The following is a 144,179-nucleotide window of genomic DNA, read 5'->3' on the forward strand; positions in this document are numbered from 1 at the left end:
TAGTGATAAAAATTTGTGCATTTTATGTTCATCTCCCGATCATGCAATATTTAAATGTAAGCAGTTTTTACAGTTTAATGTTCAAGAAAGATGGGACACAGTAAAGAGACATAATTTATGTACTAACTGTTTAAGCTATCAGCATCAACTTAATTCATGTAAATCCAAACATTTCTGTTTTACTTGTGGGAAAAGGCATAACAGCTTATTGCACAAAGTCAGAGAGACTACGAAACCCACACCCCCTCTCCAGTCTTTGGATACAATTGAAAAATTGCAGTTCCCAGACAATACCCCTGACAATGGTTCTCCCGCTGTCCAAGACGTTAGGACTTTCGCTGGCTATACTCCCTCAGCAGAGCGAAATGTGATTTTGTCAACTGCACTTGTTTCAGTTTTAGATGCTTCTGGAAATCCAGTTATTGGACGTGCTCTCCTAGATTGTGGTTCCCAAAGCAGCTTCACTACAGCTGCATTCGCTGATTTATTGAATTTAAGGAAAGAAAGGTTTCACGCGTCCGTTTCGGGCATCAATGGTAGTTCAGTGAAACTATTTTCAAAAATAAAAGCAGTAATTTCGAATGAAAATCGCACTTTTAATAGAAAATTAGATTTATTAATTCTTTCAAGAATTACTGATGTCATCCCATCCTATGTCCTAAGTACAAAAAATATGACATTGCCTCCAGGCGTAATCCTAGCAGATCCGGGTTTTGGCACTCCAAATAAAATTGATTTATTAATTGGCGCAGAGTTGTTTTGGGAAATCATAAAAACTGGACAATTTCGAACCCCTTCACCGGATTTAAGATTTCAAGAGACAGTTTTTGGCTATATAGCTACTGGAACAAGCACAAGCGCATCCGAATTTAAATTTTGTGGTTTTGTTAAAGGTTTGGACTCTTGAGCAAAGTATTCAGAAATTTTGGAACATTGAAAACGTGGAAGACGATAAACACATCATTAGCGATGAAGCGAAATTTTGCGAAGAATATTTTACGTCAACGTATAATCGAGATAATGACGGTAGATTCATTGTTTCTATGCCTCTTAAAGAAGAACCTTCCTGCTTAGGAGATTCCAGAGCAAATGCAGAACGAAGACTTGAAAGCCTTTGGAAGCAATTGAAAAACAAACCAACAATGATGCAATTATATCAAAACTTCATGCAAGAATACGAAGATCTAAATCACATGGAAGTTATCTCAGATGAAGATATCAAAGAAAAATCTTATTATCTGCCGCATCACGGAGTATATAAACCAGAAAATCAGACAACTCCATTACGTGTCGTCTTCAACGCATCGGCCGCAACAACTTCTGGAAAATCCCTTAACGATATTTTATTGAAAGGTGACGTCCGAGAAGATATTTTTGACATAATGGTTAGATTTCGCAAACATAAATACGCATTCATAGCCGATATTAAGAAGATGTACAGGCAAATTGGAATTCATCCATCTCAGCAAAATCTCCAAAGAATTTTGTGGAAAAAGACGGCAGAAGACCCTGTTCTTACATTTAAGTTAAAGACTGTAACATACGGGACATCAAGTGCCCCTTATTTAGCTATTAGAACACTTCAACAACTTGCATATGATGAAGCATCAAAATTTCCTCTTGCGTCTGCTGTAACTCTAAGTGATTTCTATATGGATGATGTGGTATCAGGAGCCTCAACCATTAAGGAATTTGAAGAGGTCCAAAAACAACTTTTGGAAATGTTTAAAACCAGTGGCATGTTTTTTCATAAATGGAGCTCAAATGTCAGCAATTCCATTTTTAATTCGGCTGGAGAAAATCATAGTTTTGACGAGAAATCGGAAAATGAGAAAAAAGCTTTAGGGATAAATTGGAACCCAACAGAAGACAAATTTTCCTTCAAGGTTTCCTTGAAACCCAGGATAAGTTACACCAAACGAGACGTTCTATCTGACATTGCAAAATTGTATGATCCTCTTGGCTTAATTGGCCCTATAATATGTAAGGCAAAAATCTTTATGCAAAGACTGTGGCTACTTAGACTAAAATGGGAAGACAAGTTACCAGATTCAATCGCAACTGAATGGCGTAATTTTGTGATATCCTTAAAGGAGATAGAAAATATTAAAGTGCAGCGTTACCTAGAAAATGAAGACGGTGACACATTAAAATTACACGGTTTCGCAGATGCATCAGAAGCTGCCTACGGAGCAACTATTTATCTTCAGAGCATTTCTGAATCTCATGAAGTGTCCTCGCATCTAATATGTAGCAAATCTCGGGTAGCTCCACTGAAGAAAATGTCAATTGCCCGTTTAGAACTCTCCGCTTGTCATCTACTCGCAGAATTAACACAAAAAACCTTAAAATCTTTGAAAATGAATGTCAAGGAAGTCATCTTGTGGTCAGATTCCACCATTGCACTTGCGTGGATCAAAACTCCTTCGCATCAATTAAAGACCTACGTTGGCAACAGAGTTTCTACCATTTAACAACTTACTGAAGCCTACCAATGGAAACATGTAGCATCCGAACAGAACCCTTCAGACTTGATCTCACGCGGAGCAAGCAGCTCTCAACTCTCATCTTTGTGGTTTAAGGGTCCGGAATTTCTACTACAAGACATGTTGGAAGAGAAAATGACAGAAACCTCTACAAATTATCTAGACTCTAACACCTATGAAATTGAACTCAAAAAGAACATTTGTTTGACATTAACGAAAGACACTTCGTTTATTGAGACAGTCCTAAATATTTCTAACAGTTGTTCTAAAATTATTCGCACATTATGTTTTATTTTCAGATTTGCTAAGGGCCGAAGCAGCTCTAAGGGTCAGATAAGTATCCAAGAGTTGGAGCAGTCCACTAAATTCTTGATTAAATCTGTTCAAGAAGTGGAATTCACAGAAGAAATAGAACTGCTGAAGAAAAACGAATCAGTAGCTCGGAAAAGTAAACTTAAATTTTTAAATCCATTTCTAGATAAGGACTCAATTCTTAGAGTGGGAGGTAGGTTAAATAATTCCAACTTAAATTTTGATCATAAACATCCAATTATTTTACCTAAGAGCCATAAACTCACTTCAATAATTTTTGAATATTTCCATAAAAAGTACTTACATTTGGGTCCACAATCATTGCTGCATCATGTTCGCATGCAATATTGGCCAATTAATGGTAAAAGTACTGCACGAAAGATAGTTCATGAATGCATTACGTGTTTCAAAAATAAACCTGTTACTGCACAACAAATTATGGGTAATCTTCCATCTGAAAGGACCAACCCTAATTTTACATTTAATGTTGCGGGAGTTGACTTTTGTGGTCCGTTTGAAATTAAATACAAGAACCAAAGAAAGGGAATCTATTCCAAAATTTACTTAGCTTTATTTATTTGTTTGGCTACAAAAGCTATTCACATTGAATTAGTCACAGAGCTGACTTCAGAAGCTTTCATAGCTGCTCTAAAGCGTTTTTTTGCTCGCAGAGGGAAAAGTTCAACTATTATGTCAGATAATGCCACTAATTTTAAAGGTGCAGATTCGGAGTTAAAACGATGGTTATCACTTGTTACTAAGCAAAATAGCAGTTTTTCTAATTATTTAACTTCTGAATCAGTAATTTGGAAATTTATTCCTCCCAATTCCCCAAATTTTGGAGGTTTGTGGGAAGCTGGTGTTAAGTCGGTTAAATACCATTTGAAAAGAAATTTAAACAATGTTAGACTTACAATAGAAGAATTTTTGACTATCGTTATTCAAATAGAAGGCATATTAAATTCGCGTCCTTTAACTCCCTTGCCATCAGATTCTAATGAATACGAAGTTCTCACTCCAGGCCATTTCTTAATCGGTCGTCCAATTGACGCAATTCCAGAGCCACGATTAATTGAAACTAATGAAAATCACTTGTCAAGATGGCAAAAACTTACAAGGTACTCGCAATTGATATGGAAAAGTTGGCAAAGAGATTATCTAAATCATCTCCAAAACCGTACTAAGTGGTGTTTCAAACAAGGTAATATTCCTATTGGTACTATGGTTCTTCTTAAAGATGATAACTTACCCCCAGGTAAATGGACCTTTGGCAGAATTATACAGACTACACCTGGTTCAGATGGAAATATTAGGGTGGTCAAAGTAAAAACATCATCAAATATTTACACAAGAGGGATATCAAAGATATGTGTCCTGCCAGGACAAAAGGAGTGTTAACAATTTCTTTTGTGAAAAAACGCATCTCATATAATGTGACAATTATTGAAAATTCTTTCAATGCCGGGCGGAATGTTGTGTGTTTAGCGTTAAGGGAAGTTCCGCTGCTTAAGTTTAGCCTTGCTCTGAATTGAATAATAACGCAGACGATTTTTATCTGCAGACGAGTTTTTATTTTGGCATGCATTTTTCATTCTGTTTTGTTTTAAGTCGCAATAAATGGTGGAACAAGGATGATGTGTGGTCAGTTGTCTTATTTTATTCATTATATCGCATAAATTTCATCGCATCGCATATATATGAACAACCCCGCATCTACCAGCTCCTTTCCGCATAAAAATACAGTCCGCTATCGCAGCTATCGAACAACATCTTTGAAGAAATAAAGCACAAAAGGCAATATTTTGTTAAAAATTTGAAATGAAAAACTCAGAATTGTTCTTAGTATTAAGGTAGCAAATTTTTAAAAAAAAAGAAAAAAACCTATTTAAGTTTAAAATCGCCATACTTGCTTCCTCTATCGGATTGTGCACCTTTTTGCTCCTTCTTTATCTTATTATATTGAAGCAAAAAAGAGCCGTGTTTCATTTTTGCATTTTGAACAGTATTTTCGCATTTTAGGTAAAATGCGACCGTTGCGATAACCCTATTTAGTTCCTAAATTTATACCCGCCATATGTACCAAGCATAGATACTATAAAAAGCAAGTACACCTAAAATTATGACATGATCCGTGGGTAGCATGTGTGCGTATAATTTTATTTTTATGTATCTTAGTAACTATTTAAGTGTAAGGAGTATCTGGTTTTGATTTAAGTTGTAGACAAATTTTTTATCTGAGTCGCTGACTACTGAAACAAATTCTGTTACTGGATACATAAATATATCTTTAAACAGTGTAATATTTAAAAAAATAATTCTTTTTTTTCCATGATATAAATTGTCAGTTATAAAAAAAATATTAACATTATTATACTTGTGTTTTTCTGATAGGAACAATGGTTTTGCCCTGGCTCTAAGGGGGCTGCCTCCAGTGGTTTGATTGAACAAAGGTTACGTAACTACCGCCAGCGCAACCAGACTACAAATCAGCAATCTCTGGTTCAGCACCCCCCAGAGGTATCGTTTCACTTGGAGGACTTTGTGACCACGAGCATATTTAACGTCCCCCAGTCACCATTAATGAAGACAGTGGGTCTTCGACCAGCGAGGTTCGAACCCGGGACCCTCCGGTCCCAAGTCCGACGCCTTACCGATCAAGCCACCGCTGCCCCAACTAACACACACAGAGAGAACTTGTTCAAACATAGTAAAAAACTGATTTGACTGCATGTATTTACTTTTTCCTGTGACTTGTGCAGAGAAAACTTGTTCTCATGTAGTAACAAATATTGACTATGAATGTACTTAATAACTTGTACTGGGAGAATTCAATCTCACATTGTAAAAAACCTACTTTAAAGAAAAACACGTTCGTTTATGGTAAAAAAACTCATAACCATGGATTTGTTTCGAACTTATTAAAACTTTTTTTTCAATAGCATTCTGGTTATGGATTGACTTTGTACCATTTACTGGACATTAATTAACAAGTATACTCCGTAATGTTTAACGGGAAATAGTTATTGTATGGTCAAAAACCGTTGTAAGTACGGACCTAATCCGTAATTTTTACGGGGCAAAATTGTTCTTGTATGGTAAAAAAAAAGTCATGTTTACGGGTATACTCTGTAAATTCCGATTCCGAGTCATAACTGACTACAACTGTATTATGTCAAGGGATCTGCATGCTAAGTGCCTTGCCTCCATTATTTTTTATACCGATAGATGGCAGCACCACCACCGGATCCAACAGTAAATGAGAATTTTGAACTAATCCAGGAGCTAATAGCTACCTGAAATTAGCACCCCCAGAGGTATCGTTTCACTTGGAGGACATTGAGACCACGAGCATATTTAACGTCGCCCAGTCCCCTTTAATGACGACGGTGGGTCTTCGACCATCGAGGTTCGAACCCGAGGCCCCCCGGCTCCGAATCCGACACTCTACCGATCGGGCTACCACGGCCCCTCTGTAAATTTTATGGGAAAAATTTGACCTTGTATAGTAAAACACCATTCTATTGAGGGGTATTCTCCGCAAATTTTACAGTTTTGCACAACCAACCCAGCTGCCGGTAAAAAACCGTAATTTTTACGGAATTGTTTTTACATTATGCATTTAAAAAAATGGAGCACATAATTCACTTATTTTCACACTACTTTACTCAAAAATTTTTATGGACTTTTAAATGACTGAAATGATAATTGCACTAAAGTGCGTGGCAATACTTAGAATGTGAATTCAAAATGTTTTCAAAAGTGAGCAGACCCAATTCATATATTTGAAATAAGCCATTATACTTGATTTCTAAATGTATTCAAAAATGAGTACATATAACTGAGCTAAAAACTCATTATTGATTAATGAATGAGTTTATATTTGATTTCTAAATGTACTCAAAAATGAGTACATATAACTGAGCTAAAAACTCATTATTAATTAATGTATTTATATTTGATTTTAAAATGTACTCAAAAATGAATACATATAACTGAGCTAAAAACTCATTATTAATTAATGAATGTGTTTATAATTGAAACAAATGTGTACTCATACTTGATTACCAGAATGTTCTCAAAAAAATGAGTACATGTGTTTCTCAAAATTGAACCTTATTGATTCGGAGCTATATTGAGTAATGAAAGTATTCAAAAATGAGTAAATTTTCATTATTTTTGAATACCCATTTTTAACAGTGTTTAATAAGTCATCAATGAAGCCCTTTTATTTTCGTTCCTTTATTTATTTATTTATTTATTTTTTTTGACTTCAGTTGGATGATGAGTTTCTTTCGTAGTACGTTTACAGAATGAAAAAAATATAAAAGAAACATCAGAATTTCTGAGTAGCCAGATTTTTTGACAGTATTTTCCTGGAATTTAATATTGGAAACTATACTTTTGAAGGAGTCACCCAGTTTAAATACTTGGTTACGCTTATTACCAGTAATAATGAGTTTAAAGTTGAAATTGGAAATCGAATTTTGATGGCAAATAGATGCTACTATGGCTTAAAGAGCCAATTAAATTCTAAGCTCCTTTCCATTAATACAAAAATAAACCTATTGAAAACCCTCATAAGACCGATCATTTTATACGGTAGTGAGACATGGGCAATTAATAAAACAGAGGAAAACAGACTTCTCATTTTTGAAAGAAAGATCCTTCGGTCAATTTTTGGAGCCTGGAGGAAGCAGACGGAGAAAGCCTTGGCCTGCACCAGGCTGTTGTGCTGATGAAGAAGATTTTCTTGCAATTATATATTTTCTTCTGAAATTCAAAATTCGAAAATCCTTATTCTGCAGAAGTTTTCAAGTAAACCTTAAAGCCTATGTTTTTTTTTTTAAATTTTTTTTAAAATCATTACCATCATTTTTTTTCGAAGCATTAAAACACGCTCTTTACCTGTGTAGAATGTGGCATATGTACACTCCTGAAAATAAACTGAAACACTTCTATAGTTCGGGAAAACCTAACCTGGCAGCATTGTGAAAGTTACGCAGGTCTAATTCTGAATTATTGCATTACGACGCTGTTAGGCTAGGTTTGCCCCAACTACAGTTTATATATAAAACTTTTGTCTTTAATGAAAAAAACAATCTTTATGAAGTAGAAATTGTAAACTTTTAAAAATCTTCCCTCAGACATATAGTATATGTAATATATGTACAAAAACTAACAGGACTGTTGGGAGGTTAGAACTGAAATACGATCTTTGGTAATGTTAAAGGAAGCAAAGGTTCGGGGCTCTCCTCGGAATTTTTTTTTAAATTTATGTTTTAAAAACGTGATTATAGACCGCATTTGTGACGTCAAAGAAAGAATTGGGGTTCAGGAAGTGCTACCGATGCAAATAGGTTATTATCAAACGTGAAAAAGCCCTCTAGAATACCAAGAATTTTGGAACGAATACCGATTTTTTGAGTCGCTTTATTACCCCCACCCAATGTTTCAAAATTGAAGCTCCAAAAACGAAATTTTTGACAATCTCAAGATATTAAGGAGAGGGGAGTTCCCAGGACTCTCCTCTGGAAGTTTTTCGAAATTGGAAGTCCTTAAAACAAAGGTTTTAGACATTCTTCAATGATGTTTAGAGGGAGAAATTCAGAAGTTCATCCCCTTTAAAATAGCGAATTTGTAGTTTTAAAAGTACAATTTTCGTCATTCTTTGTTGATATTAGAGGGACGGATTTCGAGGGCCCCTCCCTTGGAATTTTTCGAAATTGAACTTTTAAAAATGCTGTTGTAGGCTACATTTGATAAGGTTAAGGGCCTGGTAATTTTTCGAAACTAAAGATTCAAAATTGCTACTTAGACGATCTTCGGTGTTGTTAGACGGCGGGATGTTCGGAGGTTAGAAGGCCCTCTCTTGGAAATTTTGTCGAAATCGAAATTCCAAAGACGTAGTTGTAGTATCTCTTTGATGACGTTAGGCGTAAGAAGAAGGGTTTGGATTCGAAGCTTTCTCCCGAAAATTTTTCGAAACTGAAGTTTCAAAAACGCAATTTTTGACGATCCTCGGTGGTGGCAGAAAGGGGAGAGATTCGACCCTTCCCCGGACATTTTTGAAAACTAAAATCATAAATAAAAACACAATCGCAAGATTGGTTATGGGCTAAGGGTAATTTTTTTCCTTTTCCACCCACTTTTTTCGTTCAGCACTTTATTTGACTACTATGTCTTGATTTTGTATGAAGTATTTTTTTTTTAGATAAGCCTCATTCACTATTTGCAAATTATCTGATATTATTTTTAATATCATGGCAATGAATTAAGGCTTAAGTGTATACATTTCCCTTTTATTAAAATTGATTCAATGTAAAAAGTCGCGGCATTTTATATCGCTTTTCACAAATTGCTTTTGGCTAGCAGTTTCAGGTTGTATATTATTTCTAAAATTCATGGATAAAAACAACATGCTTTTAGTTTTTAAATTAAGTTGTGTTCATAAAATGACTTAAGTATTCAACCATTTCAGATCGATTATAAGCTACCTACTTGCTGGAGATATCTTATGAGACACATGAAAATTGTATCAAAATTTATTTAGAACTATTAAAAACGCTTCATTTTAACAACGGGGGGAATTATCATTACATGGAACAAACATTTCCTAAAGATGTAATTCCCGTTTTTTTCCTCATACTTGAAATTTGTATGTTAATGGAACTTTTCATCTTAAACTTTTTCTTTTTTCTGTTTTTTAATTTGGCAAATTTTTTGTATTTTAGTTGCTTCATTTAGTTATTTGTCTTAGTTTTAAAACACTTAACTGTAATTTTTAGTCTTGTTCAAAGGCATGATTTGCTTAAAAATTGAATTGTATATTTTAAATTTTAGAAATATTGATTTTGGCAGCGTTTGTTAAGCAGGCGAGCAGATTGCTTCGAGAGGGGTGCCCACATAGGGAGGGGCCATGGCGCAGATTGCGATATTTTTAGCGAAGTTGTTTTGAGGGGTATTTTTCTCTTTTTCGGGGGGTCTTCGCGATTTTTAAGGGGGGTGCGCTTTTGCTGGAGGGGGGCTCCCCTGGTTTCAACCCTTTGGTGAACATGCTCGGAAACACGAAAGGAAAAAAATTTCAGACGGGAATATGGTTACATTTTGCTGGGAGGGGGGGGGGGAGTTTTTTTTCCATATTTTTCTACTTTCAAAAAAAGGAAAATTACCGAGTTTCTTCGGAGAGGTTATAGTTTTTCCAAATCCCTTCTAGATACTCCCATGCTCTGGCAGTTTGGTCTGACATACTGAAACTGTCCAATTTCGCGTTGAATTTTTAAACTAAACTCTCAAATTTAAAGAAAAAATGTTTTACCTGCAAAATTTTTTAATGATATTTCATATCTCTAATGGTTGTAATTACTACTATTTAAAAGGAAAATATCTGTAGCGGTCATGCGACACTTCAGAGCAGCCTGTATGACTTCAAATGAAATGCCCCTATTCATGTTTGTAAAGGAGTCGGAGTCAGATATGGAGGTATACGACTCCAGGGAGTCGGTCATTTTCTCATACTTGCTCCACTGCCCTGATTGAAACACTACTGCTTTTGAAAAATTACTTGACTGTCAAATAGACAAGGCAAATCGTTAAATGTTGGATTGTCATACGACATCCAAAAGATACACCTAAGAGAAATGCATCATGTTTGACTTTGAAAATTATTCTTGAATTTACTTCAGCGTCGTTTTGGAAAGCGCCTCTTCCAGGGACGGATACACGTTAGGGGCGATGGAACGATCGCCTCTCTCTTGAGACCCTCTCCACCTGCAATTTTTCGAAAATGAAGTTCAAAAACGCAAATTTAGACGAGTTCATTGATGTTGGGAGAAGGGAGGTTTTGGTTTGGGACCCTATCCCGGAACGTATGGGAATGTAAGTTCAAAACCTTTGTGATCAATATTTTAAAACGAATATACATTGTAAAAAGTAAGTAATAAAACTCAATCGTCCCTCCCTAGAAAAAATTCTGGATCCGTCAATGGCCTCTGCCATAAAATCTCCACATCTAGATATATCATGTTCAGTTTTTCTATTACGTTTTCATATGTATATGAGCAATGTCTTGGTAAAATACTCCGTTTTATTGGAGAAATACTGAATGGGGTTGGTTGTTTCCATCAGTCAAAAGTACTACTTTTAGTCACTGAAGTTGATAGAACGAGTATAAAGTATAACGTGGAGCGAGAAAAACTTTCATTTTCCCAACAAGTTTCATACTAAACTGTTCAATGAAACAATCATTTACAAGCAACAATAAAATTAAATTTTTTTAAAAAACTCGACTGAGTCGCAACTGTAGAATCAAGAGGAAAAATTGAAAATCCTTTTAAAAGCCTTATATTATTAAAAATCAATGTCAAGTATTTTAATCCCCGACACACAAAAGAAGGGGGTTATAAGTTTGACGTGTCTGTGTAGCTGTGTGTCTGCCTGTGGCACTTTAGCTCCTAAACGGATGTACCAATTTTGAAAAAAAAAAAAAAAAAAAATCGAAAGGAGAGTTGACCGAGAGTGTTCTTAGCTCCACGTTGCGTTCCACGTATGTCTGCTGACGTAAACACAGGCAGTTTGTTCTGAGTATTTATTAATGCATTCGATGTGTCTTAGTTTGCTTTCAGCTACGGAAATTAATTCGTCCCTTAGTAGTATTCTCGAGCTTCTCAAAATAATGTTAGTTTTCATTATTTCCTTCTAAAATATGAGTTGTTGAGAAATGGTGAAGGTGAAAATTCTGGATTAACAAACTTGGATAACGTTATAGAAGGTAAAAAATTTTATTGTTTTGTATGAATTTGTAAGAATATGGGTTTTTTTTTAAATCTTAAATTAATTAAACTAACCATATTTTACAGCAGCATTTAGTTGGAATGGACAGTATGCAAAATATTTTCTTGAATATATTATCGTAGAACAAAATGAAAAATGTTTAACCGAGAAAGAATTTACTTTATTCCTTTTATTCTCAGCTCATGAAACGCTTCGCCAAATTTGTTTAGGGTTACAGTTTTAGTATTGTGCGAGCAAAGTAGCCTTGGCGAGATTCCGCATGTTGCGGTTAAACCATTTTTAATTTTTATCATGAGTGGAATAAAATGGTAGAAACATTACAGAATTCGATAAGTAAAAAGAAATTATGGTAGATCAAACTGAAAAGAAAACTACCACCATATATCCGTGAGAATTTTGTTGATGATTTGCATAGCATGACATAATTAAATCATAACTCAGGAATTAGAAACATCGAAACAGAAAAATTTTAAATTAACCGATTCGGGAATTTGAGAGAAATAACTCAGCTACAAATGCAAAAAAGGAAGCGCTAGCCAAGCAAGACAAAGAAGTATCATCTACTTTCGATAATAATTTGTAATGTCATATTGAATTTTCTAGCATTAATTGTTATTCTTGTCAGGCCACAATTATTATTTAGTTTTATCAAGAATTGATAAATATCGAATTCAACATCGTGATGGAAATAGCTGCTTAGAACTACGAACTGCGTAGTTTGCATTAATGTTTGACGTTTAGTAATGCTTCTTGAATTCTCATTTCTTTCTACGTGGGTCAGAATATCAACAAGACTTTGAAAATTAATTTAAAAAGAATAAAGCGAAAAAATCATACGTATGAACAAAAATCTTAACACTTTTAGCATTTTCTTCGTTACCATGTTCGTTTGTTTTAGTTTTTAAGTCCGCCATTAGACTGTGACTTCAGTGCCTCCTATAGTTCGTTGGAGTTGCGAATAGTTTTAGTATTGTGCGAGCTAATTATCCTTGGCGAGAGTTCGCGTTTGTAGTTAAAGCATTTTTAATTTTTATCATGAGTGGAATAAAATGGTAGTAAGATTACAGAATTCGATAAGTAAAAAGAAATAATGGTCAATCAACTGAAAAGAAAACTACCACCATATATCCATGAGAATTTTGTTGATGATTAGCATAACGTGACACAATTAAATCGTAGCTCAGAAATTAGAAAAATCGAAACAGAAAAATTTTAAATTAACCGATTCGGGAATTTGAGAGAAATAACTCAGCTACAAATGCAAAACAATAAGCGCTAGCCAAGCAAGGCAAAAAAGTATCATCTTCTTTCGATAATAATTTGTAATGTCATTGAATTTTCTAGCATTAATTGTTATTCTTGTCAGGCCACAATTATTATTTAGTTTTATCAAGAATTGATAAATATCGAATTCAACATCGTGGAAATAGCTGCTTAGAACTACGAACTACGTAGTTTGCATTAATCTTTGACGTTTAGTAATGCTTCTTGAATTCTCATTTCTTTCTACGTGGGCCAGAATATCCACAAGACTTTGAAAATTAATTTAAAAAGAATAAAGCGAAAAAATCATGAATACGAACAAAATTTACTAGACTTGTTACCATTTTCTTCGTTACCACATGCGTTTGTTTTAGTTTTTTCGTTCGCCATTAGTCAGACTCCAGTACCCCCTATAGTTCGTTGGAGTTGCAAATATCCACCAGTCACATGGTTTGGTTTATGAGCAGCAAAAGGGTTGCCATAGCTCGGTCTATTCTTATTATTAGTCCATGGTTGCGACTCAGTCGGGGGTTTTTTAATTTTTTTATTTTATCGTTACTTGTATTAGCTATTAAATAGAAATTGGCAACAGATAAAACTCTTAAATCATTGCGTTTTATTTCCTTAACGGCCAACAATGAATTCGTTTATTATTCGCTTGACTAAAGGCTTAGCCGCTATTAATATCTGCTTTAAAAAAACGTTAGAACTCGAATTCTATGAAACATGGAAGTTCCAAACATATTCTATCAAACGCAGAAAAAAATACTCTTTACTTTGGTATTAAATTTTAAAAATTTTAACTATGTTTTCACTGCAAAAATCGCGAAAATCCTTTTAGAGGTTTTTAACAAATATCTTCGTTGATTAATGTCATCCAAAGATGCAATATAGCTAAGAACACTCTCGATCAACTCTCCTATCGAACATTTTTTTTTCTTTCAAAGTCGGTCCATCCGTTTAGGCGCTAGAGTGCCACAGACAGACACACTGATACACAAATACATATAGGGTGTCCTGAAAAAGACTGACTGTTTTCAAAAATTTATAACAGGAGAACGGTTTATGATAAAAAAAAAAAAAACAAATTCTTGCAGAAAATTCATGTGGTGGGCTCTAAATTTTTTCCCTCAGAGTTCAAATTTTAGTTCAGAATTTTTTCAATAGATGGCGCTGCACATAGTAAGCCGGTAAGTCAAAAGAGAAGAATTGAAATTCACCGATTTTTTCTCCGATTGCGACATGGAATTACAGCGACGATTGTTTGAAAATGTTGTTTTGTTCTTTTGTTCATTATTTTCGAAAAATTATGATGTAATTTTCTTTTCTTTTTTTTCTGATTTACGGGCTTACTACCTGCAGCGCCATCTATTGGAAAAATTTCAACTAAAATTTGGAACTCAGGGGGGGGGGAATTTACGACCAACCACATGAATTTTCTGCAAGAATTATTATTTTTTTTAATCATTTACAGTTTTCCTGTGATAAATTTTTAAAAACATTCAATCTTTTTCGGGACACTCTGTAGATACACAGATACACAGACATGTCAAATTTATAACCCCCTTCCTTTGTGTGTCGGGGGCAGGGAGGTAGAAGGTCCTTCCTACTCCGTGGTCGGGTTTCCAGATTTCTAATATGTTCAACCGGGACCACCTTAAAGTCCCCCCCCCCCCCGTGTCGCAGTATTCAAAGGGGTACATACCCCTGGCTAATTTTTGGATCGTTTTATAGGGCAGTTTTTTCTCAATGCTATGAATAAATCTTAATATATAAAAATCAATGTCCTGAGATAACATATATATATATATATATATATATATATATATATATATATATATATATATATATATATATATATATATATATATCAACGCACAGCCAATACCGCTGAAGCCTCAGACTTGAAATTTGGCAGGCATGTCCACATGATTACGAAAGTATCCACTAAGAAAGGATTTTTTTAAAATATCAATTAGTTCAGGAGAAATTAATTAAAACCCCTTAATTTCTGTGAAATTAAAACCTGTCATTGAAATTTAAATCCCTTATTTTCGGAGGCTTTCCTCCATTCAAATTATTATTCAGTACTTCATCTCAACTTTTGGTCGATAGCGAATTTTAAATTTGATACTGTTTTTGTTTCTCACGAGATTATTCGAGGCTTTTCTCAAGTCAAATAATAATGTTTCTGTCTTTTGCTTTCATTTTTTCAAAACTAGAAACGAAGTTTTTGAGAGCATCATCACAGGCTTACTATTCTTTTGAATTCAGAAGAGTGCAGTTTCCTGTAAAATTTGCTTTGAAATAACCGTTATTAAGTCACAAGGACAGACATTAAAAGTAGTAGGGATCGATTTAAGAGAAGACTTTTTTCACACGGCCAATTTTATGTAATTTGCTCCAAAACCAGTTCATCAAGCAGCTTAATTATTTTAGCACCAGAAAAAAAAAACAAAGAAGTTCTTGCTTAACCATAGGTATAACAATAAAATGTGGATGGCCTGTGCTTGCAAAGATTATAAATACTTTAAAAGGATCGTTAATAACAGTTAAAGATCGGATAAGGACAAGGGCATATATATAAGGAGTCCAGGGGCCCCGGGATCCTCCCAAAATTAGAAAAAATTATAGGTAATAAGTAATTATTATAGGGGATTTTCGAAACTAGGTGCACTAAGCACTGTTAACCTCTGCTAATTCCATTACCCGAGCAATGCCGGGTACGGGAATGCTAGTTTACTATATTAATTTTTATCAATGTTTCAAAAATTTTGCAAACCACCGAAGTTAGACTCGCAGGTCTATAATTTCCCGCACTCCATTTAGACCCTTTCTTGAAGAGCGGTGTAATGTTAGTCCTCTGGCACTGTCCCCGAGTTATAAGAAGCATTGAAAATATATACGATTACATCTGCTAATTCCTCCGCACATTCAACTAAAAATTTTGGATAAATATTATCAGGTCCCGGAGCCTTAGTCTCTTTAATTTTTTTCAAATGAAGTAAAACGTCATCCCTGGAAAATACAAAGTCCTCCAGCTGTACTATAGCTTGTGTCTTGTTGGTTTCGACTGTTGAGATACAGTTATCGTTAAAAACACTCGAAAAAAAGTTATTAAGAACATTAGCAATATCACTATCGTCCTGATTTAAAATTCCGTGCTCGTCGTTAATAATTATGAATGTAAATCACGGGCAATAAAAAATGACATAAGGAGATAAAATTTGAACATTTCACTTCCGAGAGGTAAATATTTACTATTTATTTCAGTTAGAAACACACTTTGAATGAGGAATAAAGAATAGAACAATATTAAATACTTTTCACTTAAAAGCACTTATTAATCTTTTTTGGTTTAATCTTATTGTAAAAATTCTCACAAGTTAATCCCATATTAATTTTACAAGTCAATGATATAAATGATTAAGTGATTATTCCAAATAATCATTCACAGTTAACTATTTTTATACCTTTTTATGGTCATTTGTAATCAAATTTATCTTTTTCCAGGACGCGAAGTAAACCGGCCGGGACACCGGGATTTTGTTTAAAAACCGAGACTGTCCCGGTCAAACCGGGACGTCTGGCAAGCCTAATTTAAAATGTACTATCTTTTACAGAAGTATGGCGCGGAAAAATGAAAGAAAAGATTTCAATGAAGAGTGCAGTGCCTGTGACTTTGAGAAACTTAGGGTGAGTTATGTATTGTCTTCTTTTAGGTTTTCTCTCAGAACTCTTTTATTGCATGTACTATTTGCCTTTTTGTGCTTTACACCTGTAATCATGATTTTTGAGCAATCAAGGACTGCTTATTGATTTTGATTGATTGTGCGAGTCATTGTTCATTAGGGTGTATCGAAAATATTTTTTTTGGAAATTTAAAATTTTAAGTTGATAAAAATTGTGCCTACACAATCCCATAAACCACAAAAAAGTTATTCGAATAAAAAAACAAAAACCTTCTACTTTTAATTGCCGCTCTCATATTTTAATAATTTGACTGCATTTATTGGCATAAAATTGAGGAGTAATTTATGAAGTATTGCATGACTGCCAGAAATTGAGAAAATTTTACATATTAAAAACTGAGTGTATCTTATCTATCTATGTCACTCTACACTGTAAAAAAATTCCGAAACGTTACTGAGTATTTCCATGTAACGTTTCGGGATTTCACTGGTTTTTATCCACTTCCTGGAAATATCAAGTATCATTGTCAAAAAGTTTCCTGAATTGCTACAAGTTTCCCAAATGCAGACTTTTCTCTGTTGTAAAAAATAGTTTTAGCTCTCAGTTTAAAAATTAACTGAGAGTATTTATGAGGTGTATCGGCTTTAATTCAATTACGTCTCGTGCTGATAGATTAAACTCCCAAAGGGAGAGAATAAGTCTTTGGGCTACGTAGCTTTGCAAGAATTGCAATCAAGTAAGATGCTTGATACTTGCAATTCTGGCTTAGCTTTGGTCATGATTGTAATACAGATTATGGAGCTGTTATATTATCCCTGCCTAAGATTACACTGAAGTTCTAGAGTCAGTCGTAGGCAGTCTTAGTAGCCTGTTTAAGCTACTGTCTTTATGGATTAAAATTTCTGGATTTTTCAAGATAATTTTAAGAAGGTTACTGAATTTTAGCGGAAAACATTCCTGGCTTTCGCGAGATATGTTACTGGCGGAAATTGTGCACATCAGCTGCCCATTATTTTCCAGGAACGTTTCTGAATCGTTTTTACAGTGTAACTGCTAAAACTGTTTGAAACAAATTATTAACCTAGTTCAAAGTTCTCCTGCAACTTTCGGTTAATTTGAACCAGATCAGGGATATGATGTAAAATAAATTGTTTTGATAAAGTAGTGCCAATTTGAACCAGAAAAATAAAAAAATTAAATGAAAGGAAAAGTATTGTAATAGCGAAAAAAGTTTTCACTCAAAAATCGGCCTAAATTTCCATTTTTCTCTCCCCCCCCCCCCCCACCCCGGAATGAATGTTGAGTGTTTTTTTTTTGTTTTGTTTTTTTTTTTTTTTTTGGTTTTACTGCACATGCATATGTACCTAAGAGCGTATGGACGCTTCAAATATCCATTTTGACGATCCTCTATTAATTATCCCGAGTTTTCTCGTGACGTCTGTATATGCGTATGTATGTGTGTACGTATATGGGCAGTTCTCAAAAGGTGGGAACAAATAAGTTAACTTTGAGCAATTTCAAAAATTTTCGAATTTGATATCAATTTTGCTTTTATTCTATAGTATGCATACCTAGAACAATATGAACATGAAAAGACAGCAGGTATTTGTAAAAATTGTTAATTAGCAAATTAAATTAGCAGTCTGTAGGTAACACATTTTGGACATTGTTGTCCTGTAGGTAACGGATTTTGGACATCATCATAATGTCAGTTTCACCATTTTTGACAACTGTTAATCTGATTTTTAACTTTTCCAATGAAAATTTTATTTACTACTTTTTGAATTTTGCAATTCAATGATAAAGAGGATATTAATGAAGTACTTGAATGGCTATACATACTGCTCTTTACATATAATAAAGTTTTGGAATGATTTTGAAGAAGTTGATGAAAGGTAGAAAAAAGCTTCATGGAAATAATTATACAAACTTGTAGTTTGATTTATTGGGACAAATAAGGAATAAAAATAGAGACAAATACGACATATATATTTTTAAAGGAAAAATAAACAAAATATGCTTTAAGAAAGAATGTAAAAAGTGACATCAGTTTTAATAATGAATATTTTTTCTAATGTCATAAGAAGTAAGACGATGTCTAAAAAAAATTATTGAAAAAAGAAATTCGTATTTCTATTTGGAGATCGTTAAATTATGTTTAAAAGAAAGAAGAGAAAAAAAATTCTAAAATAATAAAAGCGGCGGGAAAAAAAAAATTGCTAGCGCAGGTGATAAAGGCGCCAAAAATGGTGCAGCTGACGATTAACTACTAGTGATGGGCATAATCGAGTTCTCATAATCGAATCACTCGATTATCAAAGATTACTCGAGAACTCGATTATCACGAGTTCTCGATTAACGTATCTCGAGTTCTCGATTATCACATCTCGAGTTCTCGATTATCACATCTCGAGTTCTCGTTATCCCTTGCCGAGTTCTCGAGCGATAAACTGCTTGAGTTCTCGTAATCCCTACCCGAGTTCTCGAGCGATGACTGCTCGAGTACTCGATTATCATTTTCCGAGTTCTCGAGCGATGAACTGCTCGAGTTCTCGCTTTGTGAAATTCTCGGAATGCTGATTTCTCGAGTTCTCGAGATGTCCCCCACCTAGATAGGGGAAAGGGGTCATGGCGCAGGCTGCGCCATTAAAATTTTTAGGGGATTGTTTTGAGGGGTAATTCTTACTTTTTTGGGGGAGCTCTTATTTTGGGGGGAGGAAGGGGTCTTTGCGAAATTTAGGAGGGTGGGTGCGCTCTTGCTCTTAAGGGGGTGGGCATCCTTGTCAGAGGGCTGGCTTTGAAAAATTAAAGTTTTAACATATAAATGGGCATGGTTTTTATTGTTTTCCGAAAAAAATTGTTCAGGGAAAGGGGGTCATGACGCTCTTAAGGATGGGGGGGGGGGTTCGTTTTTAAGAAAAGCGCCAGCACACTTGAGGAATGGATACCCCTGTAGTCTAAATAATTCTATGATGAAAGATTTGCCTCTCGAAAATTTGTTGTAGAAGTTTATGTATTGTTCTTGCATTCGAATAGTGTTGTAATTAATTTCATGTATGCTGCCGAATGCCTGATTTTCAAATGATTCTTTGGGATGTTTTTGTAGCCTAATGATATGTTTTAGGGAGAATGGTGTTAGCGAATGAACACATGGACGGGTCAATGGGTGACATGGGTTGTGTGTCTCGGTGGTGAAAGCAAAGATTGGGGGACTCTAATAAGGTTCTAACTTGAGGGGCATTAAAACTAAAATTATATTCATGTAAAAAGGGGGAATACTTTAGTTAAAACCTGAGGGGACCGCTTCCCCCTTACGTCCCCCTTCGACTACACCATTGGGTACTGAAACCCGTGACACGTGTCTGCAGTAATCTGTATATTTGTGCTACAAAAGTTGGTTATTTCCTGTTACTTCTTGGCAGAAAGGTATTTAATTATTTCTTAATAAAGCAAGTGGTCTAGTTCTCGTGTAATTCATTCGCAGGGGATGACAACCAGGAGAGGTGCACGGAAGTTAAGACGCTAACTGCGGGATTGTAATTTTTATGAGATTTTGTCTCTTTTCGGGGTAGCGCTCTTGCGGGAGAACTTCATACGTGCAGGGGCGTGCACAAGGAGAGGGGGAGAAAAGGGACACCTGTTGTCCCGGCCCGAGCTTGAAGGGGCCCGAGATTTTTAAAATGAGAGGTGAAATATATTAGGGACGAAGGGATAAGCAATATGAAGGGGACGTTAAAAGTCATTTTTGACGAGCCCCGAAATTTCTTTGCACGTCCCTGCATATTTGGTAAGTCATCGCTCTTGGAATTGATGGATTTGGAATCGTTTTAAAATGGAATGATTGCTACTTGCGTGCTTTATTTTGATGGGGTTATAATTTAATGTTTGGTGTCGAATTTTCTATTATCGAGAGATCTCTTTATAATTGAACGATATATTTTCGAACGAAAATTATTAAGGATTATCATATGAGTGGGCTAATGGGGGGCATGGGTTTTGTATTCCGTTGGTGAAATCTTGAAATAACAGGTAGAGAAATGCTTTCCATATTGTTTTGCACTTGACAGTTATTTAGATCAAAAAAGTAATAATAATAATAATTAATTAAAAAACGTGGGGGACAATGATAATATGGACATGGGTTTGGGCAACACAAACAGGTTTGAACTTGAGAGTTGTTTAAATTAATAATACATTGAAACAAAAAAGTGGGAACAGTTTAGCTAAAAATCGGAGGGGACACCTTTCCTCCTACGTCCCCCCCTCCCCTTCGAATTTGACCCTCAGTAATTGAACAAACCTCTAGAGTGGTTAACTTTTCGAATGATTCATTCGCAGAGATTATCGCGAATAGGGAGACGTTATGGCCTAAACCGGGTAATTGAAATTTTTGAGGGGTCTTTGCTCTTTTTGGGACTATCGTACTTGGAGGGGGAAGGTGATTGTCACAAGAGGAGTCCCATTGCTCACAAGAACGAACGAACATTCAAATTTCGAATCGAATAAGAGCTTCTCGGGTGCTTTTTTCGAATGGGGTTAACCAGATAGCACACTTCGTTGAGTAAACGTTTTAAAACGGTTGTTACGCTGTACCAACCACGTTAAAACGTGTATGAAACGTTTAAACGATGTCTGTTTATAATGCAAGGGTGCCTATCTTCCTAAGGGTGAGGAAACCCACTCCTCAAATGCGACGGAGAACCCCCAGAACAAGAGCCTCCTAAAGTAAGACCAAAAGCCTTCTCAAGTAACCCCTCCCCATTGAAACTTCATTTTGGCTCGGTCTACACCATGGACCGCCCCCTACCCTCTCGTGGGCACCCCTAAATAATATATTGTTTCTTGTCGAGAGTTCGTTATCGAGCGACGCTTTCGGATGATTTGAAAATCGGATAATCTGCTTTTTTTAGAGAAATTTGGTAATAATTTAACCCCTTTTGAGGACCAACACAAGGAAAATGAAGCGTAGACACGGGACAATTCGAAATGGACCGTTGTCGGCCCAAGCAGTTTCAGCAATTTTTAAGAAATCATAAAGTAAGCATCTCAATAGGATGACTCTAAATTTTTAAGTTGAGTAATTTATAAAATTAAACAATAATAATCTGCATATAATGTAATCCTATTAAAAAATTGGGGCAAAGAATGTTAGCTAAAATTAATTCCAAACGACAAGCATCAAAACTTCTTTATGTACTCAGAAATATCTCAAATTCACTCCCTGCACCCACTGTTATTAGATTTTTCCCCAAGTGAATGAGTGAAAAATAAAAATAAAAAAGAACGAATCATAAAAGAAGCAAAATAATCGATTCCACTTAAAGTTGCACTATTAATGCGCCGGGAATCTGCTCTGTAATAGCGAGAAATATTTTACCCTCCCTCCCTTCTCCTATATTAGTCAGATACTAACCCTAATCTCAATAGCAACAGCAAAAAAAAAAAAAGAAAAGCTATTAACAAGAACAAATGACTCCTTTTGCGCAGAGTTGCGATTCCTCGACTTGTTTACACTATCAACTCTGCTTAATAAGGATCCGAAATCATCTGAATATATCATACATTCTCTGAAGGCCGCCGAAATCAAGTTCTCATTGAATCTGCATCGCCCAAGAATTGAGATCCACAATCAAGACTATTAAATTTATCTATTAAATTTACTTCCTAAAACAGATTCAATAAAAAACAATGCAAAATTTTTCGGAAAACAACGAGAACTAGTTCCATTTGAATGTAAAATATAAAATTTTTCAAGGATGGGAGCGAGGGAAATTGAACCCCGTAAATTGAAGTTTCAGTGGCAACATATGCGTCATGACTCTCAGGCCTATATTTTAAATTTTATACTTGGGGGGGGGGAAGGAGGTTAAAGGGCATATAATCAATGCATAGTATTCCTACTTACAGCAGAAACTTCATTTAAATGTAAACAATAATTTTTAAAAGCCAGGATGAGACGCAGGCTGCGCAAAAGTTCAGCCCTACATCCCTCCCTTCTAAGGATTGAAACCCTAAAAAGAGACTAAAACCTACCAAATTAACCCCCATAAACAGGTCCATCCAGGGTGAAGCTTGGGGGAGGGGGGCGAAGGGTATGTACCCAGTGCAAAATTAAACAAGAAACTACAAAAAGCGCGTTCCCGTACATTAAAAAGCTTCAATTTTCAAAGCCGGGGAGGCGATTGACCCAACTGGTCAATCGCCTCCTCATCGGGCCTGCCCTCAAAGTTGCAGGGACAGAAGTACGCGACACGACTCTCAGGCCCATTATTTAAAATTTTCCAGGGGGGGGGTGGATAAAAAAATATATGTACTCAGTGCCTACTATACGAATTAATAATAAAACCAACGCCCACATATATGTCAGTACAATAATTTCGAAAACCCGATGAGGGGGAATTGCCCCTTCTTGACCCCCTAAATTACGAGCTTGATGGTACCCCTTCCCCTCGTGCGCAGCCCTACAGAAACAATTTGAGAAGTCGACTGTTCTAGAAGTCAGAGTTGCTCACTTCCCCGACCCCTCAAGAGCGATGGTGCACCCTCTGAAATATTATGGAGCAATTCCTAGGACAAGAGCTCCCCCCAATGAGATTTAAAATACGCTCTCAGTTTCCCTCCCCCCTTGAAACTTTACTGGCGTTGTGTGCGCCATGGACACCTTTAGCGGGCATCCTTGTAAAAGTAAACTTGATTCTGGAACTCAGGAAGTCTAGATCTAGATACTGGTCGAGAACTCGATTCAAACATCTCGAGATCTCGAATTAAAAGATTTCGAGATCTCGATTTAAAACATCTCGAGTACTCGATTCAAAAGATCTCGAGAAGTCAATTGCTCGAGCACTCGATCCAAAAGATCTCGAGAAGTCAATCGCTCGAGTGCTCGATTCCAAAGATCTCGAGAAGTCAATCGCTCGAGTACTCGATTCGGAAGATCTCGAGAAGTCAATCGCTCGAGTACTCGATTCGGAAGATCTCGAGAAGTCAATCGCTCGAGTACTCGATTCGGAAGATCTCGAGAAGTCAATCGCTCGAGTACTCGATTCGGAAGATCTCGATTATCAATCGCTCGAGTTCTCGATTTAAAAAGATCTCGATTATCAATCACTCGATTATCAGAAGTACTCGATTCCCGAGATCTCGATTATCAAAAGATCTCGATTATGCCCATCACTATTAACTACATTTGTCAAACTGGAATCCCCCTCTGGTAACCTTTAGCTTATCGTATACTGTGTTGTCGCTAGCGGAGGTTTGCTTGGCGATTTTCGCGCAAAATGGCTTTCGTTCGATCATAACAACCCATGTTTCTACTGTAATTGATGTATTGTTCAATGTGTAACGTATTAATTACGCAAATTACCAATGGATTAAAAAAGATAACATCATAATAATCTTTTTTATTGATGTTAGAAGACAGTGGATTATAAAAAAATTATAAATAAACGGACAGAATTATCGGCGTCAAGATCGTAACGCCATTTGGTCATCTCACATGTATGTTTAAGAAAAATTATTTTTCTTCTAAGAAAAGATACTGCATAAAAGCTTATGAAAACACTTTTAAACAATTAAAAACTGATTCTGAGGATCGATAAATACCTTTAAAACGAAAACATCAATACTTAGTTCTCAAATAATAGCATTGTAAAGATCGTAACTTTTGGACATGCATCAAATTTCAACCTTACTTTTTTCTAAAATCGTTTACAAAGTAAATAATCGGTCTTTACTTTTGTTATTTGTGTAAAATATTAACAAAAAATTATTCAGTGTAAGATTCATGCCTTTTTTTTTTTTTTTGAAACGTATGGAAATAATTAAAAAAAATTTTTTTTAATGGTACATTTGCTCAGTTAACGTTTTGGCATGTCCAAAATTGTGCCATTTAGCAAAGAAAATATTTTTTAAGGGCATTTGAAGAGCTTTTTTTCCATACAGCATTATAATTTACCTCAAAAATTTTAGAGTTAATTAAAATGAAAGTTATTTGGTGTTGAAGCTTCAAAGTTGAAGTCTGTGTTTGCTCCCACCTTGAACTGCCCATATACGCATGTATGGATCTCACATAAATCAAAAACGCTATGCAGTAGAAGGTTGAAATTTCGTATGTACACTCTGTGTGGGATCTAGTTGTGCTTCTCCCCTCTCGTTACATTCGAGTGTTCCAAAAGGGATCTTTTGCATTTTTTGGGGGGCCAATCAGTGTGAATTTCATTTTAAACTTCAATGATGTTATAATTTGGCAACCATTATACCGCCAAGGCTGTGGTTGCCAACTTTTTTCCACCAACTTGTTATTTCGTAGTATCACAGAATTTCTCTCGTTTATTATATTGTTTAGAATATTACAATGTGGTAGACGAAAGATTTCAACAGCTTCAAGTCCGTATTCAAGAGAAGTCTGAAACAGTAACTTCAGAATTACTAGATTAGTGATACATTCAGCCATGTTAAATGTTCACAATATTTTGTAAAATGATAAGCAGATAGCTGCTATTATAACCTTTCCACCAGAATGTATCTTTGACCTCCTAGTTTCTTTTGAAGTCTAATAAATATTTGATACAAAAAATAAATAAATAAATAAATAAAATAATAATAATAATAATAATGACGTGGTGCAAAGTTAACCCACATGGTTTAAAACCAGCCATAATAACGGTGATACAAATGAACTGGAGAACTTTTTGCAAGTTTCAGTTCTACCAAAAATCTTCTATGCGTTTTATTGCGCCACGAGGTGAACAGAAGAATCTTAGAAAATGACGATTCTTGAAGCATGCTGAGGCACCCTAATGGGAGGTCACTGCAACCTTTCAAAAAGTTCCTTATTCGGCAAATTTTGTTGAAGACTCGGCAAATTTGCATACAAAGTGAAAAATTGAAATTTTTTTTCTTTTTTTTTAATTTTAAAAATTGCTTATAATGATGCTGTATTTTGTCAGTCAGTAAAATTGGAATTTCTTTCGGCAAATTGAGAATCCCCCCTCCCAAAATTTCAGTTCTAAACGCCCCTGCAAGCGTGGAACCGTTTTCCATCCGTTATTTCTCTGCAATTGTAAATGAAGGGAAAAACAAAACTCTTTGTAGCTAGTAATTCATAATTGCAAATAGTTTAATCCGTCAAAAAAAAAAAAAAAAAATTAATTTGAATTTTGACATCTTGAATTCAAATTATGTTTTTCGCAATCACGGTTTTTTTTTTTTTTGCGTGTGTATGTGTGTGTATTTGGGTATGTGTGTGTGTATATATATGTGTATGAGTGTGGATATGTGTGTGTGAGTGTGAGTGTGTAGGTGCGTGTGTTTGTGTCTGTGTGCAGGCGTGTGTGTGTGTGTGTGTGTGTGTGTGTGTAGGGATGTGTTTGTGTGTGTGTGTAGGGATGTGTTTGTGTCTGTGTGCAGGCATGTGTGTGTGTGTAGGTGTGTGTATGTATGCGTGTGTGTGTGTAGAATATGGACGCAACCTGACGACTGTTTTCGCTAGAGGAGCAGCATCGTGAGAAGCCGGTCGACGGCGGTGCTGACAGAGTGAGGCGGTGGGAAAATAAAATCAGCGTATCGCCAAAAACAGTCAAGTGAGAACAATAAGCAATCGTGATTGCTCAAAAAAAAAAAAAAAAAAGATCAACCTAGAACTTATTCTTATTTCCGCTTAATTAAGGTTGTTGCAAAGATCACTTTTCATTGTCTACTGTTTTCCAAGTTTTGTGTAATAGAGTTATAGCGATTTTTCTTTCTTTTTTTCTTTTTTTTTTAAATTTGTGTTTATGCGTAGAATTATGGATTTCAGCTTTGAAGAATTTGCCTTTGTATTCTAATATTGTGTACTCTTTTGACATAGACATAATGCTTAAATAGTTTTCCTTTACAACTAATGGATGAAGTTATGAAATATTTTTCTTACCATTTAAAATCATTAGATTTGAATGTTGATACTAATTATGCAATGAGATCGAACGATGAAACGAACTTAAGAATTTATAGCGTTGTTAAATAATTATGCAAAATATCTTTCTTTATGAAAATAACTAAATACGTAAGTAGTAAAATTATTAAAAAAAAATTCCTCAAGTAAATGAATAAATTTTGATATGAGAAACGGAAGATGTTTGCCAGACATCATGTTGTCTTCACAAATTTCTTGTGCGTAGTAGTTTCTTCACTGAGTTAACTGCATGTTGCCTATGTTTTAACACAGATACAAATCTAATCCAAGTGTTAAAGATAATGTTAAAATGAGCAGTTTTTGTTTCTCTTCGAGTTTGGATTTAAAGAGCACATTTTCTGTAAATGATGTTCTTTTCAGTATTTTGGGCTTTGCAAGAAAAACGACTATAAGATATAGTAGAAACGAACGTCATAATTTCAATACCGTTTGACAACAATTTATGTAAAAAAAAATAAATAAATAAAATCTTTGGCCATGACACTATAATTTAAAAATATATTTGCCCTAAAAACAATAAAATAAATAAATAAATAAATAAATAAATATATATATATATATATATATATATATATAAAACATTTCCGTTAAAAAAACGAAAATAAAATAGAAATAGAGTTGAAAATAAAAACAAAGCAGGACTACATATGCGTGTGTGTCTGAGTTGATAGACATGGCGTTTTCATTACATGAAGTATAATCGAAAAAACTATCTCCTTAGTACCAGATCTTTTCCAACAAAGAAGCTCATTTGTTTATAGCTATGTTAGTAATGTCTCATTATGCTAAATATATATTACAAGCTATTTGCAAGCAGTGCTTACACAATAAATCTCACAGGAGAGAGTTGGGAGGAGTAGGAAAGTGGAAAAAATGGCACAGCTGCATTTATACCGAAATAAAATGTAAAAAATTATTTCTGGCTGCTCCAAAAGTAAAGAAGTAGGAGATTAAAACCAAGCAAGTCTTCAGCTGCTGCATCTGCTGGACAAGCTATAAATATTTTTTCACATTTTATTTTGGCGTAAATGCAATTGTCTTATTCTTCCCAGCTCTCCCCTGTATAAAAGAAATTTTCTATGTATGAGATTCCTTGTACTAAACTTTGAATTTAGGTGATGGAGAATAATCCTACAATTCGGGAATTGCGTGAAAAAATAGAACAATTAAGCATTCGTCTAACTGAATGCAAAACAGAAAATCAAATGTTGAAAAAGGATTTGAACCTTGCTAAAAAGGTAAGTTTCTTTTTAATATAAGGGAAAAGGGGGCACATGTGAACATGGTATGTTTTACTAGGATAACGTCAAGCAAAAAATCTCAAAAAATTACCAAGTAATAGCAGTATCAGCCCTACTTTTTAAACAAACTTTCAGAGCAAGGAGCCAGTTTATGTTTCTGTGGTGACAGCTCCTTTGTTTTAGCAAATGCTGATATACTTTTATAACTGTCTTCTACGTGTAAAAACATATTTTAAACTAACTAATAAACTAAATTTAATTATTGCAAACCATTATAAGAACATTCATGTAAATTTATGCCAATGTTTCAATTTTGTAGTTAAATTAAAATTCTTTATTTTTGAAAATTAGTTCTAAGGTAGAACGTTGGGGAACTTGTGAACGCAACATGTAGGGGCACATGTGAACAGCTCTCATATGCTCTCTGCAAGTATAAATATTAGTGTAGGCTTATTATAACTCTAAAAAGTGATGTAGAGATTTTTAATTATTATTTTGCTGCACTCAGTATGTAAATTTATTGTTAATTATTATTACATAATTGTAATTATTTTTTTTTTAATTCTTTAATTACTAAATAGTTAGCTAAAAATTTAGTGGTACATAATATTTACGAAGAAAATAAAGACAAAATACTTTTCTTTAACTAAAAACGGAAGTTTTGAAACAATTTAAAATTCATCATCATATTCTATAAAGCTTAAACGCTTTATATAACGAGAATATATTGTTACGAGTTCAGTTGCAACTTCAAACTTTCTTCAAATGACAATACAGTTCTTGAGAAAACACAGGAGATTTATTTACAACTATGTACAAGAAATATCGTTAGCAACTGATAAATTAACCATAGCAATTAATCAAATATCAATTAACACCGTAAACTCAACGGTCACACACGAATTTACATCAAAATTAGCAAAAGCACAGCGCAAAGGCTAATACACACTTCCAGCGGAACGCTGAAAATGAGACTCTACAGTTAGAAAGCAAACTAACTGACTCTCCTCTTTTCACAAGACGACCGGCGTTTCATACCAGCAAAGAAAGATCCAGAAAATCCTACAACGTTCTACCAATTTCTCATATTTTCTTTTTATTCCATTCACAAATCTTATCATTCAGAAATGGAGGAACCATATACTTCATTCGAATGTAAGGGGGTTGTATATTCATAACAAGAAACTATTTACAGGTTACATTACTAAGATAATTTTAGGTGAAACATAATGGCATAAGTGTCAAATTTAGCCAGATTACAACAAATTAATCATGTAAATAATTACTATTTACAGAATTTGTAACAATACTTTACATAATAAAATATTATTTTTATTGTTTTATCTTAAAAGATTTTTTCTTGTCGATCCATTGATTAGAACATGCTATGAAACTTTAAAATTTGACATTGAGCAGAATCTATAATTCAGAAAAAATATTTGCTTAATGAAAGTTGCAGTAAAGTTCAAACTGACAGTATAGGTTACAAATCCTTGAATGCAATTAGTATAATACGTTAATGCTTCGCTTCATTATAACGAGTTTTACGTTGAAATATGATGCTCGTCCCATAGACTAATAATAAGAATAGACTGAGCTATGGCAATCCTTTTGCTGCTCATAAACCAAACCATGTGACTGGTGGATATCCTAGCAACAGCGGGCGTTGATCGTAGCAGACGATCAACGCCCGCGAGAAATAAAATAAATATAATTGATGAAACACGGAAGAATGATCTTTTATGGAGTCCGATTTGTAAATTTGTTATTCTGAGTTGTAAATATTTTGTTCACATAGTGAGTTTTTCGTTTAGATAGTATTGTGCATTTTCTTTAGTCAATTTCAATAACTCTCTAAGCAATTAAAGATGCAAGCGCCCAAAAAGAATCGGCAAACGGTAAGATTTTTACCTACAATTTCAATTTACGATACCGATTAGTACATTTTTGCGTTAACGCAAAACGTTTACGCCATTACGTTCACGCCAAGGCTGACGTAGCAGTTCCAAATGAAATAAAAGTTACTGAAAACTGATCGAAAACTAATTATTAATGTCAAAATAATGCATAATTAAAAGAAAAACAGTTCAGTCTCTGGACCTGGAAAAAATTATAATGAAAACACATTACGTCTTAAAATACATGTCGAGTGCCAAACTATAGATAATGTTGCCATCTAGCAACCATGCTGCCAAAGTTTTCGCCAAGCCTTCCACTAGTCACATGATATATCCATGAACCAATTTTTTCATCAGCATGTCCGGGAAAGCTCGGTCTACTCTAATTATTAGTCTATGGCTCGTCCTGCAGTTTTCAATCGTGCTCACATGTGCCCCAAGCTTGTTCACATCTGCCCCTATATAGGGGCACATGTGAACAATTTAAAACAGTTTGAAAACATTTTATAAAGTATAGAAATAATTTTTTAAAAAGTCTGAAAAAATTCCGTGGCACAAAAAAAAAGACTATTTAATAATGGGGACCTTTTTTCTGTGAGAAAATGAAAGTATTTTCTGAGAAATTAAGAAATGAAATAAAATGATCACATGTGCCCTCTTTTCCCCTACTGTTTTAATTTTGTATTTCGTTTCATTTCTTATGTATGATTAAAAATGAGATTTTACACGTAAAATCTTTATGTTCATTATCTGATGTTTCTGATGTCATTGAAGCCAGAAAAATTAAACTACACTTGTATTCTCCTCACTTTATTGGGCGAAAATGGACGCATCTATTAGTTTGCAGTTGCATATAAAGGGTCACTAGTTTACAGGGTTGGTAGTTTGTTACAGGTGTGCGCTTCTTAATTATTTCGAAGCAGTTTTGTAAAAAATGAATATATTTCACGATAATATTTTTTTTTAATCTAAACTGTATTCGATCTATATTCTCACTACAAAAATTATTTATTTATTTATTTTATTTAATTTTATTTATTTATTTAATTAATTTATTATTTTTTAAACATAATTTTGAGCTTATCATCTTGCCTAAACATTTACAGAAGAAATAAGAACATTTTTTTTGTTTTTGTTTTTTGGTGTTGTTGTTTCCATAAAAATTATTTTTGTTTCCCTTCGTTTTCAACAAAGAGAATGCAATAAATTAATAAGGCCCTGGTGACATTGTAAAACGCGTGCATCAAAATCCCATGGCTAATTTCTTTTCTTCCTAGCTAGATTCATTCAAATGGGATCGTCCTGATTTGCCCGCTTGCCAGATTCCATCTTTTCTGTGGTCAGACTCTATTACTGCTTAAGAACTCACAAACGTATGGGTGATTTCTTAAGCGTAATTTTTTTGTTTATTACCTTTTAAATTATTGTACGTTTTAATGAAATATTCGAGCTGTCACGGGCAGGACAAAATGACGGCTTTTTCATGGAATGTCCCTTTATGCATTGGTAAGCCACTATTGTTTTTAATTACAGATGGTTCTCCGAGAAGTCGGGACACATGATTTAGAACTCCCAATACTTCTCAAACGCGGAACAGAGGCGGGCTGGAAAGGACGTATGGAGAACGTGCTCTTACTGAAACAGAAATTGCAAGAATTGAGAAATTACCTCAGAGAAATCGAAGGAAATGCTCCCGAGCCAAAAGTAACTCCATCTGAAGAATTTGCAAAACGCCAAATCCCATACGACAGGAAACTTTTCTGGAGAATGGAACTTGAGCGCCGTTTGGCGAGAGAGGTAATTCCTTTTAATGTACAATAGAACCTCTGAATAAGGGACACTAAAGGGTCCGGCCAATTTGTCCCTTAAATAGAGGGTCCCTTGTTCCTTTTAATGTACAATAGAACTTTTGAATAAGGGACACTAAAGGGTCCGGCCAATTTGTCCCTTAAATAGAGGGTCCCTTGTTCCTTTTAATGTACAATAGAACTTCTGTGTCCCTTAAATAGAGGGTCCCTTGTTCGTTTTAATGTACAATAGAACTTCTGAATAAGGGACACTAAAGGGTCCGGCCAATTTGTCCCTTAAATAGAAGGTCCCTTGTTCCTTTTAATGTACAATAGAACTTCTAAATAAGGGACACTAAAGGGTCCGGCCAATTTGTCCCTAAAATAGAGGGTCCCTTGTTCCTTTTAATGTACAATAGAACTTCTGAATAAGGGACACTAAAGGGTCCGGCCAATTTGTCCCTTAAATAGAGTTGTCCCTTGTTCGGAGGTATATGAAATAATGCATGCAGTATAACTTCGAAGCTGTAAATGCTTGCAGTATAATACTCAGAATAACTTCGTAATAAACGTAAAGTAATAACATTTCAGATTAATTACTGAAAGTGTTTCTTATATATATATACTACGAGTGGTACCCGCACGGCTTTGCCCGTAGTTGAAAAATTAAAAGGTCATTCGGCTCGCCTGTATATTTACAAATAATGGATGATGAATTTCTCGCCAATTGGCTATGTTCATTCGCTCTCCCATTCCACGTCATGATAATTTCGTCATTTACTCGTACATCTTATGATAATTTTGTTCTTAAAATTGGAATAGAAAAAGAACCACATCGAATTTTCGAAAAATCGCTTCGAGGTGCTCACTCCATGCTACAAACTAACTTTGTGCCAAATCTCATGAAAATCGGCAGAACGGTCTAGGCGCTATGCGCGTCACAGAGATCCAGACATTCAGACATCCTACAGACATCCAGACATACAGACATCCTACAGACATCCAGACATTCAGACATCCTACAGACATCCTGACATCCTACTGACATCCAGACATCCTACAGACATCCTGACATCCTACAGACATCCAGACATTCAGACATCCTACAGACATCCTGACATCCAGACAGAGAGACTTTCAGCTTTATTATTAGTAAGGAAATAAAATTCAGAATTGTTCAAACTGGAAAAAAAAAATCATGGTGAAAAGGTAAAATTGCTGCGAAAATTTTATTGTATCGAAGTTTTGTAACTGACTTTCATTAATTACAATATTGAATTAATGTGTTACGTGGATTTGTTTGATGACATGTAATTTACAATGCAAAAAACAGTGTGATCATATTTCAAATTTTCTACACAAAACTTGTCATGGGCGGAACACTATCTGTCGGGGCTGAATTCATTTGAAAAAATTGATGAGAGGGAAAAACATGAATGCAAGCCGCAGCAAGAATTTAAGAATGTTTATTTGTTTATTTGCCTGTTAATGTTAAGACAAACTTTCACCAGTTAACCTTTGGACAAAAAGGGAACCTTTAATTCCTACAAATTCGTTACTTCTTAGACATTTATACGTTTTTTTTTTTTTTTTTTTTGTAATTTTTTTCTGTGACTGTTCCTTAAATAGAGGTCCCTTAAAGGAGTCCCTTAAAGTGTCCCTTAAAGGAGGTACTACTTTACATTTTTCTGTAAAGTGTTTCTTATCCTCAAGAACTCGCGTCATGGACAAAATACTCGCACTAAAAAGTTAAAAAGTATATCTTGTATTCTAACGTCATAGAGCAGGGATTCCTAAACTGGGTACCGCGACGCACAGGGGTGTCGTAGAAGGAGGCGAAGGATGCCACGAAGTGTGTGTGTGCGTGTGTGTGTGTCCATGGTCTATCAATACATATTCTTCTTTCCATGGAAGTACACATAGCAGGGGTGCCCAACTTCCAAGAGCAAGAGCGCACCCCACTAAATATCGCAAAGACCTCAGCAAAAGCTAGAGCCCACCTAAAAATAAGAAAAACACCCATTAAAGTCCCCCCCCCCTAAAGATTTAAATGGCACAGTCTGCGCCATTACCCTTTCCCCCTAGATGGGCACCCCTGCACAAAGAATAATTGGAAATGTTTTTGAGATGATCAAATATAGTTCACTTGTTTTTATTGACATTAAATAATTTTTCAATACTTTTAGTTTGATAGTACGTTTTCGTTTTTTTTTTTTTTTTTTTTTTTTTTTTTTTTTTTTTTTTTTTTTTTGTCTTCAACTCAGCGTGAAGTAATATTCGCCTGGAGATGACCTTGTTAGAGACCCATATTTCTTATAAGGCCATATTAAATTTCTTTCTTGAAACTGCTAAAAAATATAACTGACTTTATTTTTTCATTCGAGATTCTAGTAGGAGTAGTTGAAGTGTGAGTGTTTTTCTCATCGAACTAGTTCTGATGGTACTTTTTTTTCGAATGCGAGTTTTCTCAAGCGAGTGTTTGGGTGCTTTTCCGAAAACATGTTTTAACTTCGTTTCATTTATTTTACAAACGCCGAACATTGACACCTAAATCATTAGTTCACGAGCTCTCAAATATGTTTTGATAATGCCCTCACATTTAAGATATCATCAAAAAGAAGCCAGGAGGAACATCGGAGCGGTAGCAGACTTGACATAATCCAGGGTGCACCACGAGGAGGCCTCTCACATTACACCCCTTGTTTTGTTTCACTAAATACTAAAACAAGTATGTACCGAGATGAACTAAATTTCGTCAATAATCAACTACGTATTGATGTAGTTGAAGTCGAGGGAAATATTATGTGAGAAATTCTCTTGTGCCCAAGTTCTCAGATTAATCATTTTGACGCGAGTTCAGGAGGATTAAAAAATGAGGAAATGTTAAGAGGAGAGAGTGCTCGGAACATAGCATCATTGTTTCTGGGTTGGGAGTTAAACACCTTCAAGTTTGCGACAAAGAAGCCTGATCACTTGCTTTTTAAACAACGACAATCTCTTATAGATTGTTGTTGTTTTAAAACTTGAGTTTCATTAATGAGTACTTCAAACTAGATATAAGAACATGCTACTGATTAGAATTTAGAATTTATGTTTTTATCTTTTAGAAAAAAAAAAAAAAGCAAATCAAAACCAATTAAATTCGTTATCTTGTTAGAAATACAATCTTTATTATTATTACTATTATTTTTTTACTGAGTGAACGATACTAATTGAACACTCTACGTTCCTCAGAATGCTGAAAAAGACATGAATCCACTAATTCAAGAATGTCAAGAGTTGCGAAAGACGCTGGACAAGGAAAAAACTCGCTATCGAGAACTGAACGATGAAGTAAAATTGCTTAAAGCGGAATTGCAAAGCCTCGTAGAAAAAAATCAGGAAGATATCGGGATTGTGAAATCATTCCAAGTAAGAACTCTACAACAGTTAACGGCTCTTATCATAATGCTATGAAACTAGAGCCGATGGAAACCCGTTTTTAAAATTTAACTCAATTTTATTAAATAAATTCCCATTAATTCCAGTGTCCTTTTTAGCCTACTTTCCCAGTAAAAGTTTGAAAAAGAAGAAAAAAGCATGAAAGAAGGCTTAATGCATCTTAATTATATCGCAAAAAAAAAAAAAAAAAAAAAAAAAAGTCAAAAATAAATAAAATAATTTAATAAATATTGAAAAATTAAAAATTGGAAAGTAGGGTATTGAGATGGGGGAAAATGTCTGTCGGACCGTCGGTCTGTCGGTCTGTCTGGCTACATCCAAATTCTTCCCCTTGCTGATAAGGATGACAGGTGAGCTGTCAGAGTAACTATTGTATGGAACTTCCTTTATGCAAGGAAAGAAACTTAAAATGCAGGTTCAATACAAATCCGTATGTCCGCCATTACTGGTCACGAAAACAATTGTAAATCCCCGCGGAAAGCATTCGCCAAGGGAAAGATAACACGCCAAATTGTTGCACTCCTTTCGAAAGAGCGTCCGGTTCTCCGGAAAATTCTTAGAAGGTGTCTTGTAAGTGTGAAGCTAGCCGTAAATAATAGGGTGCTTTCATGTGATCGTTTTTCCCAACTTTCAATAGTCTTTCTCGCTAAAATTATTTTCCGATACAGAACTTTAAGACGATTTCTTAGCGTACTTTCTATGTCATAATGCTCGCATACTAATTTCGGTTGGCAAAAACAATGAAAAATAATTATTACTACAGTGAAACCTCCCTTAACGGACACTCCCGAATAACGGACACCTCTAATTAACGGACATTTTTGCAAGTCCCAGTCCCTCAATATAGGCCATTCCATGTAATTCACTCTGAATAACGGACACTCCGAATAACGGACAGTTATTTCACAAAAAATTTCACTTGCGATCGTAGCACTTCCGGTTTTTTTTCTTTTCACAGAATATTTTAGTAACTGCTTGCCTTACAAAGCTTTTCATCCGCCGCAACTGATATCCCCCCCCCCCCCCGTCATTCCCTTATCACTGTTTCTTGGAATTAAAAGGGTGCTAATGGGCAGAGGCAGCGTTTGGGGCTTAAAAGTTGAGGGCAGAAAAAAAAAGAACTAAAAGACATGGTACTTTTTGCGGGCAACAAAAAATGAAAAAGAAAAAAAAAGTCATAATTTGTTACGGCTAGTTTTGAGAGTATTGAATTAGATAAGTGAAAACTGATGTCAGTCTAACAATTAACGTACGTTTTTCTTAAGATTTTAATGAATTTTGTACACAATAACTATTTAAAAGTTAAGATAAAAAAGAGGAAACTGGACGCTTTTTCTAACTGGGGATTTTCTCTCGGGAGATGCAATTGAGCGGACCGGCGCCGGTAGTAGTCGGCTTTATGGCGCTGTGGTTTCCTTGTGTTGTTTGATTTTTAGACATGAAAAAGATTTGCCCATATTCAAGGTCACATTGCCAACTGTTAATCATGCAATAGGGATACTCGAGATAAAATAATTAAATTAACCATAAAAAGTGTGTGTGGGGGAGAGGGGTTGCACACCCGATTGATTTTTTTGTGTGACAATATTATTTGAGTTTTAAAATGGCAACTAAAAGAAAGAGACTGACATTGAAAGAAAAAATTATGTTTTGAATGTTGCCGAAAAAGAAAAAATAAGTGTGCGTTGTCTTGCCGATCGTTTTCAAGTTGGGAAAACTCAAATCAGCGAAATTTTAAAAGATAAAGACGAAATTAGAATATTGTGGATTGTGAGTTCGAATGAAAATTTAAAAAATGTAAAGTTTCGCAAAACAGAAACCAGTGAAATCGACGAGGTTGTCATGAAATGGTTCAGAGCTGCTCGTGCAAAGAACATCCCAATAAGCGGGGTATTACTCCAAACAGATTAACTACACTTGACGTAAAATGTAGTAAAACTTTCGCAATTGTTTCGATTATGTTCTACAAAGGGAACAACAGCACATTTTGAAAAAGGTAATTTAAGTAGTTCCTCCTAATACCGGACACTTCCCAATAACGGACAAAACTTCTAGTCCCTTAACTGTCCGCTATTTGGAGGTTTCACTGTATAAATAGACATAGTACGAAGTTTCGGCTATTTCACCACAGCATCGTCCTGGCCGAATCATGAGAAGTGATTCTGCAACTTCAGCAGATATTTTATGTTGAAATAAATAAAGATTTATGTTGTGAGTTTCATTTTACAATTGTAATTACATAAAATAGTGTCCATTAAGTTTACGCAATAATGCCATACAATGAAATAAAGTAGATAAGTACATTTAATTAAATTGATTGTAAGTATTGAACACTTGGAGCCAGAAATTGTCCAGAAATTAATTGCATATTCTTTTAACTGAACGTTTTTGGAGAAAAATAAGCTTAACCTCTACATTCGAAGCAAATAAGTACGTAACATTTCTTTATTTTAAAATAGATTATTTGGCTGTAAGGATAAGGGGAGGTAAGGATAATCTTTTAAAACATTTTAAAAAGAGTCTCAAGAGAACTTTTTTCTTTTAAGTAAAAAAAATGGGGGGGGGGGGGGGGTAAACTTTTTTCGGTTTCTTCCATAAAATATTTTCCCGTAGAGATTGTTCAAGATTATTAATAATAGTCCTGGATTATAAAACATCCTACGAATTAAGCAAAAAAAAGTTAATTGAAAATGAATTTTTATTATTTATATTTTATAAAGCAAAATATGAAGAAAGAGACTATTCTTTGCACGGTGTTTTCCCATTTGGTCCAAAAAAGAAGGGTGTTTTCCCATTTGGTCCAAAAATTTCTCGTGGTTTTGACTGACAAGATTTTCTTTTTGTGTTTGACAGTTTGGGCCAGTTGGAACCTCACCCTTTGCACATCCACGTTTTATCACTTTAAAGAAAATAGTTATTTGTGATTTCTTGTTTTTTTTTTTTTTTTTTTTTTTTTTCAAAATAAATACGTCAGCTCCACTTAATCGGGTAGCGGACATGCAAATACCCCGCGTTTACGAACAAAATCTCCTGGAACCGAATATTTCCACGTAGACGCAATGTTAAATATCCTCGCTTAATGCAACAATTTCCCCGGATAATCGAATAATATTAATCAGCTTTAGCAAATAATTTTGTGGGGAAACTCTTGAATAAATTAGAAAGAAATTAAGCAAGAACAATGATTGTCGTTGAATTCGTGAAAAACAACATCCATATTCCATGAAAACGTTTTCAATGTTTTTAAAAGAACAGTGAAAGAAATTTAAATATTTCTTTTGTCTTTGTCATTACAAAAAAAAGCAGTCGATAATGAAATTATATAACGCAAATAAATATACGCACTGTAGGCGATGATGAGGAATTGATAAATATTAAATGTAAGATACGGTAGACGAGAAGGGAAAAAAGGGAGTCGGAAAAGTGTTCTCAAAAAGATCTTGAGTACAAGCAATTTATGGAATTTTTTCAAAAAAATAACGTACTGAAAAAAAGGTGCCAAAACAAAGATTTCATAACTCAAGCTGTAGGTTACTTTTTATAATTTCCATACGTACTTGTAATGTATTGTACTAATTGTTGAACTATTTTGCTGTTAAATTTAGCTTATTTAAAAAACATATTAGCAATAACATTTCTTTATGCAGCGATCTATTTACTATTAGTATTATGTTTCAAGACAAATGTTGTCAAATTAAAAAAGATAAATAAAATTTTCTCGCATATTCAAATAACCCGCTTTATCGAATAATATTTCTTGGAATCGACGATATTCGATTAAGCGGCGCTAGTTCCAAAATAAATGCGTTAACTCTCTTACTAAAAGAATTTTTTTTTTGAAAGATAAGTAAAGTAAGAAAAAATACATGTACATAACTAGAACAATTTTAATTTGACTTCAAAAATTTCAAATTAAGTATAATGTTAAGATTATGTTATGTTACGTTAATGATCTAAGGTACTTCAATTAGTGAAATTAGTTTAAAAATAAGACAGTAAGCAGGAAATGTTTTGTGACACTATACATATTAAAATATCTGTAGTACAGTATCATATTGCATGCATTTATTATGAATTCAAGTATTCATGGCTAAAAATTCAAGAAAAGAAGAAGCCGAAGCTTCGGTCAGCACTTAGCCGATGCTTCGATGTTTGGCGCTTCGGTTAAACTGCACTTCCGCGTTTTAATTATTAGCAGTAACAATAAAATAAAACAGTAATTAACAAGAAGTTCTGTCTAGAACTAGACGAGCCTACTTTCCCGCATACCCATACTACTTTCTAGTACCTGATCAATATTCTCAAAAATAGCTAAAATCGCAAATGTTTTCAAACATATTTTTAAAATACTTTAAGCTGATTTCTAGGAATAAAATATTCCTCACTCATCTAAAAAATTGGATGCGTTAAAAAAAAAAAAAAAAAAAAAAAAAACTGAACAAATAAAATAGCAGCAACTTTTAAACAAAGCAGCTAATACACTTTTTTCCATTAAAAAAATGTTCAACAGCTTTCAAATTGAAAAAAATAATAATTAAAATTAATAAGCTCATTAAAATAAATACATCATATTAAAAAAAATCGCTTCTTTTTTCCTGTTGCCAAAAACAATTTTTTAAATGAATTAATGCACTTACCAAAATAAATAAAAACAATAAAATGTCAACTAAAAGAAGTAATTTTCATTGTCAAAAAAAAAAAAAAATCTTTTGCGCATAACTTTATGTAGAAACATAAATGACTTCGAGTTTATTCGCCGAAAACTGAATACCTAAATTAAAACTTTAGCGTAAAAATAAAAACAAGTCAAATCAACAATAATTATTTCACAGTCAAAACCATAGCTGCGGATTTGGAGTCGGAGTCAATCTCATTTTGGGGTAAAGAAGTCGGAGTCGAATATCTAAGAATCGGAGTCAGTCATTTGTCCTCCGTGAATAAATTTTTGCCAAAGCTACGAAGTCAGAGTCGAAGTCGGGGAGTCGGAGTTCGATTAATTGTCGGGCACCGGAGTAGGAGTCAAGTGCCCCTAAATTCCCGCAGTCGGAATCTGGAGTTTGGCGTCAAGACTAAATTTGTTTGAAGTAAATCCGCCTTCTAGTACGGAATCAACATTGACTTTCAGTTTCCCTGTAGGCGCTAATGTTAAGGGATTTGAACTGTTCAAAATTGAACGGAAAATTGTTCAAATCAAAAACATATTTTATGTACAAATTTTTCATCAAAAGCTTTTTCCTACAAAGTTTGTTTGAAGCAAATTCGCCTCACAGTTCAGAATTGCCTTGAATTTCCCCGTAGGCGCTAATGTTAAGTTTTTTTGAACTGTTCAAAATTGAACAAAAAATAGTTCAAATCGAAAAGTGAAATATGGGAATGAAGTGTCCTCGCCGAGATCTTTCGAACAAAAAAAGTTTTTTCGAATCGGACTATTCATTCGAAAGTTATTAGGGGGGACAGACAGACAGACAGACCGACAGACAGACAGACAGACAGACAGACAGACAGACAGACCGACAGACCGACAGACAGACAGACCGTCAGACAGACAGACCGACAGACATTTTTCCCCATCTCAATACCCTACTTTCCAATTTTTAATTTTTCGATATTTATTTAATTATTTTATTTATTTTTGACTTTTTTTTTTTTTTTCGCGATATTTTTAAGATGCATTAAGCCTTCTTTCATGCTTTTTTCTTCTTTTTCTGACTTTTACTGGGAAAGTAGGCTAAAAAGCAGGGGCGGATACAGACAGTTTTTGGGAGGGGCCCCGAAAAGTAAAAAGTGCCCCCTTCATGAGAACTTTTTTTATTAAAAAAAGTTATAGACCGGGATTCATCGCCCTCGAGACGCCCAACATTAGCCAGTACAAAAATTTTGTAAGTGGTAGCTAACAGGGGTATTAAGGACATAGTTTGTTGATTTGGCGGTTATCAAATATTTATAAGTAACTGGTTTTTTTTTATAATTCTCATAATAATTATCTAAATTAGCCGGAAAAAAATTGTCCTACAAAATGCACGATAATCAAAGATGTCCCACTTTTGCAACATGTACTATTTACGAAGACATGAAATATAATTACTTACCAGCTGAATTTTTTTGGTCAGTTAGTTAATATTTATATAATTTAAAACACACATTGTCCTACAAATTGCGTGGTATGCTTTTCTGGTCCGACACTCCAAAGTTGTCAATACCACAGGACCATTTTTTTTAGTAACCGTAGGACATTAATATCACGTGATAGATTAGTGTGTTTTGTGCCGAAATGAAACAATGTCCTACGAGAAAACAGGTATATATCTCTAGTCCTACAATAATTATTATTTTCGTTTTCCTATGTGAAACATAACGTAAAGTGAAAATATATTTATTGAAATAAATTAACTTTATTATCTTATATAAACAATTTTTTTTTTTTGCTTTTACACAAAAAAAAAATAAGAATAATAATTTTCATCTGACTCATCAGACAAATATTCGTCATCGTCGCTGCTAGTATCGCTCTCATCTTCATCAGTATCTTCTTCATTTAGATTGCATTAGAATGCAAATTCAGGGTCCTCCCCCCCCCCAGGCGATAGGGCACCCCTTAAGTGTGACGGAGTACCCATCCAAAATAAAAGCCCTCAAAAAAGAAAGAAATACCCCTTGAAAAAACTGCCTTAAAATGACGCAATTTGCGCCATGAACCCCCCCCCCCCCCCCCGTCTGTGTACTCCAGTTAATTAGAATGTTTTTCTGTGAGAGTTTATTATTTTACTATTATAGAGTGGTTTCTGCGAGTTTTAAGTTTATTTTGTTTTAAGTAATAGAAATTATTTTTATTTAAAAAGAGAGTTTTTCGCCCCCCTCTTTCCCCCAAAACCCGACGCGCAAAGTGCTGGTACTTTTTACCCTCTTTTTACTGGAAAGGTAAGAAGTAATTTGCAACAGGTTTCAACTTTTTTTTTTTTTTTTTTTTGGATGTTTGGGTTTGGCCATTTTTTGGCCTAATTTTACTGTACTATATGCATTATACTCCAAATTTTTTAGAAAAATATGTAAAGCATAATGTACTTACTAAAATGATTGTTTAAAAAAAATAGCAATAATTTTATCATGAAAATACTCCAGTTTTTTTTTTTTTACATAATTGCGTGAAAATTTCTACTTAATAAATTATTTTTCATCTATTTTAAAAATAAAATGAAAAAATAGTCAATCGATTTATCTTTCATAATATAAATATTTTGATTTCACTCTAAATTCTTTATAGCAAAAGGAATGATACCTGATTATGTCGTCATTCCAATTTTCCGGTAGTACGACATTACAATATTTGTGATTATGATGCTTTCGAGCTGATAGAAAATTTCGACAAGAAAGCAAAATTTCTTGAGAAAATTTCTTGATTTCTTCGCGTTTCTCTCGAAAGCGAGAGTAGTCGCACAATATATTGCATAAAAAAACACTCCATTATTTTGTAGCAATTCACAAAGTAATTGATATTATTTCAGAGCGATAAACACGTGGTCAACATAAAATAATTTAGCATGGTTAAGGGGGGACCTCGTTGATAAAATCTTGAATTTTGTAGGACAAATATTTTTTCGGCTAATATCAATAATTATTTTAAGAATTTAAAAAATAAAACCCAGTTAGTAATAAATTTTTTATTATCATCAAATCAACATATTATATACCTGCCACAATCGAGCATTTTTGCAAAGGAAACTGTTGTGCGTCTCATTGAAACGAAACTACTCACGAAGATTCAGCTTGATATTAATTATTTTTATATTTGGGGTTTGTACTTCAACTTTGGAGTGTCGAACCAGGAAAGCATACCACGCAATTTGTAGGACAATGTGTGTCTTAAATTATATAAATATTAACTAACTGACCAAAAAAAAAAAATTTAGCTGGTTAGTAATTATATTTCATGTCTTCGTAAATAGTACATGTTGCAAAAGTGGGACATCTTTGATCAAATCGTGCATTTTGTAGGACAATTTTTTTCCGGCTAATTTAGATAATTATTATGAGAATTATAAAAAAAAGTTAGTTATAAATATTTGATAACCGCCAAATCAACAAACTATGTCCTTACTACCCCTGTTAGCTACCACTTACAAAATTTTTGTACTGGCTAATGTTGGGCATGAAGCTACAAAATGAAGCTACAAACGGAAAATTAGCTTTGTTAGTAATGAATAACGAAAAAGGGCGCGGGATCCCGATCTATTCCCGCGAGGACCCTTTAAAATGTTTTTAAAGATCTCTTAGAGCCAATTAAACTTTTTTTAAGTACATAAAATTGCGTACTAACTCATTCCGGATGTAGTGGTAAAATATTTTTAAAAACAATTTAAGCTGATTAACTGACATAAAATGCTCAGTAATACATAGAATCATTGTCATAATGCTTAAAAAAGAGGTTATATATAAAAAAAAATTATCTTTTTTATTTTAATTTACTAAAGAATTAATGAAGAATTAATAAACAAATCGTGAAACTATCTACCCTTGACTTCGAAATTCGTAAGTCTCTGCCGACTGCAATATTACTCTGTTAGCAAACCAACGTAATTTTATTGAAATTTGTTTCTTGCGAAGGTATATGTGTTTTAAAAGAAAAAATTTAAAATTGTGAATACTGTTATGAAGAAATCTCTTTATAAAAAAATTAAAAAAAAAAGTAAGGTCAAAGAAAATTTTGAAAGGAAGTCTGTGGCGGCACAACGTCAAGGAGACCCTATAGCACCTACATACCTACAGCCTTGAAATTTTGTACGAAATTACTTTAGAGTCCCGCTCCGGTGGTTTGCTCCTGGGTCATTCCATGTCAAGTGATCCAAAATTTGGGAAATTTTTTCCCTCACCCATTTGTATTTCTTTGAAATTTGGCTCATCGATTGTACCCTTTGAGGTAATCAAAAGTCCAAATTTTTAGATTTTTATCTCTATTATTTTTTTATTTATGACACTTTGATTTTTCGAAAAACCCGCTTTTTTTCATGGATGCTTGAACATAAAATGGACGATAACTCAGCACCAAATATAGATAGAAAGATTTGGTAAAAGGCATTTTAAAGTACATTAGTTGCTGTTCAACGGGATATGCAACATGACTAATTTCAAAAAAAAAATTTAATTTTTAAAAAATGAAATTTAAATTTTAAATTTAAATTTCTTAAAAAAGGTATAATGAATTTTTTTTAAAAAAAATCTCAATTTTTTTTGTCTATTTTATCTTTATTTGTGCAAATTTTCAAGTTGGGATGTCAATGGGATCATATTTTTATGAATTTTTAAATAAAATTGGACTTATTAAATAATGACATTTTTCAGATTCTAACTAGTCAAAAATGGGGTTCTCTCACTGGGGATGGTCTAGTAAGTAGTAATTGATCATAACTATGCTTGAAATGAGCTGACGTGAATTTTTAAATTGGCAAGCAACCCCCCCCCCCCCCCCTCCCCGCACCACCACTTTTATTATTTCTTTTTTTCAAAACTATTTTCAAAATGTAAAAAATAAATAAATGAATAAAAAACCAAAATGAATAGTAACCTTATTAAAAATTGGTAAATGTTTTTCTTTAAAGTAAGAAAAAGACCCCCCCCCCCCGGGGCCACCACTTTTATTATTTTTTTCCAAAACTATTTTCAAAATGTAAAAAATAAATAAATGAATAAAATAAAACAAAATGAATAGAAAACATATTAAAAGCTGGTAAATGTTCTTCCTTAAAGCAAGACAAAGTACATTCCCCCCCCCCCCCCCACACTCACTCACGCATACAATTAACACTATACTAGTATCACGCTTCACCTGATGCTTTGTTTTTCAGACCAAGTGTTTCTTTTTCAAATCTGAACTTCACAAAGTGTACTTGATTATTTCACTATTTGATAAGGAAAGTTATGATTCATTTCGTCCCTTACCCCTGCACCAACTTTCAATTTTGGACGGAGGAAAGAAATAGTTTGCCCCAAGATCACAGCAAAATAAGAGTGTTTCCCCCCGTGTTGTTTCATTCTTTTTACACTAGACTAAAAATAAATCTAAGTATCAGGTCATATGTCTGTCCGCATAAAACTAACTGTCTTTCTACAACATTTGGAGTGCAGCTGTTTTTTCTTTTCTTTAATGCTAGTTTTCTTTTAATTTCACTTGTAAACGAGAGCAATGCAGCGAGATTTATTTATACATATATTAAAAGCAGTTATAGATCAAACAAATTTTGCTAATTTGAGCATAACCTTCCATGTTGTTATGTTTCATTCCAGATTGCCCCCCCCCCTTTCCCCCACCGTCCCACTTTCCGAAAGAAAAAAAAGCTGCAAATGAGTGGGTCTCTTCAGTTTTTCTGACTTTTAGTTTTTATGACCCCCCCCCCCCCCATTTATAAGTTTTAGTCACTACTGATGTTTAGCAGCGTGCGTCCCAGTTTATTATGGCTATAACTCATACGTGCCGGCTTTTTTTTTTAAATACAGTTTTGAAAAAAAAAAAAAAACGATAAAAAGTGGTTGTGTGGCGGGGGGGGGGGGGGTACTAATCTACAAAGTCATGTCAGTAAAAGTCACAAAGTCATGCCATCCCCAGTAAAAGAACCCCATATTTAACTAGTTAGAATCTGAAAAATGTCATTATTTCATAAGTCAAATTTTATTTAAAAATTTATAAAAATATGATCCTATTGAGATCCCAACTTGAAACTTTGCACAAATGAAGATAAAATACACACAAATTTTTGAGAATTTTTTTAAAAAAATTCATTATACCTTTTCTGAGAAATATAAAATTAAAATTAAAATTTTATTTTTTAAAAATTATTTTTTTTTAAATTAGTCATGTTGCATATCCCATTAAACAGCAACTAATGTCCTTTAAAATGCTTTTTACAAAATCTTTCTATCTATATTTGGTGCTGAGTTATCGTCCATTTTATGTTCAAGCATCCATGAAAAAAAAGCAGGTTTTTTCGAAAAATCAAAGTGTCATAAATAAAAAAATAATAGAGATAAAAATCTAAAAATTTGGACTTTTGATTACCTCAAAGGGTACAATCGATAAGCCAAATTTCAAAGAAATACAAAAAGGTGAGGGAAAAAACTTTGGATCACTTGATATGGAATGACCCTCCTACGGTTTTGTTTTTTAAAATTCTAATTAGTTTTTCTGTAATTAATTTTTTTAGCTCAAATTTTGCGTAAAGCGCCTATTATTGCCTATTAAAAGGGTGAAAAAATTACTTGTATATATATATATATATATATATATATATATATATATATATATATATATATATATATATATATATATATATATATATATCGTTGGAAAAGGTAGAATGTTCCGCGTTCTACGCAATTTGTTTCAATGCTGTAACGTAATTACGGCGCTGGTTATTATTTTTAGCTCGTTTAGGCTAAGCTAAAATTTAGGCACTACATTCTTCATTAAATTTATCAGTAAAAAGTGAAGGAATTGTCACACAGTTTTTTTAGACACCATTGGAATTCGGAACTCCGGCGCTCGAATACGCTACCCTTGCGATGATTTACAAAACTGCAAATGAAACTAAAACATTGCCACGTTGCGTTCCACGTGTGTCTGTTGACGTGAACACAGGCAGTTTGTTCTGAGTATTTATTAACGCAATCGATGTGTCTTAGTTTGCTTTCAGCTACAGAAATTAATTCGTCCCTTAGTAGTATTCTCGAGCTTCTCAAAATAATGTTAGTTTTCATTATTTCCTTAATAATTGGTGAAAGCGAAACTTCTGGATTAACAAACTTGGATAACGTTATTCGCAACTCCAACGAACTATAGGGGGCACTGAAGTCACTGTCTAATGGCGGAATTGAAAACTAAAACAAACGCACATGGTAACGAAGAAAATGCTAAAAGTGTTGTGATTTTTGTTCGTACGTATGATTGTTTCGCTTTATTCTTTTTAAATTAATTTTCAAAGTCTTGTTGATATTCTGACCCACGTAGAAAGAAATGAGAATTCAAGAAGCATTACTAAACGTCAAACATTAATGCAAAGTAGTTCGTAGTTCTAAGCAGCCATTTTCACGATGTTGAATTCGATATTTATCAATTCTTGATAAAACTAGATAATAATTGTGGCCTGACAAGAATAACAATTAATGCTAGAAAATTTAATATGACATTACAAATTATTACCAAAAGAAGATGATACTTCTTTGCTTTGCTTTGGCTAGCGCTTGTTTTCCATTTGTAGCTGAGTTATTTCTCTTGAATTCCCGAATCGGTTAATTTAAAAATTTTCTGTTTCGATTTTTCTAATTTCTGAGTTACGATTTAATTGTGTCATGTTATGCAAATCATCAACAAAATTCTCACGGATATATGGTGGTAGTTTTCTTTTCAGTTGATTGACAATTATTTCTTTTTACTTATCGAATTCTGTAATCTTACTACCATTTTATTCCACTCATGATAAAAATTGAAAATGGTTTAACTAAAAACGCGAAATCTTGCCAAGGCTACTTTGCTCGCACAATGCCAAAATTATAACCCTAAACAAATTGGCGATACCTTTCAGCTGAGAATAAAAGGAATAAAGTAAATTCTTTCTCGGTTATTCATTTTGTTCTACGATAATATATTCAAGAAAATATTTTGCATACTGTCCATTCCAACTAAATGCTGCTGTAAAATATGGTAAGTTTAATTAATTTAAGATTAAAAAAACTCCCATATTCTTACAAATTTATACAAAACAATAAAATTTTTTACCTTGTAGAACGTTATCCAAGTTTGTTAATCCAGAATTTTCGCTTTCACCTATTATTAAGGAAATAATGAAAACTAACATTATTTTGAGGAGCTCGAGAATACTACTAAGGGACGAATTAATTTCTGTAGCTGAAAGCAAACTAAGACACATCGATTGCGTTAATAAATACTCAGAACAAACTGCCTGTGTTTACGTCAACAGACACACATGGAACGCAACGTGGCAAAGTTTTAGTTGCATTCGCAGTTTTATAAATCACCGCAAGGTAGCGTATTCGAGCGCTGGAGTTCCGAATACAAGGTAAAATATTTTATTGTTTTGTATGAATTTGTAAGAATAGGGGTTTTTTTTTAATCTTAAATTAATTAAACTTACCATATTTTACAGCAGCATTTAGTTGGAATGGACAGTATGCAAAATATTTTCTTGAATATATTATCGTAGAACAAAGGTTGCGTTCGACGAACCGCACCGGTCGACCGGTAAGTAACCAGTTACAAACCGCAGCGTTCTATGATCAACCGGTTACCTCACCTGTTACCATTCTAAGCAGTTGATTAGTTGATTGGAGCACGTGATCATTAGTTGTCACGTGATTAACTAACCGGTCGCTCTCGGTCGTGCTCGTCGAACGCAACCAAAATGAATGACCGAGAAAGAATTTACTTTATTCCTTTTATTCACAGCTGAAAGGTTTCGCCAAATTTGTTTAGGGTTATAGTTTTAGTATAGTGCGAGCAAAGTAGCCTTGGCGAGATTTCGCGTTTTTAGTTAAACCATTTTTAATTTTTATCATGAGTGGAATAAAATGGTAGTAAGATTACAGAATTCGATAAGTGAAAAGAAATAATGGTCAATCAACTGAAAAGAAAACTACCACCATATATCCGTGAGAATTTTGTTGATGATTTGCATAACATGACACAATTAAATCGTAACTCAGAAATTAGAAAAATCGCAACAGAAAATTTTTAAATTAACCGATTCGGGAATTCGAGAGAACTAACTCAGCTACAAATGGAAAACAATAAGCGCTAGCCAAAGCAAAGCAAAGAAGTATCATCTTCTTTTGGTAATAATTTGTAATGTCATATTAAATTTTCTATCAATAATTGTTATTCTTGTCAGGCCACAATTATTATTTAGTTTTATCAGGAATTGATAAATATCGAATTCAACACCGTGAAAATGGCTGCTTAGAACTATGAACTACGTACTTTGCATTAATGTTTGACGTTTAGTAATGCTTCTAGAATTCTCATTTCTTTCTACGTGGGTCTGAATATCAACAAGACTTTGAAAATTAATTCAAAAAGAATAAAGCGAAAAAATCATACGTACGAACAAAAATCACAATACTTTTAGCATTTTCTTCGTTACCATGTGCGTTTGTTTTAGTTTTTAAGTCCGCCATTAGACAGTGACTTCAGTGCCCCCTATAGTTCGTTGGAGTTGCGAATGGTTTTGACTGTGAAATAATTATGTTGATCTGACTTGTTTTTATTTTTACGCTTAAGTTTTAATTTAGGTATTCAGTTTTCGGCGAATAAACTCGAAGTCATTTATGTTTCTACCATAGACTAATAATAAGAGTAGACCGAGCTTTTTCATTCTTGCTGATGAAGAAAATTGGTTCATAGATGTATCACGTGACTGGTGGAAGGGCTTGGCGAAGACTTTGGCAGCATGGTTGCTAGATGGCAGCATTATCTATAGTTTGACACTCGACATGTATTTTAAGACAATGTGTTTTCATTAAAAAAAAATTTTCCAAGTGCAGAGATTGAACAGTTTTATTTTTAGTTATGCATTGTTTTGACACTAGTAATAGTTTTTGGTCACAGTTTTCAGTAACTTTTATTTCATTTGGAACTACTACGTCAGCGTTGGCGTAAACGTAATGGCGTAAAACGTTTTGCGTTAACGCAAAAATGTACTAATCGGTATCTTAAATTGAAATTGTAGGTAAAAATCTTACCGTTTGCCGATTCTTTTTGGGCGCTTGAATATTTAATTGCTTAGAGAGTTATTGAAATTGACTAAAGAAAATGCACAATACTTTCTAAACGAAAAACTCACTATATTAACAAAATATTTACAACTTAGAATAATAAATTTACAAATCGGACTCCATAAAAGATCATTCTTCCGTGTTCCATCAATTTTTATTTATTTTATTTCGATCGTCTGCTACGATCAACGCCCGCTGTTGCTAGGATATCCACTAGTCACATGGTTTGGTTTATGAGCAGCAAAAGGGTTGCCATAGCTCGGTCTATACTTATTATTAGTCTATGGTTTCTACATAAAGATATGCGCAGACGATTTTTTTTTTTTTTTTTTTTGACAACGAAAATTATTTCTTTAAGTTGACATTTTATTGTTTTTATTTATTTTGGTTAGTGCATTAATTCATTTAAAAAATTGTTTTTGGCAACAGGGGAAAAAGAAACGTTTTTTTTTTTTTTTTTTTTTTTTTTGATTTGATGTATTTATTTTAATGAGCTTATTAATTTTAATTATTATTTTTTCGTTTTGAAAGCTGTTAAAGATTTTTTAATGGAAAAAAGTGTATTAACTGCTTTGCTTAAAAGTTGCTGCTATTTTTTTTTTTACGCATTTAATTTTTTTAGATGAGTGAGGAATATTTTATTCCTAGAAATCAGCTTAAAGTATTTTAAAAATATGTTTGAAAAAATTTGCGATTTTAGCTATTTTTGAGAATATTGATCAGGTACTAGAAAGTAGCATGAGTATACGGGAAAGTAGGCTCGTCTAGTTCTAGACAGAACTTCTTGTTAGTTCAACGACTTTTATGCTCGCAGCTGGAAGCATCACTCCTAGTTTTCATTCAGAGTCAAATAATCAGGATTAGGCGTGTATGACAAGTAACTGAGGAGACCGATTTATTTACTGTTTCCAGAGGTCATTAAAATTCCGGTCTAAGAAGATTGGGCGCCATCAATTGGGCGCCGGAACATTAAGCGCCGAGCACATTGGGCCCAATGTTCCCGGCGCTCTATGTTTTCGGCGCTTAATTGACAAGCCCAATCGACAGCGTCCAATCTGCGGCACCCAATCTTCCCATTTCGTTAAAATTCTGTGTCTCCTTGACAATACCAAAGGTTTGTTGATCTGAACCCTAAGCAGGTATAGCTTGAACATGGAAAGATGGCGGGTGAACTGAAAGCGAAAACAGATCACTTTATTTTGTAACAGGTAGGGTCAGCGTCAGCGAGATTGCGTGGGCAGTAAAAACTTTACTCCTTGCTCGTTCTCCCCGATTCTTGCCCGTTTTCGGCGTCCGTTCGTCATCCGCCATTTCTCCGTAGTCAATATTTAGTTAGTTTTTCTTATAACTGAGACTCATTTTTTTTCATAACATAAAATTAATGTAGCGGAATTTAAGAGGTGCTTTAGTTAAACACTCCTGATGTACAGAAGTCATAATTTGAAAATTTAGTCATCTTCTACTCAAATCATCGTAATCAGCGCATGATTTCCGATTTCAGACGCTTGAAAATCAGCTGGAAGAGTCACTTGCTCAAAGAGCTGAATTACGTAAAGATCTTGATGGATCGCGAACGAGAAATCAGAGATTAGCGGAAGAGAAAAAATCCTTGGAAGAAGAGTTACGTCAGTTGCAACAAAAAGCAGCAAATAACAATAATTTGATTGATTCACTAACGGTAAGTTACAGGACTTATTTCTTGAAGATATTTTTCATTTGGAAAAAGAATTAATTAGTATTATTAATTACATCTCGCAAAAGAATTTAGAGTTAAAAAATGCCTTACGTCCATGTTTGAACTTTTGCGTTAAGTACCACTGTGGACTAGGTTTCAAAACTTCAGCCTGCGTGATAAGTTAAATGAAGTTCTTAGAGCTTTGATTCTACATTTTCTAGTGATACAACCATCTTCGCATTTCTAAATTAAAAGCTGCCCATAATATGCCAAGGCCAAAAATTTGTTTTTGTGGTTCTACTAGACTGTTTTTCTAATTTTTCTCGAGAACATTAAAATAACTCAATTTTATCCTTATATTTTTCTGAAATTTTAACTTTCACATGATCTTTTAATATGTAGTAGTTTAAGAAAAAACAGGCTAAAATTTAATAACGTAAAACAAAATGCAAGCAAGGGTGGATCTAGCTTCTGATTTGGAGTGATCATTCCTGGAAGAGGAGTTCATAAATCATTATTGGTACAAACTGGGGGTTTGAGGCTGACTTTTCTAAGTATGTCTCAAAAACAAAACTTTAGAGTAGCTTTGATCTATTAAAAAAGGAGGGAGGAGGTTATGGTCCCATGACCTTCCATCTGAAATAGCGATTAATTGCAAGCCATACCAGAGGCGGCGATTGAGGCTTAAAAGTGTGGGGGGGGCGGGGCAAAAAAAAAGAGTAGCTGAAAATCAAGGGACTTTTAGCGGCAGCAAAAAATGAAAAAGAAAAAGAAAAAGAATACAACATTTTGTTAGGGCTGGGTTTGGAGTTTTGAAGCAGATGAGTGGAAACTGATATAAGTCTAACAACTTAATTTACGTTTTTCTTAAGATTTTTATGTTTTTTATACACAATAACTTTCTCCGAAGAAACACTTAGACATGAGTTAGACTTACATTAGTTACCCTGAAGCATTTTAAGTTGTCACAAATGCTTGGTAATAACTTCATTAAACAAATGGCTTTTGTTTAAGTAAAACGATTGATTTACTAATAGGGTCAGGTGGGGTAAAATGGGTAGTCAAAATATATGGTTTTAAAAACAAAATATTTTAAATTAAATTTGCATTTTTTTGAGTGGGACATTATACTTGGCTGTTCTGAGTTCTGTTTCACAAAATATATTTTTCCAATAGATTCTTTTTTAGTGAGAGGTAACACTTTAAATTGAAGTAGATAAATTCAAGCCGCATGTTGTCTGCTTAAACTTCTATCTCCAGCTCCTGATTTTTGATAAAATTTTATTACTATGTCATAATATCTTTAGTTGGACATTTATGTTGCTGCTTCAACTTACAGGGAAGAAAAAAAAGATTTTTTTCTATTTTTAATCTCATATTTTGAAAATGGGGTAAAATGAGTATATGGTTAGGCTTATCATTCCAGCAAGTTGTTTTAAAAGATACAACAGTATATTTTCCTTTAAATGAATATTAATGCATTTGTGGTTAATTTAAAATGATTGAAACATAAAAGTATGCAATGCCATGACTTTATGAAATAAACTTCGCTCCATCATGACAAATAATAAGAAGCCAGCGGTATACTTATTCTAGAGTTTTTTTGCACTCGCGCACAAAATAACAATTTCCTCAGAATATGCTGGGCCCAGCCTGTTGCTGGTCGTCACATTTGTATTTGATTGCAATCAGATGCTACCAATTTCTTTAATCTATATATATAAAAATGGAGTTTGGTAAATTTGTTCCCTAAGATCTCAGAAACTACCCGGCAGATTTGGCTGAAAATTTCACCGTTTGTTCTTTTTGGTACTGGGGAGGTTTGTAGACCAGTTCGAAAAAAATCTGTTTGATAGTTCCTTTTTTATTCTAATTTGTCCAAATTTTCGCATAAATGCCCTAATATGACGGTGAAAAAATACTTGCACATATTAAAATTATGTGTCCATCGAAAGCGCTTATTTTTCTGCTGAAGATGGCATCTGTTAAAAAGTTCTAAGTTGTATGAAAAGCGAGTTATGAGCTTTTTTTTTTTCCATGCTCGAAGGCTTTCCTCAACCCAATTCATTATTTAGTGTATCATCTCAACTCCCAGTTCATAGTTAGAGTTATTGAATGTTTTGTGTTTCGTCTGACTGTTTAAGGCTTTTCTCAAGTCAAATCTTAAAGTAACGTTTTTTTCCCCAAGATTGGCTAATAATAACTAGATTTGGTTGATTATTTTTCATTTAAACGGAACTTTAGGGTAATTAATGGTTTTTTTTAATTATTTGTACTGATTGGATTTTTTAATCATTATCCAATCTAACAGCAGAAAACTCGCCAAAATTTATGCAGAAAGATTTCAGTAGCGGATGCATTTGGCAGTTTTTTCAACTGTCGCGGTTTTTGAAATCAAAGACTACGTAATAATGTTTGTCAGCTTTCACCATGTAAACAAAATATCGTCAATCAAAGAATCTTTAAAAACTTTTTTTACTGTAAAATAATCCAGCAACTAAACTAGGCAAATCCATAAACAGCACAAAAACTTCCACTAATGTGACTTTGTGCACAAATTCAAACCATTGCCAAATTTTACTACTTATTTTGGAAACATTTTGGATGAAATTGTTTAGCGCCATTTTATGGTGACAAAAAGTATCTTAGCATATGGCGCCAATATCTCTTTAACAAAAATTAGTAACATACCGTTTTACAAAGTAAGGAGGGGAAGCATTATCCAAGGTATCCCAAAACGATTCTCGAAAATTCGGTAATATTTTAAATCGCACCAAGAACCCACAATAATTAAAATTTTCCGAAATAACTTAAGCAAGTTTCAGGGGATCACGGGCGCACGGCTATTTTTTTTTTTTAAACAGTTCGTTCTTCAATAGACATACAGAGAAGGTAAGACTCCATGTAAAAAAATAATAAGTATTAACTGATAAATCTTTTTAAACATGTGAAGCTTAATTTCATATTTCGGAAATTCTTCAAATTTGTATACGCTTAAATTTCGTGTTTTCGTTTCTAAATGAGTACTATTTTGCTCTTTTTACTTACTGCTACTTTAGTTTTATGAGTAAGGAAGAAGCTAGATTTTAAATCAAGTCAAAAAGGTGTGTTTTAAATTCTTTCACCTAAAACAGAAAACAAATGCAAGTAACGATTGTTTCTCATAATTATTGCTAACCCAGGCAACGCTGGGTATTTTTGCTAGTATACTTTTAAATTCTCAGAACTCCTCAGGGGTGCCCACAAGGGGGGATTATGGCGCAAGTTGCGCCATCAAAATTTTGGGGGGGGGGGGATTTTTTTTTACAGAACTTTTTTTTTATTTAGAACATGAAATTTTTAAATTTTGGAAATAAAAAATATTTAAACCCATTCAACAAGAAATAGAAGCATTAATAATACTTTTTCCGCGTACTTTTTCAGGGCCGTCGCCGTAGCAAGCCCCCGTTTTTCAGAAGTGTGGCCGACAATTTCATTTTAGCGATGCAACTAACGAAGAAAAAGGAAAACTCTTAGTTGTTTTGAAAAATTAAAATAGTAATTTATAAATGAACAAGTGAAATAATAGTGACAAAAAGTATTTTTTCTGTCAAATTTGAATAGAAAATATTATCTTAAAATACAATTTAGGAACATCCATGATTCTCTTTTATTAAGAGTATCTATGTATGGGACGCGCAAATGTACGCTTCAAATATTTTTATTAACACAAAAAAAAGTATTCAGTACAGTACACTTTTCACTAGGCCGCAGCGTGCGTATGTCTGCCAAGTCGGAAACTATGCGCTCGGCTCGAATTAAAAACATTGTGCATAGAGCAAAATTTGAATAATGGGAGGGAGGACAGGTGACCAAACTAACATGTTGCACGCCTTTGTCTCTCGGGGGCCCTGGTTATACAAAACCATGCTTCGTGGTTCTGCAGTTTAAAAAAAAAAATAATATAAAAATACATAAATAAATAGGACAGCCCATAGAATAGGGGTCGCCGAAACATTCCCATATGTATATCCTTTTTTTAATGAAAAATGTTGTCCTGAAAATCAGTGCTAAGTGGAGAAAAATGTATTGGTTGCCGAAGTAAATTTGAAATAGAGATATAGAGAAAAAAAAAACAGTTAAATGCAAAGAGAGATTCAAAGTATTATAATGAATACTCACACCAATTCTAAATGTTTGAATGTAAAAATCGGAAATAAATCAATGTTTGATCAAGAGATGCAGGTGGCATATTTAAAATAAAACGAAGTGGAATAGAAACCTAAGGTATCGCAGAAAATTACCACTTCCGTTCAAAATGTTAAAAGTCCTTTTTCTAAGGGTGCAAATGCTTGTATTGCAAGTAAAAAAAATATTGTGCGGAAAATTTAAACTTTACTATGGAAAACCCAAGCAAATTATCGTGTTTGGCAAAGGAAAATTGGAAAAAAATATTACCACAGTATGTTTATCAATTATTGAAATTTACAATCAGGGCCGCGCCAAGCCTGATCGGCGCCGTCGTGCAAATGTCTTTTGAGCGCCTTTATGCAGTATCATTCGGACAAAATATAGTCAACACGAGTGAAGTTTTGTGGACAAATGTAATATGGAAAAAAATACGTTTGGCATTCAATTTATCAAAAGAAAAACAACCTGTAAATTTTAAATTTTGGAACACATTGTACGTTTTTACTTCATATCTCGAAGTTATTTCGAGTAAGGGAGGGGCAATTGAAATTGACTTTTGGACTCTGCCTTTTTCTCTTCGAAACCTTCCCCTGAACTGCTGTTGAAAAAAGAGATGGCCTGTTTTAGTTAATCAAAGCATTTTGCCTTAACAATTAAAAAAAAAAAACCTTGGAATTTGATCGAAATAATTATTGCTCAATTTAGTCCAATAAGTCCTTTAAAACGGAAACGGCTATTATGCAGCTTAAATTTCTAATATTTGATATACTGTCCAGATAGCAAGATGTGCAATTTCTGGACTTCGTATTGATCAAAACTTAGTTTGTTTCTGAAGTAAATGTTTCAAAATGTAGAAAATTGAAAAACTCACTGTATGGAGATGGTAGGTTTTTTCAAGTATGCCTGCCCAAAAAAAGACGGGCGAGTTTTTTTCCAGCTGGATCTGGTTTGACGAATCCTGCCGTTGATACGCTAATGTATATTAAATATCACACACACATATACACCCAAAGTAAATGACGCTCGAAATATCTCTCTAATCTTTAATTGATAAATAATTATTCCAAGTTTTATGCCTGTCAAAACGTGACAATAGAGTACTGAATAGATTTCTAAATTGAAGTAGAGGAAAAATCTGAAATTGAAATCACATTTCCGGTAAAATCAAAAATTCTAAATTACGGAACCGTTACAAAAGGCACTGAATTTAATATTTAAAACAAATACATTGTCCCTCCACAGCTTTATTTTTAAATTCAATACACAAAAGTACTTAAATAAAAGGGAGGGTGGTAGGGAGGAGAATCGAGCAATAATGGTCAAGTTGTTACTTTTCGGAACTAAAATGTTAACCTAAATTATTGTCTACAATAAGATTGTTTCCACCAGTCAAAAGTACTACTTTTGGTCACTGAAATTGATAGAATGAGCAAAAAATAAATAAATAATAATATTAACATGGAGCGAAAAAAATCTTTTATTGTCAAAATGTTTAATTTTTAATTTTTTTTTTAAATCGTCCGATTTTTCCAACAAGGCGTGATCTTTATGACATCACAAGTAATGTACTTTGGCGCGTACTTCACTGGTGCACTAAATGCTGACGCTGGCTGTCTACCGCGTTTCCATTCTCTTGCTTTCAGTGTAAAAGATTGCGCTTTTGAATAGCATGTTTAGACACAGCAAGTCAATAATTTCACCATTAAGATTCTCAGCAAGACCGAGTAATTGTTTTAATGAGCTGCATAATTTCGCCGCCGCCGTTAGATATAATGAAGAATTCGATTTACTTTTTTTGGTTGGAGGGTTTTTCACCTTCATTTGTAGCATTTTCAAATAGTAGAGCTCGGCGCCTTTTTGGCTCTGGCGCCGTCGTGCGGTGCACGACCTTGCACATAGAGACGGCGCGGCCCTGTTTACAATGAAGATAGGAGGGACGTAGCCAAACTGAAAGGAATACTGAGGAACTCCAAACATTTCGTTTTACGTCCCCAAAGCTGGCCTGGAAGTGAGTTTTAAAAACTTGGGTTTTTAAAAAATCCCGGGAAAACAATCTCAAACCCCATCCCATACCCTAACGTGATTAAAGATAGCCTACACCTAAGTATTTAGGACTACAATTTCGAAAAGCTGTGAGAGTGCTCTCAACGTAACCTCCGAGAAACGCCCTCTCAATTAATCATTCATCATCATTCAAGTTCGAATCAATTTCGTCTTTTGGACTTTAATTTAAAAAAAAAACTCCCTGAGGTGTCCCAAAACTCGTTCTCCTAATATTACCGAAGATTCTCAAAAATTTCATTGTTAAGGCTTCAATTCAGAAAAATTTTCGGGGGAGATCTCCAAAACCTTCTACTCCTCTAACAGTATTTAAAATCGCCTACGATTGCTTTAACTGAATTTAATTTTGAAAATTTGCCAGGGGAGGACTCCGAATCTCTCCACCCATTAACATTACCAAAACTCTTCTAAAACTGCGGTTTCTACAGCTCGAAATTTTCTCAAGGGAATGCCCCCCCCCCCCCCCCGCCCTCTCTCTCTCGCCAACATCATCGAAAAATGTCTTAAATCTCGCCTTTTTAGTGCTTCAATTACGAAACATTTCTGATCTCGAGCCCCTTCAAGACTCCCCCTTCCCTCTTTCATCGAAGGTTGGCTTAAATTACGTTTTCGGAGCTTTAATTTCAAGAAACTGGCGGTGAACTAAATTTTAAACAAAAAAAGTCTACAATCGTGTTTTTAAGGCTTCAAAATTTCAAAAATCTTTGGAGGGGGGAGCATTTTTCTTCCCTTTAATATCACCATAGATCATCTAAAATTGCATTTTTCAAACTACAGTTTTCAGATTTTTCCCGGGGGAGAGCCCCCAGATCCCCCTTTACGTGTCACAATCACAAATAATTCACAATTGGGAATACGTGCTTGAAGTTTGCATTTTGAAAAATTATAGAACGATGACCCCGAGTCTCTTCCTCCCTTAACTTCAGCATAGGTCGTCTAAAACTGTATTTTTCAAATAACAATCTTGAAAATTCCTGGGGGTGAGCCCCAGACCCCCTCTTCTGAACATAATTAAATATAACGTACGAGTGTGTTGAGAACTTAAAATTGGAAAAATTATCGGGAGAGGCTATCCTGGACCTCCTCTCTTCCATCCTCCCAAACTTAAAATATAGTGTAAAACTACGTTTTTAAGTCTTCAATTTCGAAATAATGCAAGAAGGTAGCCCTCCGACATCTCCTAATTCTGATTGAATATTATCTTTACGATTAACTTTATATTGCTAGTACTAAGGTCTAGTAATATGACTATCCCTGCTAAACCAGAAGCCAAATCTTCTTTCTCCCTCTCTGCATATTGGAACATGCATTTGAAACAATTAACGAGCCGCCAAAAGCGTACCCCCCCCCTCTCCTCTCCAGTTTTTTTGACCTAGCGACGGCCCTGGTACTCTTTCCAAAATTTAATGACCGTGTCTCTTTTACAATGAAGGGAACATCACAGACAGCATGGAGTAAGTGTCCGTTTCAAAGCTGGGTCAGACGATTTGATTTCTTTTCAATCTTTTTATAAATTTTCTGAAAGTAGCACAATTATGCATGATGATTGCGTGTGCAAAAATAATGAGAGGGAGAGAGGCCAAAAATGTTTTATTGTTTGTAATAATTCTGACCAGTATGCTCTAGTCTTCCATTGATTGATTTGCACCTCGACAATCGTTAAGAACTAGTTTTGAAGTTTGCGAATAACATATTTTTTATCCCTTCAATTGACAATTAATATATTTTCTTCATTAACGAGCTTAAGCTTGTGAAGAATGTTTCTCTCTCTCTCTCATTTCACTTTGCTCCCATCTTCTCTACCATTTTTAAACTGATTGTTTCAATTTATCATTAGATGATTTTTATTAAAACTTTCAGCGATGTTAATTTTCGCTGATGGAGGTAGAACAGTCTGTTCTTAAGGTGTTTAAGTTATGTTTCGTAATCATATTTACTTTCTTCTATATCTGATATGTATAGAAGGATATTTCATTCATTAAAATTCTCGAGTTCTGATTTTCGATATGTGCTGAATAGCTGAATCCATGTTTGAGGATTTTCGAAACATATCTGTCACGGTGTGTCTAATCCATCTTTTTTGGATATGTAACTTCAATTTTGGAAAACTTCCAGGAGAGCGTCCCCCACTGTAGCGCCAGAATAACACCCTCTTTTCATCAAGAGTTACCTAAAACTGCGTTTGTCGAACTGCAATTTTGAAAAATTAATAGGAGAGAGCCCTTGATTCTCCCCTCTTTCCTTAACATGATTAAAGACAAGCCTAGAATTGCGTTTTTGGAGTATCAATTTCAAACAATTGCCGAGGGAATGGCACCGAAATTCACCTTCCACTAACATTATCCAGATCTATCAAAACTGAGTTTTTAAAGCTGCAAGTTCGAAAATTTAAGTGGAGCGCCCCTCTCCCTCCCCCCTACTCTCGTCAACATCATTAAAAATCGTGTTAAATTTGGTTTTCAGGGCTTCACTTTCTAGAAAATTCCGGGAGAGCTTCCGAAAACTCGTTTTCTTAACGTCATAAAGGTCGGCTACAACTGCGATTTTAGAGCTTCAATTTCAGAAAACTGCTTTTCCCCTAACCATAGATAGCGTTTTTAAGACTTTAATTTTGAAAATTTTCCTGGGGCAAGCTCTAAGATCACTTCTTTCCCTAACATTACCACAGATAGTCTAAAACTGCGTTTTTAGAACTACAATTTTGAAAACAAAGGAAAAGCCCTCTTTCACATAACGTTAAACTATCTATGATTGCGCTTTTAAAGTTTCAGTATTGAAACATTACCGGGAAGGGCACACCAAACCTTCTATCCCCTAAACATCACCAAAGATCGTCTAAAACTGGTTTTAAAACTACAATTTCGAAAATATTCCGGAGGAGAAACCCCCGGAACCCATATCTAAGTGACAATAAAATAAGATTCATATTTTATAGATTCATATTGTATACATCCAGTAATAACTCCATCCCAAGCCAGAAAGTAGAATCCACTCTTCTTGTAATTGTTCAAAATATTGTTTGAAAAAAAAAGGTGTAGCAAAATTCAGAGGTACCCATAACTTGTTTACTCAAGGTGCACGTTGTAAAATTTGGGAAGGCAAGGCAGATCAACAATCCAATAATACTGGTATTTCAGTTTAAATGCTATTTATTAGCGCTACCCCCCCCCCCCATGAATTTGGCTATAAATTACACACTCTAAAAACTGTTATATTTAACCCGATTCGAAAGCGAGAAATTTTTTTTTGGGGGGGGGGAATTTGCGCCATTGAGCTTGGGGGGGATGGGCACCCCTGGAACTCCTAGTTTCAATCCGAAAATTATACGTCACAAAGCACAATTTCGTCACCTTATAAAGATTTGAAAAGTGCAATATTGTCTGCAATTTCAACAAGAGCTTCAGATTTGACAACTACCTGCATGAGTTATTTAAAACAACTTAAATGTATGCTGGCAAATACAGGAAGTATTGACAAAGATGTTTCAGAAAGGCTAAGAGTTGTAAGTGAAAAAAATAATGAATTAAAAACAAGAAAATAAAAAACAGTGGAAAAAGAAAGTCCATTCAGAGGAAGTAACTGGAATAGAAACTGCTAAAAATATGCTTATGAAGCAAAGTTTAACCACAGGTGCCAGGTAAAAATATTGTACTTAGAAGAAACAAGCAAGAAAGAATTTATTGGCAAATATATGGCTGTTGAAGGAAATATTATAAGATGAAATATTTTTAAAAAATCCGAGATGGGGGATTTTTCTTATTTTTCCTGATGTAGACAACATGAATTTCATTAAAAAAACATCAAATAATACAAAAAAGTAATGAGCCACAATTTAACAATAGATGCCATTACTTTTTTTAAAGAATGACAAGTATGGATATTGTGCATGAAAGAAACCTCATTAATATTTTATCAAATTTACTGTTTGCACTATTTTTTTTAAATTAAATTGTAAAATTTTGAGAACCGACTCTTTATATTATCACACTGCATTGAACAAATAGTATGCTTATTTATCACTTCTTAGACTTCAATACCCATTTTACCCTACAGGCTACCCATTTTCACCTGTGTGGGGTAAAATGGGTATAGAAAACATATAGTCATAAACACTCCTCTCAAAAATAAATTTGTATCAAATTATGTGTGAAAATCATTTAATTCTACTCTCAACATATGTAATGTATACATAAAAAAAAATTATAAACAAAATATTTTGACAAAAATATTAGAGTCAAAATCCAAAAGTAGGCAATTTTATACCCATTTTACCCCACCTGACCCTATCTAAACAATGAATGAATAAACTAAAAGATATTGCTGGTGCTAAATAATATTTCGTAAACAGATATACAAAGTAAAAGAAATAATTATGTTCTGAAATGTTTGACATTTCTCCTTTTTATACAATTTCTAGTTTTGGTTCCTAAATTGGAAAATAAAATAAGTAAATTAACAAAAAAAAGGGGGGGGGGGCTCTCCCTCCCCCCTACCGAATCACCGCCACTGAGCCATACATTACGCTGCAAGTGGCTATACAGGTAGTCGAACCATTCTACGGATTTACAGATATTTTGTCCTGCACGTAACAGCTAATATTGAAATGATATTTTAAGACGGAAATAAACAAAATTTTGTTGCTTAAGAAATCCCAAACGAAAATTTTCTCATTACCTTTTTAGAATTATAATGTTTTAACGAAATATATTATTAACACGTGGGGCACAAAATGGCGGCATTTTGTGGCATGGCGAAGTTCATTTTTTTTAATGCAAATTAAATTTGTATAAGAAAACTTATTTAAAGCAAGGTAATAAAATTGACTGATTGGATTATTCGTTGCATATTTTATTAATTTATTTATGTGTACGCAGCAAAAGCACAAACATATCCAAGAAGCGATTGAATGTGAGAAAAAGAATGTTCAGCAGAATATCGATGGCTATGCAGACGAAATGAACACTTTGCAGAGCAACTATGAAAGCGATGTCAAGATCATAGATCACTTGCAGTACATTGTCTTCGAAAGAATTAGCCTCGTTAGAGATTTGCAGAAGGACACAGATGAAAGTTTGATGGTAAATGTCCCCACATTCCCCTATACTTCGATTTGTGTTTTGATAGGCATTTGTTCTTGCTTTTATTTATGGTGATACCTTTTGAAAAATCAGTAAAATTTGTTCTTTGATGTTCGTTCGGTAGGTGTATATTAATGAAAAGAAAGAAACTGGGGAAAAATCTCCACCATCAGAATCTGAAGAACCAGCAGAAACGGATAACAATTCAGACGAACCTGGTAGTGATAAGTATGTTTATAACGGTCTTGAAAAAAAAAATATATACATGATTTTTTTTTTCTAATGGGGGTTACCTTTTGCAGAACTAGTACGATCCCCGACATAGCATCCATTCTTTCATGCAGCATCACCATCAACGGATGCTATTACCACTAGAATTTTGACGTCAAGTTTCCCCACCAGGCACCTGGGCTCTCTTCGATGCGAAACTGTTAAAAACGAAACTGTTTAAAGTCAAATTTGAGTTTTTTTTTTTTTTTTTTTTTTTTTGCTCTTTAGCTCCGGGTTTGAATTGAGTTCAGCCTAGTATTTTTGCAAAAATAGAAACCCTTATATCCGCTGTTCCAACTAACTCGCAACTCCAATAAACTATAGGGAGCACTGCAGTCACTGTCTAATGGTGAATGAAAAAGGTAAAACAAACACACGCCGCAACTTATAACTTGCTTTGACGCTTAGTGAAAGTAATTTTTCATCGTGTTTGTCGGAAGCTTTCTTTTCTATTCTTCTGAAATTACATTACATCACAAACTCTCTGAAGCCTGTAATTTACCCCAAAGAAAACACGTGGAATGGAATGTTTTACCTTTTTCTTTAGTATTGTTAATCACCGTAAAGTAGCGTATTCGAGCTCTGGTGTTGCGAACTAGAAAATTGGAACAAGCTTTATTAAATGCAGAAAAAAACCTCTTTCGAACGACATCGAATGTTTAGGGGTGTGGGAAATCTTTCATCCCTTCAATAGGCAATTTATGTGAAATTTTAACTTGAAAAATTAATTACGAAAAAAACTGATTCGAAATTTAAAATAAAAAACTCAGATGCAAACCCCCGGTGCTCGAAGTAATTTTGTACAAAATTTCAAGGCTGTATGTGCTATGGGGTCTCCTGGGTGCAAGCCCGGAACAAACAGAATTTCAAAATTTTTTGTCGTAACTTTTTTAATATATAGGTAAAACGTCGCATCCCTGCAAATGGAGTGAGAAAATTGAAGCACTTGAAGCCATTAAGGGAATAGACCTTAATAATTATAAGGGAACCATTTTCCATATGTTAAGAAATCAATTTATTTATTTTAGGGTGGAGAGAAGTCTCTTTAACTGTGTCTTCTTATGTACGACCGATTCGTTATTCTTTACCTAGCACATTTTTTCATAATTTCTCTTTTCCTTATCAATTCTACATTATTTATCAACCCACACCAGTTCTATAGTGAAGCGTAGAATTTTATTTTATTTTATTTATTTATTTATTTCTTTTCATTATAGTGCATTAGAACTAAATGAGCAGAAAGCCGATGATGACCAGGACAGTGAAAAAGCTATCCAGTCTGCCAAGCAAACAAAGCTTCTTCAGTTGAAAATAGACTGTGCCAAATACAAAGCTTTATTGGATGCAGCTCAGAAGGAAAGCGAGCGACTTAACTACATTAATTCTCTTCAAGACTCGAGGTAGTAACAAGCATCGATAAAATTAAAAATTAAAAAAAAAAAAAAACCCGACTGAGTCGCAAATGTAGAATCAAGAGGGAAAATTGAAAATCCTTTTAAAAGCCTTAGTTTATTAAGAATCAATAGCAAGTATTTTATTTGCTACTAGTGGTACCCGCACGGGTTTGCCCATAATAGAAAATTAAAAGATCTTTTGGTTCGCCTGTATATTTTCAAATAATGTATGGTGAATTTTCTCGCCAATTGGCTTGTGCTCATATTACGGTTACACGTTGTGGTAATTTCGTAATTTACTCGTCTATCTTATGATAATTTTGTTCTTAAAGTTGGAATAGAAAAAGAACCACATCGAATTATCGAAAAATCGCTTCGAGGTGCACACCCACATGCTACCAACTAACTTTGTGCCAAATTTCATGAAAATCGATCGAACGGTCTAGGCGTTATGCGCGTCACAGAAGTCCGGACAGACAGAGATCCTGACAGGCAGAGAGAGATCCGGACAGAGAGACTTTCAGCTTTATTATTAGTAAAGAAAAGCTAAAGATTAAATAGAAACTGGCAACAGATAAAAATTTTAAATCATTGCATTTTATTTTCTTGTCGGCAAACAATGAATTCGGTTACTAATCGCGTGAATAAAGGCTTAGCCGTTATTAAATCTTCTTAAAAAACGTTTTAATTAGATTTCTATGAAACATGGAACTTCCAAACATATTCTATCAGTCGCACAAAAAAAAATAAAAAAAAAAACCTTTTATTTTGCTATTAAATTAAAAAAATTTCAACTCTGTTTTCACTGCAAAAATCGCGAAAAACCTTTAAGAGGTTTTTAATTAATGTCTTCGTTAATTAATGTCATCCAAAGATGCAACTTAGCTAAGAACACTCTCGATAAACTCTCATTTCGAAAAAAAAATTTTTCTTCAAAATCGGTACATCAGTTTAGGCGCTAGAGTGTCACAGACAGACACACAGATACACTGATACACATACACGTTAAACTTATAAACCTCTTCCTTTGTGTGTCGGGGGTTAAAAATATTTTTCCAAATGCCTTATAAATATTAGCTAAAACAATGTCACTAGTGATAACTGCATTTTTGTTTTCAACAATGATTCGTTCAAAACAAAACAAGCCAATTGAAAATGCAATTTTTACTGTGTTTATGTACTACAGCTGAATTTATTAGCTATACTTTCATTAATTTGAACGACTTGGATTCTTTATTAGTCCAGTTCAATAAGGTTCAACTGTATACATTTTTATGGACTTCTTCGGGAATCAATTCAACTATTTAATTTTTAAATTACCTTTGCAAAAGTATAATGTACATAATATTTTTAGCTATGTATCTGCCTTCCGAAATAATGCCGCTTTTTAGCGTAATACGTCAAATAATAAATCAATGAAGTTTTTTCGGACCCATTTTTATAGCCCGTTGTGCTTCAACTCACACGGTCGGAGTACAAGCAAGTTGTTTTCTCTGTATTAATAATACGCTTGCGAAGAAGCAACTTCTACAGAGTTCATTATTATCGTTAACTATTTAGTTGAACCAATTAATTTATCAACGTAAATCCGAAAATGAACTTAATTTGCTTTTTTATTAATTAATCTGTTTATTTGTTTGTAAGATTTAGCGCACTCGGGAATTGACGATCAAATTGATCGCAAGGTTGGTCACTTAAGGACAAAACCACTACGTAAACAAAATAATGTTAAACTTTAAAAATTTAAAATGTCCTCACTTCTCACCTCTTATTAAAATGGATATTACGGCCTAGAGCACATATAAAGTTTTGAAACGTTTAAATTTCAACAAGGAAATTGAGTTGCTCATATCTTTACTTCCTTGTAGGAAGTACTGGAAATAACGTATTCGCAAAATACGAGTATTTTTGCTGAAATCTCGGCCTAAATTTCCTTTATACTCACAAAAAAATGAATATTGAGTAGTTTTTTTTCCCTCTTCTGCGCGTGCTATGAGCGTGTGGATAACCAAACTATCCATTTTGTTTGAAATTTGAAATCAACACGATTTTTCTCTTGATATCTGTGCGTGCGTACGAATGCGAGTGTCTCGCATAACTCAAAAACGGTATGCCGTAGAAGGTTGAAATTCTGTGTGTAGAGTCTATGTGAGGTTAAGGCGTGCTTCTTCTCTTTTCATTGCTTCCTAATATTCCAAAAAGGCTTTTACACGTTTTTTTTTTTTTTTTTTTTTTTTTTTTGTAGCAAATTGATGTTAACTTCAATTTAAGCTGAAGTGACATCTCAAATTAGCTATTACTTGGTGAGCGTTTGGTCACCAAGTTTTTGTCGATGACTATGTGTATTTGTATTGGGTAAGGTTTTGTCAAACTTGACGATGTGTATCGGTTAGTTGCAAAAAAGTTGTGTTATTATTTATTTATTTGCAATCATTCTTATGAGTCATGAAAAAACATCAATTATTTAACAGCCGCATAACGAAGTAAGGTGAAGACCACATCAGATTCTTAAATCTTATAAAGAGGCAAATGAGCATAAATATTTTCCAACACTCGTCCATGCCACTGGAAGGATTTTTATTCGTAGATTCTCTTATTCTATTAAGTATGAAATTTCCAAAAATACTGCAAAAACTTTGATTGTTTATCAACAGTAATATCGACAAAATCTCTTTGGTTGAATGGTAATACGACACTTTATTTTCATCATTTTTAGAATGAATGTTATTGCTGTGCAAGTTGTAGAGGCTGGCAAACTTGCTATGCAGAAGAATGCAGAGATAAAAGAACTCTTGGATAAATTGAATAAGTTGGAAAGATCGTACTCCGCAAAGAAAAAGACCCGGAAAGTTACTCTTCCGACGAAAAATAGATTCGAAGATTTGAAGATCAAGTATTTTACTTTTATAGATCTTTTATGCATATACACACTAAGAGTGTCTTAAAACGATCTAACACTAACATTATGGCTAATGCCCTGCTTAATTTATGATTGATTAAAAATTTTTTTTTACTGTAGAGTAGTGATGCAAAAGTCGCCTTGTGAAACAAAAAATTAGACAAATGTGCACCTGTCTGACACTGATTGCTATGACTCCTCAACATGTTATGGTAATGTTCCTCAACGTGATGACAAAAAACGACACTAGAAACATTTATTTTTTTTTAAGTCGGGAGTATTTATTCAGTAGAGTTGAAATTCAACTACATATTTAACTACAATCTCCCTCCCCCCCCCCAGATAAAAATACATAAAATCTGTATCTCTATCTGACATTTTGGTGCTCTGTCTTTTCTGGATAGATCTACACTATAAAAGTGCTTATTTTCGCAAGTCTTTTAATTTCGCAATTTTCGTGAACCCGGACTTATCGCGAAAATATAACTCTTGAAAAATAGTCCAACTTTGTATATATATATATATATATATATATATATATATATATATATATATATATATATATATATATATATATATATATATATATATATATATATATATATATATATATGTATGTATAATGCACTTTTAGTTCTGTTTTCTATTGATTTAAATTTTCGAAATTTTCCGCATGCAAAATCAACGATATCTTCGTTTTCGCGAAAATTACGGCACGCAAAAATAACTGCCTTTCCTGTAAGTTTTGATGTTATTGCATTATTTTACTCAGAAATGCTGAAAACTTATGCAAATACGAAGATCGTTTCAAAAGTAATATATATGTTTTTTTAATGTTTTCAGTGTTCGCGCTCAACTATCCGTAACATGGGTCCCAGAAACCCATTAATGAAATAGATTTGGGTCCTTTGGTGGAAAAAATGAGTCCCTTAAATTTTAAACAGAAAATCTTAGTGCGTAAATGAATAATATAAAAATATTTACACTTGGGGGGGGGGGGAGGCATGAAATAAAATAAATTGGTTATTTTTGCCCTAATTCTTTTGTGATTTTATCATTGTAAAATTATTTTCAAATAATACACTTGCAAGACTCAGTTATGTGAGAAACTATTTGGTCAGTTACAATGAGATTAACTCAAAATTTACTTTAAAAATGGGTTTTACCATAAAATATAAAACAAGTGCCTCTGATTGATCAAGCAAAAAGCACTCCCTTAACTTTTGTTTTCCTGGAAATTTTTCTTAGTGAAAAAAGCAAACAGACCCCCCCCCCCTTCCCAATTATCATTGGCAATTACATAATAATAATAATAAATCGCAAGCGAATGAACCCAACGTGAAAATTGCTCATTTGCGGTCTTAAATCAGTATATTTGACTTTATTTTGACTTGTTCAAAATATCTGTTTTGATTTTTGTTCTATTTTTAAAATCGCGCCATTTTGAAAATGGCGCGATCGATTAATACCCGACTTTTGCAAGTCCAAATAAAAATAACCCATCAGAAAGAGATGAATTATTAGAAAAAGAACAAGGTTAAAGTGCTTTCGTATAAAATTCAAGTATTCATAAGCAATTTAACAAGAAAAATGTAAAGTTCCGAACTCTTTGTGTTTAGCGCGATCTGGAAAATATTCGCCATTTTTTTCTCCCCTCTTTTTATTGGGGATGCAAAATGATGATTTTCTAAAGTAATTCTGGTTACATGAATACCAAATTGCAATATTTTTACTGTACAATTGTCTTGTATTAATCCTGAAGATTGCATTGAAAACCTCTCTCATTTTTAGTCTTCATTTCTGTTTTTAGGAATTTCCTCAAGACAAAAGTTGAGGGAAAGCTTATTCTTAGAATACAGTACAATGGGCTATTTGTGAACTTGCTCCCTGAGCTCTGCCCAGGAGGTCACTGTAAGTTCCAGTCTTATCACTAAAATTCCATTGACTGGTCCACAATTGGGGTGTGTTTGAATAGCTGATAAACAGATAGGGTCATTTTAGTCCCTTTCTGTTGATTCTCCTGGTCATTTTGAAGCTTAAAAGCATTTACTAAATAGATCTTTAGCATTTTCTCCCATTTTTTTTTCTGGTTATCTTTTGGGTTTTCTGGGTCCCTGGGACCCGATTTTTCGCGGAAGTTGCGTCCCTTTCCCGCGAATTTGCGTAAAAAACCCGCTATAGCGCGTAAACGCGAACCCTGGTTTTACTAAAATGTTTATTTGGCAGGTAATACCTCTTGACAAATCTTCAATGACCAACTTATGAGTCTTAACGGCTTGGTTAATGATCTACGTAGTCTGTCCAATAAATACGTGAACTCATGCAATCTAGTGCCTATGACGCTGACTATAGTCCCGTTACCTATCGGAGATAGTTGTCTAACTCCAAATGAGCTTCCAGTACTTGGCAGATCTCCAAACTGCGCGTATGTTGTAAGTTATGTTAGTTTCTGTTGTCTTTGTTTTTACTGTTCGTCGAAAATGGAAATTGATGAAATCACGGAGCAACGAATCACACAGTTCTCAAACGTTTGAGAGATCGTGTGTGACCAAATTTGACTCAAAGCGATGGATGGATCCTTAACCATGACAATGGACCCGCACATTCAGCATTGATTATCCGCCAGTTTCTGGCAAAAAATTCAATTATCATCCTTGATCATCATCCTTATTCGCCAAGTCTCGCACACTGCGACTTTTTTCTATTCCCAAAATGCAAAAATGTAATAAAGGGACATCACTGGGAAGATTTTGACTGAATAAAGCGAGAAACGACGAAACAACTAAAGAACCTAACTGCTGAGGTGCCAAGGTGCCAAAGGTGCTTTTAGATGGGAAAAGTACATAACAAACGAATGGAAATTAAATAACAAAATTGATGCGGACTAAAATTTGCAAAAAACAATTTTATAGCCTCAGTTCGCGTATTTATTGAATAGATTACGTATGTTCATCTAATGAATGGTTCTGGTTCAGATGGCAGAAAGTTCAGACAAAGATGAGAACCAAAGTACTGTCCTGGCATAGGTTCTTTTAACTTTGGTAATAAACCAAAGTTTGGTGGATTCATGTGAGAGGTGTCTTATTTAACTCAAAAGTATAGTCAGTAGCTACTACTAATAATAATAAATGATGCAAAAATTGTTCGATCCTTAATGTAAAAATCTGCGAGATAGCTAACTGCAGACGTATCTTCATCAACCCAATGTTCGCTTTTCAGGCTCTGAGAAATTAATTTGAAGCAAAAATGTGTGCACGATATATCAATACTTATAGGACTTTATACAAAAAATTTAAAAAACATTAAGCGACAACGTCGTTTTTCTTTTCAAATAAATGCACGTATTATTACTTATGAAATGACCCTCGTATTTGCATACACATTTATTCCATGTGAATCTTATTTGTGCGTTCACTATTTCAGGATGGAAGCTCAAAAAGAAGAAAATGAATTTCTGCGAAATTTTCTGAATTCAGTTGTCTGTGACAAAGCAAATGACCTTGATATGTACAAAGACTTTGTGGCCGAAACTAAGCAACACTTTTTGAAAGTACTGCATGAACTCAAAGACTTGCAAACTGAACTTAGTTCTGACTCAGGATAGAAAATTGTTCAAATTATTTTTATCTTTATTTTCACAGATGACGATTGCGAGTCATTTTAAATCGAGAAACGACAAAAAGAGATGAAATATCATCAAAATCATTTTAAATTAATTTGTTCAATTCACTAAAGTAAAGAAATATTTTAGCAATAAATCATTTGAGAAAACACATAAGACTTCAGAAATTTGTGTAGTGTATTTTTCAATATACGAGTATATAATACTCGTATGTGCTTTATTTGTAATGTGAGAAAAGGCAATATGGACAAAAACCAGTAAATGCAATGTAACACATAAGCGCCATACCTGTAATTTTAGAGGGGGGTGAAGAACATTTATTTGTTTCAAGGTTTTCATTTAAGAGGGGGGGGGTACTTTCTTCTATTTACAGAGTAGAAAAAGAAAGGTATATTCGTGTTCGTGTAGATTTTTTGTTTTAAAATTCAGACGGACCGTAACCATTTTAAGGGAATCTGTATTTTTGTTTTCTTCTGAGACAGTAAGAAATTCGTTATCTAAAATGCATTATAATTCTAAAAGTAAAATCAATGCAGATTATTAAAATTGCGAAACTTTTTAAATAAAGAAGTCTGTAATTACTAATTACAGTCATTCATTAATGCTTAATAAATTGAAATGTTTTGGATGATATACATGCTCAAACATATTTGAAAATTCTTGACAGTACCAATGTCCAGAGGGGGGTTCGATCCCCCTCTGACCCCCTCTAAGAGCACTCACGATGCGCAACATGCATGCATTAAAAACAGAAAAGTGATTCTTATGTAGACATTGGATGTTTTATTGACGAAATACAGTTTTGTGTATTTCATATGGCGCACCTGTTCATGATGTGGTCTGCTATTCGACTGGGTAATTCATTTATATAGTTCGAGGATGTCCTCCGGTTAATCTTGTGGGATCGGTCATCGTACATTGTCTGAACGAAATCGTCTGATCGGTGTACCATTCAAAAAGACAGTCTCTCTTAGAGGAAGATGCTCTATTAAGGAGAAATAATCTGGTGATCTTCTTCGGGAAAATGTTTCAGAAGCATGGAAACAAGCAGTAAGATGACACGTTCAAAGCCCTAGATCGTAGCTTAATTAGCGACAGTCGGCCATCTTGGGACTAAAAGCCGCTTTCTTCCTTTGTTTGCTATAATGAAGTAGCTTTTTGCTTCTAGATTGTGGTGTTTCTTGACTGTGGATTAGCAAGAAGTTAATAAGAATGAATTTCGTCATATGAAAATCCACCACTCTTGAAAAAAAATTTGAAAAGACTAGGAAAAACACCCAGTAGAAGAATTATCACCCCGCACCTCTAAGAAAAAAATATACAAATGAATACAAATACAAAAGTGACGACCAGCAACAGGCTCTGGGCCCAGCTAGACTGGTCCTAGTCAATTTACACTCCCCATTGAAGATCAATGGCCCTCTTAAAACTGTCTACTCCTTTGCTCATTACCACCTCTTCCTGTAAGCTGTTCCAAGGTTCCACTACCCTGCTAAAATAATAATTTTTCCTAATATCCATGTTAGCCTGAGATTTAAATAGCTTAAAACAATGACCCCTTGTCCTGTTTTCAGTGCTAAACTTTAACCCCGTAACATCTTTCGTTTTAATAAATTTAAACAGCTGAATCATGTCCCCTCGGTCTCTTCTTTGCTCAAGACTGTACATTTTTAGCCTTCTAAGCCTGGAATCATAATCTAAGTGGGAAAGTCCACTTATTAGCCCTGTAGCCCGCCTTTGAACCCTTTCTAATACATTAATGTCCCGATCCTCCCTATCCCCTCCCCGGCGGAAAAAGACTTAAAACTAAGTGATCAATATGATTCAAAAATTTATCCCCCCCCACACACACCAGAGAAAATATTTTCGTCTGCTACTCATTCTAATCCCTATATATTGACTTACTCGATGCCGTCGCAACACACGTTGCACGGCATGCAACGACGTGCACGGCACATGTTGCACGGCACACGTTGCCCGTCGCAACCATTGAGCTGGTCGCAACACAAGGGCACTCCTAGCAGCGGAGACTTCTGCAATTGAATTTTTATTGTATAACTGGCAACATCTTAAAATGAAATTATTTTAAATTTTTGTTTTGTAGTTTTTTGAATTGCTCGTCGTCAAATATAATTTTGATTATTTTCTTGTTTATGGTATTGAGATAAAGATATTAAATTCAATTATTTGGGTGACACTTGAGGAGTGATGGTTAAAAAACTTATTTCAGTAGTTTATTTATCATGAAAATGAGTTCAAAGTCTTCTTTTTTCATCTGTGTTTTGATGTGTTCACTTTTACTCTTTAAATAGTTTTACTGCAAAAAGAGTAATTAGTTTTCCTTATTGTTTGCTGACCAGTCCGATCAGATTGTTTTTATTTGTCATTGCCTTAATTTACCGTTTCGCTGTTTGAGTGCATATTTCTTCGTAAGGTACGACGGTAAACAAACCGAAGAGTGACTCAGGTTCAGGTGCAAACTTACATGAAAGATGAAAATAAGAATGGGAGGTAAACTTATTGGGAAGAATCCGACATAAACTTCGCATCTAATCTCAACATGACTCGATATAGTTATTATATACTGTAGAATTTAAAAAAAAAAAAAAATCTTTCTTGATTTTTCCCAGTTTTATGACGAATCTTTGATTTTCAATCATTGAATCAGTAAAATAATGCCTTAAAATGAATTATCTGAACTAAAATAAAACACTGCAATTAATTAATTTCAAATTTAATTGTAAAGAAGTTTTACAATGAACTGAACCATCCAATTAAGTGTAACGATTATTTTAAAGATGCATTTAATTAGGCTTGCCAGACATCCTGGTTTGACCGGGGCAGTGCCGGTTTTCAGAAAAAATCTGGTGTCCCGGCCGGTTTACTTCACGTCAAAGATAAATTTGATTGCAAATGATCAAATAGGTCTAGAAATAATTAACTGTGAATGATTATTTAGGATAATTACTTTATCATTTGTTACATTGACTTGTAAAATTAATACCTGATTAATTTGTGAGGATATTTACAAGATTAAAACCCAAAAAGACTAAAGAAGTCCTATGAAATGAAAAATACATCTTAATTATTATTATTTCTATGTAGATTCAATTTAAAAAGTCAAATATTTACATTTTAGAAGTGAAATGTTCAAATTTTATCTGCTTATGTCATTTTTTATTGCCACTGTTTCAGGTTCATAATTAGTAACCATTTATTCATAGCATTGAGAATAAAATGCCCTATAAAACACTTAAAAAATCAGCCAAAGGTTTGTACCCTTTTAAATACTAGTGACGAGGAGGGGGAGGGGGGCATTTTGGCGTCTCAATTGAACATTTCAGAAATCTGGCAAGCCTACATTTAATCATTTGTAATTATTTCTAATTTCACAATAAAAAAACGAATCGTTTTTAAGTTCTACTGATATTTTGAATACTGCTTTGTAAAAGAATTATCAGTAAAGGTAAGCGTATTTAAGACTCCCAAAATTGTTAAAGCTTTGCTTTTTGTTTTGAACAACTGGGTTTTCGAATTTTAAACCATATTTTGCTTTGTTTATTTGTTGTTTGTATAGTTATTTCATTAAAATTTACATTTTTCAAAAGGATGTTTATGTTACTTGTAAGTGGATGCATGTTGCATATTAATTTCTTTTAGAAAAGTTTTGTTAAAAAAAGTGATAATCCTAGAGTATGTGCCTTTTTGTTTGAAAACGAGCTAGCTCTTGTCATACTTTCAATGATAGCAATGACAGATACAAGGGAGGAGCGATCGCCCCCTCCTTGAGCCAAGAAATAGGAGCTTTCTTTTTGTATATTTTCGATATTAAAGTTTCAAAAACGCAATTTTGTCGCAGAATGTCGATACTGTTAGAAGAAAGGGAGCTCTTCCCCGGGATTTTCTTTCGGAACTGAAGTCTTGAAAATGCAATCGTGGTACATATCTTATTACTCTGGGGAAGGGACCAAAACTTTCTACACACAGGTTTTTTTCAGAAATTGAAGTTTAAAAATCTAAATTTTGGACGATCTTAGATGATATTAGGGATAGGTTCAAAAGCTCAGCCTGGATATTTTTCAAAAGAAACACAATTTTAGGATACCTTTGATTACATAAGGGTTAGCGATGGGGTTCGGTACATTCCTTCGAAAGATTTTCGAAATTGAAAGTTCTATTTAGTGAAGAGTAAAAAACAATCGCTCTCAACAAACTCCTTGAACATTTTCTCGATCTGTCCTTGAGTGATAGCTGCTTCTGTCTTTTTTTTTTTTTTGTTCTCTCATAAATGGTAGAAATGAGTTTAATCGCAAACCTTTTAAGTATCAAAAGTAAGTACCTAAACAAAAATTTAAAAAAGAAATAATTAAACTTTTCATAAATTGTACGCAAATGCCACTATTCAAAGGTTAAAATGCAGTTAATTGAGAAAATCCCAAAAAGGCAAGAACTAAAAGTTTTGCTACTAGTTCTGAATAGTGAAGGTTTTGTTTAGAATGTTTCAAAGTATCCTGGTTTTGTGAAATGAAAAAAAAATATGAAAATTGAAATAATTTCATGAGATTTAAATCTCATGATCTTTCATCCTTTAAAAAAGATTATGGAAGGCTCAACGTAGACCACTGAATTTTGTGAAGGTCCTATTTTAGTTAAATTGAATTTTGTGAAGAGACAAGAGAATCAATCTATTTTGAATACAGTCGAGTCCCGACTTACGCGAAGGATGCGTTCCAAGACTCCTCGTGTAAGTTGAAATTTCGCGTTATGGAAAAATATGTGTAAAACATTTTTTTAAAGCATACCAAATTCTTTTAAACACTTATAAACACCCCTCAAACTGCTTTTAAAAAAATTCCTTAATTACACACTACAATTTCTTAAATAAAGAACTGAACTTTTACCGTATTTAAAAAATAAAAAAAACTTTAATTCAACATGAAATATTTTAAATGCTCAAAATGAATGAGAGATATAGACATAAAATAAAACAACACGGTACGCAAAGTATGTATTAATAATAAAATGCTGAACTATAATAGTACTGTACAGTAGATACAGTAATAATATTTATGAGTTAAAGATTTATAAACTTCGCCTTTTCTTTTATAACGTTTCAATTTGGGGCAACAGCCCCTCTTTCTTTAATCCACAATACAAGAGCAACTTCTATTTTAATAATATTTACTTTGCTAGACTGTTCTGCAAGCTTCAGTATTGAAACTAAGTTCTGAACTTTTACGGATATCTTTTTGATTTGACTTTTAATTGTACGTATGGAAGATTCACTCATATTAATGTCGTGCTACCGTCAACGTTTTGTTGTTGTTCAAGCATATCGAGAATCTAAGGCTTTTTTTTTTAAATTAGAAACTTTCTTTTTCTTCCCATCTTCACAAACTTTAGGTAAAGGTGCCACTGAGTTGCCAGAAATTTCATACACTTTAATATTTTGAATGAAAAATATAAAAAAATGAATAAATGAAAGATGCTGAGTGGTTTTTTGATGCACTAACAACGTGATGCGTAGATTAGTTTGGTATGAGAACTTTCGTTGTCAGTGATGCTAAAAGGGATGTAAATAACATTTACGAAATAAATATTTTGTAGCCAATAACGAAGCAGATACTTCCTTCCAAAAAAAAATCGTGTTGTGGACGAAAATTTCGCGTTAGCTCTAAAATTCGTTACTCGGAAAAAACTCGCGTTGTAGCCATTTCGCGTAAGTTGAATCGCGTTGTAGCGGGAGTCGACTGTATTCCAAATTTTATGGGTGCACAAACAGACCTAAGTTTTTGTTGACCTGACTCTTGATATTGAACTTTTCTTTAGAGAGAAAGGAATTCAAAAATTTCTGCAGCAAAGTTCATTAGGTGATGATCTCACTTCTGAAATAGAGTATTATTTTTATTTAATTGTTTTTCATGTAAACAGCAATTTTTGTGAAACAAATCACACAAAAAGAGTTGTGAAATTTTCCAAAATCTTGAGGTGGTGGAAAAAAAAAATCATTCCCCCCCCCCTGAATTTTTTCCTCCTAATGAAAATGCATTGAGTTGCTGCACATTCTTAGGAAACATATAAGTTGTTAAATATTTTAAAATATTTGCAATCCATGAAATTCTTTTAAACAGAAATGTACATAAAACCTTTATTATTAAAAAAATTAGCCTGTACCCGTAACTTTGTTTAAAACACCAACACTTATTAAATAATTCAAATCATCAATTTTGAGCAAGATACGATTTCTGTAAATTGTTCATTAAAAGAAATTTTTGCATGATTTTTTTTCTCCTCTTTCCTTCACTTTTTTTTTCTTTGAGATATTTAACAGAAAGTTGCGTTTTCCAAATAGTTTTTGCGCATGCTTTTATACATATACTGTAATGCTGATGGGTGAAGATGCATCAGCAGGGCGAACGCGATTCATAAAGTGGAGCGTTGGAAAATCTCCTGGTTACAGGAGTTTAGAGTATGAACTTGACTGCACCAAAAATCGATTAACGTTAGGTTAAAAAAGAACACTACTTTTATTCTCTCTAGGAGACATTAGAACAATCATAAATACTTGAATTAAGTGCACACCTTAAATGAGTACAAATAAAAATATAACATCATTTGAAACTATTCCGGTTAAAAAACATGGCAAAAAACATACATGTGCAAAGGAATCGACCTCACCCAAACGATCAAGTTCAAAAACATGGACGACGATGCCGGACCCGGACAGAAGCACGGAAGCGACCTTAGGTCGCACTGCGGGCCGTAGAATCTACCTCTACGACCCCTCGCTTGGAGGAACACGCGCACTGGATACACAAATTCTTCGCCTCATCGGCCACTATCACATCTTTTTGACAAGGGAGCTGGACATTTTTCCAACAGGGCTAGGAGACAGCTCCTTTCCTTGCTCCGGTGGATCCGAAAAAGATGGTCAGGCGGTAGGAAGACGTTGCGCCATTTTCCCACGTGCTCGGCTGTGCTGGGGCTCAGAGAACGTTGAGGGGATAAAGTTCGGGAAAGTCTAATTAGATGAATCTAGATGAGGGCTCCAGGTGGTGCATGAAGATGGCCACCAGCTTGAGCATCTGTTTCCGCCGGGGCTATGTCTTCGAATCGAGAGTTCCTAGTGTCTGGTCGCCATCCGTTTTCATCAGGCACGAAAAAAGTTATTCATGCTTGTCCCGTTTTCCTATGCAAAAGACGATGCATATTTCATCCAAGGAGGTCGATTATTTTTACATTCTTTTCATTATCTTGTTGCACTACAGAAAACTTCCTTTCTTCCTTCGTCTCTTCCACGCGACCTTCTTGCTCCGCACTAGAGACGTACCGAGTACTCGGTAATTACTCGGTACTCGGCATACTCGGCCAATTTGCCGAGTACTCGGTACTCGGCCAAATTCTGATCAGATACTCGGCCAATACCGAGTAGTTGCAAAAAATTGAATATTGTCCAAGACAGATACAAAAATTTATATTAAAAAAAAAGAGCAAGCATTATATTCTGCAATAATTTACAATTAAAATTTATAAGTCAAATTTAAATTTTGAGAATAATGAAGTTTGTAATGCTTCAATGGTATAAATCATTCTTTTAATGTCCTTATGTCTTCTTTTAATTAAAAATTATGCAAAAAAAGACAAGTATAGAAAATATGGAATTTTTATATTAAAAATGGATATTTGCTACAAACAAAAATTAGTTATAAAAAATATAAAAATACCTTTGCTTAAAAAATTAAAGGAAATAAAACAATGTTAAAAGCACAGTGTAGGAACACTGCAGATACGTGTTTTGGAAGTTACAAGGAATTCCTTTTTCTATGCACAAAATGGGAGCTCGTAGATTTAAAGGCATCCGACAAAAGTCGGATTTTTTTGTTGAATGTCTTTACCTTCTCTAGCTCACATGTTATGCACTGAAAAAGACATTCCTTGTAAGGGGGGGGGGGGCGGAAACATGTGTCTGCAGTGTTCTTGCACATTTGTTTTATCTGCTTTAAAAAATATTTATGTTTGGCGGACTAGAACTATAATTGATTGGTATACAGTGAAACCCCTCCTAACGGACACCCCTCTTATGCGGACAATTTTTAATTCCCCAGTTCCAATGCGAATAACATTATTAAACCCCTGTCCTGCAAACACCTCTCTATTGCGGACAAAAAAAATTGTCCTATTAGTGTCCGCATTAGAGGGATTTTACTGTAATTTGTTTTAATTCCAACTTGATTAATCATACCTTTTATTTATTTATTTTTAATTTTAAAAATCATTTTTTGGTAAAATTTTTGACAAACAAAATTGTTTATATAATGCGTAATTAAATTTCAGCAGGAATTTAGTTTTAAAAACTATTATATGGACAAGGAGCTCTATACTACTATTCCAATAAGTTCAAAATTCATCACATGTGTGTTGGTGGTTCTTGTTAAAACATAATTGGTACTTGATAACTCGGCCGAGTCGTGAAAGGCCGAGTACTCGGTAACTCGGTACTCGGCCGAGTAATAAAAGGCCGAGTACTCGGTACTCGGCTACTCGGCCAAAGTGCTACTCGGTACGTCTCTACTCCGCACTGGTCCCTTCATACTTTCTCTCGCAAGTGTGGCGGGAAGAAAAAAATACCTCTCTCCAGATAGGTTGGGAGAAAAACGGGTTTTCTTTCAGATGCTTCCTATATGGGGCTGACATCTAGGTTTGGTGCACGGTGTTAATTGATATTCAGTATGAGGTATTATTTGCTGAAATTGTGACAAGTTTTGTTGTCACATATATGTCTGTGTGTACACACATTAAATAAAAATATATTGTTATTATAAATTTCTCAATGTATAATTTTGTGCAAGAAATTTCAAAAATTTAAATTTTTCCTAAATAAAAATAAACTTTCAAAAAAAAAAAAAAACTTTTTCCCACTAAAACCACCAGTTTTTTCTCAAGAACTATCATTTTTACAAGTATTCACATGATTAGCAGATTTCTATCTTTTAATCCCTTAATGATTTGTGAATACATATAAATGTAAGGAACACTTAGTCCTAACTTTCCCCACACTTGAGGGCGGAATCAGCTGCATATTTTGTCCATTTAATATAATATTGCTACAATGTGTCATGCGAGTACTTCATACTCCAGGGTCTCCCACACTGACCGCAAAATGTTGTTCAAATGGTTTAATAACCCCTGACAGCGGTTGAATAACTCCTGAAGACAGGTCTGTTTTTTTATCCATACCTTAAGCAGCCCTTGATCCTGCACCGCCGAGAGGTATTTGTTTGTATAGGAAATCGACAGACTTTGTGACCACAGATGATTTAATATTCCCCAGTCACCATTAATGAACACATAGGATCTTTAACCAGCTGGCATCAAACCCAAGACCCTCCGTTTAAGAGTTTGATGCCTTACCGGTCGGGCTACTTTGTTCTTGTGATACAAGTACTCCAGTATTAAATGATTTCATACAAATAATTGATTCATGTATGTTTGTTTTTGAAAGCTATATTCATCTTAAGTTGCTTCATTTGACTTTCATATATATAACAAATTTCAATTTTTGAAATTTATCTTTACATTTTTTTTTTACATAAATTTTTATGAAAAGTTTGAAGTAAAACTTTTCTTTTTTAAAAACTTTTATGCATTGTATTTTGTGTGAAATTAGAAAAGCAAAAAATGCCTACAAACTTTTTCTATCTACTAATGAATTTACGTATCACAGTTCCTGAAAGTGTAAAGTGACTGTCACGTTAACGAAACTCGTGATTTTTTGCAGATTGCATTTCCAGAACTGTTAATGCATTCACTATTTTTATGTGCAAAAGCTTTCAGAATATTAATGGTTAAATTATTTTAGCTTAGCAAGTGTGTATTTCCCTTTCACTTTCAATTTATCTTGCTTAGTTATGAAACTTTGCAGAGAAAATGCAAACTTTTTTCATTCATTAATAATCTCCTTACACAATATTTCCCTATGCAATTTTGTTTTTTATTCCCCCTTGAAGTTTTTTTTTTTTTTTTTAAATTTTATATTAAGCATCTTGTGCTTTTTATCTTTCTCCTTTATTTCAAGACTTTTTGAACTTAATTTTCTGATTATAACTTGGATATTGTGCATAATTTACTTGTGTCTATATATATTATATTATGAAATATTTACTTATTTTACTATTATTTCTTACAGCTCGAAGATTTTTCCAAGTTGATAAAAGTATTGTTTCATATTCACCTTTTCATGTGTCTCAGTTTTCACTTGCCAAGGACCAGCCTTCTAAATACAAGTGCAATCAATGTGAATATTCCACGAATATAGCTACAAACTTCAGAAATCATCAGCTGAGACATTCTGGTGAAAAACCCTTTAAATGTACTTATTGTTCGCGTGGGTTTACTACAAAGCAAAACTTGAAAAAACACATTATAGTCCATCTGTCTCCATCAACTGCAAATTAATTGTCCTTAAGAACTTTAAATTTCTCAATTTTGAATGACTTTACAATTTTAATTTTACTTATTCATGCTTGTATACATATTAGTTCAATTTTAAGAAGGTGGGTTTTAAATGCAATAGTGTTAAAATTGTTATTAGTGTTTGATTTTGAAAAATGTTGTGGAATACGTTATTATTTTGCATTAATATATGAAATAAAGTAAATTTGGATGATTATAATTTAGTTTTCAGAACTTTGTCCCTCATTTTTAACGCATTATTTTGCAGACAAATAATTTATCTGATTCAGGGAGTGTTTCTTATATTTTGATAAATGTTGGTGGTATTATTATAGTTTTCTTACAATGCAATTATTATGCATGGGTTAAAATATTTAATGTAATTTTTAATAATTATTGTTTATAATAATGCATATAATCCATGTTCTTTCAATTAAAAAAAAGAAGAGAGTCATTGGTATAAAGCTATAAAACTTAGTGCTGTGTTTAACATACGTCAAATATAGGTACCTCATGCTGAGAGACTCAAATACCTCAAAATTGCAACGTAACAAAAAGTTAGTTAAAGTTCACATCTTTTGTAAGATGCATAGAACTACAATGGAGGGTCAAAAATCCGCACAACTTGGGAGAAGTGATGTTGCGTATTTCACAATTTTGCGGATTTCAGACCATAAAGAAACTTAACTTTTAAAGCGATATCTTAAAACTGAAAAAATAGCACAATAAAAACTTTGAAATATTCATGAATTTCTTCCTAGGACAATTGAACAATTTATAATCATTAAAAAATATATATATAACTAATTCGTTTAGCTGTTACTTAAAAAACTTTTAAACCCAAAAGCAATAATTGCTCTTGGAAAAACCACCACATAAGGAAACAAAAACCAATAAACAGTGTCAATTCGAAAATAGCACTTGGTATTTATTTTCAATAGTTTAAGGCATTTGCTTTCAATTGAAATTTCCAAAATAATTCACATTAGACTTTTACATACTGAATTTTTGACTTATTTTCGTGTTTCTTCGATGCCACGTGTCACGCAAAATATTAGCGTTTTTCTGTAACTCTGCAACATTCTTTTAGCATCTGCTTTCGAGTTACGATATTTCTTATTATTTCTTCAGTAATGCACTATATAAAGCATATTGAGCAGAAATGCAAACTTATTTTTCGAATAAATATGTTTGTACAGTCAAACCTCGTTATCACGACACCCGGATTTCACGACACTCCGGATGTCACGTCACTTTTTCAAAGTTCCGAACTTATGCCATATAATTTTAATGTTAAATGGCTCCGAATTTTGCGACAGTTTTTTCCGTGCAACTCTGGTTATGACGACGCTTTGAGCTGCGCAGACTGGATCGAATATTTCTTTGCAATTGAAAAATTTTCAGTAAAATAATGAAGACATCTGGAAATGTTTGTTGTAGGAACTTTGGACTCTGGCAAGAGATTTGACCAGGCATGACACCTCCAGAATGGTGGGAGGTGAGTAGATAAGTTAAGGTTTCAGACTTTGACAAGAGGGACAATAGAAAGGAATTCAAAGCAGGTGGATTGTAATACTGAACGAGGGAAACAGCAAGAGAAAGAGAAAGACCATAGCTACGTTAAGATGTAGGTGGCAAGGTGGTCACAACAAGCTTCTCCTATGAGACAAAAAGAGATAAGGGGCTCCTCATTAGATTGAAAAGGAACACACAACTCTTAAAGTGGATAAAAAAAAATAGACAGGGTTTTTTTCACCTTCAAAAGACGGGGTTCAGCCGTCAAAATCTAATCAAATTGCGGACAAAGGTGAAGAGCTTTGAATTGGTTTCTTTCTTGCTGGTAATTTCGTAGAAGAAGGAGTGTGACAAATGATATTCAAAAATGTATCAAACATTTTATTGGAAAGTATTGTAGAACTGAAAAAAAAAGAAAAATAAATAATAATAACAATAAGTGAAGGGATATATATTTTTTTGAATAATTTTTGTTACATTCACTAATGATTCGAATTTACATTAGTTAAATCTAATTAAAAACATAAAGTGTTAATTTCTTCATTAAGTTTAATTTTATGGTTAACTAATGTTTAATTATGATTTTTTTAAACTATTCCGGTTATGACATCGCTCCGGCTATGACGACACTTTGTCGACAGTCCCAAACATGTCGTGATAACGAGGTTCGACTGTATTTGTTTGCATTGCTTGGCAAGTGCATAATAATAAAACATGATGTATTATCCACTAATTAGGTAGTGAAAACAATTGTTTAGGCATATTATCGCAATTGGAATTATTATGGACCAAAATAAACTAAGAATAAAAAATAAATTTGTAGTGCAAAGAAAAAAAACTCTAAAAAATATTTAAAAATTAAAAACAAAAACAGGGGAAAAATCAACGCGGATTTTGGCCGTTGGCCGATTTATGGCGCTCTACTGTAGTTCCTAAAATGATATTTCAAGCAATAGATCATTCAATTCAGTAAAAATAATTTGGAAAAAATTTTGACTTATAAATTTTGCATACTCGATATTTTTTTGAAAAGGCCCAAAATTTCAAGTATGCATGTGTCATTATGACTTTGGTTGAATAACTCTGAGTAGCAACCATGAAATACTTTAAAAGTTGACTAATTTTTCTTTAATCCCAAATGTAGCCTTTTTCTTTTGATTACTTTTTTGACAGTGTGGGAAGCTATAAAAATAAGCATTATTTTGCATTCTAAAAAACACACAATAACATTTAATATTAGAGAACAAGTTATCTCCCTCAATAGTTTTGTTTTCATGACTTTTATTCATCACAAAGTTCAAAAATGGTTCATAAAAGCTACTGTAGTCTTCTGAGAATAATTTTTCAAACAATTGCAGCGCAACATGTTACTCGCTATCTAGGAATCACAAAGCAAATAACATGATTGAACATCATTAAGGGTATAGTGAAAACAATGAGCCTACTTGAATTCTCAATAATATCAACATCTTTTTAAAAAGAGCTGCTGCTTTACATTAGAGAAGTTGAAAACCTTTTTCTGCATTGAAAAAGTGTTGTTTATCATCTGAATCCTCAACACCAAATATATAAATCATGTCCTCCCTTGATATATGATTATTGTATATTTTACAATAACTGATAAACAGATATAGCGTTTCCCCTAGACTTTTTTAGCAGGGTGCTGTGCACTGCCCCTTTAAAGCTGACATTTGATACACCCTCCATGCCCTTTGGAAGTTTAAACAAAAGTTCATCACAAAAACAACCTTTTTTTTTTTTTCGAAAGTTACAAGATGTACACAAGGCAAACCTTGATACATAACTTCCTTGTTTAACACTAAAACACTAGAATCTAGTAAGAGCATAAATCTGAATTTTTTTGCATATGTTTTACAACTTAACATTAAAAAGGTTTTCGTTATTTTAAAAAATAATTACTATCGAAAAATACTTGGATTTTGTATGCATATAGTGTACTAAAAAATAAAAAAAGCACCTTCTTAATTACAAAACTGTTATTAGAAAGTCCCTTTTTTGATCTGGGGGAAACACTAAGATGTTGCCTACAGTTTTGACAAGAAAAATTTAGATACTTGTTTTAAAACATTTTAAAATGTATTCTATTAGGTATATCTTCTGATAATTTTTAGGGTTTATATCTTAGATCAATAAGTAGGACCGAATAATGATTATTTTGCTACTTTTCTGTTATTAAAGTGAAATTAATTTTCTCTACTGTATGCTACCAGATGTACAAGCATGAAATGCAGATTTCAGACAACACCTAACATATTTGACTATGAGCCATTTTGTTGTGTCCTTAGCAAATGCCAGACATGCACAAGTGATAAATTCGAAAAAGTTTGCATAGTGTCCTGGTTTTGTGCTCAATACGTCCAAATTTATGAACAGAGAGCATTCGCGGACAGATTTTTTTTTTCATTTGAAGAAAACTGCTGATGAATCATACTGACTACTTCTAGAAGCTTATGGTGAGCATGCTCCATTGCAAGATAGGTGTGAACAATGGGTTAGGCATCTCAAAAATGGAGACTTTGTTACTGCAGGCAAGAAACGTGGTGAAGCGCAAAAAGAAAGATGAAGATGAGGAACTGCAAGCATTGTTAGACAAAGGTGATTCAAAAACACAACAGGAACTGGTGAATCAATTGTCCATTAGTCAATAAGTTGTTTCCACTTGAGGAAAAGGGCCAGAGTACCAAAAAAGGCAACACAAAAAGTCATTTTACTTCATGCTCAATGCTCCATCATGTATACAGAAATTCGGTTCGCTACACGTACGCACTCTAATTTGTGGCTTTGTTTTTATGCTTTAATTACACATGAGAGTTAAAATAAGAAATAACAATGTCAAAAGGCACAAATTGCAGATTACTGCAAACACGTGTCTGCAGTAATCTGTAGTTTGTTTTTTGGCGCTGTTATTTCTTATTTTACTTTTCAGCACAAAGGCATTTATTTAACCTAAAAATATTCGTTTTTTAAAAAATCAATGCTGTTAAGTGGAAGAGTGGCACTTGTAAGCATTGATTAGGGTGGCAGAACCACTAGTGCCACCCCTGGATTTAAGTAGCAAAATCATGAAACTGAGAAAATTTGAATGTTGAACAAAACAAATGTTCAAAGTACAAACTGAAATTTAAAAATGTTTTTTATTATGTTTGTTAAGAAAATCTCTTTTCATGATTAAATTTAGTATGCCGCACTTTGTATGATAATTACTTAATTTATTAAGAGTTAATTTTTATCTATATGATTTTCTCAAATTGTATTTTCAGTTGAATTAAATGTCCTTATTATGTAAATTGTTGAGCTAAGTGGAATTGTTGTCTAGGTACTCTTTTTCTACTGTAATCGAATCCTAATTAAATTGAGTCCACTTTTTCTAAAAGATGAATACTTAATTTGCTTGTTTTTCTTCAGGTTCCTACAGTGTTTTTAGTTGTCGTTCCTGTGGAAAATCATTTGCCTCTAAAGTCACCTTATCAAGGCATCAAATGTGGCACCATAAAACAGAACTCAGTGATTACAGATATAATTGCTCTTTTTGTCCTTATTCAACCAATGAATCTACTCATTTCAAAAGTCATATGCTTGTCCACGATCCTACCCGTAAACATGTTTGTCGGATGTGTGGAAATCGTTTTAAAAGTGTAAATAGCCTAAATAGTCATACTTTAATTCATACAGGAGAAGAATTAAATGCATTTGTACATGGAACATAATAATTTATGTTTGATTTGAATAATTTGTATTTAAATGTTAAGATATCAATTTACATTTTTTATGCCACTCTTCAAATTATTGTGACTGAAAGATATTTGGTACTATGTTGTGGTTTTTATGTGTTAAAATATCATTTTAGGGACATAATGCCATTCTTAAGATTTGCTTTTAGTATTCATTGTTGTGTTTGCAAAATGAGTAAAATTACGACACCTGTACTCCTTTATTTTTGTACATTACATAATTTGAAAGTTTTTAAAATGTAGAGCTTTCTAGACAAGAAATGACTGTACTCTTCAATGTTTCTTGACAGTGACAGAAAAAAGCATTGAAAAAGAGTTAACAAATTATTTTTTGGGTTGCAGAGGGAATTTTTGATAAAAATTCACATGTACTAGCTTCCTATTTTGTGAATCAGCAGAGATAACTAACTGTTTGAGCTTTTATTTGCTGGCCTGTCTAATTTTAAATGAAAGTACTACACTGTGCTTCACTACTTGTAAAACTAAAAAAATTCAACAATTTACCAATGTTCTGACAAAAAAATGCTATAAGTGCATGGGTTTCACAAACTAATCACATTTCTTTACTGAAGTGCCTGATTTCACTCAATTTTCAGCCACCGCAGTGGGAACTAAATTCTTTGCTTACTCTCTGCTTATTTCTCCATTATCCAGAAATGTTGCAATCTATTTTAGTCATAGCTATCGGTAGAAATAATCATCATTTTCACTTTTTTAAAGTTACAAATATCATTAATGAATCAACTGTACAGTACAACTATAGGGCATTTGTTTTCCTTACTACATGCTGTAAGTACAGTACTGGTTTATTTTATGTCTTTCTTTCCCATTGATCATTGTTTTTGTGCATCATAGCAGTATTTTATGTTGAATAAAACGTTTTTTTTTTAAAAATAAAAATAAAAATTCAGTTCTTTATGTAAGAAACAGTAATGTATATTCAGTAAGTTACCGCGCTATAGCCAGGGCTAAGGCAGAAATACATGAAATACACCGCCAGCTCAGTCAATTCCAGCCGAGGACTGCAGTTTCGTGCTTATTCGCACTCATCAGCCCGGCACAGTCACTCCTATGCCGGGCTGATGAGTGCTAGTAAGCACGAAACTGCAGTCCTCGGCTGGAATTGACTGAGCTGGCGCTGTATGTCATGTATTTCTGCATTAACCCTCGCTATAGGGCGGTAACTTACTGAATATACCTGCCTTTGCCTTCAAAATTCGAGTTGAACCGAACCATTGTTTCGTCACTCGTCTGGTCAGTGCCAATTCTGAATTAGCTACCAGTTTGTTTGGCAATCTTGGCTTCCTTAAGAGGTTTTCCACCTCCAGCTCAGTCACTCCTATGCCGGGCTGATGAGTGCTAATAAGCACGAAACTGCAGTCCTCGGCTGGAATTGACTGAGCTGGCCGTGTATTTCGGTGTATTTCAGTAATGTATAGTTAAGAAAAGGTTTTTAACTGTTTAAGATGGTGTTTACAAGTGTCTAAAATGATTGGTTATGTTTATTAAAGTTTTTACACATACCCTTTTCCACAACGTGAAATTTGGACTTACGCACGGGGTCTTGGAACGCATCCCTCGCGTAAGTTGGGACTCCACTGTACAGTCAATTTTGTCTTTGTAAAAAATCATTTTCTTTTGTATTGTTTCATTTTTTTTAAATATCCAATGTGTACCATTTCTATAAGATTTTTTTATGTTCTGATATGTATTTGATTCATTAAAATGACTGTTCATTTTAACTAGGCAGGATTGTTCATTTTGATGCCTAGAAACTTGTCCTAGTCGCAGGGACGGACTGATGCGCCCTCCGGCATATACGCCCTCAAGCCCGAACACCTTTTTTTTTTAATTAAAAGAAAAATTGTTTTTAATTAATTTTTTTTTTTAAATATTTTCGTTCAATTTCCTTTTTTTGTTTTTTTCTTCAAACTCGTAAACCTGTGTTTTTTTCTTTTCCTTTCTTTATTTTTCTTTTCTTTCTTTTTGCACTTTTTTTTTTGAGCCCCTTGGAGGCCAAGGTTGAAGCCCTCTTGCAGGACCCAGTCTGCCCCTGCCTAGTCGTCATGACCCTAAATTAAAATTCTTATTTCTAACATTGATAATAGCTATTAATAGCTACTTCAACTAAAAAAAGTTCTAGAAAATCTTAAATATTATTTTATAAATATTTTTTTAAAAATATATATTCTATATTTTTTGCTAAATGTAAGTAATAAAAGTTGTTACATTTCTGCAGGTCCTTACTGTGGATATACATGTATTGTTTGTCAAAAGTGGTTTTCTTCTCAAGTTACTTTGGCCAAACATAAGATGTGGCACCATAAAGGACACTCAAGTGCTTACAAATTCAATTGTTCTTCGTGCCCTTATTCCACTAATACTGCAACAAATTTTAAAAAACATAGACTTGTACATGATATTAATCGTCTATATGTGTGTAAATTTTGTGGAAATAGGTTTTCCACGATTAATACTTTAGCCATTCATGTTATTATTCACACTGGAGAAGAAAGACATAACATGGGTTTTTATATGCAAGACTGAGGTTTGCAAAGTTTTTTTACAGTATGGTTTTTTCCCCCCACAATATACTTTTTTTTTCAGTATAATTTGCTAGATCCTAATCTTTAAATAGTACCTGTTTGAGCAAATCCTTGGCTGTATATGATTGTAGAATTTGATGTTTACTGTATTTTATGTTTATGAGAAAAATACAAATACATCAGCGATGGATAGCAACAGTTTCTGAGCTCAGCTAGGCTATTCTAGCTGGACCAAAATGATTTCTAGTTGTTTCTTTTTCTTGTCTTATTAAAAATAGTGTATATGTGGTGTAATAGTTTTTAAGCTATTCCTTTGCTTAAAATAGCTGTCCCAATTCTTGCCTTAAACATTATTCCTTTTATAGTCTTGATCAATGACATTCCTTCGTTGAACCTTAAATATACTTTGACTTAAAATATCTGATGCTAAAAGTTTCAGAGTGTGTGTGTGGAGAGGAAGGGAATGTTGTTAATGTCAATTATAAAACAAGCATAATAAAACTTGAACATAACAATATATTTTTGATTGATCTGGAAAATGCTTAAAATTTTTAGAAAGGCATAAAAAAAATAATAATTTAATGCTTTTCATTCTCTTACCATTTGCATTCAATGTCTGGCTTTTCAAAGCAGTATTGTTTTGCAGCTTCTAAAAGGTTCTTTTAATGTTTATAGCTATGTTTAATATATTTTTAAGTAAAGGAAAAAAAATGTGTAAATATTTCTCTTTTTTTTTTTATGTACTCGGAATTTTTTCTTTTATGGAGAATTTTGTTAAAAATGTTATTTTAATGAAAATATTGAATTCTTTTTTTTTTCAAATATCAATTCAAATTTGTTGTGCTGTGCTCCTGTCTGATAAATTTGTGTGTCCCATATTTTGGTTCTTGTAAGCTATTTAATATTATTAATAAAAATTTCATTTTAACTTTTAGGTTCTCTTTTGGGCTTTACTTGTAGTGTGTGTCAAAAGTGGTTTGTATCTTCAATTACACTGTCAAGTCATAAAATGTGGCACCATAAATCTAATCTATCATATAGATTCAACTGTGTTCAGTGTCCCTATGCTACAAATAGAAAATTTAATTTTGATTGCCATGCTGCTGTTCACAGACCTAATCGCACATATTGGTGTCCTATTTGTTCAATTGGATTCACCACTTCTAGGAGCTTAAACAAGCACATGATTATTCATACTGGAGAAGATAACAATACTCTATTCACATCCTTCATATGACCTCAAGTTAATATGTTTTATTTTAAATTCAAACTCAAAGCATTTGTAGTATATGCATTCAGTTTTATATTTCTTATACCTTATCGGGGGCTTAGGGTCACACAAACTTAACTGCATTTTTTTCTTTACTTTAAGGTACAGGCATATCAGACTTCAACCTATTTAAGAGTCCTAAGAGCGCCCATATAGATGGGGGGGAGTGGGGGCTCAACCCTGCCCCCCTTTGAAATTAGAACTTCCTTGCTTTTAGTACTTGTTTTCTTTGCAAAAGTGTAAAAACATTTCTTCTCCAGAAATTAATGAATAAGTTATTAAAAATGTCGAATTTTAATACAGTAGAAGACCGTTATAATGCACACCTTGGGACCAGAGCTTTGGTGTTATATAGGGTACTTCACAAATTTTTAAACTAATATTCAGAATATATCTTTATATTAGCTCTGCAATGAGTATTAAAGCACTAATTATACAATTAATCATTCACAAATAAAAATGCTTCATAATCAAAAGAAAGTGAATTATCCTGCACTTCTGATAGCTTGATGGTTTGCATAACAGCTGCATTTTCAAGAGCCATCTGACATTTTCTTTTTGTGAATACTAATTTTCATTTAAAAGCTTTGTATTAAGATGGAAAGATGAAAAACTTAAAAAAAATTAATTTTCCTAACAATTTTGTGTTTGCAAGGCAAAACAGGGATCTTTTAAACGTTAAAACCTATTGTTTACTTTTGAAAAGTTGTGCGGTTTATAGAGAATTGCGTTATATAGGTCGGCATTATAAAGGTATTCTACTGTAACTCTAATCTGAACTGAAATATGTTTGTATGTAGAAAATATCCTGCTAAACCATGGGGAAAATATCTGAGCCCCCCCCCCTCTTAAAATTTTGCATATAGGTGCCCTTGAGAAATGCGTATGTCCACCTGACTAGAGTTCTGATTTGTGCATGTGTATCTACATATAATGTTTATCTTGTTTAGAGAAACATAATCCTAATGGCTGATACGACTTGGTGTCATCAACAAACTGACCCAAGTGTAATTACGTTTGTGTGACCCCAAGCCCCTGTTATGTTACTGAAAGGAAGCAAAATTACCTGTACTTATTTTATGCACTATATTGCATGAAAAAGAATCAATTAGTTATTTTGTCTTAAAACTGTGACCTAACACCTCTTGTTTTGTTTTTTTGATTCCAACTATGAGATTCACTTTTGTTTTCATTTTAATTGTCATAAAATCGTAGTTCCAAATATTGTTCTTGATTTTTATTTCATGTGTAACTCAAATTTCTGTTTTTAGGAAATCCTGCATCTGCTTGCCCAATTTGCTCAAAATGGTTTTCATCTCAATCTACTTTAAATAAGCACATGGTTTGGCACCACAAATCTGAATTGCCTCCATTTAAATACAGTTGTAATCTATGTCCGTATGCTACTGATAATGGAACAAATTTTAAAAACTCACATTGGTGTTCATTCTCCAGATCGTCCCTTTCGCTGCAAAGTGTGTGGCAATGGCTTTAGACGTCTAGCTAGTCTAAGCCATCACATGATAATACATACTGGTGAAGCTGTTATTGTTTAAAATGCCTGTTATTTGCTTCACAATACTGCACTTTCAATGATGGAGTATTTATTCATGATAAATTATGCTGAAGACACATAGCTGTGCCATTTTGTGCTACTTTGTATCTTTTTAATGTTTCCCATTTGAATTGGAACCGAACTATTTGGGGGGGGGGGGGGGGTCCTTTCAATTTCTGCTTCTTAAATACATTTATTTCTATTGTCATATATTCTTAAAAAACAACCTCTATTTATTGCTTAAGTTTTTTTATTGAGGGATTATTATGTATACAAAGCTGTAGATTTGTACCATTTTTCCAAGGGTGTTGTGATCCGAAATTTCCGAAAATTTTAGGTTGACAACATTTTAAAACTGAAAAATTATTTAAAAAAAACCTTTTGGAATGTCCCCCCCCCCCCCAAGATTTTTGTATGCATATTGGAGAGTTTTTACGGGAGGGGGTCAAGCTTCCTCACAGCTGCCCAAAATTTCACTTCCTTCAGAAAAGTGTACTTGAGTCCACTTGCCCCCCCTACATTTAATTGTGCAGAAATCTTTCAGCATGTTACTGATTTATTAGTCTTTTGAAGATTTCCTTAACTGTACATAGTATGAAGCCAATTGAGCTAAAATTTAAGAATTCTGTTAAAAATTCTTTCTTTTAACTCCTCCACTCCCCCTACATTGAGAAAAAAAATGTTTAAATAAACTCCCTACATTTAAAGTGGTCTACAATTTAACTTTTGGAAATGAAAGGACAGTATATCGTCGCCTCAGAGCAACAGTAAGACATCTTCAAAAAAACAAAAATGAGTTTATGGTATTGTTATTATTACCAAATGTGCCTTTATTTAGTGGAGTGCATGGGTGCAAGACCTTCCGTCTCAGGACGGATTTCCGTCTTGGACAAAATTTCCGAGACGGAGGTCGGAACGGAAAAAACTTCAGTGGCTTTCCTTCAGTTTTTACTTGAAAAAGAAAAATTGAGTATTTGAAAAATATGCTTTCATTACTGTACCGTTCCATAACCACGAATTTACATCGACATTCTCTCGATTTTCCGCCATTGGCTTGTTTTTGTTTTGTTTGCAACGTGCTTTTGGAAGAAGTGACTTTTAGACTCGCGCCGTTTGACTTGTTTTAGGTTGCTTTGTTATTTCCAACCCACTGTCAGGGGCGTAGCTAAGGGGGGGGGTTTTGGGGACAAAATCCCCCCCGAAAAGTTAGTCTCAAAAAAAAAAGAAAAAGAAGAGAGAAGAGAAAGAAAAAAAAAAGAAGAAAAGGAAAAAATTCCAAGCGATTATATTTATATATATATATAAACATTTATATATATATATATATATATATATATATATATATATATATATATATATATATATATATATATATATATATATATATATATATAAAACACAATTACAACAGAGATTCATATATATATATATATATATATATATATATATATATATATATATATATATATATATATATATATATATATATATAAAACACAATTACAACAGAGATTCATATTTATATATATATATATATATATATATATATATATAAGAAGTAACCCCCCCCCCCCGAAAGTCGGGTCTAGCTACGCCACTGCCCACTGTATTGCAGACCGCGGAGTTGCTCACTATTCTCCCTGATTTATCGTCTCTATTTGAAAATTTAGCCTTTTCTCTTGATCATCCTTTTTTTTTTTTGCAAAAAATGTCTTAGAGTTGATTCTGAATCACCGATTGAGAGTGATTGCTGACGGGATGAAATGTTTATGCCACAGCAAAGGGCGTCTACATACCAGGCAAAACGGAAACTATCAGGGACTTTAAAGATTTTAATAAAAATGGGAATTTTGGAAGGAATCGGGGGGGAAATTTCAAGCTGGTTTGAAACACCGATGGGCAACTGTTCCTGAATTTTTGACATGTTTCTGGTAAAATATTCTAAGACTTGAGGAATTACTAAATTCCAATGTCTTTCAAATTTAACACTCGCTAGAATGGAAATATGGAAGGAGGGGGGGGAGAGAAAAGGAAACGAGGAAAAATAACGGCAGCACGAAATTGCGAAAAAAAAAAATGCTATTTTTGCAAAGAGGGAAAGTCTGCAAATTAACCCACGATACTGAGGTTCTAAAACGTTTGTATCTTGGACAAACTAAGAGGAGGGGGGGGGGGCTACTCAAGGGCTTTATAATAAAATATTGAAAAACTGAATTCAAAGTCATTTTTGAAGCTAGGAGTGGTTTGGGATTTTTCCTCTGCAAACTCTTAAAAATTTAAAAGTCAAAAATGTTTAGACTATCCTTAGGTAATGATGAAAAAGTGGGGAGGGGGAGATCTTAAAAACACTAATTTAGGCTATATTTGGTGAATTGATGAGAGATGATTTTGGTGTCCTAACCTGAAAATGCTTTGTAGCTGATGTATTAAAAACTATTTGAGGCTACACGTAAATTTCTTAAGAGAAAGGGAATTTGAGACCCTCTCCCAAAAAGGTCTGTAATTGAAGTCTTAAAACTTTTAGGCTGTTGTTAGCAATGTCAAGAGGGGGGGGGGGCTTTCTTTTTGCGAAATTCCGAAACTGGAACTGTAAAAGCGAGACTTTAGACCATCTTGGTGTTCGGGATCCCCCTTCCCCGAAAAAAATTTAAAGCTGAAGCATTCAGAACTCAGCTTTGAGTAATCTTTGAGAGACTTAAGAAGGAATTCAAAGACTTTCTCTCAATAAATTTTAGAATTTTGGAACTTAAATTCTTAAAATTTCGGTGATGAAAAGAGGGAACCATAAGTTTAAGTCAAATTTAGTGAAATTAGGGGAAGGAGTTCGGGGGGGGGGGGGGCTCTCTCCCCCGAAAATTTCTCCATGCTGAAGTATTGAAATGCTGTTTTGGCTATTTTTGAGTGAGTTAAGAGTTCGGGTTTTCGGGGATCTTTCTTGGAACATTTCCAAAATTGAAGTCTTAAAACTTTGGCTTTGGCAATGTAGGGAGGGGAGTTGCTCTTTCAATAGAAAAATAAATCTTAAACACAAACTTACAGTGCCTTTAATAAACACAGAGAGGAGGGAGGGTCTTCCGTCATCCAGCCCGAAATATTTCTGTTTATGAAATTTTTAGAGCTCTGTTTTGAGCTATCTTTGGATGACTTAAGGGCGAAGGGAGTAGGAAGCTTCTTTCAAAAGTTTCCGAAATTAAAGTATTAAAACTTTTAGGCGGTCATAAGTCATGTATGTAGGTAAGAGGGTTACTGTTCCTAGAAAAAAATTTAGAAACTGAAGTCTTTTGAAACTCAAATTTAGAGTATTTGTGGTGAATTCATAAGAAGGGGTTCAGAAGTTCTCTTCCGATAATTTTTCGATGCTGAAATATTTAAAACGCCACTTTAGGCTCTATTTGAGTACCTTAAGAGGGATGTGATTCAGGGCTCCCTGGGGTGAGCATTCAGTTCCCCTATTGCTTTTTTTTAATTAATGAATATTGGAAAGTGTACCTGGTTTAAGAAATATATCTACTTCACTGAAGTGGTTTTTTTTATGGCTAATTTCACCACCTGCTATCTTATAAAGAATTCTTTTTCAAATGAAGACTGTGTGAGGGAATGGTGCCAGTTTATTATAATTAGTTGCCCATACACCCCCCCCCCCCCCTTTCCTTTTCTGGTTTGTTGGCGCTACCTCGGGTAGACTTTCCGATCATAACTGATTTATGTTGCAAAAGTGAAAATCTTATGTCCCAAGCGATTTTATTGCTGCAATAAATATGCTTACGATCGGCAAAAAACGAATGGCGAGGAAACCTGAACGCTTTTACAACTAACATTATCCAACATCGTCTAAAATTGTGTTTTTGGAACTTCAGTTTCGAAATATTGCCGAAGGAGAGTTCCTGAGCTCCATCCCTTCGATAATGCAGTCAAAAAGCGTATAAAAGTTATGGAAGATGGAGTACAATTTCATTTTTAAAGCTTCAATTTCGAGGAGAGTTCAGAGCGTCCCCCCCCCCCCCTACCTCTTTCTCTAATATTTTTGGAGGTCACCCAATATTGTGATTTTGGGACTATCAGTTTGAAAAAATTGATCTAAGAGAGTCCTTGAACCCCTCTTTTCCCTGAACTATACCAAAATGACCTACCATTGCGTTTTTTTTTGGACTTCAATTTTAAAAAAAATCTGGGGGAGAACCCCCAGACCCCCGTTATTGGCGGTTTTTAGGTTTTTGGAGTTACGATATCAAAATGCTTAAATACAGTAGAAGACCGTTATAACGCACACCTTGGGACCAGAGCTTTTGCGTTATACAGGATTTTGCATTATATAGGTCATTTCACAAATTTTGAAACTAACATTCAGAATATATCCATATAGTAGTTGTGAGAGGAAATCATTCTAATTGGAGTGATGTTTTAAGTGGGGTTCCTCAGGGATCAGTTTTAGGGCCTCTTTTGTTTATTATATTTATGAATGACATCAATGAAAATATTTCTGGAAACATGAATTGTTTTGCTGACGATGTAAAAGTTATGGGGGTTGTCGAAAATGAAGAACAAGTAAAACAGCTGCAAGAGGATTTAGATCATATTACTAAGTGGGCAGATAAATGGGGTATGGCAGTTAATGTAGGGAAATGTCAAGTGCTACACTTAGGTCATGGAAATAAGCGTATGAGATGTCGTTTACAGGGTTCAGTCATAAATCAGGCAGAAAATGTTATGGATCTGGATGTCTTTATAAATCAGGGCTTCAAGTTTAGTCAACAGTGCAGTATTGCTAGTAACAAAGCCAACAAAATGCTTAGGTTCATCAATAGATCTATTTCAAACAAATCTAAGAAAGTTCTTCTGCCTTTATATAGGAGTTTAGTAAAACCTCATTTGGAGTATGCTGTTCAGTTTTGGTCGCCTTATTTGAAGAAAGATATTTTTGTATTGGAAAGGGTTCAAAGAAGGGTAACTAAATTAGTAAGGGGACTCTCAGATTTAGATTATGATACCAGACTTAATAGTCTTAACATGTATAGCCTGGAGCAAAGGAGAGTCAGAGGGGACATGATTCAGTTATTTAAATTTATCAAAATGAAAGATGTAAATGGATTAAATTTTTGCGGGGAAAGCAGGACAAGGGGCCATTGTTTTAAGCTATTTAAATCTCAGGCTAACTTGGAAATCAGGAAAAACTACTACTTTAGCAGGGTCGTGGGCACTTGGAATAGCTTACCGGAAGAGGCGGTAATGAGCAAGGGAGTGGATAGCTTTAAGAGGGCCATTGATCTTCATTGGGGACTAATTAATTGACTAGGACCAGCCTAGCTGGGCCCAGAGCCTGTTGCTGGTCGTCACATTTGTATTTGTATATATTAGCACTTCAGAATGAGTTTTATCTGCAATGAGTATTAAAGCACCAATATTACAATTAGTTGTTCACAAATAAACATGTTTCACAATCAGAAGAAAGTACATTTTCCTGCACTTCTGCTAGCTTCATGGTTTGCATAACAACTGCATTTTCAAGAGCCATCTGGTATTTTCTGTTTATTATGATTACTAATTCTAAATTTAAAAGCTTTGAATTAAGATGGAAAGATGAAAAACTGTTTTAAAATTTAATTCACCTAACAATTTTTGTGTCTGCAAGCAAAACAGAGGGATTTTTTAAACTTCAAAACCTATTGTTTACTCCTGAAAAGTTGTGCGGTTTATAGAGAATTGCGTTATATAGGTCGGCGTTATAACGGTCTTCTACTGTATTACAATTTAAACTAAGTTCATGTTGTTACAAATGTCAAAAGCTTAAAGTTAAAATCAAACAGATTCCAAAACTGGCATAGTTAAAATGTCCAACATTTAAACACATAAATTTTTCCTTAAGCACACATGATGTGGGGAGGGGGGGGGACTGGAAATATTTTCCGTCTTGAACACATCACCAAACTTGCACCCATGGTGGAGTGTTCGAAAAAATTTTATGTGTTCAAATCTTTTGTGTGCAAATCATAACTTTGTGTTGCAGAAGTTCCAAATTCATCTTAGTTTAGGGCAACACTAGGTTAAATCAGATATCCTTCTGTTTCACTAAAATATGAGCACCAAAATATTAAATTTGCTAATGTTGCTCTAACATATAACCGCACACTGACTTTAAATTGTAAAAAAGCAGTCGAAAACTTTGTACTATGGAATGAGTAAAAATGACAACGTGCATAAAGTACAAATAGAGTAATAAAATAGAGTTAAAAACTCAGCAAACAGCTGTTTCAGGGCTGTCATATGCAAGCCCCTTCATCAGGGCAAAAAAGAACGAAAGTCCACGCAATGTAGACCGAACGAACAAAAAATGGGAGGAAGCAAAGTAAATAGACATGGAAACCGGAAACACATGCGGTCACAGTACAGCAACAGTGTTTGGAAATCTTATCTTTAAAAACTTTTTTTCTGTTTGTGACGTTTTTCTGCACTATAGGTGTCGTTGCTGCAATGAAAACAAGAATTTTTTTTTTTTTTTTTAAATCAGTCGAAATGCCGTCCCCTGGCGAGAGCCACTCCTGCCAACCTCTAGTTATGTTACTGATAAAGATTATAGATATTTTTATTACAATAAAAAAAAAAGTGTTTAAATTATTTACAACCTCTTCTCAGTAATGAACAAAAAGATAATTTTTTTATATCGCAAGTAAGTTAAAATATGAATTTTGCTATTTCTTTTTGATATTGCTTTACGTTATCTTTCTCCTTTTTTAAATAACTATAGAATAAATATTTTTAACGAACGAATACTTCTTGTGATATTTCATCTCGCTTCACTAAACTTGACTTCTGCTAAATTATATGTAGGATTCTGCATTCAACATAAATTTACTGATTTTTTTTAATTATTCAAAACTGATTAGAACAAACTTGATTCATATAATCAAGTGATCATTGTGTGTGTATGTATATATCTTTTGTTTTTCTAACGTATCAAAGAATTAAGTTAAAGTGTTTGAGTACCTCCAATTTTCTGTTGAATATATTGTTCTAATTTTCAACGAATTTAACAGTTCTTAGAAGTAAATTGTACTAATGTTCAACTTGCCAGTTTGCAGCTCTGTATACATGTGAAACACAAGTCATCCAATAAAATAATTCACCCCAGCAATTTCAGAAGATTAAAAGAAACTAGATGTAAAATGATTTTGAAGTATTCAAATCTGTTATACTTCAAAGATCATACAATTAATACTTTTTTCAAACTAGGCTTGAAGCTAAACACAGTTGGTTCTCTGTTTAACGTTGCTCTATTTAACGATTTTCTACATTTAAAGACGACTTTTCCCTGTCCTGATGCTCCACTGTAGTTTTAGAAGCATTCTATTTAAGGATGCATTCTGCTTAAGTACTATTTTTTGTGGCCTCTTGAAATTCGTTAAATAGAGAATCAGTTGTAAGTTCTTAAGTCTTTCTTTCATGTGTTTCTAAACTTAGTTTTTAGATATTTGTGTTGTGCCTTGATGGTGTTTAGTTTTCCTATTGCAACCAACATAAAACTACAGTACCATTTTGGAAATGACAATACTTTTGTGTTTTTATGTATTCTTTGCAAACTTACTGCTTTTACATATAAGATTTTTTTTTAATGTTACTTCACATTAACAAAATGCTGATAAAAATTGAACTTTTCAGTTTTTATATCTTGGTGTTATTCCTTTCCTTTTATTGGATAAATGTTAATTTCAAAGTATTCACTTCGTTATAAATTTCTATACAAACTGGTATGTAATAATCAATATGCCCAAAAAATAAAGTTTTTATTAACATTTCTATTGTTATAATTATATAAGCTTGCTATGTGCTTTTATTGAGTCTGATGATGTCACAATTTCTTTATCAATACATATGACCCTTGTCCACCCTTTGTCACATTTCACCTTAACTCCTCCTTCCCTGTTGTCACAATTAACCCCCCTCCCCCCTCAAAGTGCGACATCATTTGTGGATATCCCCTAAAAATTTATTACAGGATATTAAATTCACAGAAATTATAAATTTATACTGACAAAAAAGTATGGTCTAGAGCAATAATTCTCACCCTGTGGTTTATAAGTAATTTTTTATGATCCCCGAACAGCTTGTGAAAATTATCCTATTTTATTTTAATAGTTCTAATTCAATTTAGTAACGATTTTTTTTAAATTTATTTATTTATTTATTATTATTATTATTATTATTATTATTATTATTGTATTCATGTCCTTCTATTTTTATAATTATTGTGAAAATTCTGGTATTTCTATTGTATGTGGTCTGGTTAGGATTCATAATGGTACCAAGTAATCCTCAGTAGCGAAGAGGCTGAGAACCATTATTCTAAAGTTTTCTTTCTAACCAACATTGGAATTCAAATAGTTGAAATGCTTTCTCTTCTGAAAATATGTTTTGGGACTGTCCCTAAATAATCTCCCCCTTTTTTTCACTGTGTTTGTCCACACCCGTCTCCCATTTGTCACAAAGTATCACACTTCAATATCCCCCCCCCCCCCCACGACACATATCACACTATTTTTCGTATTCTTATTAAAAATGCCTGATGTCACTTCTTGTTAACCCCTCCCTCACCCTTGTAACAGACTGTCGCAATTTCATGATGTGTGTGCACAAGCTGTGAATTCTCACAGTCAAAATATTCTTTATCAATTATTATTAAATTGTAATCTGCCCAACATGAGCAAGTTGTTTTTTTTTTTTTTTTTCATCAATCCCATGCTCAAAATAAACTTCAAATCTTTTCTTAGTATAAATATTTTAACATTAAGAAAACACCACAACCTTACAGGTGAATAGTTTAATACAGATTATATTCCATAGGTTCCTATGCTTTCACTTATGTTTTGAATTTCAACAGTGAACAAAATGTATATTTTGCATCCATACAATAATTTTAGTTCAATCTACCTGAAGGAAAAATCAGTTATGTTGTTATGGATGGTTTGGTAAAAGAACGTAAAAGATTGGTGTCATCAATTAGAAGGCATTTAAATGTAAAGAATGTAAGTAAAATTTTATTAAAAAACATATGAAAATATTCCATTAATATTTTCCAATAAGACTGAGAAAATTCCATCTTTTGATGCAGGATGCTGAGACAAGTTAAAGACATAGAGGTAATAACACTGTTTAAAAACACATTTTACATTAGAACCATAAAATCAATAATAATGTACAAATTGTCAAGTGCATAATATAATTATTCTGTCCAGTTCTATTGTCTTTATTTCTTTTGCTATTAAAATATTTGCTATAAAAAACTAAATTAAAAAAAAAAAGAAATGTCTCATGCATGAAATATTTTTGATCAGTGCAGATATTTTTATTTTTTTACGAAGTGGCTTTAAAATAAGGTAATAAAGAATTCTGATATTCATGTACTTCACATCAATTGCTCTGTCAGGTTTATTTTTTCCTAATCAAATCCACTTTCTTGATGAAGAGTTTGAGAGATTGATTTTTCTCCATTGTACCTTTTTGTATGAGCTCTTCAGAGACAAATATAAATGCATCAAAATCAAGAAGAAAACCATTGAACTGAGGTATTTTGCTAATGATAGTTAGTACAAGCAAAAATTTTGGCCTGAATGAGATGTCTGAAGGGGAGGGAGCAGGCCAGTAGATGAAAGAAATTTCAAATTTTCATATTTTAACTTGATGATTACTATATTATTATTTTAAAAATGCTTAAAATATTTTTTAATGTCCTTGCAACACCTTGGATTTGAATGATGTCAGTGTTAAATTTTAGAAACAAAAGTGATCAAGATAATGTATTATTTAATATATTTATTGTATCTTTTTTTTTTTTCGTGTTGCAGTATGTAGCTTTTGACACTTGATTTTACTTAAGTTAATTAAAGTTCTACAGTTCATGAATAAAAATAACTATTACATTAAATTAAAAAAAAAATCTTGACATAATTCTATATTTCTTTGTTACTAAAGTTTATCGAGCTCATTTTTTCTTTTTTAAATTTTAGGTCTTCTTTCGGGTACATGCTCTTTGTGTAACAAGTGGTTTGCCTCTCAAATAACACTAGCAAGACACAGAATGTGGCATCATAAATCTCCTACTCAGATATATAGATTCAACTGCCCATTTTGCCCATATTCTACAAATCAAAAAACAAATTTCACAAATCATTCATCTGTTCACGAGAGTGATCGAGCATATCGATGTGATGTTTGTGACAATGGCTTTACTAGTGCAAGTCATTTAAATAAACATAAAATCATCCACACTGGTGAAAGATCTTCAATATTTGCATCAATTAATATAAAACTTTAAATTATTCTTGAAGCATTTTTTTTCTTTGCCTAATTTTTTTTTTTTTTGTTTATAAATATCGTCGCCTCAGAGCAACAGTAAGATATCTAATTCCAGAAATAACATTAAGATATCTTACTGTTGCTCTGAGGCAACAATATCCTTTTATTTTCCAGGTATAATAGTGTTTAAAATTATAGTCTTAGTTACAAATATTTTGATTGTCATCATTGAAAAGGTAAAAAATGTACACAGAGTTGTTAGGAAAGTCAACTTGCTCTTGATATTTAGCATTAATTTCGGCATTAAGAGATGATTGCATGTTTTTTATTTGATATCAAATGTGTTTTATTTAAATATTGCATTTTCTTTTATTAATTATTTTTATTTATTTCACCCCTAAAATCACAACTGGAAATTCTAATATTGAGCAAGCATGCAGGTATATGTAAATAAATGTTAATATAGTAGCCTTGACTTAAGGTAATTATAGTTTTTTATTCATTCAGTTATTATTATCAATATCAATTCTGTCATGGAAAGGTAATTCGCAGTATCTGCAAAATTAATTTTTTTTTTTTTTTTTTTTTTTTGTCTATTTTGCTTTAGCTGTATTGTACAAGCTTGCTATTCAGTTATCACTGAAAATAAAGCACACGTTTCTTCAAATATCTCAAAAACGTATTTCTGCAGATACTGCACTTTACATTTACACGGCAGAATTAGGGATTTCTTCTCTATATATCTTCCTCTATCGTTTTATGTGATCATTTCATTGTTCAATGTTATCAATTTTTGAAATTGAAACAAACAAAAAAAAGGATAGAAAGTCCTTCAGATATTACATCTCGAGTTTGAGCCATGGAATCTAAACAATGCTATAGCTTCCTCATTAATAGAATCAGAAGTGAGTCAGGTTGTTGTGAAAACAGACTGATAATGGAACTGATGAGCAAGTCTTACTGTTAAACTACCTTCTACAAATGCTAAATGGGGAATGCATTGGAAGCATGGGACACAGCACCGCTCTAATGACTTAAAAAAACATTGATTGCGAGCAGTATGTAAATGAGCCTCTAAAAAATTGTTGACAATCAACAACTAATGATTCTTTTAAAATTCTGTATAATTTTAATATTTTAATACAAAGATATATACAGAATATAAAGAAAATATAGGTTTCTTTTCATTTTATTTTGAAACTCTATGTGTGACTTACATTGATTAATTGTAAACATTAATAAATTGTAAAGGTTAAAACAAAATTGCTGATTGTTAAGTGATCATATTAAGCAGAAGCTACTGATTTAGCAATTTGCTGCTCAAATAAAATCTTTTATGGAATATTTTTTTAACAATAAAGTTTGATGAATACGTTTCACTTGCAATAACTGCTGTTCTAACTAATTGCTATTTAGAAGTTTAATATGATGACATTCATCATTAGAACATATAGATTTCAGTCAAGTGAAAAAAGTAATGCATGCCATTTTCCCTTTGAAATATTTTTACACTGACGTCCCTCATATAACTGTATTTCTACAACAAATTTTTGATATTCATGGTACGAAATTTGCGATTATTATAACACGGATTCAATATTGCACGATTCAAAACTTGTTTTTAATACTACACGGTTTTGATATTAGACAAACTTGAAAAGATTGAATTTTATTTTTGTTCTATACATTGTTAAAAAATGGATGATATTAACTCTAAAAAGATTTTTTCTTTGTTTTTAGAAAACATACAAAAAATTGTGCCTGTCTCTGACTCAAAAGTTTGGTTTACTTGTGTAACACTAATTTTTAACAAAAAATTTTATTTTTTCCTATGAGTGTCCTAAAAGCAAAAACATGAAAATTATTTTGTTTCCAACTCATTGTAAGAAAATAACATTAGGATTAAACATAGGCTAAATTTGGCAAACGATAAATTAATAAATGTAGCCAAAACAAAAATATGAAATAAAATAAATTGAATAATTCTATATATTTTATTTTATATTTTGTTTTGTTGTTGTTGCTCAGACGAACTTTATTGCTACAGAAAAGCTGAAATTTTCTTTCTGATAATATGCATTTCAATTTTAGTAAAGAACTTGTTTCTTGTTGTGCATAATAGTTTTAATTCGGGGTGTGTAAAAATATTAAGTCGTTTTGTTTATAGCAAATCTAATTTTGGACTAGTAGGGCCATTGTATGCTTTGGTTCACAGATTCCGTTTGTATGTTTTAATGAACCGAAATTTCAGCAATTATAAAATTTATAACTTAAGACTTGGTTTCGATATAACATGATACACATTACTTGATTTGCATTATTTCAAAGTATCGTATAACATGGTTTTGATAGGACACAAAACAAGTTCCGATACAACACGATATATATTGACTTAGTTTATGATGTGTATACATGATTAATTAGTTTAAAAAATGAGTAAAGAAATAATTTATAAAAAAGTCGTATAACACAGTGTTGAAGGGACACAGTACAAATTAACAGTGTTATACAAGGGACACCTGTATATATATATATATATATATATATATGTGTGTGTGTGTGTGTGTGTGTGTGTGTACTTGACATATGTTTGTGTACATATATTGTATTACATATTCTTTTTCAGGATTCATATGCAATGTATGCTGTAAGTAGTTTTCTACCTTTTCCACTTTAACCAAGCACAAGATTTGGAATCATAAGTCGGAATTTCCACATTCCAATCATAGTTGCAAAAGATGTCCATATGCTACAAATAATCGTACACATTTCAAAGATCACTTAAATGAACACAAATTGAAAATAGACCTTTTCAATGTTCTTTATGTGGTAATGGATTTAAAAGGATGTCCAATCTTACACATCATTTGATAATTCATAATGGAGAAAATTTTTGAACATACTTTCAGGTTGCTATGTTATTGAAATTGCTTTGTTATCTTTTTACTTTTATCAAAAGTTTCTTAAAACTAATGTAACATGTAATGAAACTTGATTCAGCAATATCTGATATATAGTTCTGTTTCTTTGTATGAATGGAAGGAGCTCTTGAAAGTTTTTGTGCAGTTAAAGTTGCAGATTTACAAGTTCACCTAAGTATAGAATAAATGAAAACTTATTTAGTAATAAAGCAGCGTTTAAAGCTTTTGTTAAATAATAAATTTTTATTATCCTATAACACATTTGTCTTAAAAATTGTTGCTCATTTATTCTTTTTTTTTAATTCCAAAATTGTCGTCAAATGTATATGCGAAAACTTAGATGAATTTTTAGGTACACTGTACTCGCGATTATCCGTGCTAATTAATGCACGGGTGTACACAGATAATCTGAAAATGACCAAGCACACAGAAAATTGTATTTGGAGGCTATAAGTAATGTACACAGTGGTATATAAAGTACTTCGGGTTTAATTACGATACTCTACTAATAAAAAAAGGAATACATTAGTACTAGTAATGAAATATGTAAAAAATTTTGGAATAATTTTTAGCTTTAATTAATTTTAAATTTAAACTTTTGGCTGCACGGATTCTCCTCAAATCGAATAATCCGCACACAGATAATCGGGATTACAATGTATTTATTTTCATTTCTTATCTGCATAGTTTTTCCCTATGTAAACTTGTTTTTTGGATCTATGCTGAATGAGATATTAAAAAGAAACTTACTTAACTACAAAATAAATATACTGATTTAAACAATCTAGATTTTTTTGAAACTTTTTTATTATTTTTTTGTGTATTCATTTATTTCAATAAAATTGGAATTTTATTCAAAAATTCGAGTTTCTCTTAATGGCATTATTTATGGAAAATTTATGATGTTTTGCATTAAGTTTTGGTAGTACTTTAAAACAAAGCTCTTTAAGTATAAAATGAAAACATCCTGTTAGCATCTGATATTCCTTTTAAAATGATTAGGTAATTTTGTTAAAAAATAACTTAGCTTTTTTGCTGAGGGTTTAATCATGCAGGTAAAATAGTTTCTTTTCTGTAGTGAATGACACCACATAGGCCTATAGAGACAGTGTAATGCATTGCATAGAGTATGATTCATGTTTGGGGAGTAGTCATATCAAGAAAAAAATGGCAACATTAAACATTTGATGAAGCATTATTCTTTCTGTTTCAGCATTATGTATTACTGAAAGATGACTCATTTATACATAAATGTAATTTCAATTGCAAATAAATAAATGCATTATTTATTTCTTAGCAAACAGTCCTAGTATTTCAACACTTAAATCTTCATTGTTCTAATTATTCCATATTTATTTATTTTTTTTTCATTGAATGAATTAATAACACAAACTCTGTTCTTACTCAACAATTTTCGTGACACCGTAAAAAAGATCTTATAATGTAAAATAAAATAACTTTCAGTTCATACCTTATTTTCCATCGGAAACGATTAGAGAATTCTAATAATAAAAATAATTGTAAATGTTTTGTTACCATTTACATTCATAGCCTGTCGTAGTAATGTTGTTAGTATTAGCACTATTGTGTAGCCGGAATTAGTTCTTAATCTAACTGAGAATCATTTTCACTCCGGTTTATAGTGACTGTTTAACTGACATAGCAAAAATACTTATTTGTAGCTAATTAGTAAATTGCTTTTGGTGAATATCATAACATGAGAAAATCAAATAAAATGAATTTAAATTTAGCATAAATGAACCATTCTTGTTATGATTCCCATTTTCCCATTAATATATATAGCATACTCTTTTTCAGGATTTACGTGCCATATATGCTCAAAGTGGTTCTCTACCTCTCCCACTTTAACCAAGCACAAAATTTGGCATCATAAGTCAGAATTTCCACCTTTCAAGTACTGTTGCCATAAATGTCCATATGCTACAAATAAATGTACTAATTTCAAAAATCATTTAGATGTACATATTGAAAATCGGCCTTTTCAATGTTCTTTGTGTAGTAACGGATTCAAAAGGATTTCCAATCTCACTCATCATTTGATAATTCATAATGGAGAAAATTTGTGAACTGTACATTTAATATTTAGCTATGTTATTGAAAATGCTTTGTTTTTTTACCTTAATCAAAAGTTTCTTAAAACTAATGTAACATGTAATGAAACTCGATTCAGCTATATCTGAGGCATAGTTCTGTTTTTCTGTATTAATGGAAATAGCGCTTAAAAGTTTTTGTGCAATTAAAGTTACAGATTTACAAGAATAAATAAAAGCTCATTTAATAAAGCAGCATTTAAAGTTTTTGTTAAATAATTATCAATTTTTCCTGTCTTATTACACATCTGTGATAAAAATTGTTGCTCATTTATCCTTTTTTTTAGTTACAAAATTGTTGTCAAATGTATATGTGAAAACTTGAATGAATTTTAAGCTATTTATTTTGATATTTTTCTTATTATGTATATAGTTTTCCCCTATGCATTTTTTTTTTTTTTTTTTTTTGGAGCCGTGCTGAATGAGGTATTAAAAAGTAAAACTTTCTTAACTACAAATTAATTTACTGATACTGATTAATTTACTGAGTTTTTGAAATATTTATTGTTTTTTGTGTATTCATTTTATTCAATAAGACTGGAATTTCATTCAAACATTTAAGTTTATTTTAATGGCATTATTTATGTAAAATTTACTATCTTTTGTGTTAAGTTTTGGTACAAAGCTCTCATAGTATAAAATCAAAACCTTCTGTTCTGGAGAAGGTTGTGAATTGTATTACAGTGAAACTTTTGTGAACGACCACCTCTATATAGCGACCACCTACATTAACGATCACTTTTCGGGGGCACCGATTTTCCCCATACATATCTAATGTTAAAATACCTCTGAAAAAGAATAATGAAACCTGTCACAATGACCGACCAATCGTAAACCTCATCATTAACAAATATAGGAGTTTTTGTTAGAGAAAACCCAAAAAAGAGAGAAGCAACAAAAGAAAAAGCAATAGAACATTTAGTTCGCACACAGATCAGCTTTCACTTGTTAACTAAAGTGGAAAGAAACCAGAATAAGGGATTAAAATCTATTCTTTTATGGACCTAAACATGTTCCTTTCTTGCGCTCTCTGTTTTGAACTTCAAAAATGTTGCAAAAATTAGCGCATTATTTTTCGGACCATTGGGAAACTAAGGTAGCAATGCACATCTTGAGGCAACTCAAGCGTGCACCCCTTTCATTGAGGGAGGCTGATAAGAATGGAAGTTCTCTAAAAGATTGTTTCTTGGAATTTCTTGGTTGCTTACAGGAGAGGGGGATTAGAACATACCTTATTAAGTGGTCAAAATCTACTTTTGACACATTTGAATAGCTCAAGAATTAGTTTCAGTGAAGTTGCATTCTGCATTTCATCACCATACATCGTAGTCAAAAGGTCGAAAAAGTGAGTTATCTCATGCTCGAGAAAATTGTGGAAGTCATAAACTTACATGGGAAAGTTAATAAATTGTTTTCAAATGGAAAAATCATGTAAGAAGTACATTAAATATTGAAAAAAAAAAGTTTCTTTATTTAAATGCATTCTTATCATAATGTCCTTGATTAATAGACTACAGGAAGAATTTAAATGAAAGCTATTGGTGCTATATTTGCATGTTCGAAAATGACCTCTAAGAACGACCAACCTCCATTAACGACCACTTTTTTCAGGAATGGAGAGTGGTCGCTCCAGAGAAGTTTCACTGTACTTGCGTACATACGAATTTTTCGAACTTTTGACTTTGGAAGTGTATTTTTATCTTTTTGAATGTGACAAATTTTCTGAAGTTTTTTAATCAAGGGTGTTCAATGTTTTCACATTTATTAATCAAGTATGTAAGCTCAAATAAGTTAATAACTAATGCATAACAATTTTTTTAAAAATCAGAACAATTAATAGCTATTTAAAACTCATTTGTAATGTTTTTACGGTTTTTTAAAATTATTTTTTACATAAAAAAAACCTTTTTGAAAATGTTTTTTTACGTTTATGTATATATATATATTTTAAAACTATGCAGAAGTGCAATAGTTTCAATGAACTCAAAAGCAGCAATGTATTAAGGCAAGTAAATAAGTCAAATAAATTTGAATCAGAATATGTGTGGATGAAACAGGACTTGTCAGGAGAGAAAAATATTAGAATAATAAAAAGTGAGATTCCTGTTAGTAGTTAGTGTTTTTGCACCCTTAATCTCCTTTATTATTATTTTGTCATGTCTTATGCATGTTTGTATGTGTGACGTAGTTGCTCCCAGTTGATACAAAAATTAAATTTTTACTGCTACAGTCATTCACAATTTTTCTGCTCCAAATTCACTGCTTTACTGCTCCAAGCAGCTCCAAAAGCGAGTTTCAGTTGGCACATCCCTATTCTGTTGATATTTCATGTTTCCTCTGAAATGATCACAGATCTGTATTAAACATTTTATTAAGTGAGTTATAGGTAAAGACTGAACAGCTCATTACACCATCCAGAGACTGCAATTTATCCTTGTTAACAATCTCCAGGCTGGAATAGCCATAGCAGCTGGAGATATTAAACCTCGTATAGAAAGTTTCTGGATGCCATAATGAGCTATTTGGTGTTTGCTAGTATCCCATGAGTGCCAGACCTACGTCATAGTATGAAGGCCCAAACCTTTTTTGCCTAAGTACATCATAGCAGGTAAGAAAGGTTTGCTATTATATAAACTGAGTCACAGTGGTTTTAGCAGGAAACAGGTAGAAAAGGTGCGTAACATTTCTGCAAAAACTAAACATCATAGATTCATTCCATATTACGTTACCAGGTGGTTCCCATCCAACCGTCTCTAATTTGGAGGCCGTTTTGAAGAGGTATAGACATGCCTTTGAAACTAACCTATGCAAATTTTCAGCTTCCAAGACACAAATTATAAGGATCTAGGAGCCTCAATTTTTTTAATAAATGGGGGACGTGCCTTAACATGGCAATTAGTTTTACAAAGCTGATCCGCCATTTCGGAGCTCCCTCCGCCTTTTTTTTATTGATCCAGATCCTCAAGATTTGGGCCTTGGAAGCTGAAAATTTGTATAGGTGAGTTTCATAGGCATGTCCGCACCTCTATAAAATTTCGTTCAAATCAGAGATGGTCAAGTGAAGACGATGAGGTCATTTGACATGGTATCACTCAGTTTTTGATTCAACTTTTATTACCTGTTGCCAAAGCCAGTGCTACTAAGCTTAAATAATATCCTTTCTTACCTGCTGTGATGTGCTTATGCAGAAAAATTTTGGCCCTTTATACTATGACGTAGGTCTGGCGCTCACGGACTCTTGCTCTATTGTAGCCCGAACTCCAACTTTGTGGCAATGACTTTTCCTTGTATTAAGTGTTATTAAGTTTCTAATCTTTACTTTTTATTCATAATTCTAGAGCTGATAATTGAAATGTATAAACAGCTTAAAATTAAAAGAATACAGTAGAAGACCGTTATAACGCCGACCTATATAACGCAATTCTCTATAAACCACACAACTTTTCAGAAGTAAACAATAGATTTTTGAAGTTTAAAAAATCCTTCCGTTTTGCTTTGCAAGCATAACAATTGTTAAGCAAATTAAATTTTGAAAATTTTTCATCTTTCCATCTTAATTCAAAGCTTTTAAATTGAAAATTAGTACTCAAAGTAAACAGAAAATACCAGATGGCTTTTGAAAATGCAGCTGTTATGAAAACCATGAAGCTAGCAGTAATGCCACTTTCTTTTAATTGTGAAACATATTTATTTGTGAATAACTAATTGTAATATTGGTGATTTGATACTCATTGCAGATAAAACTCATTCTGAAGTGCTAATATATAGATATATTCTGAATATTAGTTTCAAAATTTGTGAAATGACCTATGTAATGCAAAAACCTGTATAACGCAAAAGTTCTGATCCCAAGGTGTGTATTATAACAGTCTTCTACTGTATAAAATAACATAATTAGACACACATTTTTCCGAAAATTTGGTCCTGATTATGTTGTTTTATATTCTTTTACTTTTCAAGCACAAAGATATTTACTATTCAATTTATATAAATAGATCTTTGCTTGTGGTGAATGTGATCACATGAATACAAAAAATCATGTTTATGTTATTCTCATGCTAATTCGAAAAATTAAATGAGATATCAATAAACTAATACATAAGCTACAAATAAGTCAACACAATCTTTATTTCTTCTAGTAAGAGGTCAGCTATTAAAAATTACTGTTTTACTGTGTTGAGAACTATTTATGACTCTAATGAGCTATAAATGTAATTTCTTTCTTGCTTTTGTTTACATTCATATTGTAAGGTAGCCTGTTATGCCAAAACAAAAACAAAGAAAAAAGATTAGATCATTTGCATTTGTAGCATGTGTTGTTCTTTATAATATGTATACTTTTAGTTTAGGGGTCTCAACTCTAAAGCCTATGGGCCAGATCCTGCCACCACCAAGCGCTTAGTTTTTAAAAATTCATCACTTTAAGGGGGGAGCTCTAACTAGACCATCTGAACTGAAATAGTGATAGATTTTTGGCTTGCCTCATTTCCAAAAATTGACACTGTGGGGCCATTAAATAGAAAAGGTTGGAAGACCCCTGCTTTAGTTATAATTTCATCATTTTGTTCTGCTATTTTTAGCTTGTAATTTATGATACCTTGAAATAGTCAACTTCAAATTATTTTATGTTTTGTTGTCCCCCATTGTGTAAAAGTTTCTCAATTGAATAAAAATTCTTTAAGTTATAATGTTTCGAAATTTTTAAACTAATTCTTTTTGTTTTTGCAGATAATACATGCAAGTCTTGCCTAAAGTGGTTTGCATCTGAATACACATTAATGAAGCATCGTATATGGCATCACAAGCTCGAACTTGGTCCTTTTAAATTTAATTGTGCTAAATGTCCATATTCCACTAATGCTAAATCTAGTTTAACCTCACATTTAGGAGTTCATGCTCATGATCGCCCTTACAAATGTTCTGTTTGTGGCAATGGCTTTAAAACCTTGAACAGTTTGAATCATCATAATGTCTTACACACTGGTGAAAAACCCATGTTAACTATCTTTAAAAATAAGTGTACTTTTACTTGTCGCTATGAACTAAAAAATACATAAGTGTTTTTCAATCCACTCTTATGTTACAAAGCACACATACGGAAGAAGGGTCATAGAGCTCATGACAGTGGCGGATCCAGACGGTTCTGTTGGGAGAGGCAGTTCTGTAATACATTATAGGAGGGAGGGGGACTAGTAAAAATGAAATGTAAGAAAATTAATAGGAAGAACTGAAGCATGTTTTTTTTTCGAATAATATGTATTATTCGAAGAATTTAAATAAAAGTTGTAAGTGTTTGGAGTACCACACACATAAGAGAAAGAAATAAGAAAAAGAAAAGAATTTCTGGATCGATTGTCTAAAATTAAACCCTTCAACTTTTGATTCCTTTGAGGACTCATGAAGTATTTTCAGTAGCCATTCAAGTCCTCAATTGAACTTTTTTCCTTATAATAGAAAGGTTGCAGAAAGAAAGGTACCGAACATAATGAAATACTAAAATTGCATTTTTAAATAAACAAAACCTGGACGACCGAGCCTCGCTCAGCTGTAAGACGATTATTTTTTATCAACTCGTGTTTTTCTAAGGTTCGATATTTTTTCAAATATACTTGAAAAGCATCATGCCAAGGAAATGTTAAGGTTCTCGCCAGTCATTGGACATGCTTCCGAAAAACGAGAGATATAAATCACTTCATCAGCATTATAATCATTTCAGCTATAAGAAGCCTACTACTGAATATAGGCCTCCTCTCCCCCACAAATATCCACCTAGGGAAGCTCTGAGCTGGTTGTGTATATATGTTTAACGCACGATACTGCCAAAAAAGTAGTTTCTAAGGCCAAACATGGTGACAATAAAAATGAAAAAAATTCTAAGAGTGAAAATGCGCCGTGACCTTCATATAACTCTTAAGTACCAAAGAAAATTCTGAATGCAATTAACTCAACGTTTTGCTTGCTAAAAAGCACAAAACTGCAGTCCTCGGATGGAATAACTGAGCTGGTGGTGTATTTCAAGTATATCTGTTACATTTTTGTTTCCACTGTACAATTTTCTTGTCATTAATTAAAAGATTTTGAACTTAGAGCCAATTTTACTGTGGTGAATTTGGTTCTGAACCCGATACTTCCTCCCATCCTATGTTGCGATTCACAATTTTATCCCAATCCAGATGTTCATATAGAATAAGTACTTTTAGCGTAGTTGGTCACTTTACGCCAGAAAATACTACATACAGCATGCTATCCGTAAAAACTGATGACCCACAAACCACTATAACAAATTAACAACAACAGTCTTAACAAACTATAAACAGTCTCAAGACATATGTTTTTTTTTGGAAATAAAATTTAGATGGGTGTGATTTGAAAAAATTTAAAAATTTATTTGACATGCAAAAAAGAAAATAAATAAATTAAATTAAATAAGACGGTCAAGCAATAGTTTCTCTTTAAAAAAAAGCATTACATTGACTTACATCAGTGGCGGCTCGTCACTATGGGCCGGCCCACCCGACAAAATAGTGCATAATTAGATTATTTAAAAATATCTTTTGGGTTTCATGTTTAAATAAAATCAGGGTATGAAACTGATTTTAAATTTCTAGCACTCTCAGACCCCAAAGAGTTCCTATTTTTCCTACTTTTTCCTATTTTTTAGAGCTCTCTCCTTATTTTCCTACTTTTCCTCTTTTTTTCCTACTTTTTCTTTCTTTAGTATAGCACTTCTAATTGTGCATTGATTCTTATTTTTACAATGCCGCACCAATAATTTTCTGCATGTTTCAATTTTGAAAAGCAAGAGAAACAAGCAAATCCTGAACTTTTCATTGACTGACTACAGTAATTTCTGGAAGGAACACCGCGACGTCTGCGTGTTTAAAAGTGAAATTTTCGTGACTTTTATACCGTTGCTGCATTTATGATCGACTTTTCTTTTAATCGCCCCGACTTCAGTCCTACTGTTTTAACAAAACAATAAAGAAATGGATACTTGCACATTCTGATGCAATTATATATTACTTACCCATCAATTAGAAGTTTTAATTAAAGTAAACGGCCGACTGTTCAAAAAGTGCGGGAAAAGTCGAATTTCCTATTCACCCATTTTTCGTATAGATGATTACAAGTGAAATGGAGCTCTAAACATAAAGGCAATGTAAAACCTTAAAAGGAACGTAAGGAAGCAAAAAATGAAAAACCTGTACACTGTACATATTTTCTTGATGTTAGTACAAAATAAAAGCGACATATAACAGAAATTCGCAAAAACGGAACACTTCAAAAATAATCGCAGAAACTAACTTTTTCCATACATAAATATTCTAAATAGGATACATGATTATAAAATTCATAAAATTTCAGTTTCTTTCCTTGCAAAGAGTCCTTGCAAAAAAAAAAGAAAAAAACGGCAAAACCTAGATGTGCGAAACGTTTCCGATTTTTGTAGAAAAATCGGAAATCAATTTAAATGCGAGAATCCGTTTTTATTTCTTCACATTTTTAAAAGTTGGGGGGGGGGGGGGAGAGATAGAGCCACAAGCAAATATGTACTGTATTTCTTTTTCTTTTTAATGGGTATTTTCTAATCTGATAAATCGTCAATATCAAGGAGTTGACCCCCCCTCCCTCACTCTCAATTTCATGAGCAATTTCCGGATGAATGTTTTTGTTGTATGGTGAGGATTGAGTAAAAATGTTATGTTTACCATGCATGGATTTTCCCTTTTTTCCCCATGACAATAATTTTAAAAGAAGGTAAAAGATCATCAAACCAATAAAACAATATACGTTTTTTATTGCTTGATTAAAATGAAAACTGGCCCGCCACTTTCTTTTTGTATCGCAGTTTATGACAACAGGAGCTGAAAGTGTTAGTATTTTCAAATGATAAATGGATGCTCTCGAAGGAATGTTGTCGTTTTTGACAAAACAGAACTTCTGTTTTGACAAAACAGAACTTTTTTAATAGAAATGGTTTTATTGCACCAAAAATTATTATTATTATTTTATTTTCGATTGCTCTATTGCATTTTATTCTTTCACACATAAGATTTTTATTACTGTATTGTTAAAAGGTGTTTCCTTGTTTGGATTTTATTTTCATATTTTTGTATTTATAGTATCTTTGTTTCCACCAGTTTATTTTTCATTCTGAAAATTGTCAGCTTGTTTCTTCCGTTTTGTTTTTACGACTCGGTCTTTCATTAAGTCCCTTTAATACTTCAAAAGTACCGTTAGTTTATTTTTTGCTACAGTTTTAAATCAAAAATACTGTTAGTTTACATTAGAAATAAAGTTTACTCTAAATTTGTTTCCTCTTGACATGTGTTCAGTCCTATCTCTTCCTATTTTTCCTACTTTTTTAAGTGTTTTTTTTTTCCTACTTTTCCTATCTTTTTAATTTTTGATTCCTTATAAGTAGAAGTGTTTGCAGGCTCTCCCCCGAAAATTTTCATCAGGAACGCATTTTTAGACTATTTGGTGGTTAATAAGAGGAAGGGGGGTTTGGAGATCCCTCTCCGAAACTTTTTTTGAAATTTAATGGTATAATACTTTCGCAAACACAATTGTTTACTAACTTTTTTTCCTTGAAGGGAAAGGATGAGATTCAGAAATTCTCTCCAATCGTTTTTTGATATTAGAGCTTCAAAAATGCAATTTTAGATGTCTTTATTGATGCTGAAAACCAGGGGGTTAGAGGGTTTTCCGCCGGAAAAAATTTCGGAATTTAAGCCCTAAAAACGCTATTGTGGGCCATCTTTGATGACGTAGCAGAAGGCATGAGGTTCAGAACATTTCTCCAAGAACTTGTTGAAGTAGGAGTTCCAGAAATGTTGTTTTAGACAATCTTTGAAAGATGAGGAAAGGACATGTGGGCTCCTCTCCGTAAATATTTGAAATTGTAGTCCTGAAAGTGCAGTTGTAAGCCAACTTTAATGACGTAGGGGAAGGGACGGGGTTCGAAGCTTTCCATCAGAAATTGAAGTCGGGAAAGCGATGGTTGGTCATCTTTGGTAGCCTTAAGAGAAGGGATGGATTCAGGAGCTATCCCTTAACTTTTCAATATTGAAGCTTCAAAAAGGTAATGTTAGGGGAAGGACTCGAGATCGGAGTCTCTCCCCCGGAATTGAAGGTCCAAAAATGTAATTGAAGACCCTCATAAACGACATTTTTGAAAAAGTTTTCTGACGATTTTCGATGACATTGGAGAGGGGTTTGAGTGGTTTTGCAGTTAAAGTCTTAAAAACACAGTTGGAGGCGATTTTTTTTTATTTGGGAGGAGGGGAGGAGGAGTTTGACTTTCTTTCCCTAGAAATGCATCGAATTTACAAACCTTTTGGGGGGCGATCGCCCCCTAGCGCCCCCCTCCCCCCGTGGATCTGCTACTGGGTCATGACCCTCTTTTTAAAAGGTTCAAAAATGAGCAAACATCCAAAAAATCTTTTATTGTTTTTTTTCAAAATAAAAATAATTTCAAACTCACAGAAAAAACTTCATTACTCTAGCTCAAATATTTAAAAAGTTATGAGTGCCTGTAGGTCATGCACGCTTTGTGCTCTGATGAAAAAGCAATACTTTTAAGTGCTTTTTCTAGGTAATCTTGTTTTGTGTTTCCATGTCACTGAAATCGCTAAGGATTTTTTTCTATTAGAGATGCAACCTTAAACAAATATGTTTTGCACTCAGAGTAATATATTAAAGAAAACTGTTCCTTTGAATAAGCATTTTATAAATTTAGAAAAAATTTAGATAAAGTTAAGCAAAATTTGGAAAATATTTTTTTATATTTTTTTCATAATGGATCACAGAATATTTTCTAATCATTTTTTGGCAAATGAATGCACAGTTTTTTGAAGGTAATTATTGTGATTGATTAGCAAAAAAAAAAAGTTTTTAAAGGTGCAAAAGCGGAAAAACCTTTTTAGTTTTTAAAAAATAGAAATTGTCTTTTTTTTTTTAATTTTCAAAAAAAGTAAACTTTAATTTTAATCTTTGAATAATAAATTATTTATTGGAAAATAAGTGTCCATGCAAAAGTTTCAAAAAATTACATGTTTAAAAAAAAAATTTTTTTTTAATGTTATGAAGGTAATGTGACCCCTTAAGTAACCAAATATCCCCTAAAACTACATTTTCAATACTTTTATTTTGAAAAATTCACCCCAGACCAAACCCCCCTTTTTGCCTGAATATTGAACTTTGATCCCCCCCCCCCCTTTTTTTTTATGATGACACCCTTCAAAACTAGAAAGCTGTTTCTGCCCATGAGAATTTCAAGATTTAATTATTTTATTCCTTTTTTCCTGATAAATTGTTCATTTTCTTTTTTGATATGCTAAACAAGGTTGATTTGAATTAATAACTATCTTTGAAATCAAGAGTTTACTTCTAAGTGTCGTACTGGAGAAAAGTTGGTAATTTTAATTTGTTTTATACTATCTGGCTCAAGCCTTAGGGAATTCATCTTGTTAGTGTTATCTTCAGATATGTAAAAATTACTTTCCATCACTATGCATTAAACCAAAAGCTGCAATCCATATCCATTGAAACTAAGTTATTACTTTAATTCTTTTCTGTCATAATACAGTGTATTTTGTGTGAATTCTTTCTGCAATATAAATGGAGGGATAGGTTTTGTTGGTATATTTAAAATGGTTTTTTTTATATTGTTAATTCAAATGAAAAGAAAAATATTATCTTTTGTGTCTTCTTGTGGTAGTTTCAATAAACTGAACTGTTTGATGAAAAATTCACTTTAACATATTTCATGTTTCTTTAGAAACATTATGTATTTATCAAAAATTTAATGATTAACTTGTTCTAATTAAAGCTTTAAATACTGATGTGTTATTCAAAATTCCTGGCTCAGATTCCTAACTGGTAATTACCTTTTTATTTATTTATTTATTTTATTTATTTTTTTTATTTATTTATTTTTTATTTTTTTTTTTGCAGTGAATATAGTATCACATGGATGTAAAAAATTACATTGTAATGCATATAATATGATTTATGCTTATACAAATTTAATCATTCAAGAGCACAAATAATTTTTTTTTTTTTTTTTTTGAGAATAACTTATTTTTTACTATTCTTGTACCAATCATATGTTACTAATTAGATATCTTGCTTTGAAATAATAAGAATATAAAACAATAGGTGGATGAATGTATTTCTTTATTTGTCAATAAAAGTCAGTTATTAAATTACTATTATTATATGTATTGAATTATTCATAGTTGTAACAAATCATAGTTTTTTTTTTTTTTTGAACAGACTTTCACGTCATTTTACAATCTATTATGTGTAGCTGATCCACACCTAAATGCAAAATATATTCTGTAACTCATTTTCATTCATAGCATCTGTTCTTGTTTATCAATTTGTAGATTGTGTTTTGTTTCAAGTTGCTGTTTTTGTTTTGAAATTTGTTCAATGTTGAAAGAAGACTTCCCCAAAACCTTTTGGCTTTTGTCATCCTCTGCTATGTAAAAGTTGGCTATTAAAAGTTTGTCAGTTGATATGTTTTTTGACTGATGTCTTGAAAGTTCTTTAACCAATATTTTTTTTCTTTTTTCAGACAATACATGCAAGACTTGCAAAAAGTGGTTTTCGTCCGAATGCACATTAATGAAGCATCGCATGTGGCATCACAAGTTGGAACTAGATCCGTTTAAATTTAATTGTGCTAAGTGTCCATATTCCACTAATGCTAAATCCAGTTTAACCACACATTTAGGAGTACACTCACATGATCGCCCTTACAAATGTTCTGCTTGTGGAAATGGCTTTAAAGCTTTAAGCAGTTTGAATCATCATACGATCTTACATACTGGCGAGAAGCCCATGTTACATATTTTAAAATAAATGTTCTTCATATTATCACTGAACTGAAAAACATAAATGTCTGTCAAACCATTTCACTCTTTTACTGTGCAATTTAATTATTTTATTGTTTTTTTTCTTCTTTTTTCTTTTTTTGTGTGATAAACCAGTTTGCTTTGCATAACTAACTAACTACCTAGATGTCAAATTAGGAGTTTACTTCAAAATGCCATAATACTTGAGAAAATTTGGTAATTGTAATTATTTATGCAATATTTGCTTCAAGGACCTTATGTGATTCATCTTGATATTGTCGTGTAAAAATAGCTCTTTGTATGGGTAGCTTAAATACTAAACATTGAAACTAAAGGTACATTGAAACTTAGCCTTTATATTTACTTTTTCTATTCTGATGCATTGTATTATAAAACTAATTTAATGTTTTCCTGTGCCAAGTTGTGCAATATATATTTTATGCATACACTCATCTCTGAATTTATATGTCACTTGTTTTACAGTTTCAGTTTACATGGTTCACTAATAAATGGATTTTTTAAAAAATCTGGTAGTAAAATGTATATTTGGTTGTATATCCTCATATGCATAGATCTTTTAAGTCGCTTTTTGAATATCATTCTTTTTGTGGCTGGTTGAGAGTACCAAATTAGTGTTTCTCTGTATTCACTCTGCTGACTTGTCTTTTTCATGCAATGATCATTCTAAGGTAAATACCTTTACTACTAATACAAATGCGACAGCCAGCAACAGGCACTGTCTTAGCTGGGCTGGTCCTAGTCAGTGTATTAGTCCACAAAGAAGATCAATGACCCTCTAAAAGCTATCCTCCTACTTACTCATTACAATATCTTCTGGGAAGCTGTTCCAAGTGCTTACGGCACTTCTAAAGTAGTAATTTTTCATAATTTCCATTTTTATTTTTCTTAATTAATGACCCCTTGTCCTGTTTTCTGTGTAGAAATTTGACCCATGAATATCTATCATTTTGATAAATTTAAACAACTGAATCATGTCCCCTCTGACTCTTCTTTGCTCCAGGCTATACATATTAAGACTTTTAAGTCAGGAATCATAATCTAAATCTGAAAGTCCCCTCACTGGCCTAGTATCCTTTCTTTGAACCATTTCCAATTAAGAAATATCTTCCTTTAGATGAGGAGACCAATACTGAACAGCATACTCCGAATTAGGTCTCATCAAACTTCTGTATGAAGACGGAAGAACCTTCTTAGATTTGTTTGAATTATAGATCTATTGATAAACCTAAACATTCTTTTTGCTTTGTTACTTGCATTGATTGTTGACTGAACTTGAACTCCTGATTTATTAAGATACCCAGATCAGTAACCTTTTTTGCCTGACTAATGACTGAACCCTGTAAATAATATCTTGTATGATTATTTCCGTGACCTAAATGTTGCACTTGACATTTCCGAACGTTAACTGCCTTACCCCACTAATCTTGAAGCTGTTTTACTTGTTCTTCATTTTCTACAATCCCCATAACTTTGACGTCATCAGCAGAACAATTTATGTTTCCTGGAATATTTTTTATCCAAATCAAGTAAAAATTTTATTTTGCCATGCGTGGGATTGTTTTCTAAAACTGAATCAAGTATAGTAAATTGATTCAAATAAAGGCAATCCTTAGAATTGAAAATCCAGATAACATGGGTAATAGGCAAAACAGTTCCTTAAATTAGCAATTACTATTTATTGAGAAAAAAACCCCAATGTTTTAACAAAATCACATAGAACTGTTTTTAAAACATTAAAAAATATTTGTTAAAAATTATATATTCTCTCAACAAAGAATTGGTTTGCTGTCTATGTTTTTAAAACGTGTTGCATTTGAATGAACTAGGAGTCACTCAAGTAATTGATCATTCACAGCTCAGCTGGAGTGCTGTTTTCTTGACACTCTTAAGTAGGCTATGATCTTTGTTAAATTGCCATAATTCATTTTACAATCTATGCAGGAGTTGTATGTTTAGCAAAACAAAAATCAAATGTTTAACTTTCTTCTGTTCCACTCTTTCTATCACCATTTTAAGTTTTTAAGTGAGCACAAATTTTTTTTTTATTCTTCAAGTTATACCCATATAAACAAGGTTCTACTGTACTAATTTTTAAATTTGGATGAAATGATGTCTTATATTAAATTAATCGAAAAAGGGGGGGGGTGCATGATTGATAGTATACTACCTAACTCTCAAACTTAAATTCAAAATTAGTCATTAAAAATAATTGTTATTCATTCTCCTAACCTTCTATACCTTGCTTCATTTTATTTATTATTGTTTACTGAATGTTTTTTGTTTTGATAATTTTACAAATGTTTTTTTTTTACAGTGTGTAGGACCTGCAGGAAATGGTTTACATCTGCTTGCACATTAATGGAACATAGAAGATGGCATCATAAATCAGAATTTGAGCAATTTAAATTTAATTGCAGTAAATGTTTATATTCAACAAATGTCAAATCAAATCTTAATCATCATTTATCAGTACATTTTCCAGATCGTCAACACCGGTGTTCTTTCTGTGGAAATGGATTTATGTCTGTGAAAAGTTTAAAAAAACATGAAGCAATACATACTGGAAATGTTGTTAGAAGCAGCTTGAATTCCATGTTTTATTGCTAAATTGGTCTACCCATTTTGTAGTATGCTTCACCATGCTTAGCTCTCTTATACTTCTTACTGTTATATGCAAGGTGTGATCAAAAATTGCGGTGAATAATTTTCATTTAAAAATATTAATTAACTTATTTGAAAAACTTTGATTTTATTTTCTTCAAAGTACTGTCCTTTGGTAGCAACTTACTTATCCCAACGCTGAATCCGAGAACAGACACTTTCTGGAAGGTGTCTTTTGGAAGGGCTTTCAGCTACTCCCTCTTGGCCCTCTCAATGTGAAGAATGATACCATTCAAGCACAATGTTAATTTTGGGGAAATCTAGAAGTTGTATGGTGCTAAATCTGGTGAGTAAGGTGGATGTGGACAAACAGGAGCACTTTTTTCAGCCAAAAGATTTCAAATCAGATGGGTTTCCTTGTTTTCCTCCAATCACTTATTTGAAATAAGCTCAGATTTTGAGTTTGAAATCTGTTTGATTATCTAAATTGAAATCATTTTGAATTTAATTCACCAGGTTGAACTGTGACACACAACAGACCTGATGAACATAACCTCCAACTGCTTTACCACTAACTGACCAGTCCAAACATGATCAAACTTGACAATTTATCACAGCTGATCACGCTACTGGACAAATTAAATGATATAGATGTAGCATGAGCAGTGCCTGCTACGAAAATTTATTCATCAAACTTTTTGATTACACTTCATATACATTAGGGTGGTTCAAAAAAACTTTTTTTCAGCTACAGCCTAGGACACCCCCTATTTTTTTTACACTTACTAATAGTATGCTGTAAAAGTTTTAGCTTCTCACTCAAATTTTAAGAGGGTGCTCAATGACCCTTTAATTTAACATTAGATGTAGCATAGAAAATGCCAAAAATTTAGAAACATTTAATTTACCCAGCTGTTTTTTTGTAAATGATTATTTTATTGCAATGTATATACAGATTATCAGTGTATATTATTATATGTAGCATAGTTTTTTCAGTTTAATGTATTTTTTTAACCTCTCTCTCCATATGATGGAAGTTTGGGGGAGGGGGTTGAGCACCTTCTTTCAGTTGAAATAGGAAGCTAAAATTCTTCCAGTATATTACTATCAACAAGTGTAAAAATATTGAGGGGTATTCTGGTATCTAAGAGGAACAAAAAATTTTTTACATGAAATTTTGAACCACCGTGTTTTGAACCACATGTTACTGTGAAAGACCAAAATTGGGGAATATTGGCAATTACCGGAAACATCATTCTTTCACCTAGGTCTTTGCTATGTGAATGCTAAACTTTACCGTTGAATGTCGACATTTACCAGGTTTTGGTCTTTCTTAGTAACTGATATATATATGCATGTATATATAATTGTTAAGATACATTTAACAGAAGTTAATTCGTAAAGCAACACACAAAGTATGTTTTGTAATTTTGCTGCTTCTATACAATTAAATGTTCTGAAAATAGTTCTTCCATTAGCAGTAAAGTATTGACTGAAATTCACTTCTCTGTGAGATATAGTTATTGCTGCTTTACTAAGTGAGAATATTGCTTTTTTTTAAGTGCAAAATACCTTTAAAAATGTATTTTCAACCTAAAATTAAGTTTCTATGACTTTTTTTTAATGCAGTTACCTACATTATTAATTTGGCCACCAACTTTGAATGTGCCTTGAAATAAATATGTAATTGTAAATATGTTGTTCTCATAGGATAAACCATTAAATTTCATGATTTAAAGATGTAAATAGCTTGCATTAATTCACAATTTTTCATGCAATAACCTTTTTAAAAAATTTGTCCTTAGTATTGTGCATTGTAGAATTTTTCGTATTTGATCTTTGTTCACAAAATTGTACTGTTTAATAAAATAAAATTTTAACTGTTTTTTCCAAACTTCTTTATGTTAGAATTTTATCATGTATATTTGTAAGCTACCAGGAATGTCATTTCTCTGACTATTATACCTAATAGACTGAATTATTTATTGATAGGTATTGGTGCTGTATGCAAGACCTGCCACAAATGGTTTTCTGCTCGATCTACTTTAACAAAGCATAGAATATGGCATCATAAATCAGAATTTCCAAAGTTTAAATTCAATTGCAACAAGTGTCCATATGCTACCAATGAAGGCACTAACTTCAAAAATCATGCAGCTGTGCATTCTCTTGATCGTCCGTATGAATGTGAAATATGTGGAAACAGGTTTAAAGCTTTAAATAGTTTAAGTAATCATGTTCTTATTCATAAAGGTGAACAGATGCACAATTTAAGGTTTTTTATGTAATTTTGTTTTTGGTATGTATAGTAAATGTGAATTTATAAAATCATGTTTTTAAATTTTTATTTATAACAATTTGTTATTGAGACATTAACAAGAGCAGATCAAATATAAACTGATATTTGACTCTAGCGTTTGAAATCTGAAATCTGAGGTGGTTCTTTGCTAGCATGTTGGTGGAGATGTCTGAATAATGGTTTTTGTGTTCGCACTTACATTGGAGATCTGGGCTGTTTCACTATGCCATGAATAAGCAAGAAGTGCACTGCACACGTCTGTTGCACAACACATCACTATTAAATTTCTCTCCAAAGAGGGCATCAAACCCTCTTAAATTTTGAGACAGCTTCATGCACAGTTTGTGGAAGAAACACTTCACACACTCAAGTATATGAGTAGGAAAAAAATATGGCAGAAAGAAGCTGAAAAAAATTAATCTGATGAAAGAAGACCTAGGACAAGAATCATTGTGTACAACATTGTTGCCATTTGTGACATTATTGAAGAAGGACAGCTAATGCAGGCTATTATTGTCCCCTTTTAGATGTAGCAAAAGCTGCATATTGTAGCACACAAGGATGTCAATTGATACATAACATCATTCTTTATGAAAATGCAAGGCCACATACTGCCACTTTGAAGCAAGGAAAGTTTAAGAAATTTCACTGTATACTTCTGAAACCCTTCCGTACTGTTCAGTTTTATCACCCTGAAACTGCCATTTCTTTGGACCACTCGAAAAAGACCTAGAAGGGATGACAATTTGAATCATGCAAGTGAATAGAGGAATTTGTGCACAATTGGCTTTACACATGTCCTTCTTCTTTCTATCACAATGGCATCAAAAACTTGGCAATCTGATAGGGGAAATTGGTATCAGAGGAAGGACAATAAATAACAACAAAATATATGTAAAAAAAGGATGGCTTATGTAAATTTTGTTTGATTGATACAAACAATTTTAAAAAAAATAAATTCCGGTTTATATTTGAGACAGGGAGAAGCAAATGGATGTAAGTAGACATTTTCAAGTTTCGAGTAAAACCCGTATAAACATTACGTTCTAGGTAGGCTTTCCTTGAATTTTTTTTTTAAATCGTGCAGTACAGCAGCACTTAACAGGACTACTAGTACTATCTCTTGCCCCAAGACAGAGAAGGGGTTCACCTACCATTTGTACTGGTTATCTCCAAATTTTTAATTTTGCCACTTGCATTCCTTTGCTTCTAACTACCTCATTTGATCTACTCTCCTAAATGGTGCCTGAAAAATACTGTTGACCCCGTTTAATTAAATATCGTTGGTTCCAAGAAATATTATTCGATAAAGTGGGGTATTTGATTAAACAGGGAAATTTTATTTACCTTTCTAAATTGACAACATTTGTCTTAAAATGTAATGATAAGAAATCAATAGGTATATAAAAGAAGTTCTTTTGGGAATACTTTTCTGACTCTCTTTTTCCCCTCCTCGTCTCAGTAAGTTATCTAAGTAATATTCAGTAATCTTACATTTAATATTTATCAATTTATCATCGTGTAAAATGTGTATATTTATTTGTGTTATTTAACTTAGTTATCGGCTGCTTTATTTATTTATTATTCGATTATCCGGGGAAATTATTCGATTAACCAGGGATCTTTAACATTGCATCTATGGAGAAATATTCGATTCTGGGAGATTTTATTGGTATAAGTGGACATTCGTTTATCCATTACCCGATTAAGCGGGGCTGACAGTATATAAAATAAAATCATCATCATTCATATAAGTAATTATTTTTTCCCACATAATGATTCAAAAAGAAAATACTTAACAGCCAATTTACTCTTTAAATGCTTTAAAATTTTCTTGTATGTTTTTTTTTAAATTTTCAATTTGAACTTTTGTGAACAATTCCTTGGAGTATTGTTTTTGCAATATGTCTTTTGAATAATATCTTTTTGGTTGTTAGAATGCATTCATGTTTAAATAGACAATTAATAAATTCTGATTTAATGATGTCCTGAAAGAAAATCGTTTGCCGTAAGACAGTTTTCTTTTCAACGTTTATTTGATCCAGCTGCATTTATATTTTTGTCCCATAATAAAAGTGCTATGGGTATGACTTTAAGTGGTTGTTGGACACTTATTTAATAACAAAAATATGAATTTGGAAAAACTGAATTTTAAAAATGCATCTCATAATTTGCTGTTCCTTTACACAAATGAATAGGTTTTCTTAGTGATTATACGTTATTCAAAAAACTTCACTCTAAGGTCTGTTTTATTATTTTTTTTTCAATAATAATTTTGATTCTTAATTTGATAAATGTTGAGTTCTAATGCTGCTTGAAACAGTTTTACTAATTTGTATGTCAGATTGATGCGTAAATGTATGGCAACAAGATAACCATGAAGGCATTGAAAAAACGAAATTTGCTCTTTTAAAGGAAATGATTTACCTTGGACAACAAACTTTAAACTTTAGTTCTTGATTTAGGGGTAAGAAGTAAGCTGATTCATCTAGTATTTCTTGTATTTTCATGCACATTCAAGCAGGGTTGGCAAAAACCTGGGTTTTTTAAAAAAAGTCCATGGACCCAGGGTTTTTTTTAAATAAAACCCAAAAAACCCAACTAAAGCTGGGTTTTTTAAAAGAAATATGTTTTTTTTTTGTCTTTTTTTAGGGAAAGTGTGGGGTACTTGTAGCATATTGTAGCATAAGTATATTGACAAAGCGCAAAAATTGTCTTGGGGTAAAAAAAAGCTGGAAAACGAGTTAAAATTCAGCGATTTCTGAAGAAAAGTATAAAAGACGACAAAACCGAAGAAAGTTTCAGATTTTTTAGTTTCCATTTTTACCAACAGTTAAGGCAAATTTACTTCTTGAGTGATAAAATCTATTGTTCATTTGTTTGTTTTTAATTACTTTTTTTTTTGCATTTTACTTTATTGTATTTTATTTTGTTATGCAAAACTACTGTAGAACCTCAAGTAGTTTAAATCCCTTTTTACTGAATTCCAGTTTAATCAAGACATCTCTTTGAACTTTATGTTGCCTGTTTTTCTATTTCTATGTACAGAGTAAGAAATATTAAACTTTTTCGTAAGATATTGAAAATACTGTATATCCTATTCTGTTTTCTGTCTAACCGTTTGAGAAACCTGTTAATTTCAAAAAAATATATCTTGTTTATTTGAGATTTGTGACGTGTTAGTTTGCAGAAAATTATTAACATGAAAGCCTTTTGGCTAGAGTAGTTTCCTCTGTACAATCTACAAATATTGAGAAAATCAGACGTGACAGGACTTAGTCAAGATAATTTGAGTTATTTTTCAGTTAAAGAAAAAGTTAAATATATTTATTTAAAACCTTTGAAGTATTTTTTAAATGCCGTCAAGACTTAAGAAATGCTATTTAAGTTCAAAATTCATTTTTTATGTCCATTGTCTGTGGTAAAGAACAAATAAAAAATAAATTTGAATTGTGAAAGTATTTAAATTAATCAATTTTTTCTAAAAACTTCTCAAAATTTTTAAAAAACCCAAAAGTGGGCTAAATAATGGGTTTTTTTAAATGGGTTTTTTCAAAAAAAACCATTGGGTCCAACCCAATTGGGTCCAATACGGCCAACCCTGCGTTCAAGCGACAAGTTAAAAACTTATTGTTAGTTGATTTTAGATGCAATCTTAAATTCTCCTTCATTTCTAAAAACTCTAATGTGCTGTTATGATATTTATAACAAAATATTTTGTTTAATTTATCTTATGACTTCACTGTGCTTTCATTGTTAAAACATTTAACAATAAGTTGTCAATTCTCTAAACCAACATTTTTTATTTTAATGTTTAACAACATATTTAGAGATAAAAAATTTCACTTTTTTAATGTGTATTCGCCAAGTGGTGAGCAGCGGGAACAGCCCGCAAAGGAATTTCTGTTTAGTGGATTTAATGGAAGGACTAGATGAATAAAAACTTGGTCAACTCCTGTATAAAGTTTTTCCTCATATTAATATGGTTCTCGAGAGTCACGTTAAAAAACCCTATTAAATTGGGTTTCTGCTGTGTTCTGCGTTATTTCTTCAAAGATGAAAAATGTACTTTTTGATGCACTTGTTGTAGAATTCTGTCATCTTTGTTATTATTGCTGTAGGAAATACTTTTAGATTTTATTTTATGTTTCAGGCTATGCATGCAAATCATGTGGAAAATGGTTTTCTTCTAACTCAACTTTAGCAAAACATAAGATGTGGCACCATAAAAGTGAAAATCCTTCATTTCGTTACAGTTGTAAAAAGTGTCCGTATGCATCTAATGTCAGCTCAAATTTAATGGCTCATGTACAGGTTCATTCACCTGATCGACCATATGAATGTAAATTATGTGGAAATCGTTTCAAAGCTTTAAGCAGTTTGAATAATCACATATTGATCCATACTGGAGAGAAACCACAAAGTTTTGGGTTTTATATGGCTTGAATGTTTTTTTTTTTTTTTTTTTTTGTAAAAGGCATGGTACAGCCATTTTTTAATTTTTTTTTATTTTAATAAATTTATCAAGGCTGGTGGTAATGTTTTAAATGAAAAAGAAATGTTATTACAATGGCTTGCTGTATATTGTCAACCCTCTATAATCAGCAGAGTCTTTCTAGGATATTTGTTAAACCCTAGCAAGTATTTTAGGATTTAGCAAATATCAGGGGGCTGATTTGTTAATACATTTTTTATGTTATATTATTGAAAAATTATCACTCTTATTTGGATGTATTCACTTAATAAATCTATCATGAAACACAAGTGTTGCAATGTCACTAATTAAATAATCAACAGACCATTTATATCTTTTGTTGTTTCCTGTGCCAGCTAGGCTGGCAATTTGAGGTGTGCTGCTTCACTTTTCCAACTGTATCCTAATTGGGTGGGAAGTCTGCCTTTTATAGTACACACATGTCATGAGGACTTGTTTATAGGGTAGGCAACCATTCACACCATAGACTTTGCTGTAATTAACCACACCACAGACTTTACTTAATTAACTTTGATCTATTGTCTACTACCTTCTCTTTGTCACTGTTGGTGTTTATTTCTACACAGGAAGATTGCATATCAGTATTTGCACTGATTGATCTAATTGTTTCCGTGCCGAGAAATTCCAAGTTACCATTAAAAGTGCAGCTAGAATATACAGCAATATATACTACTCAGGGTCAGTTTCCCGAGTGGTTTACATTGCAAAATATTTTCGTATCACACGTTGTCACACTTGGATGACCGTAAGTAGTATGAGTGACAAGACAAGTTTTCTTATGATGCCTTTTTCAGATTCATCAGAAAAATTAACAGTTAAACAAGAGTTTCTACAAATATAACAGCTTGAGACCTTTTCATTTTCGTTCAATAAGTTAAAATACACGAATGATTTTTTTCCTTTGCTTAAAAGTTTAGCACGCCAAACAATGGGCAATTGCCATCGTTTCCTATTTAGATTCCCTCGCCAGATGGGGTGTTGGTTACTTTCAGTTCCCAATATAAAAACATCATATGCTGTATGATAAGTGCACAGGTGCAAATTGGCCATAATAACCATATCTTAATTAGAGTTTCCTTTTTATGGACGTACGTTATATCATCTTATCTAGAAAATCACCAGTCATAACATAACGGGTGCACATTTCTTCTCCATTTCTATTCCATCCCTAAATATTCACTGGTTTGTGAGCAGAGCGTATTTATTTATCATTTGGCAAAATTAGAGGTTCCATTCGGCAAATTGAATAATAACCCAAAACCATGGGTGTTGCCACCAAAGGGTCCAACCCCCTCAATAATTGAGGCTCGGACCCCTTCAATAATTGGCAAAATAAAAATTAATTATTGTTTGTGGGCAATGAATACTCTTTTAATGCAATTCCATAAGACATAATTTATTACCTAACTAAAACAAAATGAACTTCAGAGGGGGGTTGAATGAAACGATGCTAGCTCAATGGGTAGTGAGCATCAACGGCCACCGCATATTGTTAATACATTCCGTGAGGTTAAGCTTTGAATGAATCTTCCTGTAATTATATCACCATTCTAAAATGAGTCGTGACGATTAGCCATTGGACGGCACGGCACAGTGGTGTAGGAGGAATAGAGGGTCATAATTGTCTTGTGAAGCAATAAAATATATATGTTTATGCCTACATGTGTGTATGTATATTCAGCGACTAAAATTGTTTTTTGGCCTTCCGATTTTGGAAATTTCCCTAGAGAGAGCCCCGATTCCCATCCCTTGTCTAATATTGTCAAAAATAACCCAAAATTTCATTTCTAGAACTTCAATTTCAGAATTTTTCGGATGAGAGCCCCCCCCCCCCTCCAACTTGGTCAAATATACCCAAAATTTGGGTTTTAAGGGTGAAAAACCTTCGCTCCCCCGCTGTAACTTGTCTAATATATCAATGGCGTACCTGGCATGGGTGACACCATTGAGAAGTGATAAAATGGAGGGAGTGAAGACTTTAATTCATGAAACCAAGATCCCAAGTCACATGATAGATTTTAAAGCAAAACATTGGAAGAAATCAGGTTTCTTTCGCTTGTTTTATGCAAGATGTTCCAACCGTTCGTTGTTGTTGAGTCACATGACAAGTCTTAGGGCCAGCTTTTGCAAAGCTAATGATTGGACTTGCTCCCTCCATTTTGATTCCTGCTTTAAGGGTGGCACCTGGAGTGGTCATTTGTGGTGTCACCCCCCCCCCCCCTCCCTCCCACAAACGCAAAAAAAAAAAAAAAAATTAAATAATTTGAATTTTGACATCTTGAATTCAAATTATATTTTTTGCAATCACGAGTGTGTGTATGAAGGCGTGTGTGTTTGTGTGTGTGGGGGTATGTGTATGTAGGCATACATGTTTGAATAGTTGTGTGTATGAATGTGTGTATGTGGGGGGGGGGAGTATGTGTATGTGTGTGTAGGCATATGTGTTTGTGTCTGTGTGCAGGCATGAATGTGTAAGTAGTTGTTTGTATGTATTTGTGTGTGCATGTGTAGGTGTCTGTATGTAATTGTGTGTGTATGTGTTTGTAGGTCTACGTGTTTGTGTGTGTGTAGTTGTGTATGTATGCGCGTGTGTGTAGGACATGGATGCAACCTGGAGACTGCTTTTGCTATAGGAGCAGCATCGTGAGGAGCCGGTCGACGGTGATGGTGCAGAGGGTGGCGGTGGGAAAATAAAATCAAAGGACATCAAAACAGTCAAGTGAGAACAATAAGCAATCGTGATTGCTCAAAAAATTAATGTTCTATGAAAACATGTAAAAGTTATAACCATTTTTAGAAACAAGAAGATTTGTGTTATAACGAAAATTTTAGTTGGCTAATGTACAAAAGACAAAAACTGAGTGCTTTTTTATAACTTGCCCTAGACGCTTATGTGCAGCGTTGCAAGGTCAAAAAGTAAGAGGGTGTCTTAAATTTTGATGGCCCCTTACTTATTTTAAACGCATCTTAAATACAAGGAAAGATAAAGGGTTTTCGTTTTTTTTTGGATTGAGAGGAAGTCACTACTGCGTTTATTGACAATATGAACCTAATACTGAGTATAACATTCACTTCATGATGAGAGGAGATGCCGGGTCCAGGTTTATTTGTCCTTTGTAGTCTTAAAAATGTATTTTACATGCGATATTGTGAAGGGGAGAAGAGGTTTGGAAGAGCTTCCACAATCATTTTTCAAAATTGAAACGTTAAATTCACAAAGATTTTATCTCCAAAGTGTTAGGAAGTGGGTGGTTCGGGAGTCCACTGAAATTTTTCGTAGCTCTTAAAACTCAATTTTAGACACACTTTTATGATGTTACAGGAAGGGAAATATAAGGTTTAAAAGCCCATCCTGGCAAAATTTTCTAATTTATAGTATTAGAAAGTCATTAATACTGTCTTTGGTCTAGAGGAGTGTTGGGGGTTTAAAGAAGTTCGGGGGTCCACCTCCTGGAATTTTCGAAATGGAACTCTTAAAAACGCGTTTGTAGACCATCTTTAAAAGATTTAGAACCGACAATTTTTCGAAATAGAAGCTCTAAAAACGCAATAACCTTTTTGTTTAACGATTATTAGTTTTAAAAAGATTAAAAGAAAAAAAAGACTTATTAATATTAGTATTATTTTCTTTTCTTTTTTTTTGTGCTGATTTGTGATGAACTTTTTTTTAGTCTAGCCAGAGTGTATTTAATCTTTTCTTTACTAATAATGAAGCTGAAAGTTTCTCTGTCTGTCAGGCTCTCTGTGACGCGCATAGCGCCTAGACCGTTCGGTGATTTTCATGAAATTTGGCACAAAGTTAGTTTGTAGCATGGGGGTGTGCACCTCGAAGCGATTTTTCAAAAATTCGATATGGTTCTTTTTCTATTCCAATTTTAAGAACAAAACTATCATAAGATGGATGAGTAAATTACGAAATTATCATAACATGGAACCGTAACATGGGCATAAGCCAATTGGTGAGATGCGAAATTATCATAATGTGGAACCGTAACATATGGGTACAAGCCAATTGGCGAGAAAATTCAGCATACATTATTTGTAAATATACAGACGAACCAAAAGACCTTTTAATTTTCTATTACGGGCAAAGCTGTGCAGGTACCACTAGTTAAAAATATATTGAGATTTCAGTTTCTTTCTTTTTCAGAAAACAAATACATTTTGAGTGTCACCCCCCCTAAACTCAACACAAGTGCCCCCCCTCCCCGTAGTGATGCTATACTGCATTTAATAGATTAAAATATAATTTGAAATATATCAGGATATCAATATTGATATTTTTCGGAATCTTTTAAATGGCTTTGGGTGTCACCGTCACCGCACAGAAGGATGTCAGTCGGGGCAAATGCCCCCCCCCCAAGGCCGTATCCAGAGGGGGGGCTTGACGGGCCCGGGCTCCCCCCGAAACCCGAAATGTTTTGTACCATAAAACAGAAGAAGGTTTTTTTTTCTTTTTTTTTTCTTTTTAATTCCTATTGTCAGAAAAGGAAAATTACAATTATTTTTATTCTTAATTTTGCTACTATTCAAAATTTATAATATTTTGAAGAAATACAGAAAAAGCAGTTCTAGTTCTCATTAGCTGCAAGGCACACTTGAAATTTAGACCTTTAATTAGGACTTCCTGCTCTCTTTCCCAATTCAATTCAGGGCAGTCCAGGGTCAAGGCAGGCCCTTTGTCAGTTCGGTAGTGACCTGTGCGCTTCCTCCTCTAGAGGCGTGCACAGAAATTTTGGGGTTGTCACAAATGCTTTTTTTGGGCCCCCTCCATATTGTTTACCAATATTTCAACCCTAGGTTTAAAAATATTGGGCCCCATTTAAGCTCAGGCCCGGGACAACAGGTGTCCCTTCTCCCCTCTGTGCCCTCCTCCCCCTAAAACTCTTATAAAACTTACACTGTACTGATTTCGAGCCGGGGACTCCCCAAAGGCTGGGCCCCTAGTTTCCGATTAGGCGAGTATCTTGTTACCAAGATGTGCCAAATTCAGCTCCTTGATACATCCTGAGTAAAAAATGCAAAAATCACGATTCTCGCGTTTTTGTAGCATAATTTTCAAGATCATTTTTGTGACTGATATGTTTCTTGTCTTGCATTTATTTAATGCCGAATTCAGTATCATGGAAGTTCTTTTGTTATTGCTTGTGTTTTTTTTCTTACTTCTACTACATACTGTTAATACCTTAAGTATGAGAAAAAAATAACACTTACTCTACTCTCTTTCATTTTCTGCACTACTTGTGATTGAAAAAAAGTCGTTTCTAAAAATATTTCGTTGCATTTATTTTTAACTTAAAACGGGTGTGTCTTACAAAGTTATAATCATTTTGTAAGACTGTGCAATCAACTTCTGAAAAATGTAAATAAAGAGCTTCAAATAATTTCAACTCTTCGAGAGTCTTTGAAACTAATTTAAGTTTTTGAAATTCCTTGAAAAGTTCTTCGATTTTGTATCTTATCAAGAAAATAAAGTATGAATTGTCCAAATGGCCAGAATATTACTCTTCCGTTCTTATTTTCTGAATGTTTACACCATTTCTTTTAAACTGTTTTGTACAATTTTCATACTGTAGGGCATTTAATGAAAAAAAATGGGGGTAGGGGGGAGTGATTGAAAACAAACTTCACTAAAAGCCGATATTAGCAGATGGCGGGGTGCTTCTCTTTTCTCTTCTCTCGTTTTTCCTCTCTGTCCATTAAGTTCTATGATTTGTCGAGCAAGCAATTTTTATTTTGTTTGATCTTGATTTGCAAAAGAATGTATAACTCTTAAAAGACTTTGTTTGCCTATTTTTTTTTTCACATTTTTTTAGTCTCAATAATACCTAATATAAGGCCTCAAAATACAGATTTTTTTTCAAAACTTTCTCGGGGGAAAAGCCCCCGGACCCCCTGAAATTATGGATGTTCTGCATCCGACTTAAAGGGACACTCTCCTGTTATCCTTACCACTACAAGGTGAATAAGAAAAATAAAAAGAAATTAAAATAACAACAGTCCAAACAGTGGAATCATTAAAAATCGAGACAAAAAGTCTTCTATGTTAACATTTTTATGCGTTTGGTGTGTCTATATATACTATATGTGTGTGTGTGTGTGTGTTAGGGCGATGTGCTAATCCGGGCCCCTCCCGAAAAAAATTTCTGGATACAGCCTTGCCCCCCCCCCGCGTAGTGATAATACTCTGTTTGATAGATTAAATATAATTTAAAATGTTGGTGGAAAATTATAGAACTGAAGTATTAACCCTTTCAGGGGCGCACATTAATTTTAGAGAAATATGAAGAAAAAACACCACACGTATGTTTATTTGATCATCTAGACATAGATTTTTCAGTTTAAAAAAATATTTTTGGCAACTTTTTTCGCTGGGGGCGGTGTCCCCATTTGTTCACACCCCCCACCTGGGGAAGGACAAAAACATGTTTACACATGTAAAAATGAATTTGAATCATTTAGAACAATATGATTGAGTACCTCAGGTAAAATCAAGAAAAATGATTCATTCTTTCAGCGCTAATTAAAAATTTTAAAATCTGAAACAAAATTCCAATTTTGGGGTAGACGAAAAATTGAAAATTTGATGATTTGGACAAGAAATTGAACCTACGAAAAAAATATTTTTTTTTTTGTTATTCTGCCATCTCATTTTGTTCATTGAACTCAAAAGAAGAGGACTCAAGCGATCTTGATTCAAAACATTCGGGAAAAAAAAGAGAAAAAATGTATAAATTGGCGGTTTCACAGCGCGACCACCGCCCCTGAAAGTGTTAAATTTGTCATAAACTCAGCAATACAATATTTGGTATCAGACCCTCTCCATAGGATGTCTCCCGTGAGCAAGCGTCCCCCCTCCCCCCTCCTCGTGTTGATACAACTGTGTTTCATAGTACACTACTATTTTTAATTTTTGGGAAATTTTCCATTTTGAAGAACTAATATTTTTCATAAACTTGCAATTCCAAAGGTTTCACCCCCAGGGAGGACTAGAGTCCCTATCTGAAAACGTAGTTTTCAGAGTTGCGACAACGCGGCATCATTTTCCTATTGGTCGAAGACCGCCTGAGGCAGTGTTTCTTCTTCTCCCGTAGGATTAACATGGAGCGTATGACAGTGCTGTGGAAAAACCCAGAATCTGGAAAATTAAAGGTGAGTCCAAGATTTTAATGCTCATATTACTGTTCTACAATGTTCAAATTATACGTATGTAGCTTTACTTGAGTGAGTCCATTCCTATTTCTTTACCTAATGCGTAATTATATCAAGAACATGTGTTCCGGTGTGCTAAAATTCCCTTCTGACACTTTATTTGGGTCTTTTATAGTTAGTTTTCCTGTTAAATCGATTATTCCAATCACAACGTTATTGAAAAACAACACTTTAAGACAAGGCAAAAGTTTAAATTGTGTAAATTAAATTTTTTTAACGATAGATCTCTGTATTCGGTTTGGCGCGATCAATTTCGTGCTTGGCGACGAGTGGAAGTAAACAAAACACACACTTGTGATGTACGATGTGCATGAGGATGTCTTAACATGTGATTTGTATTATTAATGCTGTATGTTGCAGAAATTTTTTTTTAAAAATAAATGTGACTTGATATTAAAACCCATTTTAACTTATGTTTTAATGTTAGGGCTTTTATTTTTCCCGATCATTGACAAAAATTGACTTACGTATCGTTTTTAATATTCCTTCAAGTTATAAAACTCCAAGTTAAATCTTCTCTTTATGCAACGTAAGTATTTACAGTGTCAAATTTTTGTTTTTTGAAAGGAGATGCAGGGGAAATAAAATGCTTATAAATTATAGAACTTTCAATGCTTGCTGGCAGTATCTTTTAATAACATTTAGATTTAAGGAAAAACGATTTGTTATCATTTTCTGCCAAATATTTATTAGTTAAAAATTGTAAAAAAAATGTCAATTCAATTATGAAATTAATGTCACCACATGAATTGGCCAAAGTGTTTGAGGTGGATATGAAGTAGAACACTTGCTTGACACACGGCAGTTTTTATCGATTTTTTAGTTTGAGCAAGCCAATTTAAAATGTACTATTTTATTAAAAATTTAATGAATTATAGGCAGTTTTGGTTATTTTGGTAATTTACTCTTTTTTATTCAACAAGCATGTCACTCTCTGTGTGTTCCATCATAAACAGAAAACTGAGATGTTCTAAGTTCGTTTCAAGTAGTGTGTTGGTACTTTTTATTATGCTTTAATTAGGGTTACTAATTTTTAGGTTGCCTTGTTATTTCCTTTACATGCTACTCTTTCTTTATCACCTGAAGAATAAAGTGCATGTTATCACCCCGCTTCAGGTTAGTAAAAATTTCTATTTTTATTGAGAAAATGATTTTTAAATAATTATGGCCATGATTGATACATAATTAAGTTTTAACAAGGGTTGAATTACCTTTGAGATCAGGACCGTTATCATGGGTTTTTGAGATTGTAAAAGTCCTCCCAGCCTCTTGTTTGTCAGAAATTAGGTACATTTAAAGTATTGCGTGTTGAAGTATCAATACTTTTATGATAAAATGCTGAATCAAAGATTTTTTAAGTGAAACTTTTTATGCAAGGGCTTTGAAGTTATGATCCAATCTTTTTGTGTGACGAAAAGTGGTGGGGATAAGCAATGTCGGTTAGAAGGAAAGCAGTGGCTTGCTTGCTTTCAGGTATTGGAGAAAAGTGAGACATTACACTCTTCTCGCTTCCTTTCTCATTTTGTATGGTTGCATGTACTGCGTTCAGGCAGCACGGAGATCAATATGTACATTTGTCGTAAACAGATCATTTCTCTTCTTAAGAAGGAAGAAGATGATCATTATCAGTATACTATCAGATATACATGTATATAATTTTATGTAAAAATATGAATAAGAAACACAATCTGTTCAAAAGTGTTTGATGAATAGTTAAAATGTTTCACGTCTATCGTGTGTCATTATGACACAACCTGTTTCTTGGAATCAAACTTTAGAAGAATTCTACTCTTCTAGATCAGCAGAAAAATAAAGTACATGAAGCTCTCACCTCACATCAAGTTCGTAAAAATTTCGATATTTGGTGGGAAAATTATTTTTAAATAATCCTATCTCGATTAATGTGAAGTTAAATTTTAATTAGTGTATAATTGCATTTTAAAATAAAGACTGTCATCGTGGGGTTTTGAGATTATCTGTAAAGATCAGGGTTCGAAAATATCCGATATTTTGATATACAGTCCAATCACGACTTACGCGAGGAATGCGTTCCAAGACCCCTCGCGTAAGTCGAAATTTCGCGTTGTGGAAAAAGGTATGTGTAAAAACTTTTATAAACATAACCAATCATTTTAGACACGTGTAAACACAACCTTAAACAGTTAAAAACCTTTTCTTAACCATACCTTACTGTTTCTTACATAAAGAACTAAATTTTTATTTGTATTTAAAAAAAAGCCGTTTTATTCAACATAAAATACTGCTATGATGCACAAAAACAATGATCAATGGGAAAGAAAGACATAAAATAAACCAGTACTGTACGTACGGCATGTAGTAAGGAGAACAAATGCCCTATAGTTGTACCGTACAGTTGATTCAGTAATGATATTTGTAACTTAAAAAAAGTGAAAATGATGATTTATGCTGCAGTTATTCTAATATATTTTTAAATACAGTTGCTTCATTGGTTCTTTTATAAAGTTCCCATCTATGGCATTACTCCTCTTCCTGGTTTCTTTAATTTACAATAAAAAACAGCTTCCATTTTCATAATTTTTGCATTTTGCTTGGATACTATTACTCGGTGAACTTTTATGGATTTCCTTTTCTTGACCTTTAATTGTACGTAGGGAAGATTCACTCATACGGTCATACCTAATTGTTGTGCTACCTTTCGAAGCATTTTTTGGTTCAGCTTCAGCTTTTCAAGAAGCTTTACCTTTTCCTTCATTGTCAGAAACGTTCTCTTTTCTTTCTATTTTCACCAACTTTAGATAAAGCAGCACTCCTAGGTGTCGTTATATTTCGTTAAATTTCACATTTAGAATGAAAAAAAAAATAATGGAAAATGAGAAGTAGTTATTTATATAAGCGATAAGACTAGTACAGTGTGGGTACTTCTGCTCTCAGTGATTCTAAAGGGATGAAGGTCCGTTCATGAAAAGAACTTACTCACCGTGGTTCCTTTCCGAAAATTTTCATGTTGCGGGCAAGGAATTCGCGCTAGCTCAAAAATTCTTTACTGTTGAAAAAATCGCGTTATAGCCATTTCGCGTAAGTCGGATCGCTTTGTAGCGGGAGTCGACTGTATATTGGATATTTTGATATTCATCCGATGTTTTCAACCAATGCAAAATAAAGTGTTTAGTAACTGCTTCCTTAAATCAGAGTTATTTATTTTCTTATATTATTATTATAATGCATCAACTTTAAAAGTAATTTTTCTTTCATTATTTATATTCATTTATTACATGTTCATTATTTTGCCTCACCCACTCAAAAAGTAATTCAATTGCATCCGAGTTCATTTCAACCACTCATAAAAATAAATATATAAATAAATAAATATTCAATTTATCAGAGATTATCTTAATTTGTTGAAGTCTTTAGAAAATCAATACTTTTGTCAGGAAATAGAACATTGAAATAAAGGGGAATTCAAATGCTCTAAAACAGTGGTGGCTTTCAAAATTGATTCATGTGGCCAGCTGAAATATCAGGTATAGATAAATGAATTTACTAAAAAATGTGGCTTTATTTTAAAGAATTTAAATTCAAGCATCAGTATATTGCATTCTCTATATTTTTACTTCACTTAAATTTATATATTAAAAACAAACAAAAACAGTTTATAATTAATTTCTTTAGTATGCACTCACATTTTTTTCAATCATAATCACAAGTAAGCGCTTTGATGAGGTAGTGGCATTCACGTAAAAGTTTAAGACAGGAGTTCAATTTTTTTTCCGCAATCTTGTCTAAAACCATTAAAAAAATTAATTCATAGTTTTCTGAAAAGTACTCAGGACTGCTGAAATAGCACTTTCTGGAATAAAATTTGTTCAATATAACTGTACCATATGATTTCATTATAGGATTTGTAGAACCATAGGAGCTATTTGTTGATCAAAAAATAAAATAAAAAATATTAATATTATTCAAATAATTGGAACCCGTACAACATGTCCCTTTGTCCAACCTGTCCCACCTCCCTCTACAATTTTGTTGTGAATATTCTTAAGTGAGGTTCAGAAAAAACAAGCAAGTTTTCTCACGTTTCCTAAAAAATTTAGAATCACGAACGTTCATTACTTATTTTAGTCATCATAAACTGATGATTTCTCTTCTTAAAGGCAAAGATGATGCACAGTAACAAATATGTACATAATTTTATATACATAATTAAATGAAAAACAATCTATGCTAGTCAAAAGAGACTGATGAATTATGTAAAATATTCCCCCTGTAATATGTGTTTTACTTTTTCAAGTGTTTTTAAAAACACACCCTGTTATTTGAAATTAAATTTTACAACACACTTAATGCAAAGTAGTTGAAATACAGCTCTATTTCAATTAAAGTGTGTTTATTTATTTTCCAGTTATAATTTTATGAAATAGTTTAAAAAAAAACATTTCTGCCAATTTGTGTTCAGCCGTATTGATGATTTACCACATTTGAAGAGTTTTACTTCTGCTTTTAAATTTATTTGCCCTTAATGTTTTTAAAGTTTCTTCCAGATATTCTGCAACTTGAAGAAAGCTCAACTACTAGCTGAACTATAGCCCTGATGCAGATGTTCTAGAAAACTCATTATAGTATTGTACTGTTCGCTTAAAGAATTGTATAGTAGAATGATCTCCAATATTAAGTTTACAAGGATGTCCAGAAATCATTTTCCAAGTTTTCTTAGCATGACAGCTTTATCAAAACTAATGAAGTTGTTCAAAAAAAAAAAAAATAAACTTCCATAAGCATAATATGCCATTCATGCTTGTTATGCTTCTTATTATGCTGATGACTTCAGGAAATTTGTTGCTAAAATGGTCTTTGGACTTTCAGCAATGACATGCAAACCAACAAAAATTCTGTGTTTAAATGCTAAATAGTGTAATTAAATGAAATTTTCATCTTCTTCATACAAACAGTGCTGTATTTCTGATTTGTCACGCTTATTATCATATTTATTATCATTCATTTGTTTAATAATATTGAAATGTAAAGAGGTAAAACAAACAATAATTTTGCAACAGAAATTGAGAAATAGCTGGAATTCTGTTTTGAGTCTCTGAATTTAGAGTTTTGAATTTGTTTTGTAAAACAAATGCGTTAAGGTTTATGCTTGTTTGTCATGTAAAAATATTCGCAACTCCAACGAACTATAGGGGGCACTGCAGTCACTGTCTAATGGCGGAATTGAAAACTAAAACAAACGCATGTGGTAACGAAGAAAATGCTAAAAGTGTTGTGATTTTTGTTCGTATGTATGATTTTTTCGCTTTATTCATTTGAAAAGATTTTTCAAAGTCTTTTGGTTATTCTGACCCATATAGAAAGAGATTAGAAACCAAAAAGTATTACGAAAGTAAACAATTAATGCAGAACACACAGTAAGTTGTTCTGAAGCAGCCATTTTCACGATGTTGAATTCGGAATTCATAAATTTTTGGTTCGCTTCGAACGGCATTTTCATTTTGTACCGTTTTTTCTATACATTAGTACATATTAAGTTCAGTTTCGTGACATTTCCAGCATTTGTTGACATTTTTGTCACATAGTGCACATACGTGGCAGACTGTCAAGAGTAACGTTTAACACTAGATAATTTATTTCTATGACTATATGATTGGATATCCAAAGAAATCATGCATTTAATTCATTCGTCATGGAAATGATTTACCTGATATGCGAAATCTTGTCAAGATACATTATTCTTTCACATAATTTTAAAACCATAAGCCTATAAACAGATTTTTGGCGAACTTTTATTTTTTATTGTTCAAATTCTTAACGTTCTTTCTGGATTTTTCAATTTGTTCTGCGATAAATATTTTCAAGAAAATTTATTTGCATACTGTCTATTTCAGTAGGATACTGTAGTAACAAAGGTTATTTAAATCATTTATGTGGAATTAGGTTAAGGAAAAGTGTCCAGTCAATGTTGTTAAGTTCGTTTTTTTTTCCATCGAATTGAAAAACTGATTCAAATTCACTCAGAACAAAATAAATAAAATGTGTACTCACAGTTTATATATGGTGGTAGTTTTCTTTTCAGTTGATTGACCATTATTTCTTTTTGCTTATCGAATTCTGTAATCTTACTATCATTTTATTCCACTCATGATAAAAATTAAAAATGGTTTAACTAAAAATGCGAAAACTCGCCAAGGCTACTTTGCTTGCACAATACTAAAACTACTATAACCCTAAACAAATTTGGCGAAACCTTTCAGCTGAGAATAAAAGGAATAAAGTAAATTCTTTCTCGGTTAAACATTTTTCATTTTGTTCTACGATAATAAATTCAAGAAAATATTTTGCATACTGTCCATTCCAACTAAATGCTGCTGTAAAATATGATTAGTTAAATTAATTTAAGATTAAAAAAAAACTCATATTCTTACAAATTCATACAAAACAATAAAAAATTTTACCTGGTATTACGTTATCCAATTTTGTTAATCCAGACTTTTCTTGTTTACGCTTCCACCATTTAATACTTTTTTGAAAGAAATAAGAAAAACTAACATTATTTTGAGAAGCTCGAGAATACTACTAGTCCAGTCAATAGGTAGAAAAAAACGGGCTTGCCTTACAAAAAATGGGGTCAAAGATTTTATTTTTTAAGTTTGTGTATACTAGTGCCAATATGAAAAAACCAAGTTATCCAACACGAAAGACCTCGGGAGAACTTTTGGGGGCCGAAAACCCCCAAAAATGTGGGACTTTTTGTAGTATTTTCAAAATATCTCAAAAATGGTTAAAATAACAAAAAAACTTCCAATGCAAATGTTAAAGAGGATTAAATTTCCTTCAACTTTTGTCATTACAACATTTTTGTAGCATGAAAAGCAAGCGAGTTACAGCTTCTTGAAAGTCACACTTTTTCTGAACCCCTTCAGCGAAGTGCGTGAAAGCGCATCGGATAACGGAAGAAAAAAGGAGAAACACCGGCAGTCTGACCTTGGAAAATCATTTGTCTTTCACAGCTGAGGGTAAATGCCTCCGTTCCCTTTAACTTAAAAACACCCCCATTCCATCCCCCCCCCCCTTTTTTTCTCCAAATGAAATGAATCGACTCAATAGCTACTCATGTTGGTCACTTCATGGTTTGAGCGAGAGTATGTTTTATCAATTTGTGTGTTCTGAATTACAATTTTTTTTCTAGAAATGAATACGCCTGACCAAGGTGTTATTTTTATTATTATCATTATTATTTGCGAAATCAGTTTGCATGAATGCGAAATAATGATTGTGAAGGAGAAGGGAACAGAAAATCTTCAAAGATGCAGCGCAAAACGGCAAAATGAAGAACATCAGCGTTTTTTGAAGTTCTTAAAAGAAGTGACAATTCACACTGCCTGTCACAAATGCTATATCAATGAGCAATCAATCTCTTCCCTTGAAGTAATGGTTGAATCTAACATGTTAACTAAATTCCTCAAGAAAGATTTCTGGCAAATTATAACAAAAAGAATTGTTTTATTCTACTTCTTGAGATATATTTCGAAGAGTGGCATTGAAGTCAGGCATACTCAAGATGATGCCGACTGACTTACTGCTCTTTCAAAGGCAAAAGAAATTGTAAAGGTTGTTATAGTGGGCGAGAGGACTGATGACAGCTTTAGGACAGCCTTTCAGCAACTTGTTCTTTTTAAACCTGGAAAAGTGAATGCTTGTGATTTCTTTCCCCCACTAAATCTTTTAAGTTTGACCCCAGCAATATTCTTTTCATCCATGCTTTTAGTGGGTGTGATACGACTTCGGCAATCTTTTGCCAAGGCAAAATTAAGTTGTACAAAATAGTCAAAAAAAAAAAAAAAAAAAATCCTGAAATTAAGGAAGCTATTGAAGTATTTATGGACCCAATCTGTCATCATGATGCCTTCCTTAGCTGCAACTGGTGAAAACATTTTGCAAATATTATACACAGGTGACGTAAAGTATTTGAACCTATCTTTGGATACTTTGCAATTTAATCTTTTTATAAAACTAGTATACAGGGCTAAGATAAATCTTGCAGGGCTACCTCCAACGTGCGGGGAGGGGGGGGGGATGCTGGACGTTATCACTTATATCGGTTCTACCACCAAATTCAAAGTTGGTTGAGCAACATAATTGATCCAGAGAAATGGTGTTGGGAATGGAGGACGCAAGGTCTAATGCATGTTGACACGAAAAGAGATTCAGTTACTCAGAATCTTTTGAAGATTGTATCTTGTACTGCAAGAAAAATTGTATTGGAGCCTGTTCTTGTCACAAGGCAGGTTTAAAATGCTCCAGCACGTGCAAACACTGCAGTGGCACAAATTGTGAAAATGTTGCAGAAATTTCATCTTTGGATGAGACTGCTGAAGAAGATAATTTGTTCCAGGAGCTTTTGGAATTACCACAACAAGGAGATGAACAATTAAAGGACCACAGCTTCTTTCTACCCCCTACAGATTCTGAACTGGGAGAACCTGCAC

General features: G+C 33.1%; 2 protein-coding genes across 2 annotated transcripts in view; both read left to right on the forward strand.

Moving 5' to 3' along the window:
- Positions 1–2,474, forward strand: part of LOC129216659 (uncharacterized) — a 3,403-nt gene extending 929 nt beyond the window's left edge. The window contains exon 2 of the mRNA XM_054850876.1: positions 894–2,474. Coding sequence (XP_054706851.1) covers positions 894–2,474 — 1,581 coding nt within the window. The remainder of the gene's footprint in view (positions 1–893) is intronic.
- A 14,004-nt stretch (positions 2,475–16,478) lies between these two features.
- On the forward strand, positions 16,479–70,789 carry LOC129216660 (uveal autoantigen with coiled-coil domains and ankyrin repeats-like). Its single transcript, XM_054850877.1, has 10 exons — positions 16,479–16,547; positions 27,612–27,734; positions 31,169–31,432; positions 34,657–34,833; positions 51,140–51,316; positions 62,425–62,622; positions 62,747–62,850; positions 64,110–64,292; positions 67,003–67,179; positions 70,609–70,789. Exons 1-10 carry the CDS (start codon positions 16,479–16,481, stop codon positions 70,787–70,789), a joined length of 1,653 nt encoding a protein of 550 aa, XP_054706852.1.
- The last annotated feature ends 73,390 nt before the right edge of the window (positions 70,790–144,179 follow it).

The sequence above is a fragment of the Uloborus diversus genome, chromosome 2 (assembly GCF_026930045.1).
Source record: "Uloborus diversus isolate 005 chromosome 2, Udiv.v.3.1, whole genome shotgun sequence".
In the NCBI taxonomy this organism is placed as follows: Eukaryota; Metazoa; Arthropoda; class Arachnida; order Araneae; family Uloboridae; genus Uloborus; species Uloborus diversus.

What these genes read in the sequence shown, in the direction of transcription:
- LOC129216660 (XM_054850877.1), top strand. Translation starts at nt 16,479, where the DNA reads ATGGCGCGGAAAAATGAAAGAAAAGATTTCAATGAAGAGTGCAGTGCC. An exon ending in GTGACTTTGAGAAACTTAGG is followed by an intron (nt 16,548 to 27,611) that starts GTGAGTTATGTA and finishes CTTTGAATTTAG; the next exon opens with GTGATGGAGAATAATCCTAC. An exon ending in AGCGCCGTTTGGCGAGAGAG is followed by an intron (nt 31,433 to 34,656) that starts GTAATTCCTTTT and finishes TACGTTCCTCAG; the next exon opens with AATGCTGAAAAAGACATGAA.